The following is a 132,754-nucleotide window of genomic DNA, read 5'->3' as shown; positions in this document are numbered from 1 at the left end:
GAGAGAGAGAGAGAGAGAGAGAGAGAGAGGTTTCTACAGAAGTCTGCACCTCTTATCTCCATGTCCCCACCTCAGTCCCTAGGGCCAGAAGCAAAAGTTCTGCTGTGCAACAGAGGCTCACAAGCAGAGCATATACAGGAGCTTTGCTGAGGGAAATGAAACTCTGCAGGGCTGTTCACTAAATGGCTTGCAAAGCAGCCATACTCTATGCTCTTATTGTTGTCAGTCACAGGGCAAGCCATAGAGGAATGGATTCTCCTTCCTTTGAGTTTTTAAAGCAGAGGTTGTATGGCCACCTGTTAGGGATGCTTGAGTTGAGATTCATGCATTGCAGGGGGCTGGACTAGCTGGACTCCAGTGCTACAATTCTGTGATTCTCTGATTCTAACCTGCTACAGCATGTAGCATGTAGCAGTGGCCACACCCCAAAAAATGGCTTCAACTGGCTGGCTAAACCAGGTGAGAGTAGCCAATGGATCTCAAAACCCCAGTGAGTTGGGAACTTTGGCTGTATGCAAAGATAGGTTCCTGTGGATTGAGTGGATGAGACCAATAGTGGGTCCAACATCCAAGAAGATGATTTCTGCACATGCTGTAAAGGAAAGTGAGGGGCAAATGGGCCTGGTCAACCTGGGAAGGTAGCCCATCTGGGAAAAGGAAAATTCTGACCCTAAACCTCTGCTGCCTTGCATGATACAGTGGTACCTCAGGTTAAGAACTTAATTCGTTCTGGAGGTCCGTTCTTAACCTGAAACTGTTCTTAACCTGAAGACCACTTTAGCTAATGGGGCCTCCCGCTGCCACCGCTGTGTGATTTCTGTTCTCATCCTGAAGCAAAGCTCTTAACCCAAGGTACTATTTCTGGGTTAGCGGAGTCTGTAACCTGAAGCGTCTGTAACCTGAAGCATCTGTAACCTGAGGCACCACTGTGTATTCAAGAGAGGAGAAGGCTAAAGAATGAACCCTACACAAATCCAGAATGGAATCTCCAAGAGTGGTTGGATGGCACCTTGTACACCTCCTTCCAGCAACTCCTGCAGCCAAGCTGATGCCAAATGTATTATTGCTCTTTCCATTTGGACCAGATCAGTGAGCTCAAGGGAGGGGGGGTCTTATCATCTGGGCAGCCTAGGACCTCTATACACCCAGTGCCAGCTTGTGCAATGGGGTGGTCATTTCCCTGCTAATTCAACAGTTTAACTTCACCCCTGTAGGCATACTCCATTGTCTCTCAAGTCAGATGGATGCCAACAAAAGCCTGCCCAGAAACGTAATTTTGTCCACCCTCAAGCATTTAACTGCATTACCCTTTTCAACATACATGTACTCTGACTTTCTCTATGTTCTTCAAACCTTGTTTTCCACAACAGCCTCCCCCTTAGCCTTAAAAGGCATTTATGCCTTTAATAATTTATTGCATAGTCAGAACCTTTGGAGCACCTCTGTTTTCATGAACCTTTGTCCCTCTTCCTGTTCAGACTTTAACTCTTGCAACAACCTTAATTAACATTTCAATTTTGTGTGCCCTTTTCAAGATGGCACACCAAGTATCCTGTATCTCAAGCTGGGTAAGCCTACGAAGCCACTGAACCAGACATTAGCCTGAAAACCGGATGCTTACTACAGAAGTAAATCCCACTATCAGCTTTTTTAATCAGAAGGTGCTGCTAGGCAACCAGCTTGTTAAACCATGAGAAATGTCAGCCCCTCATTAAACACATGGATTGCTTCCTTAATTCTCTGCACTTCAGCCTCTACCTGCCCTGAAGAAGTTATGACAACAACTCAAATAAATAATAATACACTCTTCCCCTCTTTGCTTCTGGGTGAGATTAAGGGCTCATCCATACTTCTGCTTGTGATATGGCTAGAAAGCACCATCTGAGCAGTTCTCCCTTTCCAAGGGAAAACTTGCTCTGTAGTGATGGATAAGGACAAATGATGGTGGCGAAAGCCCCAGTTGACTGTTTGCTCTGATTGAATGCTAAAGAGCAGCTTTCTGGAAGTGTGGATGAGCCCCTAGTGCCATATTATTTTGAATGACTATTTGAACAAGAGAATCTATTTCCTCCTGCAAATCACCATTGGTTCTCATAGTACTGCTAAAAGCAATAGCAAACTTCGCAGATATATTAGATATGGCACATTCCAGTTCTACAAGCCCTAAATTTGGAAACAGTTTGGACATGACTTTTTGAAACACAGTGTGTCTGTCTGTTAAGGGGCTTGCAGTTGCTTCTCCCGATTCTCTTCTATGTGCAAAGCTGCCTTAGTTCAAAGGTTCCTCACCTGTGATGTTGCGGGTGATGGTGACGTTGGAAAAATGATCCCCTTTGAGCCACCCCCCACTGGCAGCCTCTTATAGGCCATGCTGCCACAATGAAAACACAACCCCGGGAACTCAGGTAGCTACATTGCCAGCCCCCAACAAGGATTGACCTCAGGCTGCGAGAAGACTATCTAGGAGCCCCCAACCTGGCTCTGATATACCCATACAGCATAACAGCATAACCCTGTGTCAGTGGGGATAAACACTATCCCCATCACTTAGGCTTGTCCAGTTCATGACCTCCCATGTTCTGTCAGCCAAAGAGTGGAATCAAACTGCAGGCTGTTGTAAAATCGATCTGAAATATGTTATATGCCCTATTCTACTCCCAGGGTACATAAGTAGCCTCACAATAAGATGAATGCTATTAAACAATCTTCAGAAGGATGCCTAGCCATAGAACATAAGTGCAGGCTTTTTGAGGCAAAGTTCCCATAGAAGGAGGATGATTATCCGGGAGTTTTCCAAAACATTTGGAACATGTAATTTCTACATTGTCAAAAAATAGAGGAAAGGTTAGATAGGAAAGCATTGCAGCCCTTGAGGTCCTGGTTGTTTGCAGAAGGATAGCTGCTGTAGGTCTAGAGCTTTTATCTCACTCTCAAGGCACAACAAAATCATGCACAAGAACAGCAATGATGCAGTACAGGAATAACAGACGTCACAAGCAGATAGTTAGACCTTCACCACTTCACGATTAATTTCCGCTGAGTTCATTGTAATTTAATTTATCCAATAACATTTATATACCATTGGACTGTCAAAAGAAACCCCTTTATGCAGTTTGCGCCCCCCCCAAAAAAGCCTCACAAAAATGTTCGAGGAAGCAGTGAACAACAGGTACATAGTTTGAAACTTTATAGCACTGAGCTCCAGTGCAACTCCTTCCTGACCCAGGAAGCAGACGCCAGCCATCAGCCCAGGAATTGCCCCCATCTCCCCTCCGACCTCCTGTGGGCCTGGCCCAGTTCCATGCTGTTAGGACCTCCATGTATAAATTGTTGCTCCAAGACACAGAATGCCACTGGAGACAAGCTGTTGGGGAGAAGCAGCATGTGTGGAGGTTGCTTTCCTGCCTGGCTTGTGAGCCTCCCAGAGGCATCTAGTCAGCCAGTGTGTGGAACAGGATATTGATGTGTTTATTGAATTATCTCCAATGGCTAGACTTTACTCCAAAGGTGGCTCTCAGCCCAAAGTGGATGGGCATTGCCCTTCAATTGGTGTGTGTGATTGATTATGCAGGGAGGGGCTTACCCCTCCCCTCATTTTTATTCATGTTAGCAACCCTTGTGGAGGCCAAGCATTATTCTCCCACCATTCCTCCATGCAGCTCAAGGATTTTCCCCCTCCTCATTTTATGCTCACAAGAACCCTGTGAGGTAGGTTAGGCTGAGAGACAGGAACTGGCCCAAGCTCACCCAGACAGCTTCATGGTTGTGTGGGGATTTGAACTCTGGCCTTCTAGGTCTCAGCCCAACACTCTACCTACTACACCACACAGCCAGACCCCCCCCCCCCAGTCTGGAGTCCAATTCCCAGAAACTTTAGCCAGAGCTGCCCTGTGATGCTGGAGCTGTGGAAATGCATGGCCACCCATTTGGGCTCTCTTTCTGCTTCAGCAAGACAGTCTCCTTGAGGGCTTTTAAGGCCAGAGAATGCACATCTTGAATAAATGAAAGTCAAATGGACAAATAACAGCACCACTTGTGTTTATGTTGAGCACCCAAGAGCTACAAGCTGCAGCTCAAGAATGACCAGAGCGTAGACCAGATATAGGCATGTGGTCCTTGCCTTCCAGCCTTTCAAGAGTCAGATGATTCCATGGGCATAGTGGGGGGGGGCAGCTGGGCAGCTCCCCCCCCTCAAGTAAATAAACAGCAATACCTAGCTAAAAGCAGAAATAATTAGAATATTTGAAATTGAAATGCTCACCGAGATACTGCACTCTCCCTCCCCAACGAGCATTTCTCTAGAAAAAGTTGGTTCCTGCTTTTGCTACACTTATGCATGTAGCATATAATTTACTACTTTGTTGAAATGTGTGAGCCACTCTCTGCAGAACATCCGAATTTAGGATCCTACAACAGTGGGTCTAACTGACCATCTCTCTTGCTCAGCCAGGCACCACTTGTGCCCTGGAGCAGCCATTCAGTCCCTTGCAGAGAGCAAAGACCTGGCTAAGGTCGAGGATGACAAGGGAACATCTCAATGGGCTATGCTTACTCAGCTGCAATAGAAAAGAGGAGGAATTTGAGAAGGAAGCACCGAAAAGCTTTTCAGCAAATCCAAGAAAACTTGTTTGAGCTTAGATTTAAAAAAAAATAAAAATGAAAAAGGCATGTTATTTGAAATTTTTGCAAAATATACTCGTTAACCACATGATGTTACCGTTAACTTCCTAGTTTTCAGATGACTGAAGATTTTGACAGATTTTCCTGAGCACTAGAAGTCAAAAGAAAGTAAATTAAAACAACTGTTGTTGAGACATTTCATTCTGAATCTGCTAGACAGAGCCAGTGGATGATGACAGGTGGGTGTTCTGCCCCCCCCCCCCATATATCCTGGCTATGCCCATGGAGGGCTCTGGACTAGTACTATTTTTCATCCAGGCAAGCAGCAGGCATTGTCACAGGTACAGGTTTTCCCCACCTGGATTTAAATACTTATATTGAGTTCCAACATATGCAGACTAGAAAAGATATCTACTTCAAGGGCTTACTGGAAGAAGAAAGTCTTTAGCAGGTGTTGAAAAGACAACATACAAAGTGCCTGGCTATTATTTTAAGAAGAGGGAATTCCAAAGGACAGGGACCCCCCACCAAAGACTAAGTTCCTATATTGTGCGGAAGGCAGCCCCTGATCAGATGGTTTTAGTGGAATCATTATCAACAGCATCATTCTTGCATTTTTTGAATATGGCTTTTAAAAAGGACTGTGCAAGCTCATGGAGGGAAGACTACTAGCCATGGAGGCAGCAATGCTTCTGAACACCTGTTGCTGGAAACTGCAGGAGGAGAGATTGCTCTTCCATGCGGGCGCTGCTTGCTGGCTTTCCACAGGCACCTGGGTGGCCACTATGAAAACAGGAAGCTGGACTAGATAATTTCCCGGACTCCCACCTTTCATGCCTCCTTCAAACTTCTCGGCAAATTTATTGCTAGCAAACTGATCAAGACCTGGACAAGTCAAAAGGTGGATTTGGATTGCTTTTAAGTTGCATGATATGTAAAGCTAAGTTTAGTAAACACGGCAAGTTTGCAGCTTACTTCACCATTTGAAGTGCTTCTCTCTCTCTCTCTCTCTCTCTCTCTCTCTTTCTCGCCCCCACCTGGAACAAGTCCTGCAAAAGAGTTGAAGCAACCACTCGTTGAAGTGTGTTTTAAACTTCTTCTCCTTCTCTTCCTTCATATTTATTGTATCAGCATACTGCCCCATATTAATGTTCTCTGAGCAGCCTGCACTAAATGAAAATAATTCCAACTAAATCTTGTCAGAAGTCCCTCCCAACATTAATGAGCAACTTTCAACCCTTTGAATAAGACTTGCCAAAAACCAACAGGCTACTGTTCTCCGTGCTTATGTATCAACACTGGATGCCGATGAAGACATTAAAGAAAAAAATTACTCTTAGCTGGCTACCATCCTATCAGAGATGCCTAAGGAGGATAAAAATTTCCTCCTGGGTGATTTTAATGCAAGAGTTGGGTGAGATTTCTGTGGCCTGGGACTATTGGGAAAGAAGGAATTGGCAACAGCAACCAGAACGGAATCTTACTTTTGACGAAATGTGCAGCACACAACCTTGTTATTACCAACACACTCTTTTGACAAAAAAATAAATTTAAAACATCTTGGAGGCACCCTCAGTCAAACTGCTGGCACCTCTTAGACTATGTAATTGTCTGAGCTGAAGATAGCCGTGATGTGCTCAGAGCTATGAAGAGTGCCAATGACTGTTGGACAGATCACCGATTAATATGCTCCATGACGGCTATCAAGATTACAGTGGTACCTCCGGATGCAAACGGGATCCGTTCCAGAGCCCCGTTCGCATCCCAAATGGAACGCAAGACGTGATGGCGCGTCTGCGTGTGCGTGGATCATGTTTCGGCACTTCAAGTTCCTATTAAGCAGGATTGCTTCCAAACGACTCTTAAGGACCATCTGCTTTCGGAATTCCCTGATAACATCGGGGAACACTGGACCAAGGGAAAAACATCCATTATTGCAGCCTGTGAACAAATTGTTGGATACCAAACCAAGAAACACCAGAACTGGTTTGATGAGAATGACAGTGAGATTGAACATGTTATTGACAAGAAAAGGAAGGTCTTTCAGATCTGGCAAAGAGATAGAAACTGTGCCACTAAGAAAAAAACCTATGCTAAGGCTGAGGTTGAAAGAAGAACCAGAAAAATAAAGAACACTTGGTGGATAAAAATGCTCAAGAAATCCAGCACTTCGCCAACATTCATGATGCACAGAGTTTCTTTAAAACCACAACGACCATCCATGGGCCAATAAATCATGGCATATGTCCCCTACATTCAACAGACTACCACACTTCTAAAAGATAAATAAACTATTGCACTGCACTGGAAAGAACATTACCAGCATCTCCTTAACCACATCTCCCCTGTACCTGCTGAGGTCCTCTCACAAATTCTGCAAAAACAAGTTAGAGATGAGCTTGGGGTATCTCCAAATCTGGGAGAGCTGTGTACAGCTATTAACCAAATGAAAAACAACAAAGACAGCAGACCTGATGGGATACCTGCCAAAGTCTTCAAAGTGGGTGGAATTGAATTTACACAACAACTTCACAAGCTAACTGAAGAAATATGGGAAAGAGAGGAGATCCCAACAGACTTTAGGGATGCCAAATTATCAATTTCTTTTTTAAAAAAGGGTGACAGAATGGATTGTGGAAACTATTGAGGCATCTCTATTAGCTGCGGACAGCAAAATTATTGTAAGGATCTTAGCAAACCATCTCTTAACAATATCCAAGGTGACCTTTCCTGAATCCCAAAATGTTTTTAGACCTTCTAAGGGGACAGCGGACATGATTTTCACCACTCGATAGCTTCAAGAAAAATGCAGACAGCAAAACCAACCCCTGTCTATGGCGTTTATTGACCTGACAGGCCTTCAACACTGTAAATCGTAATGCCCTGTGGACTGTCCTTCTGAAAATTGGCTGCCCAGATAAATTTGTGAATATTATTCAGCTCCTCCATGATAATAAGACAGCAACAATTGCAGATAACAATGGCTCTCAAAGTGAACCATTCACATTGGGATCAGGTGTCGAACAGGGTTGTGTTATTGCCCCAACTCTATTCATTATTTTCATTGCCATGATCCTACACTTTGTCGAAGGGAAATTCCCTACCAAAGTAGAAATCATATATCCAACAGATGGAAATCTCTTTAATCTGAGTAGGCTGAAAGCAAAGAGGAAGGTAACTGCAACTTCTGTCATAAAGCTTCAATATGCTGATGAAAATGTAATGTGTGCGCACTCAGAGGATAACATCCAAACCATCCTCAATATCTCCGTAGAAGCTTACGAAAAGCTTGGACTATCATTCAACATACAAAAAAACAAAGTGCTGCACCAACAAACACAAAACAACCCCTGTGCAGTGCCTCAAATCCAACTCAGTCATGTAATGTTGAAAAATGTCAATCACTTTTCCTACCTGGGCAGTTACATCTTTCCAGAAGGGCCAACATTGATGCTGAAATCCAGCATTGCCTGAGCTCTGAGAGCAGCTTTCTCCCAATTGAAGTGCAGAGTGTTTGAGGACCAGGACATTTGTGTGGAAACAAAAATGTTTGTTTACAAAGTTATTGTACTACCAACCTTACTGTATGCTTGTGAAACATGGACCACTTATAAATGCCATCTCCAACTCCTTGAAAGATTCATCAATGGTGTCTCTGAAAAAAATTACACATCACTTGGGAAGACAGGTGAACTAATGCCAGTGTACTGGAAAAAGCAAAGATCACCAGTGTCGAAGCAATGATTCTTCAACATCAACTTTGTTGGACTGGTCATGTTGTGTGGATGCCTGATTATCGTCTTCCAAAGCAACTACTCTATTCCAAACTTAACAATGGAAAGTATAATGCTGGTGGTCAACAAAAGAGGTTTAAATACTCTCTCAAGGCTCATCCCCCCCCCCAAGTAGTATAAACACCGACAACTGGGAAACACTGGCCTGTTAGTGCTCCAATTGGAGAACAGCCTTTACCAAAGGTGTCATGGGCTTTGAAGATGCTCAAACTCAGGACGAAAGGGAGAAACATGGTAAGAGGAAGGCACGCTTGGCAAACCCTCAACATGATCAACTCCTACCCAGAAATCTATGTCCCCACTGTGGAATGTGGATCCAGAATTGGCCTCCACAGTCACTTATGGACTCACTGTTAAAACCGTGTTTATGGAAGACAATTTCACTCGTCTACCAGAGATCGCCAAAGATGAAGAAGAAGAAGAAGAAGAAGAAGAAGAAGAAGAAGAAGAAGAAGAAGATATTCCAGAATGTCCAGGTTCCCAAATCCCCTGGTTGGCTAATAATAATAATAATAATAATAATAATAATAATAATAATTTTATTATTTATACACCGCACATCTGGCTGAGTTTCAGGGCGTGGGGCATACAGTATTTATAAAACATAGTAAAATATCAAACATTAAAAACATCCCAATACAGGGTTGCCTTCAGATGTCTTCTAAAAGTTATGAAGTTTTTATGTCCTTGACATCTGAAGGGAGGACATTAAATAGGGAGGGTGCCACTACCAAGAAGGCCTTCTGCCTGGTTCCCTTAACTTCACTTCTTGCAATGAGGGAAAGAGCAGAAGACCCTCGGAGGAGGACCTCCTTGTTCGGGCTGAGAGATGGGGGGTGGAGATGCTTCTTCAGTATACAGGGCTGAGGCTGTTTAGGGCTTTAAATGTGAGCACCAACACTTTGTATTGTACTCAGAAATGCACTGGAAGCCTGTGAAGATCCTCTAGGACCGGTGTTATACTGTATGGTCCTGGCAGCCACTCCTAGTCACCAATCTTGCTGCCGCATTCTGGATTAGTTGTAGTTTCTGAGTCACCTTCAAAGGTAGCCCCACATAGAGCACATTGTAGTAGTCCAAGCGGGACATAACTAGAGTATGCACCACTCTGGCAAGACAGTCTGCAGGCAGGTAGGGTCTCAGCCTGCGTAGCAGATGGAGCTGATAAACAGCTGCCCTGGACACAGCTTTGACCTGCGCCTCCATGGACAGCTGTGAGTCCAAAATGACTCCCAGGCTGTGCACCTGGTCCTTCAGGGGCACAGTTACCCCATTCAGGACCAGGGAGTCCCCCACACCAGCCCACCCCCTGTCCCCCCAAAACAGTACTTCTGTCCTGTCAGGATTTAACCTCAATCTGTTAGCAGCCATCCATCCTCCAACTGCCTCCAGACACTCACACAGGACCTTCACTGCCTTCACTGGTTCTAATTTAAAAGAGAGGTAGAGCTGGGTATCATCCGCATATTAATGAACACCCAGCACAAACCCCCTGATGATCTCTTCCAGCAGCTGCATGTAGATGTTAAAAAGCATGGGGGAGAGGACGGAACCCTGAGGCACCCCACAAGTGATAGCCCAGGGGCTGAACACTCATCCCACATCACCACTTTCTGGACATGGCCCAGGAGAAAGGAGCGGAACCATGATATAACAGTGCCCCAGTTCCCAACCCCACTAGCCAGTCCAGAAGGACGTCATGGTCAATGGTATCAAATGCTGCTGAGAGATCCAGCAGATCCAGGAAACAGCTTTCACCTTTGTCTCCAGCCCACCAGAAATCATCGACCAGTGTGATGAGCTTGAATCATGATTGGAAGGGATCCAAATGGTCCGCTTCTTCCAGGTGGGCCTGGAGTTGTTCAGCAGCCAACCACTCAATCATCTTGCCCAAGAATGGAAGATTTGAGACTGGACGATAGTTGGCCATATTGTCCTAGTCCAAATATGTTTTTTTTAAAGAAGTGGTTTAGTAACCACCTTTCAGTGGGTCTGGGTAGGCTCCCTTACAGAGGGAAGCATTCACCACCCTGCATTGCCCAGCCCTTCCCAGCTCACTTTTATGAGCCAGGATGGGCAAGGATCAAGGCTTCACTTGTCCAAGCAGCCTGTCCACATCCTCGGAGGAAACAGATTGGAATTGATTCCATGCAACTTGACTAGACAGGACTCTAGCATAGGGTTGCCATATGTCCAGAATTTCCCTGATATATCTGGAATACCCCAGCCAACAGCAGTGTCTGAGTGGAAATCAGCAAAAAAACAAAAACCCCAGAAAAATTTGGGTGTATGGCAGCCCATGTCAGCAGTGCTATTTTTGCTGATTTTCCATAAGAAAAGCTCAACAACTTTTCTGTCTGGATTTTCTCTACTCTAGCACTCTCCTGCACCAGCCCTGCTCCCATAGTGAAGGGTACCTTCTTTCCAAATCTGAGCAACTTTATCTGGGGGGAAAAATTGCAAAATCATTGCAAGAGTTATTGGGATGCTTGGCCTGGATGGCGAAGGTGGTTCTGTTAGATCATGAACCACCTGGAAGAGTCTCCTGCTGCTGGTTTTTGTTTGTTTGTTTGTTTTTTGTTTTTGTAGATGCAATGAAGAAGATCTTGATAAGGTATTCAAAACCACAACTTCATCATATGACCCCATAAAGCCAATCGGATACCTCATTGCAGTTTTCCCTACCCTGACTGCCTAGGTTAAGTTCCCACCATAAATTTTGTGGTGCTTCAATGTACCTAATGCCATCTGGCTACTGTAAGCCAACTCAAAGCAGCAAGACCCTAAAAACACAACATCTGCCTTACGTATTTTGAAAGTGATTAGCAGCCTGGTCTGATGTTAACTCAGAAGCAGTAGCGTAGTGGCAAATTCAGACGTGCAGAGTCATTTCATAATAGTCACAGCCAAGGCAATTTCTAAGATTACAAACCTGCTAAGATTCTAAAATAATCTCATGGTTATAGCATAATTATAACTATGGATGCATCGCAGCCATCAGTGCAGCTCTCCCTGTGTTGCCTTTCAGCAACAATCATTTCCTGGGCACATGAGTACAAGGGCAAAGGATGTGGAGGGCTCCACTGTCTCCTCCTGGAGTGACTTCACTTGTGCCTTCCTTGAAGTTCCCTTGTATGTAACATGCACTGAAGCACCTTGTGTTTTCCGTGGTCCTGAATGCTCAGCTTTGGCACATTCAGAAATACTCCTCCTGCGGATGAGCTCTCATAGGCACCATGATATGCAAAGGTCTTGTTCCTTTAAGACCACATAGAACCTTAATTCTCAATAATGATGGAATTCAAGGTGGAGAATACTTTTATTTTTATGCATCTTTATTATTTGTAAAGGGAACCTTTGTATGAGTTAACACTTTATTATCCCTTTGCAGCTGCGCTGTATCTCTGTACTTTTATCCTTCCAGGTTGTGATGCTTATGGTTTATATTTTTATTATTTGTTTTCCTCCTTTTGGTTAATGCTTGCAGGTTTTGTTTTTCATGTCTGCCTTTGATTAAATCAATGCAGTTTAAAAATATAACTAAATAACAACTAAATAACTAAATAGCTAGCTAGTTAGCACATTTAGATCACTAAATAGCTAGCTAATTAGCACATTTAGATCACAAGGCTTCCCTGCAAAGAATCAAAGAATCATAGATCTATAATGTTGGAAAGGACCCAAGGGTCATCTAGTCCAACCCCCTGCAGTGGAGGAATCTCAGCTAAAGCATCCATGATAGGTGGCCATCCAACCTCTGCTTAAAAACCTCCAACGAAGGAGAGTCCACTACCTCTCATCGGAATATGTTCCACTGCCAAACAGCTCTTATTGTCAGAAAGTTTTTTCATATGTTTAGTCGGAATCTCCTTTCTTGTAACTTGAAGCCCTTGGTTAGAGTCCTACCCTCCAGAGCAGGAGAAAACAAGCATGTTTTCCCCTCCATATAACAGCCCTTAAGGTATTTGAAGATGGCTATCGTATCTCCTTTCAGTCCCCTCTTTTCCGGGCTAAACATACCCAGCTCCTTCAAGTGTTCCTCAAAAGGCTTAGTTTCCAGACCCCTCCTCTGCACACATTCCGGCTTGTCAATATCCTTCTTAAATTGTGTTCTGACCAAGGCAGAAAAGAGTGGTACTGTTACTTCCCTTGATTATGTTGATGCAGCCTAGAATAGCATTAGCTTTTTTGCTGCTGCATCACACTGTTGACTTATGTTAAGCTTGTGGTCCCCCAAGACCCCTAGATCCTTTTCATATGTACTACAGTGGTACCTCAGGTTAAGAACCTAATTTGTTCCAGAGGTCCGTTCTTAACCTGAAACAATTCTTAACCTGAGGCATGCTTTTGCTAATGGGGCCTCCTGCTGCCGCTGCACCGCTGGCACGCAATTTCCATTCTTATCCTGGGGCAAAGTCTTAACCTGAAGCAACCACTTCCTAGTTAGCGGAGTTTGAAACCCGAAGCATCTGTAACCCGAAGCATCTGTAACCCAAGGTATCACTGTAATGGTAAGCCAAGTGTTCACCATCTTGTATTTGTGCATCTGGTTCTGCTTGTCTAAGTGCAGAATCTGACATTTGTCCCTATTGAAATTGATTTTGTTAGTATGGGCTCAGTTCTCAAGTGTGTTAAGGTTATATTGAATTCTGATTCTGCCTTCTGAGGCATTAGCTACCCCTCCCAGTTTGGTGTCATCTGCAAATTTGATGAGAATCCCCTCACTTCCTTCATCCAAGTCATTTATAAAGATGTTGAACAATAACAGACCCAGGACAGAACCCTGCAGCAGAAGTGTAATTTATCCCTCACAGAGTTACCAGTTGTCTTTTCAGTTCCCAGGAGACCTTGGGAATTGCACTTTATACATTGATCATTTGCTCAGCTAGTGTCAGTGTCTTGTTATGACTCTTGAGCCAAGGAGATAAGTATCTATACAACCAGAAGTCACCTGAAGGCAGCCTTGTATAGGGAAGTTTTTTTTAATGTTTAATGTTTGATTATGTTTTTATATGTGTTGGAAGCCACCCAGAGTAGCTGGGGCAACCCAGTAAGATGTGTGGAGTATAAATAATAAAATGATTAATATTATTTTTATGGACTAGGACGTCCCTATATTTACTGGAGAAATGTTGGAGGGCATGGATTGTTCATTGCATGGCATTACAAGTAACCCTTTCTACAATGGTCCTGCTGTTCTTCACTCTACTTAGCACTTTCACGTTTTTGCAACCTGTATGAATCTACTGTTTAATTTGCATTGTGAGAAGGGGGAGGGCAGCATAATTCTACTTGTCATAAGGATGGGAAATATTTTTGCCCTCAAGTCCACGTATGCAGCCTGCATGTCTCCATCAAACCAATCCTTGAAAGGGGAAAGGAGCATAATGTGACACAGACGATGCAGTTCCCCTTCCCTTCCTTATTTGTTGATGCCTTTGGGGAGGAGGAAGATCTTCAGCAAATCTGCTGCTGCTCTCTCCACCTCTTCCTCCCTGCAAAGGGGCACCCAGTTCCCTACCGAGAACCTAACAAGCCTTGAGAGTGTGTGCCATCACTTGCTGGAGCTCTCTAGTTGTTTGGGGATGCTGAAGGTTCTCACATATCACCAAATGCAGCAAAGGCAGATATTAAGACGGGACCTGGATTTGGCTAGCAAACTACCCCAGAAATAAATTGGGAGCTCACAACCATGCTCTTGACTGATATTAGGATGGAGAGGGAAGGCTCAGGCAGATAAGAAGAAGAAGAAGAAGAAGAAGAAGAAGAAGAAGAAGAAGAAGAAGAAGAAGAAGGAGGCAGCTTGTCAACAGGGGGTCCCTACTCAGGACGCCAGGTGAACTGCAGCTTTCGCTGTATTGCTTTCCAGAGTAGGGAGCCTTATCCTGCTGGGAAGAAAGCAAGAGGCTAACTCCAGAGAGAGCTCCCAGCTTAGAGGGTCCCTTGAGCATATATGATGTGGTTGCCCGGAGGCCTACGTAAGCCCCATCCCACATGACACAGTGCACACACACCATTTGAATGGGAATGCCCATCAACTTTAGGGGGACCTGGCTCCTTCAATGTTTATTGTGGGGTCTGAAGCCCCCACGGCCCTTAGAAGTTGGCTTCTGCCAAGAGGCTCATGCCAGCAGCTGGCAAAAGGCCAGGGCATTGGTGACATGGATGCCAGATCTTTATCTGCCGTCAACCCACTCTGCAAAATAAGCTAATCAAGAGCCTCTGGCTGCAAGCTGGGGGTGCATTTTTTGTGAAAGGCACATTTTGGGAATATGGCTCTCTAAGCGAGGACAAAATTTGGTGCCACACCCAGGTCTTATTTTCACAATAATTCCTTCTGATGCAGTTGCTTTTTAATGGATCTTCTCCATAATAAATGTTGTTGTTGTTGTTGTGCTGCTGCTGCTGCTGCTACTGCTGCTGCTGCTGTGCGCACCTCTGCTTGGCACCCTGTGCAGTGGAACGCCCCACACCACTCTAAATCTGGAGCTGAACATGCTCACCCTCTTCCCTGAGCCCCAGGTTATAAACTAGGTGCTGTAAACTCCTGTTTTATTTTAGTGTCTCTTGGCCGTGCTCTGCCGCTTGTGCCCCTTGCTCCTTTCTTTGAGTTGAGCTCTCCCAAATCAAAAGATGGGGGACATATTTCTGCATTGACTGGCAGCCATTCTGTGGGATTTCCCCAGCTCTGACTGGAGACATCATGGTCTGAAATGGGGACCTTCTCATGGGAAGCTGCTCCCACACTACATTATGGCCCTTCTGCAAACCAAACTGGGGGTGATTGCTGTGGAAAATAAATGTTGTCATCTAATAACCTGGAGCTGTCAGATCAGGGTCCCAGGCACCCTTTGCCCCAGAGGTTTGGGGAGCCTGGTGCTGCAACTCTCAACAGCCCCAGGAACACAGCCGACGACCAGAGGTGGGGGGTGCTACAGATCCACAACATCTGGAAGGCCAGAGGTTCCCACACCTGCTTTAAAGTGTTGCTTTCAGCTTCACAACAGAAGTACTCTCAACATATTTAATTAACAATTTTATTTATTAATAAAGGAATATATACCATTAAATATATCAAAGCAGGTTACAAAATCAGAAAGATAAAAGTCATAGGATATAACCATAAACACTAAAAACAATCCAAAAGTAAAAAAGTTAAAGGCGTACCCATATACCATTGGGGGAGGTGTGCCCACATAGGCCTGGTGGAATGAAACAGCAGGCATTTAAAAGTTGGCACAGAAAGCGCCCTCTTACTCTCTATTGGCAAGGAGTTCCACAGGTCTGGGCTGATGACTCTAAAGGCTCGGTTTCTCATTGCTGTCAATGGAGCCTCCACAATTCAGGGAATATAAATGCATGCCCCAGAAATTTAAGAAAGGAGCTCTCAGGTGCATGCTTGGGTGAAAAGTGGGTCCTGCATCTCAAAAGGCTAAACTTTAAGGGACAGTGGCTACCAGATTCCAAAGAACCAGTTCTGTCCGGGGGGAAGGAGGGCAGGCAGAAATCTCAACAGGATCCTGAGAATACTTCTCTGGACAGCTATGGCAAGGACTGCAATAGAACAGTGATATATGAACAGTGCCGGATTTACATATCATAGAATAGAATCATAGAATCCTAGAGTTGGAAGAGACCACAAGGGCCATCGAGTCCAACCCCCTGCCAAGCAGGAAACACCATCAGAGCACTCCTGACATATGGTTGTCAAGCCTCTGCTTAAAGACCTCCAAAGAAGGAGACTCCACCACACTCCTTGGCAGCAAATTCCACTGTCGAACAGCTCTTACTCTCAGGAAGTTCTTCCTAATGTTTAGGTGGAATCTTTTTTCTTGTAGTTTGGAACCATTGCTCCGTGTCCGCTTCTCTGGAGCAGCAGAAAACAACCTTTCTCCCTCCTCTATGTGACATCCTTTTATATATTTGAACATGGCTATCATATCACCCCTTAACCTCCTCTTCTCCAGGCTAAACATGCCCAGCTCCCTTAGCCGTTCCTCGTAAGGCATCGTTTCCAGGCCTTTGACCATTTTGGTTGCCCTCCTCTGGACTATAAGGCTAAGCAAGCTATAGCTTAGGGCCCCACTCTCTTGCGGGGGGGGGGGGGGTAAAAAATAAAGGAAAAAAGAACTGGATGTGCATTTCCAAAAGATAAGATAAAAAACAAATAAAATAAAACCTACATACAGCAACAGTGTTTTGTGTTGTGTATGGACCTATTAGCATATATTCAACAGAAAAAACAATGATAATTTACATATAAACTAAACAAGCTATAGCTTAGGGCCCTAATATCTAGGGGGCCTCAAAAAAAATTAAAGGAAAAAAGAACTGGATGTACATTTCCAAAATATAAGATAAAAAACAAATAAAATAAAACCTACATACAGCCACAGTTTTTTGTGTTGTGTATGGATCTATTAACATCTATTCAACACAAAAAAACAGTGTTAATTTGTTGTTGACAAAGGACAGCTGGACATATAAAGGGCCCCATTACCTTCGGTAGCTTAGGGTCTCATCAAACCTAAATCCGGCCCTGGATATGAAAGGCAAGAGCAAGGAGTGATTTCTTAGCAGCAAGCTAAAGCCAAGTGCTGCTGATCTTCAGAAAACCTTTTCACAGACTGTGCTCAGAAGACTAATCTCTATTACAAATACACACCATGTATTTTTAAAAATGATTATAGGAATATAACTGATAATAGAAATAGATATGAAAAAATATATCCTCCAGTTTTCTTTATTTTTCCTTCTCCTCCTTCTGCTCCTCCTCCTGCTCCTCCTCCTGTTCCTCACCTGAGGGAAAAGCCAAAGAACCACGGGTTAAAATTGGTGCCTGGTATGTGCAACCATATGCTGTATTTTCATTAAGCTGTTTTTTATTCTTTTTGGCAAGAAAATGGGCACACAAGGAAGACAGCATACCTTTGTGCCCTTCAGAGGCACATGCGCAGTCTGCTACTGGCCTCTGGCCTCCTGGGGGGAGGGATGCCACCCCTTCCACGCAGCGAAGGCGACCCTGGCATGGCTACCAGCTCCCCACAAAGGCGCACTGAACTGGGCTCCAGACTGTGGTGGGACTCCCCTAAGCCCCAGCCAACATGGCCAGCGCTCATCATGGATGATGGGACTTGAAACCCAACATCATTGGGAGGACCATGTCCCTGGAATTTGTGAAGACAGGATTCTCAAAAATACCTCCTGCTTGCGGCTCCTGGAATCTTGCGTCACACTCCAAGATGTCTGCTTCAAACACCTGAATGGCTCTGTTAAGTGCCTGATTATCACTATATGTATTTTGCACATCCCTCCTAAGTCTCTCGACCCCCATCTTCTGAGCCAGATTTTCCTGGAAAGGACAGAGATGGGTAGACATTTACTCCAGGTGTTTACAAAAGACTCAGAGACACTGGTTAAAGAATTTGTGAGTGACAGAAACAAACTAAGCAGGTGGGGTTTTGTATTTATGAAATCTACTAATGAAATTGAGATTTATGTGGGATGTAGTAGTTTTGTTTCTTATGTGGCAAAGTTTTAAAATACTCTCTTGGAGTATCCCTCTTCCCCTTTTCTTTCTTGCACTGAACGTGGTTCTGTGAGGCTGCATGGGGAAGGTGATTGCAGCAAACTAAATAGTCCAGGGTGGCAACATTCTGTGGTGCGGTTCTCATAACTCGGATCTGTGTTTGTATTTATGAACTCTGAAAATGAGATTCATGCAGGGTGTAATAGTTTGTTTTCTTACGTGGAAAAGTTTTAAAATACACTGATGATGTTGACTGGCACTTGGACCTTTGGTTAAGTTTGATAATTAATTTGCTTGAAAACACAACGAAGTTAAAGGAGGAATAGTGACTGGCCTGGTAGTGGAGAGCGGCAGGTAAGGTGGAAGCGATGGCAGCCGCATAGGTGCAGCAGCAGCAGCAGCAGCAGCCAGGGATCCAAGTCCTGACTGGATATGGTGCAGGACGTAGCACGGCTGGACGAAAGGCGACAGGCTGCACAGGAGTACCTGGGGTGGGAGAGGAGGTGACATTGTATTAGGGTTGTGATTTTCTGAAGAAAAGGAGAAACAGAACGAATATTCCCATTGCTTTCTCAGTACAGGAACCTTTTGCAGTTTTTAATCTATTCAGGATGTCTACAACATGCATCCCAGAAGCAGAAGAGGAAATCAGTATATAGCTCAGAGTGGGTGGCAGAATATCCATGGGTGACTAACACAAACCCAACTGCACATTTGACATCAAGCTGCTGCTGCTGCTGCTGCTGCTGCTGCTGCTGCTTCTTCTTCTTCTTCTTCTTCTTCTTCTTCTTCTTCTTCTTCTTCTTCTTCTTGTTGTTGTTGTTGTTGTTGTTGTTGTTGTTGTTGTTTGTCTCAGCCTGTGTACCAGGCGGGCATGGTAAACAACCACCCTGGACACAGAAATAACTTGCACCTCCATGGACAGCTGTGAGTCTAAAATGACTCCCAGGCTGCACACCTGGTCTTTCAGGGGCACCATTACCCCCTTCAGGACCAGGGACTCCTCCACACCAGCCCGCCCCGTCCTCCAAAATCAGTACTTCTGTTTTGTCAGGATTTAACTTCAATCTGTTAGCCGCCATCCATCCTCCAACCACCTCCAGGCACTCACACAGGACCTTCACCGCCTTCACTAATTTGAAAGAGAGGTAGAGCTGGGTATTATCCACATACTGATGAACACCCAGCCCAAACCCCCTGATGATCCCTTCCAGTGGCTTTATATAGAGGTTAAAAAGCATGGGGGAGAGGAGGGAACCCTGAGGCACCCCATAAGTGGGAGCCCAGGGGTCTGAACACTCATCCCCCACCACAACTTTCTGATCACAGCAGAAGGAAGGAGAAGACCTAATGCATAATGGTGCCCCCAGCTCACAATCCCCCTAAGCAGTCCAGAAGGTATCATGGTCAATGATATCAAAAGCCACTGAGAGATCCAGCAGATCTAGGAAACAGCTTTCACTTCTGACCCTAGTGCACCAGAGACCACCACAACCAAGGCAATTTCTGTCCCATGATGGGACCTGAATCCTGATTGGAAGGGATCCAAATGGTCCTCCAGGCATGCCTGGAGTTGTTTTGGGAATGCTTGTAGTTATTGCTGTGAAATCCTATGCAGGTTGCCTCTAAGCAAATAGTATTACAAGAGCCAGCTCAGCTATGCATGTTGTATACAATGTGTTTAACTTGCCCTGCTGTGCCAAATCCTAACCCCTTTATGCCTCCCCTGTCTTGTGGCAAAATCCCAAGCCCATTCCCTGCTATATTTGAAGGCAGACCACTGCTGAATGCAGCAAGGAGTGACAGAATGTAGTCGTGGAAGGTGAAGGAGGGGGGTGGAGTGACTATTGGCTCAGTACAGAGGGACTTACTGGCGGGCCCTTTCCACAGAAACAAAGATGTTAATTTGCTTAATTCTTGTTTGAAGTTACAGAGTTTCCAATTGATTGGGGTGAACACCATGCAGCTGATATTTCATGCTGATTTGTGTCAAAACAATTAACAGTACAAAGCCCAGCAAAGCACGTAATATGTAATATTTTTCTTACACTTCTAAACCATAATGCTTTTCTTGATGTATTTTCATTGAATAAAGCACCGCGTACCACATGTGTCTTTGTAATGGATTGCTCTGAAGTCATTTCAGCACCAGGTAAAAAAATACCCCCCATCTTCTCTGCCCCCCTCCCTGCCCCACCTGTCTTGCATTTTACCCAACCAAAGGTGACAATCCAAGCCACCACCAAACGCCCAACTATGGATCTCTTGGTCTGAGTTGAATACAAAACCAGATGCTTTCTTATTCCCAGCTGCAAAAACCACAAACACCAATTTAGGAAAGGCATCAAGTTGAGTCCTAAGGCTGCAATGTATCTCCATTCAGACCACAGCCTGACGAAAGTGTTGTGGTCAACACCCCACACACAATGGAAAGTTGCTGGTTTCCACCTTCATACTAGCATGCAGTGTAACAGCTGTTGAGGAAAATGCCAAAAGCTCTCACAGCCTGCTACACAATCCATAAGAGTCTACCCAGCCCTCTTCCTCCCCTATCCCAACATATAACCAGCTCTTGAGTTTATAAATGAGTTCCCTCTTTCCCCAACCTATTCCATATGCATCCTGACCCAACTATCAGGATTTGCAATCTGACCAACCTAACTGCAGCCTTGCAGAAGAAGAATACAATGCTAGTCAAATATTTGTAGTTCAGAGGATGCACACCTAAACAGCATAAACACCAATTAGAAATGAACATAAGCAGACCAGTCACACACAGTGCACATTCTCCCACCCCAAACCAAGTCAGCTCACCGCCAAAATCTGGAGTCCATGTTCCTGTAGCTCTTTCGGCAAATCTCATTACAGGTTGGATAGTATTCTGCCTGTTTCCCTGAGGAGCCTGTTGTCGGCCAGGAGGCACTTTCTATGAGACACATGACCCAAAGTATTTTATTCACACACTTTAAAGTGGAAGGATTTCAGGGGGAGATGCTCTTTTTCTGCATGTGGGGTGGGGGTTCCTTGTGGCTTGAAGACCAAAGGATCACTATTCAGACCTGCATTATTCATAGAAGCATAGAATTGTAGAGTTGGAAGGGAACACCAGGGTTATGTAGTTGAACCCCCAGCAATGCAGGAATCCTTTTGCCCAACGTGGGCATCAAACCCACAACTCTGAGGGTCTCATTCTCTACTGACTGAGCTATCCAATGACTCCTTCAAGTAAGGGGGGGGGGAATGGGCTGTTGTGTTAAGGGCTAATGTTGCATGTCCAGGTAGAAGAGCTCATTGGCATTATTTTAGGCTCTATGTCAATTGACTTTGTGACATGATAGGGGGGAAGTAATTTAATTTTTTTAGAGTATTTACCTGCCACCAATTATGTGGGAATCTCAAGACACAAAACCATGTCAGAAAATATGTAATCATTGAAATACAGCAAAATAAACAGGCCTACAGGAAAAAGATGCTTAATATCTTATATAATATTATCTAATAGCCCACACTGGCTGGCAGCAGCATCCCCCCAAATCCATGATGGGAAAACATGTTTCCCACCCAGAATTGCACTCATGTTTCTAGAAGGGGTAGCAGAGGCTGCCCCCACCCACTGCTCTCTTCTCCTAGGCATCTGAAGAAATGAACAGCTCACTTTCTCTACCTGTGTGCCACAAGACTGAATTGCAAGACAGTTCCCACTTTGGTACAATGGGGAACAAACATGCAGGGGATGAGTTCTGAGGGTCCCCAACAAAGTCATTTCCCTAGGCCCACATGCCACCCTGCTGCTGCCTGCCCACCCACAGGAAAAAGGCACTATTCTCCCCACAAACCGAACATAGCAATAGCACAATAGCGTGTGGGTTCTGCCAACTTTTCCCTACCTTTTCATCCGGACGTCGCTGGGCTGGAGCCTGCCTTGGAGGCTGCGCTGGAGCCTGCCTTGGAGGCTGCGCTGGAGCCCTGGTCGACGGGTCGTGGGGCCCGCGCGATTCAAACACAGGCTCTGGACGGCGGCAGGGCACCAAGCTTTCCTGGCGCAAGAGAAAAGAGGTGAGAATAGGAGACCGGATCCTGCAGTTCTCCCAAGCAACCTGGGCAGGAGAAGGTTCTTCGGGCTTCTCGGGCGGATTTTTCTTTTCCATTCCGAGGATGCTCCGGTAAGTCCTCTCTGTAGCAGCCTCCGCTTCGGGACACGCGCGCTCTCCTGGATTAGTCCGAGCTCCGGACACAGCAGCCGCCAGCAGAGATTCCAACCTGGGATGTGCTGCTCTCCCCAATTTACTGAATTGTCGGGGAAAGGCTGGAACTCGCGTGCTGCGGTCGGCCAATAAGAGAAGGAAGTGGGCAGTTCTGCCCCCCTCCCCTCAAGGCGTTGAATGTGCTTGGGTCAGTTGCCCTCCTCCAAAGCCAAGTATGAAAACAAAGTGCGATGGGATGCCTGAGAGCAAGTCAAGGCCACTAGCATGACTCAATGCCCTTTCTCATCCAAAACAGAAGTTTCTCTCTACCCCCCCCCCCCACACTCTCTGTGTGTTGTGTTGGGTGATGGCATCCATCGACATCCAGCGGCCTTGTCAGAATTCCTCTAAAGTTACCTTTTGACTACAAGCTCCTAAGACCCAGTGACAAGACTTAATGTATGGTTTATTATACACCAGTATTTCCAAACTTCACTCATTCAGTCTTATTATTTCAGGCAAAAAAACTGCTTTCTTCACTGTCAGCTCTGAAATGGTTGGCAAAGGTAAAGAGCCAGAGTTCTGCAGCTCCGCTGTGTTCGAGACTTCTTTAATGCTGTCCCGCTCGCATTCTCAGCTTCACAGGGATACCTTGGGCCAGACCTTTATCAAGATGGGCCTCCTTCACAGAGGGTGGTTGTGAAGATACACTCAGGAAAACACGCGAGCGTTTGTTTCGCAATTTGGAGAATCCTGGCATGCTGCAGGCAGTGGGATGCCCACTGACACGGGGAGGGAGACCAGGCTGGAAGGAGCGAAGAGGGGGCATGAAGTACGGGGTCTGGAAAAGGAGGTGGGGAGCGATCCCCCTCCCGCCGCTCCAGGATGGGAAGTGCGTCCCGGGGTAAGCGGGATTCAGGCGGAGGAGGACGTCGGGTTGGGTGGGGGTTGCCAGGAGCAGCACGATGTCCCTCCAACCCCCGGCTTCCACTCTCCAGGCAGGCGCCCAATGTGGCCAGCTGGCAAGGGCTCTTTCTTACTCCAGCCTTGGCGTGCAGATCCCGGGTTCAGGCCCAGATCTCTGGAGCGGAAAGGCTCTTGGGCGTGAATATGAAAGGCAGCATCTGTCAGAATAGGTCATACGGAGCCAGTACAGATGGACCTGACTATTAGTTTGCTTCCTATGCCAACTGCCTTTTAGGGCACCTCAGAGGTGGCAGAGAGAGGCAGGAGAGAGACTGGCCTCTGCAGTATGGGCTGTGAAACATAAAGCAGTCAAATACAACATTCCTAGAGTTGACATGTTTAGACATGAAGAGGGATGTTTGTCCAGCCAGTAGATGAACTTCCTGTTTCCTCCTAGGCTGGAACAAACTTCCTCTACATGTGACCAGAGGTGGGCGTGACTTTACCTGTGCAGGTAACAAAAGCACAGGAGTGGCCACCATTTTGCTTTCATCAAAGCATCACAGGAACTATCTCCTTATGGGATAGATTCCAGGTGTATATGTTTTGTAACAAGTCTGCCTTCAGGGATCCTTTTGTGAACTGAATGAAACTATGAGTAAACTATTTTATACTTTTATACAAGACTGTGTTGTGTCTATCTTTTTAGGAGGGAATAAAAGGGGAATTTCCAGGAAACTTATTTTAGAGGCTTAAACAATCCTGGCAAAAGTGTTATCCGTTGTGTAAGTTTAAAAAGGGGACTGTTACTCTGCTAAATTGTAGAATTTGTTAACACAAGTCAGGAAGGATATAATTAAACAATATATCCTCTCCTGCCTTCCTGAACATTCCCACATACAGAAGCCCTTACCTCCCTGTCCCCACCCCAACTCTTAGGACCAGAAGCAAGAGACAGCTTTACTGAGCATGTGCTCCTTCCCAGGGAGATGAAATTCTGCACTACTGTTCACTGAATTGTTCGCGAAGCAGCCATACTCCAGGCTCTTATTGTCACAGCCCTGCAGGATCAGACCAAGGCCCATCTAGTCCAGCTCTCAGCAGCCCAGCAGATGTCCAAGGGAAGCCCCAAGCAGACTCCAAATGCAGCCCCACTCTCCCCACTTGGGACGCCCGCAACTGGTATGCAGAGGTAGACTGCCTCTGCGGTTGGAGGTGCAACATGGTCTAACCCTCCATGAATTTGACTAATCCTCTCTTAAAGCCATCCCTGTCAGTGCCTCTGGAAGGAGGAAATTTCAGTGTCACTAGGCACTGTGTGTTTGGCCTGAATCTTCCAACATTCAGCTTTCTTAAAGAGATCCAGGTTCTGATATTACAAGGGAGAAAGCATTGCTATTCACCTTTTCCACATCATGCATATTTCTATTATGTCCCCACTTTCCCCCCTCTCGCATAGCCCCAAAGCCTCATATGTTCTACCCCTTCCTAACAGGGGAATCATCAGGACCACCCATGTCTTGGAGTAGATGACCCTCTGGGTCCCTTCCAACTCTACAACTCTGTGAATCTATTATTCTAAGCTGCTACAGCAGGGAGGGGAAGTCATGACTCCTCAGATGGTTGGTACATCTACATCTGGAGGGGGTCACAGTAAAGGCCCTTTCCAAAGCCCCAACTTCCCCATCCTTTTTTTGAAACACCTGGTTGCTTTTCTTGTGCAGGCATATTTTGCCTGTGATATTCTAACAGTGTTCCTTATAATTTAGCAAAACAAAGATCTAGGCATTTTGTTTTGGCCAATATAGCCAGCATTTGCAATCTTGGCACTGGACATATTCTGCTTCCTGAAGCATAAACTGACATCCCCCCAGCACTAAATTCCCCCCTCCATTGTTAGAGCAACAATAAGGGTCACACACTTCACCACCCATGCATTCATATATACCAGGAGTGGAAAACTCCAGATGCTGCTGAACTACAACTCTTATCAACTCCAGAAAGCATGGCTAATGGCCAGCGATGAAGGGAGTTGTAGTTCAATCTAGCCCCACCAGCCCTGCACCAGCTCACTCAGCCCTGCAGCACCCAGAGACCAGCAGCTTCCTCCACAGAGGTAGCACCAGTTTCCCTTTGCAGAGATGGGGGAGGGGGACCTCTCTTGGCACCAGCGAGCAAGGGGACGTGGGGCAGGGCAGAACTCCCAACAGGCTGCAACAAAGGGGCAATAGCTCGGCAAACTACCTGAGTGCCAGCCACAGCTCCCTTGAGCACTGAGCACAGAGGATTGGTAGGAAGTGGGCATCTTACTAAAGACTGTGTGGAGGGTGCCCTTGCAACCAACCATTGTCCAAATCTGCTCCTCACATGAATGTTGGGAGATTGGGTGTGTGTGTGTGTGTGTGTTATATTTATTATTACTACTTTCTTTCTTTTTTCAAAATTTTAAGCGCCTAAGAATTTTGTGCTCAGGAAAATTGCCCCGTGACCCTACCCACACAACGCCACTGTATTTTCCCCAAACCACAACTAGGACAGATTTCTGTCTGTTAAGGGGCTTGCAGTTGCTTCTCCCGATTCTCTTCTATGTGCAAAGCTGCCTTAGTTCAAAGGTTCCTCACCTGTGATGTTGCGGGTGATGGTGACGTTGGAAAAATGATCCCCTTTGAGCCACCCCCCACTGGCAGCCTCTTATAGGCCATGCTGCCACAATGAAAACACAACCCCGGGAACTCAGGTAGCTACATTGCCAGCCCCCAACAAGGATTGACCTCAGGCTGCGAGAAGACTATCTAGGAGCCCCCAACCTGGCTCTGATATACCCATACAGCATAACAGCATAACCCTGTGTCAGTGGGGATAAACACTATCCCCATCACTTAGGCTTGTCCAGTTCATGACCTCCCATGTTCTGTCAGCCAAAGAGTGGAATCAAACTGCAGGCTGTTGTAAAATCGATCTGAAATATGTTATATGCCCTATTCTACTCCTAGGGTACATAAGTAGCCTCACAATAAGATGAATTCCACTGAACGCTTTAAACATTCTTCAGAAGCTTTTGTCATAGAACACTAGTGCGGGCCTTTTGAGGGAAAGTTTCCATAAAAGGAGGAGAGCTTTCTAAAACATATGGGGCATGTAACCTCTACATGGTCAAAAAACAGAGGAAAGGTTAGATAGGAAAGAGTTGCAGCCCTAGAAGTCAGTCCTGAATATTTTTAGGAGAATGGCTGCTGTAGGTCGAGAGGCTTTTATCTCAGTCTCAAGACACAACAAAATCAGGAAGAAGCACAAAAATAATCCTGTACAGGAATAACATAAGTCACAAGCAGATAGATAGACCATCACCGCTTCTGATTCAACTTCAGTTGAGTTCGTTTTAATTTAATATAACTTAATTCATCCTATATCATTTATACCCCACTTGATTGTCAAAAAAATTAAAGCAAGTTTACAAAAACACCTCATGTCATGTAATGTCACTTCATGTTTAATGAAGCAGTGAAATACAGGCACACATTTCAAAATATTGCCATGACCATTAAACTCAGCAGTAAGCAAAAGGCTTTCCACACCCTGCAGCCTTCCACATGTCTTCCAAAGGCCCCTAAACCAGAATGCTTTACGGAGGTGTGGGGAAGAGTACAGTGAAGGCAGCTGCCTGGGTCCCTAGGCAGGGAGTTCCAAAGTATTAGTGCTGTTGCACTAAAATATAGATTTCTTGCAAGTGTGGAATGAGTCTTACGTGGCAGCTGTAACAGTCCCAGTTGTGCAGGTTGAGTAGGCACACAGGGCGTAAGGCAATCCCTCAAGTGTAGAAGATGCCAAGCCACTATACAAGGGGCTTGAAATACCTGCAGAGCCACAGTTGCATCTGCTCCACAGGTGTCTCTAAAGTAAGGTTACCAGATTTTTTCAGTGAATCCGGGGACACTTTTCAACTTCCTACTAAATAGATGGATTTTGTCAGGGGACTGTTTTGTAAATCCAGGAACTGTCCCCGGGAAATGGGGACTCTGGTAACTAAAGCCCCCTCACCTGTGCTATCTATATATCACAAATGACTAAGCATCAACAAAGCCTGCACACTCTCTCCATCCCTAGAAGTCATATTTCACCATCTCTTTTCTAAAAAAATGGGTCTAAATCTCAGTCTTCCTCTACTCTGGTCAAGGGTCTGAACATTTTGGACCACGTCTTTACAATGACTTGGGTGGAGGAATGGAAGGGGGTGCTCAACAAATTTGCAGTGACACCAACCTGCGGCTAATGCTGCAGAAGAAAGCATTCCATGTGGCCTTAACAGATTGGAGAACTAACAAAATGAGTTTACAAAGCTTCTACACTTAGCCAGGAATAATAATGCACAAATATAGGATAGGGACACCTGGTTTGACAGCAGCACATGTGAAAAAAAATCTAGGGGTCTTCTTGGGCCTCAAGATTAACCTGAGTCCTGGAGGAGAGGATTGCTGAGGCTCTAGAGCAGGGGTGGCCAACTCCCAAGAGACTGCGATCTACTCACAGAGTTAAAAACTGGCAGTTTTTTTAAGAAGGAGGAAAGCCCCATTTTTAGGGGTTCAGGACAATGTTGTTAAGCTTTTTTTTAGGGGAGCCAAAGTTGTTGAGCTTCTTTGGGGGGAGCCAGTGATCTACCACAGACGTCCAATGATCTACCAGTAGATCACGATCTGCCGGTTGGGCATGCCTGCTCTAGATATTATGACTAGGCTCTGCCTCCATTGTTGGAGGCAGTGGTGCCTCTGCATCCCAGTTGCTGGAAACTACAGGAGGAGAGAGTGGTCTTGTGTGCGAATCCTGCTTGTGGGTTGGCCACTGTGAGTACAGGATGCTGGACTGAATGCTGACTGAATGGGCTACTGGCCTGATCCAGAAGACTCTTTGGATGTTCACTGCTGAGGATCTCATGAGAGATCTTCCACAGGAACTGGGATGAAGGAGGTTGCAAGACATTGGCCAGGGCAAATGTTTAGACATAGACTGGTGTAGACAGTGCTGGCCTGGATGGGCACCTCATCTGACCTGGTAATAAAGGATCTTCTGATGTTCCTCTGGGTGGAGATGGTCAAGAGATGGTTGCCACCTATGGATTCCCCACTTCTGGCACCACTTGTGTTTATGTTGAGCACCCAAGAGCTACAAGCTGCAGCTCAAAAATGACCAGAGCGTGGCCCAGGAAGAAGTCCAAGGACCTGTTGCTGGAAGCCGCAGGAGTGGAGGTGCTCTTTTGCCCCAGACTTGGTTGTGAGCTTCTTTAGGCTAGGCTTAGGAAGTGCATGCAGGAACTGAGCAGGCAGAACAAAAAGTATTTTATTTATTGTGAAAGCAGTCAGAGGAAGGTGTGTGGTCCTTGCCTTCCAGCCTTTCAAGAGTCAGAGGAGTCTGCATCACTATTTTTCATCCAGGCACATTTCAAGGACACATTCCATCTAGGGAAAAACACGCAAGAAATTTGTGTAGTCTCCAGAGAGTAAGGAGGGGCTGAGAGAGGTTGGGGTGGCTGCAGTGGGGTTTCTCCACACTTCGGCATGTGGAGAAGCAGAGGGTATTGTAGGGGACTGTTCTGGTCATTGTCATAATGTGTTTGTCTACAGTTGCGCATGGCCGTTGTTGCCTGAACAAGTCCCTGATTGGTGGGTTGTGGCAATATTACCAAGATTGCTTCATCTCTAAGATGGAGAAGGCAAGTCGAAGAAGGTTCTGCAGAAATAGTAATACCAGTACTAATTTCATACCTGCCATTCCTTCCGAAGGAGCCAGGGGCAGCAATCACACAGGCAATAAAAGAATAAAAACACAGAAGAAAAAACTTGTGGACCTCCAGATGTTACTGGACTCCAACTCCCATCAGCCCCTGCCAGCAAAGCCAATGGTCAGGGTTAATGGGAGTTGTAGTTCAGCAACATCCGGAGGAGGTACAGGTTTTCCCCACCTGGATTTAAATACTTATAATCAGTTCCAACATATGCAGGCTAGAATAAATATCTACTTCAAGGGCTTACTGGAAGAAAGGGGTCTTCAGCAGGTGTTGAAAAGACAACAGACACAGTACCTGTCTATTATTTTAAGGAGAGGGAATTCCAAAAGGCAGGGACCCCCCACTAAAGACTAAGCTCCTATATTGTGTGGAAGGGAGCCCGTGATCAGAGGGTTTTAATTGAATCATTATTAACAGCATCACTATTGCATTATGTGAATATGGCTTTAAAAAAGGACTGCATAAACTCATGGAGGCTAAGACTACCAATGGCTACTAGCCAGGGTGGTTATGCTCTGCTTCCATGACCAGAAGCAGCAGTGCTCCCAAACAGCAGATGATGGAAACCAGAGGAAAGGAGAGAGCTCTTGCACATGGGCGCTGCTTGCTGGCTTCCCACAGGCATCTGGGGGACCACCATGAGAGCAGGAAGCTGGACTGGATGGGCTACTGACAGGTTCTTCTCATGCTCTTTTGGGCCAATTGCAGCCCAAAATGTGGCCTATATATCAGACAAGCAATAAATAAATGACCCTGTTTAATGCAGAGAATCAAGAGCTATGGAATCTCCAATAGTTGACTGGAAGGTGGCAAGGATTCCAGCATTAACAGGGCACCCATTTCTTCCTGCATTGCAGGGGGTTGGACTTGATGAGCCTCAGAGTCCCTTCCAACTCTACTGTTCTGATTCTGAGAGTTCCCACACTGTGCAGAAATAGTTTACATTCCCTTTGTCCCAGGCATTGCATTGTTTTGGGTTTTCAAAGATACTAGGAATGTATAAAACCGCTTCTTATCTTCTTCGTCTTCTTTTTCTTTTACACAGGAAACAGCAAAACACTGGCACTGGATAATTTCCCAGACTCCCAGCTGCCATGCCTCCTTCAAACTCCTGATAGCAAACTGATCAAGACCTGAACAAGTCAAAAGGTCTTTTTGTATTGCTTTTAAGTTGCATGATTTGGAAAGCTAAGTTTAGTAAACAAGGCAAGTTTTCAGCTAACCTCACCATATGAAGGACTCCACTTAGCCATCTCTCCCCCCACCCCACCTGGAACAGGTCACTTCTCCTGCAAAAGAGTTGAAGCAACCACTCTTTGAAGTGCATTTTGAACTTTTTCTTCCTATCTTTCTGAGTATTTATTGCATCAGCATACTGTGCTGGCAGTCAGAGGAAGGTTTTGGTCCCTCTCTCCCAACGCTAGAGCTAGGAAGCTGAATGTGGGAAGATCCAGCCCTTCTTCACACAGCACAGAGTTCAACTCTGGGACTCCCTCCCCCAGGAAACAGTGACGGCCACCAACTTGGATGGCTTCCAAAGAGGATTCAGTAGATAGCCATTGCAGAGAGGGCTTTCAATGGCTCCTGGCCACAATGGCTATGCTCTGCCTCCCCAGTTGGAGGTCTTCTGAATACCAGTTGCTGGAAACCACAGGGGAGGATGGGTCTCTTGTGCTGGAATACTGCCTGGGGGCTTCCGCCCTCTGGGTGCCTGATCAGCCACTGAGAGGACAAGAGGCTGAACTACATGGGCCATTGGCATGACCCAGCTGCATGGCTCTTCCTGTGTTCTTTAAAAAAACCAAACGTATTTGTAATTTTACATTACATAGGTTCACATTCAAATTAATATTACCATACAATAGTCATCAACTTCCCTCCCCCCCCATTCCATGGTTCATTTTAGTTTTCCGTTACGACTGCATATGCTAATTAAATAATAATAATTTTCCCCATTATATCTTCACTTAATTTCAACTGCTGGATTTATTCTAACCCTGCTAACATTTTCATCAGTTTCCAATGATTCTACAAACGTTTTCCAATCTTCCTTAAAGGCTCTTCCCATCTTCTGAGGCACAGGGCTGCCCTGCCACAGCAGGAAGTTGATGCCCCTGTCGCCTGCAACCCTTTGCTTGTCTTGCTGGCAAATCAAGCTGACTAAGACCGAGGCTTCCTTCTGTGGGCATGGTAGGTGCAGCCACCATCTCTGAGCCATCTGAGTCTCAACTGAGCATCTCCAAACCTTCTCCCAATGCAGGTTCCAACCCTAGCCCTGGTTTCTCACAGGCACTTAGTTGGCCGCAGTGAGAACAGGATGCTGGACTCAATGGGCCACCAACCACCAACCACCAACCTCCATTTCTTCTTTTCTTTACATATAAATTCCAGCTTTCAAATTTGCTATACGTACATTTCTCTTTAAACTTTGGCTTCCCGCCTTTCCCTCCCTGCTGCTCTTAATCCCGTCCCTTTTACATACTGCATTCTGATAAACGTTTCAGCTAAGACATATTATTCTATTTCAAATATCATCATTTTAAATCCTGCATACAGTTTCAACTGATTATGATATCATTGCCAAATAGATCATTGCCAGAAACAAAAACCTTTGATAATTTCAAGCAGCTTGCTTGGAGCAAATGTGAGCTATATTCTCTGCATGTTCTTTTAACAGAGATGTAGTTTATTTTAATCTTTTTCTACTGGCCTAATGTCTATCACTTAAAATTATGGTTGCATTTTTATGTAGAAAAGCAGTTACTAGTAAATTATCAGTGAATGTCTTGAGCATAACTACTCTGACCTTGGTGGATTTAAAGTGACTTTCTCACACTATCATCGGTTGCATTTTTGTTCTAAAAATATGTAAAGCATATAGCAGAAAGTGGCGAAATAATGTGGTCAGTTCTGTCAAGCACTCAACATTTAATGCAAAACTAGCTGCAACTTTCAAAATAATCCAGATTTACTCTGAAAACCACCTTCAGTTTCTGTTAGGGGAAAAAGTGGGATGATGATGATAATGGTAATAATGATAAGTGGACAGGCTGCTTGGACAAGTGAAACCACCTGTCTCCTGGATCCTTGTCCATCCTGGCTGATAAAAGCAAGCTGGGAAGGGCTGAGTGATGGGTTCTGCGGGGTGGTGAATGCTTCCCAGGCCCACTGAAAGAGGCAGTCATTAAACCGCTTCTTTAAAAAACATCTCTAGACCTGGCCAATATGGCCAACTATCACCCAGTCTCAAATCTTCCATTCTTGGGCAAGCTGATAGAGCAAGTGGTTGCTGAACAACTCCAGGCACGCCTGGAAGAAGCGGACCATTTGGATCCCTTCCAGTCGGGATTCAGGCCTCATCATGGGACTGAAACTGCCTTGGTCGCGCTGGTTGATGATCTCCAGCGGGCTAGGGACAAGGTGAGAGCTTTTTCCTAGTTCTGCTGGATCTCTCAGCCACTTTTGATACCATCAACCATAACATCCTTGTGGACCATCTTGAGGGGCTGGGAGCTGGGGGCACTGTTATTCAGTGGTTCCGCCCCTTCCTCCTGGGCCGTGTTCAGAAAGTGGTGGTGGGGGATGAGTGATCAGACCCCTGGGCTCTCACTTGTGGGGTGCCTCAGGGTTCTGTCCTCTCCCCCATGCTTTTTAACATCTACATGCAGCCACTGGGAGAGATCATCAGGGGGTTTGGGCTGGGTGTTCATCAGTATGCAGATGATACCCAGCTCTACCTCTCTTTCAAATCAGAACCAGTGAAGGCGGTGAAGGTCCTGTGTGAGTGTCTGAAGACGGTTGGACGATGGATGGCAGCTAACGGATTGAGGTTGAATCCTGATAAGACAGAAATACTGTTGGGGGACAGGGGGCAGGCTGGTGTGGAGGACTCCCTGGTCCTGAATGGGGTAACTGTGTCCCTGAAGGACCAGGTGCACAGCCTGGGAGTCATTTTGGACTCACAGCTGTCCATGGAGGCACAGGTCAAAGCTGTGTCCAGGGCAGCTGTTTATCAGCTCCATCTGCTACGCAGGCTGAGACCCTACCTGCCTGCAGACTGTCTTGCCAGAGTGGTGCATACTCTAGTTATCTCCCCCTTGGACTACTGCAATGTGCTCTACGTGGGGCTACCTTTGAAGGTGACCCGGAAACTGCAATTAATCCAGAATGCAGCAGCTAGACTGGTGACTGGGAGTGGCCGCCGAGACTATATAACACCGGTCCTGAAAGCTCTTCATTGGCTCCCAGTACGTTTCCGAGCACAATTCAAAGTGTTGTTGCTGACCTTTAAAGCCTTAAACGGCTTGAGTCTTGTATCATCGCTGTCAACTTTTCCCTTTTCTTGTGCGGAATGCTATTTGGAATAAGGGAATTTCCCTTAAAAAAAAGAGAAACGTTGACAGCTATGTCCTGTATACCTGAAGGAGCGTCTCCACCCCCATCACCCAGCCCGGACACTGAGGTCCAGCGCTGAGAGCCTTCTGGCGGTTCGCTCGCTGTGAGAAGTGAGGTTACAAGGAACCAGGCAGAGGGCCTTCTCAGTAGTGGCGCCTCCGCTGTGGAATGCCCTCCCAGCAGATGTTTTAAAAGACAACTGAAGGCGGCCCTGTTTAGGGAAGTTTTTAATGTCTGACACTGTATTGTTTTTAATATTCAGTTGGAAGCCACCTAGAGTACTGGGGAAACCCAGCAAGATGGGCGTGGTATAATTATTTTGTTGTTGTTGTTGTTGTTGTTGTTGTTGTTGTTGTTGTTGTTGTTGTTGTTGTTGTATTCCAGAAAGGGCTTGCATTCTTCCACAAATAGTCTGCCATGTTGATTTCTTATTTTTGTGGCTAGGTTTCACCAGTTCCACATAGTCCATTAGCTTTAAAATCCATTCTTCTTTCGTCTGCGTTTTCTCTTATTTCCAGTTCTGAGTGTACAAAATTCTAGCTGTTGTTGTTGTTGCAAAGGTAAGTTAATCATTTTTGGGGACCTTATTATCCCTAAAAGAAAGGCCTCAGGGCTCTGGGTAATTACCACTTGGCACCACCCTCAATTTTCATCCACCCCCTACCATTTTTGCCAAGATACAGCATCCCTATCTTTGTCACCTGCACTGTCCTGATCTTAAAGCCCAGTGGCAATCTGGAGTCAGGGGCTGTAGTCTCCAGCCAAGGATCCAGACCAGGTTCAGAGCCCTCAGAAGAAGCTCCTGTATCACCTGATCCCGTAGGTCAGAGGCAGGACCCTGGCAAGTAGCTTCCCCTGAGCCTGTGGAACCACCAGTCCAGGCAGGAGAAGGAGTGCCTACATCAGGCTAGAGGGCTGCTAGCTCTTTAAGGTTCCAAGTTATCCCCAAGGAAGCAGAGCCTGGGAGAGGAGACAGCGCAGGCTGAAGATGGCTCTGCCTCTCCTTCACCTTCACAGCTTATATGCTCCAAAAGTCAAAAGTCTTTTGTGTCTCCCTTAAGTCTTGGAATACATCAGCTGGGTCACAAAGAGGAGGTACCATAGAAATTTCCAGACCTTGTTTGCTAAATCAAAGGAAATAAGAGAATTCACACAGCAGATGCTTGGAAGGAAGTGTACTCCTTTTCTCACATCAAAGAACCCACAGAAGAGAGAAATTCTCACCAGAGAATATCCCAATACCTGTAGCTTGTGAGTTGGGGTTCTGCCTTATGCTTCTGAGTACAGTACTTTCAAAGTACACCCCCCCCCCATCTCAAGTTCTGGGCACTGTGGTTTGTTAAGGGCTGCTGGGAATCCTAGTGAACTACAATTCCCAGAATTCTCGGGGGGCAAGGAATGTACTTTGAATGTGCTTTGCAGTTATAGTGTGAACAAAGCCTCGTGGAACAATTTTAACAAAGTACAGTTTCTCATTTAAATGTCAAATAAATGTTCTCACTCACCACAGTTAACAGCCATTCTTGGTTTATATGTCAGTGTATTCCTATTGCAGATTCCAACAGCGGCTTTTGTGACACGGAGCGCTGGACAGCATAGAAGTGACAGGTATCATGGTAGAAGGAAGTATAATCATTTCATTTATTAGTTGCCTGTCACCCGAAGCTCTGCACGTGACTTACAGCAAATATAGAAAAGCAATGTGGTTGTGGGTATGTTCCAAATGCTTCTGTGACTACTTTCATCCATTTCAATGTAAATTGGTCCTAGAAGCTGTCAGCACGTGACAGAGGCCACACGCCAGGAGCAGCTTCGACTGGCTGGCTAAACCAGGGGAGGGCAGCCAATGGGTCTCAAACCCTTGGTGAGTTAGGGACTTCACCTGCATGCAAAGACAGGCTCCGGAGGATGGAGCAGATGGGACCAATAATGGGTCCAATGGTTAAGGAGGCGGTTCCTGCATGTGCTGGAGTGGGAATTGAGGGGCAGGTGGGGCTCGTCCACCTGGGAAGGGAGCCCATCTGGGGAAAGGAAAACTCTGATCCTAAACCTCCTCTGTCTTGTGGGATATCTTCAGAAGAAGGAAAGGCCAAGGAGTAAGCCCTACACAATGCGGAGTGGAGTCCATAAGGCAGCTGGCTGTCACCTTGGGCGCCTCCTTCCAGCAACTCCTGCAGCCACGCTGGTGCCTAATGCATTGCTCTGCTTTCCTCTGGACCCCATCAGCGAGGCCGAGAGGGGGGTCCTGTCGTCTGGACAGCCCAAGACCACCAGACACACTGCCCAGGCTTATGCCCTGGGGAGGTCACTTCACTGCTGCTAGCCCAGCGGTTTGGCTTCAGCCCCCAAGGCACACGCCATGGTCTCTTGAGACAGAGGGATGACCTCAACAGCCGTTTCTCCTTTTTAAATTCACATTTTAGCTGGTTGGCTTAAAGCATCATAATATTTTTCACTTTTTTGACGGCCCTTTTGGGAAAATCCAGTACATCGCAAACCATGCATTTCCAAAATTAATTTCCTAACGAGTTACATGTGCGCAGAGAAACAAATCCCCACAATGAACCAAGGTTTCCTGGCTTAGATCCTGTGGACTTCACAGCAAACCCAGCCTTAAGGATCTGTATGCCTACTTCCCCTCTTGCCCATGTGCCCAGTGGAAAAATGGGGAATCTTTGGCACAAGAAGTGGCAGATCACCAAAGAGACATATTGGGGTCTGGGCAGGCTCTCCGCCAGTGGCAAGGAATGGCTTGTGCATCGCCATGGAAAGTCCAAGCCTTATAATGATTGATGCATCTACGGGGGTGGCTGGGGTTGGGGGACACCAGTGGGCAGCTTCTGACAAGGCAGCAAAGATAGCAGCATGAGCATGAACAACAGCAGATCCCTTGGCTACAAGGGAGTAAACACACACAAGTTCAGCAAGGCAGGCGGAGCGATGTCATGGGAGTAGGAGGGCTGTTTGCGCCCTGAACTTCACTCTTATCGGAGCTATGAAAGATCCAATCTACAATTTAATCAGAACAGTTCATGTCCATATCATTGCCTTTCACTAGAGCAGGTCTTCCCACACTTGGGTCTCCAGCTCTTTCTGAACTACAACTCTCATCACCCCCAGCTAGCAGCAGTAAGGGATGATGGGAATTGTAGTCCAAAAACACCTAGAAACCCAATTGTATTCCTAACACAGGCACTTTTAACATTTCTGGCTGCTCTTCTGTGCAAATATATCTAAAAGGCTGCATTTAAAACAGAATTCATTTTTAGCATTGCCTGATGGATTTTCTTTTGGGGTCTGGGGTACAGCAGCTCTCCACCCAGGAATGCCCAGGAAGGGCTAGTGCCTTCTCATGGGAAGCGCAGGCATTTTAATGAACGACAGACATATGGGGGACCAGAGGATAGTTTCTAACAAGGCAGCGATGAAAGGGGCATGAGCAACAGGCATCCATTGGAGAAGATGTGCTAAGTTTGCTGGACTATTACCTGCACTATCAGTTATTTGATCAGCAGAGTTCAGGTCCGCAATATCACCTTTCACCAGTGTATGCAACAGGAAAATTGTCTCGCTAAAACCACCATGGCAAACTGCAGCAGTGCAGGTGCTCCCTCAGCCACCTCACCCGATGCCTCACTCTGAAGAAAGATCCCTTGGCCCCTGGTGCCTGGCAAGGCTGGAAGACCAACAGCAGGTGGTGCCAGAGCCATGGACAGACAGAGTGTCTCATTCTAGTTTTGTCCCCATCATTCTCCCTGCTCAGTTCTACAAGGGCAGAATTGGGACTAAGTAGGAGAAGGCAGCTGACATCCAGAGTTGTTGCTTGTCCCAGCTTCAGGCAGGAAAGCAAGCAGGCAGGGGTTGGCACTGGGCAGAGAGAGTATGCAGGGCAGGGCTTCATACAACCAAATGGCTGAGCTTCCACTGCCCTTGGTCCTTCCTCAGGGAGGAGAGGGTGGCAGGGAGTCTCACTCAGTTGGTGAGCTGACGGGGACAGCAGTAGGGTGGGCAGTCAATAAGGCAAGTGGTAATGTACCCCAATACACCTTTCATGTATTATCTTGAGAAGAGTTGGGGGATGTGGGTCCTGTGGTACATACTTCCACTTATGGTGGGAGCGTCCACTAGTAAAAGTTCCTGGTCTAGAGCTTTTGAATAAGTCTATAAAATTATTAAAGAACCTGTTCTAAATAAAGGTAAAGGGACCCCTGACCATTAGGTCCAGTCGTGACCGACTCTGGGGTTGCGGCGCTCATCTCTCTTTTTTTTTTTTTTTTTTTTTATAATAATTTTTATTGATTTTACAACATAAAGAAAAAACAGAACAAACATAATGCGACTTCCCCAAACCTCCCCTTCACTGCATCCAAATTTCAAAATTTTTAGCAATTCTTCATCCCATTTTTATCTTTAATTCTCTTTAAAAAGAGTTTCTGCTTTATAAATTTCGATTTATAGCTGTAATTCTTAGTGTCCAATCCCCTGACATCTTAACATTCCGAAATTTTACAACAATTTTTAAGATAGATTTTAAATTTTTTCCAGTCCTCCTCCACTGTCTCTTTCTTCTGGTCACGGATTCTGCCGGTCATCTCTGCCAGTCCCATAAATTCAGTCACCTTGGTCTGCCATTCTTCCAGAGTAGGTAGTTCTTTAGTCTTCCAATACTTCGCCAAAAGGATTCTTGCTGCTGTTGTTGCGTACATAAAAAAGGTCCTATCTTTCTTTGGTACCAATTGGCCGACCATGCCCAAGAGAAAAGCCTCCGGTTTCTTTACAAATGTCCACTTAAGGATTTTCTTAATTTCATTATAGATCATTTCCCAGTAGGCCTTAATCTTTGGGCAGGTCCACCAAAGGTGATAAAAAGTTCCTTCACATTCATTACACTTCCAGCAATTATTATTGGGCAAATGATATATCTTTGCAAGCTTGACTGGGGTCATGTACCACCTATAGATCATTTTCATTATGTTCTCTTTCAGGGCACTACATGCCGTAAATTTAATACCTGTGGTCCATAACTGCTCCCAGTCAGCAAACATAATATCATGACCAATATCTTGTGCCCACTTAATCATGGCTGATTTAACCGTTTCATCTTGTGTGTTCCATTTTAGCAGCAGATTATACATTCTAGACAAATTCTTAGTATTGGGTTCTAGCAATTCTGTTTCTAACTTTGACCTCTCCTTCTGAAATCCTAGTTTTCTGTCCTGCTTAAAAGTTTCATTAATCTGGTAATAATGTAACCAGTCTCGGACTTTAGGTTTCAATTTCTCGAAACTCTGTAGTTTCAGCTTTTCACCATCATATTCTACAATTTCACAATATTTTGGCCAGTCTGTATCCATGTTCAATCTTTTTACCGCCTTAGCTTCCATTGGTGACAGCCACCTGGGGGTTTTACTTTCAAACAAATCTTTATATCGATTCCATACATTATACAATGCTTTCCTAATAATATGATTTTTAAAATTTCTATGTACCTTTACCTTGTCATACCATAAATATGCATGCCAACCAAAACTATTATCATAACCTTCCAGGTCCAGAATGTCTGTATTCTCAAGAAGTAGCCACGGTTTCAGCCAGCAAAAAGCTGCTGCTTCATAATAAAGTTTTAAATCCGGCAGGGCAAAGCCCCCTCTATCCTTTGCATCAGTCAAAATCTTGAATTTAATTCTGGGTTTTTTGCCCTGCCAGACAAATTTAGATATATCTTTCTGCCACTTCTTGAAACAGTCCATCTTATCTAAAATTTGCAATGTCTGGAACAAAAACAACAATCTCGGCAATACATTCATCTTAATTACAGCAATTCGGCCTAACAAGGAAAGTCTCAATCTTGACCATATATCGAAATCTTTCTTCACTTCAGCCCAGCATTTCTCATAATTATCTTTAAATAGATTCACATTCTTAGATGTTAAGTTCACCCCCAGATATTTTACCTTTTTAGTAATTTCCAAACCCGTTTCTCTTTGAAAACTGTCTTTTTCCCCCACCGTGAGATTTTTTTCCAACACCTTTGTCTTGTGTTTATTCAATTTAAAACCTGCTACCTGACCAAATATTTCAATAAGTTCCAAAACTCTTTTTGTACTAGTTTCTGGCTGTTGTAGTGTCAAAACTAGGTCATCTGCAAATGCTCTTAGCTTATAATGTTTAGTTCCGACCTGTATACCTTTAACCAGCTGGTCTCTTCTAATCATGTTAAGGAAAACCTCCAGTACCGATATAAACAATAGAGGGGAAATTGGGCATCCCTGTCGTGTCCCTTTCTCTATTGGAATTTCATCCATAACCATACCATTTACAATAAGTTTGGCCTTTTGCTCAGAATAAATTGCACTTATACCATTTTCAAAGTTCTTGCCTACCCCCATTCCTTGGAGATTCCTCTTCATAAAGCTCCAACAAATATTGTCAAAGGCGGCGCTCATCTCTCTTGAGGGAACCGGCGTACAGCTTCCAGGTTATGTGGCCAGCATGACTAAGCTGCTTCTGGAGAACCAGAGCAGCGCACGGAAATGCTGTTTACTTTCCCACTGGAGCAGTACCTATTTATCTACTTGCACTTTGACGTGCTTTCGAACTGCTAGGTTGGCAGGAGCAGGGACCGAGCAACACCGCCAACCTTCTAATCGGCAAGTCCTAGGCTCTGTGGTTTAACCCACAGCGCCACCTGCGTCCCTCAGAAAAAACCTGTTCAGTTCACCCCCAAACTGGTACTGCTTCTCCCTGCCCCCCCAAAAAACCATTTGGAGACACTTTTATTTATTGGGTATTTGCTGCCACTCTTGACAAACACAAGGGCTGTACAATATGCTTATAATGTCCACCCATTTTATTATATTGTTATAGCTTGTATTTTACTTCTAATGACAATTAGAGGATAGATGGCAGCTAACAGACTGAGGTTGAATCCTGACAAGACAGAAATACTGTTTTTGGGGGACAGGAGGCGGGTGGGTGTGGAGGACTCCCTGGTTCTGAATGGGGTAACTGTGCCCCTGAAGGACCAGGAGTCCTGGGAGTCATTTTGGACTCACAGGTGCCCATGGAGACATAGGTCAATTCTGTGTCCAGGGCAGCTGTTTACCAGCTTCATCTGGTACGCAGAATGAGACCCTACCTGCCCGCAGACTGTCTCGCCAGAGTGGTGCATGCTCTGGTCATCTCCTGCTTGGACTACTGCCATGTGCTTTACGTGGGGCTACCTTTGAAGGTGACTCACAAACTATCACTGGTCCAGAATGCGTCAGCTAGACTGGTGACAAGTAGCAACCACCAGGACCATATAACATTGGTACCAGAAGAACTGCATTGTTAGTGCTATACAGTGGTACCTTGGGATGCGAACGGGATCTGTTCTGGAACCCTGTTCACATCCTGAACACAACGTAAGATGCAACGGTGCGTCTGTACATGCGCATGTCATGTTTTGGCTCTTTCGCGCATGCGCATGACATCATTTTGTGCGTTTGTGCATGTGCGAGTGGCAAAACCCGGAAGTAACGCGTTCCATTACTTCTGGGTTGCCGCGGAGCGCAACTTGTACGCACTCAACCTGAAGCACTTTCAACCCAAGGTATGACTGTATAGGGAAGTTTGTAATGTTTGATGTCTCAGTGTGCTTTTATAATTTGTTGGAAGCTGCCCAGAGTGGCTGGGGCAACCCAGTCAGCTGGGTTGGGTACAAATAATAAAATTATTTGGGTGAGCTTGAAAGCTTTCACCCTATTTTGTGCCATTTTTGTTGGCCTATGGCAGGTAAAGGAGGAACCTCTTAAATTATGTCATGTGAGCGTTGCACCCCTGAACGTCCCTTGCGTTCCCAGGCATCTCTATCGGATGGAACATCTTAAACTGTAAATAATAAGAACCGATAAGTTCCATTTTTCATCAAATCACTGGTGCCATCTGCAGGGGGGCCTGGGCACCCACAAAATTTTCACTGTGGGTGCCCGGCCTCCTCCTGCTGCCACCTGCTGCCTTACCTCCAGCTCTCCGGCCCTGCAGTGGCAACTGGATTGGGCCTCTGTCTTCACCACGGGGCCTTTGTTGGGGCCTGCTGCAGCTGCGGATGTGCACCCCAACTTCACCGCCCCACCCCTCCCATAACCCTGGAAGCATCATCTGAGGCCTAAGTCAGCGCGTCTGGGTCAAATCAGGCTACAACTTTATTGACTTTATTGGCTGTAAGAGGTCTGGCATAGGCATTGGGTAGACCACACTTCTTCCAGCCCACCTGCTGCAAGTACTTAATATGGGGTCACCAGGAGGGAGTTCTTGACCTGCATCAGGAAGTAGCTGCCCCTCTGGATTGCACTTAGGAAATGCTGTGGACCTAGCCCATGCCTGGGCATCCAGACAGAAGCATCACTGCTGGATCCTTTTAATGGGAGACCTCATTTTCTGGAGGGGCAAGCAGAGGCTACAACTTCCGCTTGGTCCAAGACTATGCCTACCTAATGCCTAAACTGCCAAAGTAGTGACAATGCCTACAAGGATGGAGAAAACCAGATGGCAGCAGCCAATTAGCCAAATGGGAAAATTCCAACCTGCTGCCAAATATGGTGATGGCCAATATCCCTGGCAAGGCCATTCAATGCAACACACAACAGAAAAATAGGGAGGGAGGGTGATCCAGCAAAGGAGTGGCTGCCAAGGCCAGCCAAAGGCCCCATATAAATCCCCTAGGAGGGGACTTGAGAAAAGCCAACAGGCCTTGTTGGGTCCACCCCCCACGAGTGGACCACCCCAAGCCTGATCTCGATTGGCCAATTGTGTGAGCAGGATGAATCCAGTTCACAGGTAGCAAGCTCAGTCCAGGGATGTCCTTTCCTGCCTGGAAAGTGTCCCAGGAACCGGGGCCTCTGCTGCCAGAATCATGACAGCCCGCAACAGCCCCCACCTAAGAAGGTGAGTGGACTTGGAGAAATATCTCCAGAGGTGGATTTTGGGGAGCCAATCAGTTTGGTTGCACTGTGCACAGAGCTGCAGGGTCTCCACAACTATTATTTGGAATTGAGCGCAGGAATCGGGATGCGAAGTTTGGCACCGCACAGGGTGTCACTGAAATTTGAGACCCCATGGTCTGCCACTGCTCGCTCACACACATACATACATACTGAGTGCAGAAATCTCCTGAGGTTCTGTCACTTAAGAGCACACTGATGGGGAACTTCACGTTTGAAGGCTTCCTTGTGTCAAAATCTCCTGTGTGCAAAAAATATAAATAGCATCTCAGGCAAGGAGAAAGCTATGCTAGATAAATCTGTCTATGAATATTGAGCTTCCTCCATGTGGTATCCTTTGATCAGCCAAGGTGCAGCTTATTCATCACCAGCCCTGGCAGTGCACTAACCTTTAATCCAATCCACATTCTTTAGGGTTTCTGGGCTTACAACATGGTTCACAAAAACTTTCCAATAATGCAAATCTTTGTGCACATTGCACAAGTTGTTTGAGAATGGGAGTTTCACTGCCTGGAATTCTACCTGCTTCCTAGAATGCCCTCATAGGAAACATGAGGCTCATTCCCTATTCCAACATTGTCCTCACCTCTGTGCATAGATTCTAACTTTATGACTGACCTGAGAATTATCGTACAGTGGTATCTCAGGTTACAGACACTTCAGATTACAGACTCCGCTAACCCAGAAATAGTACCTCGGGTTAAGAACTTTGCTTCAAGATGAGAACAGAAATTGCGCAGCAGTGGCACGGCGGCAGCAGGAGGCTCCATTAGCTAAAGTGGTGCTTCAGGTTAAGAACAGTTTCAGGTTAAGAACAGACCTCCAGAATGAATTAAGTTCTTAACCTGAGGTACCACTGTATTGTTCTTCTAAGGGAAGAACATCTGTGGGATGATATTGCCCCTTTTAACTCTTTTTAGCCACGCTGGTTGGTACCTAAACTCAAGAAACATGGGAAATAAATCTTTGTATGAATAATAGACCATACAATTCTATAGTAAGCTGTTCCCACAGCGGTCAACCAGATCCCTCTGGGAAGTCCACAAGCAGGACTTCCCCTGTTTTTAGTACTGTACCTAGCAACTGGCATTCAGAGGCAGACCTCCCTGAACACAGAGGCTTTATGCAGCACCTTGGCTAATAGCTAATAACCTATCTTCCTCCACAATTGTGTCCAGTCCCCTTCTAAAGACATCTAAACCAGTGGCCACCACTGACTCCTGGGGCAGCAAATTCCAAGCATTAATTATGTGTCATAGAATCATAGAATCATAGAATCATAGAGTTGGAAGAGACCACAAGGGCCATCGAAGTAGAAGTACTTCACTGTGCCTGCCTTGAATCTACTCTCAGTCAGTTTCTTTGTGTGACCTTGAGGTCTACTGCCATGAGAGAGGGAGAAGTTTTACAACTGTCACAGAAAACACAGGCAACTGCTAAAAATACCAGCATTCATCAACCAACCAGTTATATGACATTGTGAATATGAAAAGCTCCTTCTTTTAATCTCTTAATCTGGTTCCTCTCTTGATTATTTTTTTCAATTGAACTTCCATCAGGACATGACACTTCACAGCTAAACTAACTACTCTCTCTGTTTTAATTCTATCTATCTATATCTATCTATCTATCTATCTATATCTATATACACACATATATACATTTTTATTAATTTTTTAATATATCAATTCCAACATTCATACAACATAACTTTTCATCTTATAAAATGTTTTAGACTTCCATCAATACCTCTGATGATTTCCCATTCTCTATCATTTATTCTGCATTTCTTAATTTCTATATTACATTTAATTATCTTTAACTAATAATTCTCCTCATAGTCTTTCTTGCAATATTTCAAATAGTTCACCTAACAAAACTTCTTGCAATCCTACTAGCGTAATCTGTTCATCACAATTGCTTTTCAGATACTTCGTAAATTTATTCCAGTCTTCTGAGAATCTCTGGTCCTGCAGGTTTCGAATCCTTCCTGTTATTTTATCTAACTCTGCATAGTCCATCAATTTCATCCTCCATTATTCTTTCACTGGTAATTCTCTCTCTGTTTTAATTCTGGCCATTTATGGGTTCCAGTGTTTTAACACTGAGAGGTGTATGCCCATGGTTCAGAGCTTTTGGCCTGAATGACGAACAGCCCATCTACCTCTCACTGTTCATCTGCTTAGTATCCATTGTGGAACAAAAAGTCTTCCACATGCCAGGCAAACAGTGATGCTTCGCTGGAGTGCTTGAAAGTTTTCGTGCATGTTTTAGTACTCTGGTCCCTTTCCTATATACTTTCTTTATTCAAAATAAAAATAACCCAGAGGTCTTTGATTCAAAATTCCCACCCACTGTTTTGTGGTGCTTCAGTGTACCTAATGCCATCTGGCTACTGTAAGCCAACTCAAAGCAGCAAGACCCTAAAAACACAACATCTGCCTTACGTATTTTGAAAGTGATTAGCAGCCTGGTCTGATGTTAACTCAGAAGCAGTAGCGTAGTGGCAAATTCAGACGTGCAGAGTCATTTCATAATAGTCACAGCCAAGGCAATTTCTAAGATTACAAACCTGCTAAGATTCTAAAATAATCTCATGGTTATAGCATAATTATAACTATGGATGCATCGCAGCCATCAGTGCAGCTCTCCCTGTGTTGCCTTTCAGCAACAATCATTTCCTGGGCACATGAGTACAAGGGCAAAGGATGTGGAGGGCTCCACTGTCTCCTCCTGGAGTGACTTCACTTGTGCCTTCCTTGAAGTTCCCTTGTATGTAACATGCACTGAAGCACCTTGTGTTTTCCGTGGTCCTGAATGCTCAGCTTTGGCACATTCAGAAATACTCCTCCTGCGGATGAGCTCTCATAGGCACCATGATATGCAAAGGTCTTGTTCCTTTAAGACCACATAGAACCTTAATTCTCAATAATGATGGAATTCAAGGTGCAGAATACTTTTATTTTTATGCATCTTTATTATTTGTAAAGGGAACCTTTGTATGAGTTAACACTTTATTATCCCTTTGCAGCTGCGCTGTATCTCTGTACTTTTATCCTTCCAGGTTGTGATGCTTATGGTTTACATCTTATACTCTATACAAATCTATACAGTTTCTTTTTTTAATGACCATATGATTTAAATCACATGGTTTCCCTGCCAAGAAGCTTGGGAAGCATAGTTTACCTCCACAGAGATACAATTCCCAGGATCCTTTACAAACTACAGCTCCCAGGATTCTTTGGCAGAAAATAATGGGCTAAATAAGCTTTAAACATAGGTGTTCTGCACAGTCAGTGCCAGGTTATAGAAAGCCCTTGGACAAGACATCCTCTCTCTGACTGAGCCCCCTCCTCTCTGCAACAAGTCCAGGGGGCTGTTGCCAGAGTCAGAATCCTAGTGGCAGTACCTAGGGAAATGCTGGTTTCTTGAGGCTGTGCTTGAGCCCAAAGAATCCCTTACTCTAAACACGATTAAGGTTGATTCATAGTCGGTGGCTACCAACAGAAAGAATGACATCACATTTACACTAATTTGGGGTTTCTCATTTACATGTTTGCCCAAAGTGAGCCTCCATAGGGCAAAGAAGATAAGCATCAGTGGTTTGGTCCAGGCCTCAGTGATTCATTTGTTTTCAAGCTGTCACTTGAAGTACACAAAATACAGTTTCTGAAAGGAAAACAATAATAAGAGCTTTGAGAATTCTGGAGGTGATCCAGCTCCATTTGTGAGATGGAACAGTTTCATTAGATTAGGCTTCTCTGGGAAGCACAAATCGTTTTAGGAAGCATACTGATCTACTCTTAAAGGTTTTAAAGAACATATGGATCCATCTTCAGCCGTGTCAGACCATTGGTCCATAATGGAGCAACAGTAGTTCCCTGGTAGAAGACCTGGCAAATGATCTGAGGTTCAATCCCCAGTATCTCCAGGTAGGGCTGAGAGAGACCCCTGCCTGGAATCCTGGAGAGCCACTGCTACTGGTCAGTGTAGACAATACGGATCTAGATTCACCAATCATCTGACTTGGTATAGGGCAGCTTCCTGTGTTTCTGGGTGCAGTTGGCTCAGGGTTTCCATCTAGCAGAGGCTCTCCACAGTTCCAGACAAGGGACATTCCCAGCCTTGCCTGCAGATGCTAAGGATTGTACTTCTTCATGGAATTGAAGAACAACATGGAATTGGCTGCCCCAAGGGACAGTGATGGCCACCAGCTTCAGTGGCTTTCACAGAGGACCAGGCTATCTCAAAAGCTGCTAGCCAGTATGGCCATGTTCTCCCTCCAGGGTCAGAGGCCATCTGCCTTTGAATATCAGTTGCTGGGACTCCCAAGTGGGGAGACTTGCTGTTGCCCTCAAGTCCTGTGGGTGCCCTTCCCATTAGGGCATCTGGTTGGCCACTGGAAGAACAAGATGCTGGACTAGATGGGCCCCCTTTGGCTGAGGGCCTCAGGAGGCATATTACCCACCTGGGACCTAAATTATGGAGAGTCTTTAAGAACACTTTCAGCAATCCTGTGTTTGTAAGATTTTCTAGTTCCCAGTGGATAGCTCCACTATCCACTCTTAAGGTACAATCACTGGGCTCAAGACCATTGAGCCAATGTGGCTTAATTCTGTGGTAGGATTTAGGTTTGCCTTCTTTAGGTGGGTTAAAGTGCTGTTACCCTGGTGCAACAATGCACTTTCAAAAAGAAGCCGGCTGCTGCATTTAGGCAAGTAACAGAGAACTGAATGGGCAAATGTTTGACCAATGAAACACCTCACCAGCAAATGCTCAGTTAAACATCATCTAGAGGAGTCCAGGATAAACCGGGGATCCTTTTTTTATCTACTGTATTTATATTCCAGTTTTCTCTCCAAGGAACTCAAGGTGGTTCTACTGCTCCTCCTTTAATCCCCACAACATCCCTGTGTGGTAGGTTAGGCTTGTAAGCTTCATGGCTGAGTGGAGATTTCAACCCTGGTTTTCCAGGTCCCAGTCCAACACTCTAACCACTACACTTTCTCTTTTTTAATGTGGCTCCAAACCCCCCTCCCCCCCATGAACCACTTGAAAATTGCTGCTGGTCTTAGCAGACCACCTAGTAATTTTTCTGCCTGTTTTATCATTTGGAATGTACTGTGTTAGGCACTGTATTTTTGTTAACTGAGTTTTTATTTCTAATATTGTATTTTGCTGTATCACAGTCTGAATTCTATGGTATTCTTTTTGCTGCCTCAAAGTTTTGACTTGTGAGGCCTGAAATGTTTGTTCTGTTTGGACTGCTTGTGCCCATCAAGGGAAACGAGGAAGTCAGGTGTGGTAATCTTAGAACTTGGCACTGCTGTGCTGTACATTTCCTGCAGGTAAGATTACATGGAGTTGGTGTATGTGTGTGTTTGTGCAGAGGAATTAAGATGAGTAATTTGTCTTCATGATTAAGTCCATGTTACACTGCAGAAGGTAAATTCACTTTGTCACTCAAACAAGTGCCAAAGAATGTTAGTCCTGTACATTTTGCCTCTACAGCTGGTGGCAGATATGAAAGGGTGGAGTGAGTTCTGAATGGCTTCATTTGATGCATTCCTGAACTAAGTGCTCTTTGTGCAATGCAGGACATGAAGAATTTGGGGCATCCCCATTTTGAGTGGGGCTTGTGCAATAGAGGGTAGGAATAGCATAGCTTGAAAGGGAGTGAAGTGGACTTGTGTTGGACTGGTGATTATGACAAGCACTATAACTTTCTACAGGGAAACACCTTTTCCCCAAGCACACTCAGAACCTTTGGAAAGCCATGAATCTGACCGCAAAATTTCAAAATGCTGTTATGTTGCTGAATAAAATGGAAAGTTTGGAGGAAACATGGAAAGCTCAGAAACCCAGCAATCAAAATAAGTTTGCTGTGGAAAGTCTGTACTGAGAATAATGTTGATCTTAGCAAGTCAAGTACTAGAGGAAGAAGGAACAGCAATTCCCTCAGTGTCATTAAATAACAATTTTACTTCCTCATGAAAGGGGCAACAGGTTAGGAAGGGACACCCAATCATCACTCAGAGGCATCCCTCTGACTAATTTCATTGTTTGCTCATTTTGAAGTAGCTAATGAGGTAAACCTGGTGTCATAAAGGTAGATGCAGCTGAAGCTTTTCAAAGAAGCCAGCCAGTGGGAGCCATGAGTGCCATTTAGCCAGAACCTGAGTCAGGTGGCAGGGAGAGGATCCTAGTGGTGTGGGCATTTCCTGTTCCATTTCCTTGGGAGATGGGAGATCTTCTGGGGGTTTTCCACATGAAGCCCCGCCTGCCAAAGACAACCCTCGAACATGATCCAAGGTCATAGAAGCCCATGCTTAGAACTGGCCAGCAATCCTTTAGTCAAGCCACTTACTGGGTGGGGATTTAGAATGTTGAACGGCACCTGCTGTGCATCAGCTGGGTGCTTAAGCAGGCATTGCTCTCAACTCTCAGCACCCAGGGGTCACCCAGTGCATGGTGGGCCTCCTTCTCTCCCTCTTAGCCTCCAGCAGTCCAGAACTTGGCAGCATGAAGGCTCTGCCCCCCAAAATGTGGGACCAGGGCTTGCTGTGGTTGTGGACCCTCAGCCAGAAAGGACAGAATAATGCTTCAGGAACCGGGACTGGCGATCCATGTCCAGAGACTCAGGCCTGGAACAAAGTAGGTGCTTGATTTACATCCCTATATATGGTTACTGGGTTGGCATGCTTCAGACAGGAGCAAAAAGCTGGTGTGTAATTCAGAGGGTAGGGCTGAGGTGAGAGGAAAGTTTTTTCACCTCGGGCCCACATGATGTTCCACCTGGCACCACTGTCTGCTTCATGCTCAAGTGAGCAGGGACCTTAGATGTTCATGCCCAGATACTAAACCGCAAAATGAAGAGCCGTCATCATGTTCTTGAATGACTCTCCTCTGCCTTTTTCCTGCAGAGCATCAAAGTCAACACAGAGTAATTCTTTTTCTGGCTAGCACCTTTAGAATTTGGTGAGTACTGCTGTGTGGTTTGTCCCACATCAGTTCCTAGACTTCCACTTGGAACAGCACAGCTCCCAAGAGTGATAAGGATCTTTGGGGCAGGCTCCTTTTCTGGAAGACAAAATTTGACTTTCTTTCTTTCTTTACTAAATTTCTGTCCCATCCTTCCTCCCCAAGGAGCTGGGGACAGCAAACTACAAAGTAAGAAAACAAGGCAATTAAAAACAAAAGAAAACAAATAAAAAAAATCAAATGCACCACAGGACATTTTAAAAATTACAACATCTAAGAAGAATGACAAACAGTCGCACACCCTCACACTTAATAATTTCAAGTTTCTTCGAGCCATCAAATGATTGGGTGGAGAGAAATGTTCTTAAATTCCTTCTTAATGTTAACAGAATGGAGGAAAAGAAGAGAAACATCCCTTACCAGGGTGGGCATTTCACCAATGAAAGGACCTGCTGTGGTCAACAGGCAGCAGGCAGCACTGAACCCACCACCACTGGGGTCTCCCCTTCTGATCCTAGGACCCAAGATGGGAGGTATTAGGAGAGGCACTCCTTTAGGCACTTGGGTACCTAAAATTATATTATCAGAGAGAGAGCTAGACTTGAATCCTTCTCTCTAGGCATCATTGCAAGATACACAGCAGGTATATGGAGCCTGATTTCAATATAAGAGATGCCCCTCTCTACCCTTGCCTTTGACAGAAAAGGTGTCTTGTTTTGTGAGACCCTCTCTCATCTATAACTGTTCTGTTCCACTTGGAATGGTCTTTACTTGTTGTATCATTATAATAGTTCTACCTGTTTTCCTAATTGTGCAGTATGTTGATATAATCCACACTGGGACATTATGATGAAGGGTGGTCAAGAAATAATGTATCTATATTTATAAATTTATTTTTAAATTTTGGACATTGTAGATTTGTCCTGGTCTGGCGCACATGTAATGTATATATTTGTTTCTTGGGGAGGAGGAGTAGACAGAGCTTTATATTTTATATAAGTTTATTTAAGTGTTTTATATAAGATTCCCCTGCGATCTTCAGACTGTATATAATTTTTATAGTGATTTTATTTATTATTATATTATTATTTATTACTTTTATCAGTTGCTTTTTTTGCAATCAAATGTCTCAAAATAACTTGACGGAAATCAAACACAGCATAGCTGAAAGCAGTTTAAAGCCATGCTAAGTTTAAAACATTGATGGTAGGTAAAGTGTTCATCTAGCAACCTACTAATACAGACCTCATCCTGCCCACCTACTGAAACACAAGCAACACCACAGGAGGTAACCCTTACTTAGCTGAAAGCCTTGGCCAGCAGAAACATGTAAAAGCTGTACAAAGATGGCACCCGGCAATTCTCCCTGAGAAGAGCACTCCACAGGTAGGGGGCCATGCCTCAAGAGGCCTGGTCTCGTATTGAGGCACTTCCACAGAGACATTGTTGGATAAATTTAAAAAGTGGTTCCTGGACTGGAGGTATCCCTCCTAGAAACCTAAAAGAAAAGGATGCAAGCTCCAAGTGAGAAGATAGGCCTTTATTAAAATACAGTGGTACCTCGAGATGCGAACAGGATCCGTTCCAGAGCCCCGTTTGCATCCTGAAGCGAAAGCAATCCACATCCGTGCGTCTGTGCGTGCACAGGTTGCGTTTTGCCGCTTCTGTGCATGATGTCATTTTGACCGTCTGCACATGCACGCACAGCGAAACCTGGAAGTAATGTGCTCCGTTACTTCCAGGTCACTGACGAGCGCAACCCGAAAATACTTAACTTGAAGCACATTTATCCTGAGGTATGACTGTACAAATGCAAACAGGGCCAGCCCCAGAAGTAAGGAGGAGGCTGCAAAGAACCACATCCAAAGCCATGGGTTTTTCTTGTTTTTACACTTCCAGATTGCACACATCATTTCTATTCAGTACTCAAAGGATCACAGCAATCTTAGCTGTTGCAACCCAGTGTCACCATCCTGGACCAGTCAAAGTCATTTGACTCTTCAGATCAGCCCTCACCATAATATCATGTGATTACATCTAACCATTCTTCAGCGTCTTTCTCTGTTAAGACTTTAACTAATTTTCCTGTTGGTTAAAAGTCTTCCAATGTCGCCTTTCATCCGTCTGCAAAACAATTCAAGATTAATCACAATTACTGTGTCCAGCTGATTCTTTTTTTGTGCACCTTAGATTCTAACAGCTTATTCTTTTCAATGTTCTGTAACGGACATTAGCTACTTACAGTACCTAAAAGCAGCTAGTTCTGTACTGTAAGAGGCAGGTACAGGCTCTTTCAGTTTAGCTAGGCCATAGACTCAAAAGAAAACATAATAACCAAAATACAGTTTTATGAAAATATTATTTTTTCCAACAACATCCCAAACTCACTCTTGGTGGAGAGGGGTCTGTTAATGTCTCATCATCTTTATCATCAGATAATGCATCTTTTTGTACGCCCTTACCCTTATTCACCATTTCCTTATCATCTGGGGCAGCAAGTCTGTACATTCTCTTGCACACCTACCCTAAACTAATCTCCATTTCCTCGTTGTTCCTTTCCCTTATCAATGATTCAAAGATCAGATTCTGTAGTTTAATAGCATCTATCGACATATCCATGGAGTCTGCAGGACACAGAGTTGCAAACCACACTTTGCCAACCTAGCGCCCTCCAGGGGTTGATGTGCATGGTGGTCCATAAGCTCTGGAGGGCACCAAGTTGCTGGAGGCTGCCATACATGGCACACTTTTTCCCTAGTCCAGGCTCCACCAACCAGATGTTTTTGACAACTCACATCAGCCCCAAGCAAAATATCTGGGGGTGCCATGCCAGGTTGTTGAAAGCTATGCAGATCTGCCCATCCTCATCTCTTTTAGGGAAAGGCCATCCTATTTACTCTGGCTTTTATAGTATTCAGAATCCCTTGAATAGTATAGCTGCAGGCCACCATAATCTCTTGAGTGGTGCAAGATTCCAGGGGTTCCAGGTGCTTACCCAGGGTTCATATTTCCTTCGAGAATGAGGCTCAGTGGCAACTGTGGTGTCTTCAGGGCTGGATTTAGGTTTGATGAGGCCCAAAGTTACTGGAGGTAATGGGGCCCTTTATATGTCCAGCTGTCCTTTGTCAACAACAACCCGGTCCTGGTTTTTGTGTTGCATATATGCTATATGGTAATTGATGGACCTAACAAGGTATCTCAAGCCATTTGCACATAACAAAATATGTAGGTTTTATTTATTTTTTCTTATATTTTGGAAATGTACTGTCAGGGAACTGCCATCGGAGAGACAGGTGGTGGACAGGCTCCAGGAGAATAGGAGAGAATCTGCAGCAGAAGAGGGAACCAGCAGGGGGAGTGCAGGAGTCACAGCGGAGGGGAGGCTCTGGGATGCTTCCAGTGAGAGTAGTGGGGAGGTAACGGGACCCCCGTTGGGAACTCCCACCCTTCGCCGGAAACTGTCACGCAGAGAGTCACGAAGGCGCATGTCCGTCAAACAGCTTTTATGTTGGCGTAAATTCCGTAGACGCCCACTGTCAGATTCTACCAGCGACTGACGGAGTCATGCTTTGGGGGCTCCGTTAGTGCATCGGTTTGGATGACCAGCCAAACCCCAGAGGGATCAAGCTTTTACGCACAAGCAGCTCATTATCCCATCACAGCAATCTGACAGTCCTTGAAAGCAGCTTGTGCAAGCAGAAGGCATCATGAGCGAACCAGCCGGAACCGGAGGAGCAGGAGCTGGAGCTGGAGCAGGTCCAAGCCTGGAAGAAAGGTACAGGGCGTTGGAGGTCCAGCTGGCGCTGCAAACGGCGAGGCTCGAGGAGAGGAGGGCTCAAGATGCAGATAAGGGGAAGACCACCCCACTTGCCAGACGGGTGCCTGGACTGGTGCAGAAATTTGGGGGGGATCCCTGGAACTATCAAGCCTTTAGGACAGAGATGCAATATGCTCTCAATCTACTGTTTGATGACTTCCCCGACGAGAACTCTAGAGTGGCGTACGTGATTGGCCATCTAGAGGGAGGGGCGAGGGACTGGATTCGGCCCAGATAATGAAATCTTAAAGGACACAATGAAGTTTTTCCGCGCCATGGACTTGATGTTTTCCAGCGAGATCGAGCAGGGAGTGGTGCGCAGGCAGTTAATGGCGTGTAAACAGGGGAGACGATCTGTACGTGAGTACTGGACTGAGTTCACCATGCTGATTCATAGACTTGGGTGGGACCTTGCTAGTGAACCTATTCAAATGCTGTTTGAAGAAGGTCTCTCTCCGGCAGTGAAAGATGAACTTTCACGGGCGCCTAGGGCGGAGTCTATGGATCAGCTGACTAAATCAGCGCTGTCCATAGGGGCACGCCAGGAAGCTAGAGCTATGGAAAAGCGGGAAGGAAAGGGGGAACGTTGGAAGGACTTCCGCATTCCAGAGATTCCGGAGCAGCCTTTCCCGCCAGCAGAGCCGATGGAACTTGGAACAGCGCGCGCGCGCGCAGTTTCAAACACCAGTGAAGGGCGGAAGAAGGAGGGAAAGAGCGGCAAGAGATGCTATCTCTGCCAACAGCCAGGTCACTTTGCCAGAGTCTGTCCGCAAAGGAAGGAATGGCAAGGGATGGCGGGAACTGTTGGGGGGAAGGAGGAAGAAGAAATCACGGAGCAAGTAAAAGCCAACGCCTGGTTGCCAACATCAGGGCACAGCAGCCAGGCCAGGGAGTAATGAATGTGCCCACGCCGGAACCTCCAAGACCAGCGCTTGTGATAGAGGTGTTGCTGGAACTGGCAAACGGACACCCACTGAAGATAAAAGCGCTATTGGATTCAGGTAGCTCATGTAATTTCATGAGCAAAGAGTTTGCAGCTGAACACCAGATACAGACTATCCCATTGAGTAAGCCTTTGCAGGTTACCACGATTGATGGGAGGGAGCTGTTGGGAGGAGAAGTGAGCCAACAGACTGTACCAATGATAATGAGGGTGGCACGACACACCGAACTGATAGTGTTTAACGTAGCCACCTTGGGAGGAGCTCCTATTATCTTGGGTATGAGCTGGCTGGCGCTACACGATCCGCTAGTAGGCTGGCATCAGAGAGTGGTTTCCTTTGGATCAGCACATTGCCTAGAACACTGCAAGGAGGGAGAGGCTCAGGCAGGCGCCAGGGCCACTCTAGCAGGGATGGAAGTGATGGACAAGGGGAGGGTGCCACCACAATACGCTGACTTGATTGACGTATTCAGCGAAAAAGAAGCAGATAAACTGCCCCCGCACAGACCCTTTGATTGTCAAATTACCTTACTCCCAGGAGCACAATTGCCAGTGGGCAAGCTGTATGCAATGTCAGACAGTGAGATGCAGGAGTTAAGGGAGTTCATTGACAAGAATCTCAAGCGAGGTTTCATCAGAGAGTCACGAGCGGTGGGGGGCAGCCCAGTGTTCTTTGTGGACAAAAAAAACACGGGCAAGCCCAGGCTTGTATGTGATTTCAGGGCCCTAAATGCAGTGTCAGAACCAGTGACTTTCCCTATGCCTAGAATTGATGACATTCTAACACAGGTGAGAAAAGGGAAAATTTTTACCAAGCTGGACCTTAGGGGGGCATATAACTTGATACGTGTGAGAAAGGGGGATGAGTGGAAGACCACTATGTTCACCCCCTTGGGGGCCTTTGAGTACCTCGTTATGCCTTTCGGATTACAAGCGGGCTCCGCCTGCTTTCAATCATTCATGAATCACGTCCTGGGGCCACTGCTCTACAAGAACTGCGTAGCGTTCTTAGATGACGTCCTGGTGTACTCAGACAATGAGGAGCAGCATGTGCGAGATGTAAGAGAGGTACTGAGCAAGCTGCGAGAAAACCGGCTGTGGGTGAAGCTGGAGAAGTGTCAGTTTCATACCAAGGAGGTGGAATTCCTGGGGTACCGGTTGTCTGACAAGGGATTGGCCATGGATCCCAGCAAGGTTCAAGCGGTACTGGAATGGAAAACACCAAAGACCAAGAAGGACGTGCAAAGGTTCCTGGGCTTCGGAAACTTCTATAGGAAGTTCATCAAAAACTTTGCCCATTTAACAGCGCCCATCACGGATTGTCTTAGTAGCAAAAAGAAATTTGTTTGGACGGGAGAAGCGCAGAGGGCGTTCGAACGCTTAAAGCAGGCGTTTGCGTCGGAAGAGCAACTTTTGCACGTGGATCTACAACAACCAATGAGAGTGGAGACTGACGCGTCAGACCGAGCGGTGGGGGCCGTTCTTCTCCAGCCGGGAAAAGATACGTCTGAATGGAGACCGTGTGCATTCTTCTCGCGGAAGTTGAACAAATCCGAGAGGAACTACACAGTGTACGACCGAGAACTGCTCGCCATTCATGAAGCATTCCGGAAATGGCGGCACTTGCTGATTGGGGCGCAGCACAAGGTTCAAGTCCGAACTGACCACAAAAATCTGGAATACTGGAGAACAGCCCGAGTGCTGAACCAGAGACAAGTGAGATGGGCCCAGGAGTTCTCCAAATTCCACTTTGAGATTCGTTACGTGCCCGGCTCCGAGAACGTGAGGGCGGACGCTCTTTCCAGGAAACCTGAGTACTTAGAGGGGGAGGGAGCGCCTGAGGCAAGGCATGTAATCCCTGAAGACCGCTGGGTGTGTGGGGCGGCATTGGTGGGGCAGAGGGAACTGATAGAGGGTACGGAGAACGATGAATACGCCCAAGAGAAACTCAGAGAGCTCCGGAGGACAGAGGAGAACACAGGGGGGTTCGAAGAAAAGAACGGGGCGTTGTATTACAAAGGGGCACTGTACATACCCGACGGGGAACTGAGGGGCAGAGTACTCAAGCAGTTGCATGACAGCCCCACAGCGGGACATTTTGGACAGCACAAAACCATGTGGTTGGTTACCAGGGAGTTTTGGTGGCCCAAGGTGAGGGAGGACGTACGGGAATATGTCAGGGGGTGCGACAGGTGCCAGCGAGCGAAAGGAGAGAGGGTGGCGCCAGCGGGGCTATTACAACCCTTACCCACGCCCGAAAGGCCATGGGAGGCAGTATCCATAGATTTTATGACGGACCTGCCAAAATCCAAAGGCAAAACAGCTGTCATGGTGGTGGTAGATCAATTAACCAAGATGTGTCATTTTATAGCTTGTTCACATGCAGTCACAGCGGAGGAAACCGCCAAGTTGTTTGTAGAACATATTTTTAAGTTGCATGGCGCCCCCTTGAGGGTTTTGAGCGACAGAGGGAAACAATTTACTTCCAGGTTCTGGAGGAAACTTATGAGCTTACTGCACGTAGAACTCAATTTCTCAACTGCCCGGCACCCAGAAACCAATGGGCAAGCGGAAAGGGCAAATGGGATTTTACAACAATACCTGAGGTGTTATGTAAAAGACAGAGAAAATGATTGGGTGGATAAGTTACCTCTAGCAGAATTTGCCTACAACAACGCGGAGAACGTGTCCACAGGGATGAGTCCCTTCCTGGCAAATTATGGGTGTCACCCCCGGGCATTCCCAGGAGAGGGAGGGGAGAGGTGGAGCGTGCCGGCGGCAGAATATTTTTTTGAAGAGATGGAGGCGATCCACCGTCAGCTTCAACTTAACTTAGAGAAAGCCAAGGAAGAATATAAGAAGCAAGCAGACAGAAATAGGAGGGAAGGTGAAACTATAAGGGTGGGGGACCGGGTGTGGTTGTCCACCCAAGGGCTACCGTTCAAGGGCGGGAGTAAGAAATTGAGGCCCAAAAGATTGGGACCCTTTGAGGTCATACAGCAGGTCAACCCAGTGGCATTCAAACTCAGGCTGCCCAGTCACATGAAATTACACCCAGTATTTCACAGGTCATTACTGTCGCCGTACCGAGAGGGACGTGAGTGGGGGGAGCGTGAGAGAGAGGCCACCCAAACGCCCGTGATAGAAGAGAGAGAGCGCGACATGAACGTGGCAGGAATCATTGATTCCAGGTGGAAGGGGAATCAGGTGGAATATCTGGTAGAATGGGAGGGGGAAGTAGAGTCGGAAAACACTTGGGTACCAGCAGAGGTAGTCAATGACGAGGTTTTAATAGAAACATTTCATCAGCGTTTCCCAAGAAAACCGCAACCCGTGGCACGATTTAGAAGGGAACACTTTGGGACCACCGATGAGGAAGGAGAGTTTGAAGGGTTCCCAGAGTCAGGGGTGGGTGAGGAAGCCGACTCCGACGAAGAAGAGGAAGACGGGGAGAGAGACGGTACGCCGTGGCTAGAAGTGTTAGAATCCTCGGACGACGAGGAGAGTTCCTTCAGGGGCTTTCCGCCCTCACCGCCAGTGGGAGAGGAGGCGGGAGGGGGTGAAGGGGGCCCTGGGGGGGAGGTGGATGTCAGGGAACTGCCATCGGAGAGACAGGTGGTGGACAGGCTCCAGGAGAATAGGAGAGAATCTGCAGCAGAAGAGGGAACCAGCAGGGGGAGTGCAGGAGTCACAGCGGAGGGGAGGCTCTGGGATGCTTCCAGTGAGAGTAGTGGGGAGGTAACGGGACCCCCGTTGGGAACTCCCACCCTTCGCTGGAAACTGTCACGCAGAGAGTCACGAAGGCGCATGTCCGTCAAACAGCTTTTATGTTGGCGTAAATTCCGTAGACGCCCACTGTCAGATTCTACCAGCGACTGACGGAGTCATGCTTTGGGGGCTCCGTTAGTGCATCGGTTTGGATGACCAGCCAAACCCCAGAGGGATCAAGCTTTTACGCACAAGCAGCTCATTATCCCATCACATGTACATCCAGGTTTTTTCCTTTATTTTTTAGGGGGGCCCCAAGAGAGTGGGGCCCTAAGCTATAGTTTGCTTAGCTTACACGTGAATTCGGCACTGGGTGTCTTCATGATATATGGGTTATTTGAACATATATACCACTGGAGCCTATGATGGAGGGGCTCACAACATTAACACCCCAGAAGGACTTGTTTCTTTTTTTAAAAAAATATTTATTAAAGTTTTTAAATATAAATGCACAAATAATAAACAATCTTACTTCTGTCACAAACATAGTTTCATCACTTCTTTGGACTCCCTCACGTCTCCCGCTCCCATTTACATCGTTAAAAGTTTTTTCCAAACAAATTATCAACTTGTTTACAAATCTCATGTCCAGTCATTCGAATATGATCTAGCAATTCTTCCAAAAAAATTTATATTTTCTTTAATCTCACTTATCATCAAATTTTAATTCTAATTTAGTGGTGGCCGATTTTTTATAATCTAGCATCCTTCTTAACATTCAGCCAGATTACAATATTTTTGTAGATACATCTTAAATTTCTTCCAATCTTCCTCCATCTTCTCTTCTCCCAGGTCTCGGATTCTGCCAGTCATCTCGGCCAGTTGCATATAGTCCATCAGCTGCATCTGCCACTCTTCCAGTGTGGGTAGATCTTGAGTTTTCCAGTTTTTTGCGATGAGTATCCTTGCTGCCGTTGTTGCGTACATAAAAAATGTTCGGTCCTTCTTTAACACCTTCTGGCCGACAATACCCAGGAGGAAAGCCTCTGGTTTCTTAGTGAAGGTATACTTAAATACCTTTTTCAGCTCATTATATATCATTTCCCAGAAGGCCTTCACCTTAGGGCATGTCCACCAGAGGTGAAAGAATGTTCCTTCATTTTCTTTACATTTCCAACATTTATTATCAGACGAATGGTATATTTTGGCAAGTTTGACTGGGGTCATGTACCATCTATATATCATTTTCATTATATTTTCCTTCAGAGCATTACATGCGGTGAAGTTCAGCCCAGTGGTCCACAACCTTTCCCAATCCTCAAACATAATGTTATGCCCAATGTCCTGCGCCCACTTTATCATAACCGATTTAACCAATTCATCTTGTGTATTCCATTTTAACAGCAAGTTATACATTCTAGATAGTACCTTAGTCTTTGGTTCTAACAATTCTGTTTCTAACTTCGATTTCTCCACCTGGAACCCTAACTTTTTGTCATTTTTAAAAACTTCTTTAATCTGAGCGTAATGTAACCAGTCTCGCACCTTATCCTTCATTTTCTCCAAACTCTGCAATTTCCAATTGTCTCCATCTTTTTCCAGTATTTCCCAATATTTTGGCCATTTGGCCTCCATATTGGGTCTTTTTCGGGCCTTAGCTTCCAGAGGTGAAAGCCACCTTGGAGTTTTATTCTCCAATAAGTCTTTATATTTTGTCCAGACATTGAACACTGCTTTCCTGACAATATGGTTCTTAAAGGCCTTATTGATCTTAACTTTGTCATACCATAAGTATGCATGCCAACCAAAAGCATTGTTAAAGCCTTCCAGGTCTAATACATCAGTGTCTTCGAGAAGTAGCCAGTCTTTTAGCCAGCAGAAAGCTGCGGCTTCATAGTACAACTTTAAGTCTGGCAGGGCAAAGCCCCCTCTTTCTTTCGCATCTGTTAATATCTTAAACTTAATTCTGGGCTTTTTGCCCTGCCAGACAAATTTAGATATATCTTTCTGCCACTTCCGGAAGCACTCCGTCTTGTCCACAATCTGTAGTGTTTGAAACAAAAACAACATTTTTGGCAATACATTCATCTTAATAGCAGCAATTCGGCCTAACAAAGAAAGCTTCAGTTTTGTCCAACTGTCCAAGTCTCTCTTAATTTCAGACCAACATTTTTCATAGTTATCCTTAAATAGACTCAGATTTTTTGCTGTTATGTTTACCCCTAGGTACTTTACCTTTTTAACCATAGTTAGTTCTGTTTCTCTCTGAAACCGTTCTGACTCTGTATCTGTCAAATTTTTTCCCAACACCTTGGTTTTCTGTTTGTTTAATTTAAATCCCGCCACCCGACCAAAGTCCTGAATCAATTGTAATACTCTTTTCGTACTAGATTCTGGCTCCTGCAGGGTCAAAACTAGGTCATCTGCAAAAGCTTTAAGTTTGTATTGTTTCGCTCCGACCTGAATCCAGGACTTGTTTCTCCCCTAGCCACAGTCTTGGATTCCAGCAGAAATCAGGCATGGCTCTGCCTCCCAGCTGCCCAGGTTGCAGCCTGCTTGCTTCCAGCTTCTAGCTTGCACACACAACCCCCAACTCTGGTCTATGTCTTTCTAACTACCAGCAAGTTGAGACCATAATGTCCATATAAAACATACCCTAATAATAATAAAAGCAACACTCAGGCTCTCTACTTAATAAACAAAACCTCAACCTCTCCCTAGTCCAAAAATCATTCACATCAGACCAGCATTTCTTCCCCTTTAATCCCCTACCCCACCCAGAACTCTGGACAGCTGTTGGTGTCATTGGTGGATGGGTACAGTGTCCTCCAGGGATGGCTCCTTGCTCCTGACACAATGGAGTGTCTGCAGTGCCATACAGAATCCTAGGGTGGGGCTGTGGCTAGCTGGAAAGCGAAATGGCAGCATAGCTCTTTGTTTCCAATCTAAGCAGACTGGATCCCAGCAGTGTTGTGTCCTTTTTGACACCTGGGACACATGCATGTGTGTGTGTGTGTGCGCGCGCGTGTGTGTGCTGGGCAGGGCCACAGAAGCCACTGCACCAGGCCAGCGATTACCACCAACACTGCTGAGCACACGTCCACCAGGTGCAGAGGGTTCATGCAGCCCGTGCACCAGCTCAGCCCTGGCCACCTGAGCCAAGCAGGGCTGTGCCCCTGCCCACACATGTGGAGCCTGGTAGACCAATGCAGCTCTTGGTGGGCAAATCCCCCCTGATGCTGGCCAGGCAGCCATTCAGTGAGGGGACTGGGCATGCAGCAGCAGCAGCAGCACCAACAGGCAGGGTGGGATGGGACACTCTGTGCTCACACCCCCATTCTACGCCCGTGATGGATCCTACTGACATCTAATCAAAAAGTTTTACACAGCCTCAGCAAGGTTAGATCTTCAGGAAGAAGTAGAGGGAGCTCTGCCTGAGTCTTCAGAGGAGGTCTCAGATGCTGACATGGCCAAAGGCAACATGAAGGACCAAGAAGGCGGGGAAGTTCTGCTACAATGGAGGAGGACAGAGACTCAGATGTGTACAATAATAAAAAAGGCAGGCACCGGCCTTGGACGGGAGAGCAGCCCCAGCTCTGCTTGAGCAGAAATTTGATATGCTATCTCGCTAAATGTCAGATATTATTAAAGCAGCAAATAATGCACACAATCTAACCAATCTGTCGGTAAACAGCCTTGAAACTGTTGTTTAGCTTGTTTTCTGCTCTGCTCCTGTAACCCTGGGAGTGATGGGGGGGGGGCAGCCTGAAACGCACCCGGAAGCCTAGGCAACATTGCTTCTCAAGGGTGCCGCTGATAAAATCTGCTTCCCCTGTTCCTCCTTCCAATGAGATTTCAGGTTCAGGGTTTGAAACCTGAGTTAGCCCATCCTTGATAAAAGTCATGAATGAAGGACAGCCCACCTAGGGACCCTATCTGAATCATTTGGAGCTCATTCTGGAGGAAACACAATGTATGCATTTCACACTTCAAAAGAAATGTACATGTAACCTTGTGACATCCTTCCTGACTCAAAAACAAACAAACAACAACACAAAAAACCAGACAGCTTCCAAGATGAATCATATCCCCTTCCTGGGCTCAGAAGACAAGGCCTGAGAGTTTGTCCCCTTCTGAAGAAGTAAAGCTGACTCCAAACTGAAAATTCCATGCAAAATTTGATGAAATCTGTGCAACAGTGCAACAGTGATGAAATAGATGCCTCCTCTTGTTGTGTATGAAGATCCACTATGCTCTTGTGCAACCATCTTGCACTCATTGTCAACTGATCTGACAGGTTTCATTGGCCATGGCAGGCACCATTCATCTTCTAGGTTGGTCTATTTTGGAAATGCACCATTCATTTCCCCCCTGAAGCAACATTGATCTGTCTGCTTGGTCTACTCCCATGCTCCCTTGACTGTTGAAACCCAGTGCCAAATTCTCCATACTAATGTGATACCTGCTTGGAAGACCAGCCAGTGCCCAGCTGAAGACTTTTCAGCATTTTAGTTCCTGACTCCTCTTTCTGCATGCCATCCCTTTTTATGTTAAGGACAGCATAGGAGCCAACTCCTAGGTGCTGAGGGATCTTTGCCCCCCCTAAAATATTTGAGGAGGCCCCCAGGTTGATGGGCATTGCCATTCAAATGGTGTGCATGCACTGTGTCATGTGATTGATTATGCAGGGTGGGGCTTACCTCCCCCCCCCCAATATTTTATTCAAGTTGGCACTCCTGAAAGGCAGAGCAAATTGAAACCTGAACCCCATAGAGCTGACGTGGTACCCTTCCACAAGATGTGGGGGTGAGGATTTCATTCCCCTGCTCTGGAACTCTGTCAAGTGAAAATGCCTTGACGTTGATGTTGGACTACAACTCCCATCTTCCTTGATGGCTGCTCATGCTGGCTGAGGCTGATGGAGTTTGTAGTCCAAGAACATTTGGAACACACCATGTTGGCTACCCATACAGTCTGATGAAGAGTGCTGGTGAACTCCAAAGCTTGCTCCCTATTAATTTTGAATGCAAATGTTGTATTGGCAAGCTGAGATATTTCTATACATACTTTGCATATCTGCGTTCACTGGGTTTGGCGGGGGGAGGGTGGGGAGCGAGAAACCAGCATGTTCTCACAAACACTTGATGACTATTGCAAAGGAGTCCATAATTTTCTTATATGGGGGAACTCTTCTTCAACATGTATTGCATAAAAACAAATAAGGAAGGTGGCCAAAGGAGCACAAAAGGAAGCAGTCACATTGGCAAATAATCTGGCAGGATAAAGCATCTATTGACGTATAGCCTCAGTTTCTACCACATGCAGGTTGCTGTTGCTGAACAGGTTTGCGTGCTGTGTATTGCAATTCTAGTTAGGCAAGTTTGGATTGATACTTTTTAAAAATAAAAATAAAAATGGTTGCATCACCAGAAAAAACAACTCTGTTAACCACACAAGTCAGAGGATGCACTGAGGACCATAAGAAGGAAATTGGAAGCATTTCATGAAAAAGTGCACTTCTCCAGTTAAGCCACCATCTAAGGATGGCTGCCTGTGATGCTGGAGAGCTGCTGCCATTCAGTGTTGGTGATACTGGCCTGGATGTGCCAAGGATCTGACTCAAAAGGGTAAGATGACTTCATTTGCTCATGTTGAACACCTTGAGATTTCATACATCCACCCACACAGGTAAATGGAGCAAATTCCAGCTGGATATGGAAGTCTTTTATGTTCTATAGAAAAGCCTTTTCAGTGGCAGCCTCATACCTGGTGAGCCACTAGCTTCTGTTTTCCCACAATAAAATTCATATCTCAGCACCTTTCCCAGCCTGGTGCCCCCCAGATGTTTTGGACTACAACTCAGGTTAGCCAAGGCCAAGCTACTTTATGGAACATCTTGCCTCATGAAATATACCTTGCTCCTGCATCGATACCCAAAGACCGTTGGATTCTGGCAGACTTTTTACGTTTTAGCCTTTTTTCAAACACCAACCTTGTCACCTTGCACAATTATTTTATATTGCTTCAAATGTCATTTCAATGTTAAAAGCCATAAGCCGCCCGGTGTGCTGTTTTTTTGCACCAGAAGAGCAGGAAACAAAGGTTTCCAAAAAGAAACAGATTGTGCTGATGTGCCACCGCAATAGTTTACCAGAATTTATGAGCAGGTCAAAGAGAGCGTATGTGCACCGATTCAACCTCCTTTGAAAATGACTTACATTTTGAGTATTTCCTCGTGAATTGTGACATTTATTGTTTCTTTGAAAGCAAAGATTTGGAGCCGCTCGCCAGGAGAAGGTAGGCTGGCTCCTCACCTTCAGTGAAACCTGGAAGACCTCAGCAGCATGTATAAGGCTCAAGAAATGTTTAGGAAGCCCCATTCTGCGGCCAAAGGCCTTAGAAGTATTTTTTGGCACATTCCCAACCCCAACCTCCCAATTAGATGGGAATGTGTTGGAAACTAGATGGTTGGACTGAGACACCCTAGAGAAACTTCCCCCATCAACTACTGAACGGCTGTTTATGTAACAGCAGCACAGGAACAAGAGGAAGGTTCAACATTCCCAGGAATGTGAGTCAATCAAAAACTGAAACTGCCTGGGGAAATTGAAAGAATGATTCATGGAAGAATCCTTGCACTGCCCAGATCCAGGAATTTTGGAAGAAGGAGGTGGACGACAGTGGCCTTGAGTATCTCATAAGTAGCAGCAAGTCCTGTTGCCTCTCATCTGAAGAGCAGAGCAGTTGCGGTTTTCCTCCCCATCTCGGCACTGGGCTGAGCAAAGAGATTTCAAGCACTCTGCCCATCCCAGCGCTGTGATGGGGAGGAAATTGTCCCCCCAGGCCCTTGTCCTTTGCTGAGGATTTGACAGGAGAGGGGTTGCCAGCTGGTCACTGTGATGCTCTGATGTGTGCATGTGAGGTGGGAGTTGGCAGTGGCCACAGCCATCACTGACACACTAGCCCCGGATGGGAGGCAGGGGGGCCCTTTGGCTGCGGGGAAAAGGGCTGGTCACTGCTGCCATCTCTAATCCCAGTGAACCCAGACATGTTCTGCACCGTAATGCAAAGCGGTCTGTGCATCCTCCTCTGCTGCCCCATCTCCATTGTGAGTTTCTATCACAGCGTCAGAAACCCAAGGCAGGGGCAGCCTGTTCCTCTGTATCATTGCCAAGTCCAACGATGCTCAACTCGGCTGATGTCAAGGATTATAAGGATGGGGAGAAATCAGTCTCACTTGCATTCCAAGGCGAATCTGCCTGATTTGCACATGATCCAAAACACAACTTTCCTTCCAGATTCTCCAAATTCTGCAGTGCACTTCTCTAGCCAAGTAATGTGTACAAAAACACATTCACTTGGGTAAAGTGTGTCTAAAATGTACTATTGGTTAAAATAACGTGGAAAGATGCTAAAGACACATCTGTAGGCCCCTTCGATGTCTATTTCAGGACTCGCCTTATTTCTGTGGCTGTAAGTTGTTTTAAACTGTACTTAGCCATTGTGTTGTAATGGTTGTAACTGCCACAAGAACATAAGAATAGTCTGCTGGATCAAGCAAGTGGCCCAACATCCTGTTCCATACCCTCCAACACTTCTCCAATGAAAATAGGGATGTCCCATTCCACAATCAAATCAGAAACTGGGACGGCTTCTCTAAATCAGGGACATCCCTGGAAAATAGGGACACTTGGAGAGTCTGCTGTTCTCACAGTGGCCAACCAGATGCCCCAGTGGAAAACCCAGAGGCAGAATTCGAGTACAAGAGCACTTTCCCCTCCCTAGGAGGGCAACCAGAAGCACTTTTGCCTCTGACTGTGGCGGTAGAGCATAGCCCTCCTGGCGAGTAGCCATGGGTAGCCTTCTTCTCCTTGAGTTTGCCCAATACTCTTTTAAAGCCACCCTAGTTGATTGCCTCCTGGTGGAGCAAGTTCCACACTTAGACTATGTGCTGCTTGGAAAAAATACTGTCTTTTATCTTTCCTAAATCTTCCAGGATTCAGCTTCATTCGATGTCCACGAGTTCCAGTGTTATGAGAGAGGGAGAAAAACTTTTCTCTACCCATTTTCTCCATGCATTTGACTGCATGCCAAGCATAATTTCACAAACTTCAGTCATGCTGCTCCTTACTCACCTTTTCTCTAAACTAAGAAGTCTCAAATGCTACAACATTTCTTCAGAGGGGAGTCACCCCCACCCCCTTGATTATTTTTCAGTTGCCCTTATCTGAACCTTTTCCAACTCCACAATAGCCTTTTTGAGGTGAGTTGGCCAGAACTGTCCATATGACTCCAAATGTGGTTGCACCATAGATTTCTATAATGGCATCTGCCGTTTTATTTTCAATTCTTTTCCTAATGATCCCTAGCATGGAATTTGCCTTTTCTACAGCCACTGCATACTGGCTCAACATCTTCATCAAGCTATCTCATATGAAGGTCTGTCATTTCCAGTTCAGATCCCATTAGCACATATGTGTATCACTTCACACTTGTTACCACTGAATTGCATTTGCTATTTTACTGCCCATTCCACCCGTTTGGAGAAGTCGTTTTGGAGCTCTTTGCAATCTCTTTTTGTTTTAGCAACCCTGAACAATTTAGTGTCATTGGCAAATTTGGCCACCGCACTGTTTGTTCCTAACTCTAGATCATTTATGAACAAGTTAAAAAGCACAGGCTCCCATACCAATCCTTATGGGACTCCACTTTCTGCTTCTTCCAGTCAGAGAACTGCCCCTGATACCTTGGTGGTAAAGGGAGGGCTAATAATAATAATAATAATAATAATAATAAGCACTGCTCTGCAAAGATGTCCATATTAGGCAAGATTGTATGCAAACATTTGTATATTGGGAGAAATTCACACTAAAATCAGATGAATTTCCATGAGGACTTCAAAAAATCCACAAACTAAATTTAAGGTTGGAAAAATGAGTACAGGCAGCTTCCAATTTTCACAGGGGTTACATTCCAAGGTACCGTGCATTTAAGCGAAATCGCATATATTTGAAATACCACTGGAAAAGTCCACCCTCACTCTGCCCCTTTCTGTGAAGTTTACAGCAGGTCACTTCCAGGTTCCGCACTATGCACGTGTGCGCAGTTGCACACATACTGAATGCGTGTGAATGGGGTGTGTGTGCCTGTAACTGATATAGCACAATTTTAGCATTTTTGCCAAGCCAATGGTGCACATTGCACCATTAGAGTTAGAGTTAGAACAGGGATGGTTAGCTCTCTCTGTGTTGTTGGACCACAACTCCCATCAGCCCCCACCAGCAGGACCAATGTCCAGGGAGGCTGGGAGCTGTAACCCAGCAACATTTGGAGAACTACAAATTCCCCATTCCTGAAGGGTTTAAAAAACAACAACAACAACAACAACAAAACCCTGATTGATCGTGCTGTGCTGCATCATGGTCCTCAACCACCAAGTCTTTCCCACCCACACATATTCATAGATTTCATTAAATCTGAGAAGCCAAATACCGTATTTTTTTGCACCATAACACTCACTTTTTTCCTCCTAGAAAGTAAGGGGAAATGTCTGTACGTGTTATGGAGGGAATGCCCACAGGTGGCATGCCTACGGATTTTCCTCCTCTAAAAACGTGCGTTTTATGGTCAGGTGTGTGTTATAGAGCGAAAAATACGGTAAATTACACAGAAATATGCAATATGAGTACAGTGGTACCTCGGGTTAAGAACTTAATTCATTCTGGAGGTCCGTTCTTAACCTGAAACTGTTTTTAACCTGAGGTACCACTTTAGCTATTGGGGCCTCCTGCTGTCGCCGCCACACAATTTCTGTTCTCATCCTGAAGCAGAGTTCTTAACCCGAGGTACTATTTCTGGGTTAGCGGAGTCTGTAACCTGAAGCGCCTGTAACCTGAAGCGTCTGTAACCCGAGGTACCACTGTAATAAAAAAAATCCCAGGTTGACAAAATTGATGGTGATACAGAACTGGGGTTATCTTTGGTCAGAGTCCGAATACACATGTGCCTTTGTTCTGCTTAAGGTAACTCCTGAAACTATGTCTGGACGAGAATTGGAATGCCAGGCACACCCATTTGGCCTGGAAGCAACTTGGAGCTCTCTGTGTTGAACTAACCTTGCTTTGACAGTCACTCAGCTCTGCAATTCCATCACCTGGGCAGCACCTCTTGAGCCATACTGTTTGACCTGGGTGTTCTCCTTCTGCCAACCTGCTTGTGTAAGGGCTGCCTCTCGCATATGTCAGACGGGGTGCCCAGCCTGGTCTTGTAAGACAGTCACTCATCTCCACCACAATGGCATCTAAGTCCCTGGCATGCACTCATTGCTCCTGCCAGCACTTTTCAGGGAAGACTTCCTGTTAAGGGACACCTCGCTTCCATGAGTGGCATGTGGGCAGACTTGCCCTACAAGTTGATTTACTCTGTAGATCTTGCATTTTCCACCTGCAAGTTGAGGGATGAGAACCTGTCTGAAAGTGTTTGGGTGAAAACAGAAACAAGTTGGCTGGCATACCTGTCTCTTGTCCTAGGCAAGAGGGCAGAAGGTTCCAGTGCAGTGAAGAAAAGAAAGGGCTATTTTGAAACCCCTGATACAAAGGTCTCCTAAGCATAAGAACACAAAGGTGGCTTGCTGGATTAGGCCAACGGGCGCCAATCTAGTCCACCTTTCAGTTCTCACAGTGGCCAACCAGGGGCCCGTGGGAAGCCTGGAAACAGGAACAGAGAACCAGACCACTCTCCCCACTTGTGGTTTCCAGAAACTGGTAGCCAGAGGCTGACTGTGGAAGTGCATCACAGCCATCACTGCTAGAGGCTACTGGCAGTCCCCAATAGCCTTCTCCTCCATGAATTTGTCCAGCCCCCTTTTAAAACCATCCAAGTTGGTGGCCATAACTAACTCTTCCTGTGGGTGTGAGTTCCACAGTTTAACTAATATATTGGGGAAAGTGTTACAAAGTGAGGAAAGATAACTTACAGATCTATAAACAGCAGCTGCCACTTATTCTTAAAAGAATCAATTATGAATTTTCCTTTTCTCATTCATGTTTGGTTATTAGAAGGGTGGGGACTCCCCCCTCCTAAATGTCACAACTCCATGGCACAGAAACAACAAGCTTTCCCCTTCGCTTTCAGCATCACTTGCAGCTTGGAACTGGCCTCCCCCAGTTAATCGACTAAACGTTTTGTTACTTAATTGGCTGGTTAATCTGCCAATCACATGGATTTAAGGCTGTAATCCCAACACAACCATTCCTGGGGATAACATCCGCTGAGCACCTTGGGGCTTGCTTCTGAATAAACACGTATTTATTTGTTATCTCTTTGCTTACATTTATATCCCACCTTTTTCTCCAAGGAGCTAAAGCAACTGGCCCAAGGTCACACCCAGTGAGTGGGGATTTGAATCCTGGTCTCCCAGGTCTCAACCCAGTACTCTAACCGCCAGAGTTTCCAAAAACAACTGAGGACATTTGCTGCTGTTGTTCTAACAGTCTTTCCCAGCTGGATAAATGGGTCTTCACTGTGAGTTGTATACTTTGTGTGGTTTTGTTTTTGTTTTAAATCTGCTGTTTTTTATATTTCTAACTAGGTTGTTTTTTGCAGGTTCTAGTGTACATTGCCTGAGACAACTGTGTAGAAAGTGAATAATAATAGCAGCTTGGTTCCTCCTCACCCCCATAACTCCAAATCCTGCTTGAACTGCCTTTCAGACTCCTTCTTGTAAGGCCAAGCCCACCCCTCTCCACCCAGAGAAAATGCCAGAAGTCTGTTTCACAGCAGTCACCATAGCCTTGCAGTTGCCAGCCTAGTTACACACACTGGTTATATTTTTTTTAAGAAGGAAATAATGTAAATATCCCCCGGACACCCATGTTTCCCCCACCCCCTATGAGGATTAAATTCTGTTTATCTTGCAGTGTTGACACTTTGCTTTCTGGGCACCTTGTGCTTGTACCTTTAAAAAGAAAGGAACAAAACACCACAGTAGCATGACATCATTAACATTGCAAAACATACTTTCATCCTGCTAAGCAGGGATGAATGTGACTGCACAGTGCGGTTGGCATCAGGGTGTGTTGCCAAGTAAATACAGATTATCTCAGAGGAGCCTTCCATAATCATTAAGGCAAGATGCCAATAGAGTGTTTGTTTGTTTTTTTAAAAAATAATCATAACAAAAACCTTCCACCAAGCCTGGGGTTGTTATAAGCCTAAGGGCTGTTTGTTATCCACCTGAGGAGTAGGGTTTCAATATCATTGTTCTGTGCCAGCTCCTTAGCAGTAGAAATTCCTCCCCATGCCTCTGTGGAGGAAGTCAAACTGCTGTGTTAGCAGCACTGAAGTGACCCCTCAGGGGCACAAGCTTGGGCAGTGTGTCTGGAGGTCCTGGGCTGCCCAGATGGCAAGACCCCTCCCTCTCGGCCTCACTGATATGGTCCAAAGGAAAGCAGAGCAAGATGTTTGGCACCAGCTGGGCTGCAGGAGTTGCTGGAAGGTGACGTACAAGGCGCCACCCGACCCTTCTTAGGGACTCCAGATTTCTGTAGGTTTACTCCTTAGCCTTTTCTTCTCCTGAAGATATCTTGCAAGGCAGTAGAGGTTTAAGATCAGGGTTTTCCTTCTCCTAGATGGGCTCCCTTCCCAGGTGGATGAGCCCCATCTGCTGTGTGTGGGAGGGGGGTGGCGAACCAAGACATCTGGGACCTGAGGCAAAGTACAAAATGGTGGGAAGAAGGGGGGTGAGTGAAGGTCTACATTGGGAATAAGGGCAGTGGAATCAAATCGGGCTTACCTGACAGTTGAAGTGAGAATCAAGGGCCTTTGTGGGGTGGTGGCCTGCTTTAAATCACAACTAGTAGGTGCAGACCCCTGGAAACCCCAGAGGGAAGCTCCCATCATTTCCTCCCTAGGGTGGGAGGAAACCAGTAGTGTCTCCTATTTGTCAAGAGGCCACTGTAGAGAAGGTGGGGGTGGGGAGACTTCCAAACAGAATGTTGAGTCACCACAGCCATCACTGTCATTATGGAAGTGGCAGCAGCAGTGGGTGATGCATTTCTTGGAAGCCAGATTTGCTGCCCCTGTGGATCCTGCCACCCAAGGCAATTGCCTCATCTTGCCAGTGTGGTGTAGTTGTAAGGAGCGGTGGACTCGTAATCTGGGGAACCGGGTTCGATTCCCCGCTCCTCCACCTGCAGCTGCTGGGTGACCTTGGGCCAGTCACACTTCTCTGAAGTCTCTCAGCCCCACTCACCTCACAGAGTGCTTGTTGTGGGGAAGGAAGGGAAAGGAGATTGTTAGCCGCTTTGAGACTCCTTCGGGTAGTGATAAAGCGGGATATCAAGTCCAAACTATTACTACTACTACTCCTCCTCCTCTTCTTCATAGGAGGGCCAGCCTCCTATCTTGTTTGAAAATAGTTTTAACTGGTTCATCCTGAGACCCTACATTGAGGGGCCAATAATAAATTGAAATACAGTGGTACCTCAGGTTAAGAACTTAATTCATTCTGGAGGTCCGTTCTTAACCTGAAACTGTTCTTAACCTGAGGAACCACTTTAGCTAATGGGGACTCCTGCTGCCGCCGTGCCTCTGCTGCGCGATTTCTGTTCTCATCCTGAAGCAAAGTTCTTAACCCGAGGTACTATTTCTGGGTTAGCGGAGTCTGTAACCTGAAGCGTATGTAACCTGAAGCGTATGTAACCCGAGGTACCACTGTAATAATGATAGCTTGGAGCAAATTGGTTTCTTTTTAGGTCTAGTCTTCAGAAAACACTTTTGTTATTATGGGCAAATGATAGCCTTTTGCACTTCTGGGCAGGAGGGCATGAATCTCAAACACCTGTGGGAAGCTGAGTGGGTGACTCAAGAAGCAGGTCTTTTATTGTGATTACAACCCTATCTCCCAAGCCATGCCTGCCTTGGCTACTTTGCTGTGTAGCTTTTGGTGCCTAGTTAAAACCCAGCCTTAATTGCATCCTCCCCCCGGACATTTGCTGCTTTCTGTTCTGCTTATGATGTTGTTGTTGTTGTTTGTTTGACAATGAAAAACCATTGCTACGTTTAATTTTGGATAGATGAATGAGCAGCTAGGAGTTATGATGGAACCTCTGTTTTCAGAAGCAGTCTACATCTGCTTACCAAACAGTGTGGACATATGACAGTGAGGGCTCGTTGTCCTCTTAAGTCCCTCTTGTGGGCATCCCATTGGAACAAAGGAAATTGCATGTGCTGAGTCAACCAATGATCCATCACACTCCGTACTTGTCTACATTGACTGGAATCAGCTTTCCAGGGTTTCAGGCAGGGGACATTCCCAACCAGGGGTCACACCTGGGGCCTTAACGTGCAAGACAGATGCTCTGCTACTGATGTATGGTCTCTTCCAGATGCATCAACTTGCAAGAAACTGGATTCTGACCTAGTTTGGGCTTTGGTCTGGCCCAGCAGGGTTCCCTTATGTAAATGTAAATATATTTTGTTATACAGTTGTATACCAATTTAATCTGTCTCTTAAAATTTATTCTGGCAGATTTATGCTGCAAAGGTTATTAGTTTTAGCCCTTGATGGTCACGAGGCTTGCAACTTTAATTTCCATTAGTTCTCATTTTACAATAAATGGACTTGAAAACTGTATTATAGCAGCCCTTGCAAGCCTTAGTGCCCTTTGTATGTTTTGGACTACAGCTCCCATTAGCCCCAGCCAAGGCTGCATCATTCCAAAAATGTGTTGGAGATCACCTAAAAAAGGGGGCGAGTTATATACATATATGGCTAATACAGCGTCTAGATTAGCCCCAAACCAGGTGTGGCATGGTGCCTTGAGTGCTCCCCCAAAAGCATTCAAAGCCCAAAATTGTCATGAATCAAGGTGCTTTCTGCAGAAGGTTTTCTTTTTCTTGTGCTTTTGAAAGGAGGCAATTTAGTAAGAAAATTTGGAGAGTCCTGCTGGATCAGACCTAAGGTTGTAACAACCACAACAGAATAATGATCCCCTCCTTCAAGCCCTCTTTAAACCACTTTTGAGCACCTACAAATTCCACTAGCTAACTGTGCCCCCTATCGCTTTGCTCTCTGCCTCTTGCAGGCTGGTTTCATTGGGTGGCCCCTGAGTTCTAGTGGCATAAGAGGCAGGTGGTGAAAAATGATCCCTGCCTGCTTTCTCTGCACCATGCATGGTTTTTTTATAACCCACCCACCCTTCTCCAAAGCTCCAAATGCCTTTGCTTTTCCCTTGGGGAGATATTCAAGCCAATAACAGGCAGTAGCAAATGGAATACATTGGTTCCTTCTGAATAGCCAAAGGAATGCCAGGCCCCAACTGCTACATGCTTCCCACCATCAGGGTGGTGATTGGCCCAGTGTCCTTGGTGATTCTTAGGGACCGTCTTCAAATGGCCAGAACAAAAAGAATCTCAACCCTTTCTAATGTATTTCCATGGCCCTTCCAAATGGCCATGGAAATACATTAGAAAGGGTTGAGATTCTGGATCGCCAGATGAACATAGATAAATGTTCCTGAATGGTGAGTGGAATGCATTGAATGAGGGTGTGTTGAGTGGCCTCTATCAGCCATTCAGGGGACAGATGGTGGGGATAATTAATATCATTAGCATTTATTCATTAATCTTCTATGCAATTGTCTCAAGGCAATGTACAATATAAACTATTAAAAACACAGCAAATCCCCAACCGAATACATGTAGAACAGAACTAAAACCATACAAAATACTAAAAGCCATTTATCCATCTGAGAAAGCCCATTGGAACAAAAAAAAAGTATTCCAATTGTACCTGGGAAGTGCAGGTAGCAGGTACCTGTTAAATCTCAACAGGAATGCTGTTCCTGCTCCGAGTTTGTTTTGAAGGAAGGTCCCTTTCTCCCGGTCACTCAGCAGAGCAAGCATTTTGCAGACATTTATTCTGTGTTCTGCAGTGCACTGCGCAGGAGGCCATCCTATCCCAGGCACTCTCATCGTCCCCTTTGGAAACAGGCATGCCCATCTGGCTTTGTGGCATATAGAAACCTTGTAGGACACGGGCGCAGAATCCCAAACCGTGCCAATGTATTCCAAACTGGCCATTTGAAGGGGGGAAACTGCTTGGCCATTTGGGGATATTCCCTAGAGAAGACTAATAAGCAACCCTTCACCCTGGTTAATGCATTCATAAATGGAAGAGATTCCAAAGGCCATTGAGAAGGAAACAACCTTTTCAATGGCCCTGGTGTTTTTTGCTAATTTCTGCCCCCTCTCCCAGCCCCACATTATCATTTTTCAAGGTATACTGGCCAGTTAGGCACAAATGTAGCTGAACCAGAAAGCATAAAAACACAAGAAGGGCTTGACAGTTGGATCTGGCCAGTAACCCATCAAGTCTAGCATCCCCTTGTCATAGTGGCCAACCAGGTACTCCAATGGGAAGCCTGGAAGCAAGATATGAGCACATCAGCACCCGAACACCTGCAATTCCCAGCTAGTGGGAGAAGGTTCTGTCAGCTTTGGTTCTCTCTGTTTTCTCATTTTTCTAATCTTAAATTCAGTTTTCCATGTTGCTGGTTGCTGCAGCAATCTCTGATTTTTCCTTTTTTTCCTTCAAAAAAACCCTCATGAAAATTCTTCAGCATTTTAGTGCAAATTTCTCCTAAGAAACACATCTTTGTATGCAGTTTTGACTCATTCACACATGCATGCGGGCAATTTCTCTTTAATATATTACATTTTTTGTATGCTGTTTTCATTAATATATTTGTTTTTATGCACAACTTCCCCAAATATTTGGATTCTTGTAGTCATTTGGTAGGTTGGAAAACCACGGTGCAAAATTTGGAGAGCTGCAAATTCTGAAGGATGTCTTAAAATCTGAACTGGATTGAATTTATCCTCACCTCACATCTTTGACCTCAGCTACTGATATTTAGAGGCATGCTTCTTTCTACAGTGGAAGAACATAGGTATCAGGGGCACCAACTATAGGGAGTCCTGGGGGCCTCACAAAGCATCTTGCAAGACCTTGGAGATGCTATCAAAGGCCTTGTCAGACCTTGGAACCTGACTTCCGGTGGCACTGGAAGTCAGGTTCTGAGGTCACGGGGTGTGTGATATCATGACATCACATCACGATGTCACATCATGATGTCATGTCACATATGCTGGGCACCTATAAGCCGAGACCCAACTTGGCGTTCCTGATAGCTATTGAGGCAATCAAAAGATTTCTTCTTGACTTCTAAATGGGGACATTTGTGTACTGTGTGTTGAAACTGTCGGTACTGCAATGCCTATCTATGGTGCTGCCACATTTGGAATAGAGTATATATTTCTGGTCACCACAGTCTGAAAAGGATACTGCAAGTGCAGGAAAGCAGTATTTTGGTCTGATCTGTATAGGGAATCTCTTAATGTATGATGTTTTAATATCTGTTAGAAGCCTCCCAGAGTGGCTGGGGCAACCAAGTGAGATGAGTGGGATATAAATAATAAAATGATGACTGTGAAGATGATGATGAACACCAACGTGCTTAACGTTTGCTGATCTAGCAATGCTCTTATTAAGTCCTTAAATCTGGAGACATAGGCCATTTCCAGATCTCAACAATACTAATAATATCCGGACCTATCCTTTGTGACATTTTGGTGGCCTAATAAAGATAGTGCCCCAAAATGGATTCTAGATTCTAACTTTTTGTGCGACTTTAGAATTATTATTTTTTAAAAATTAAGCAATTTGGATGCAAAATTCTAAACTGGAAAAAGGATTTTATACCATTGGGCAGGGGATGGTTCCCAAACGAGCTTACATACAAAACAAGACAGTCCCTTCTCCACAGGCTAATAATCTAAGCAAACACAACACAACACAACACAAGGGAAAGTGGAGCAGGAGGTAAGAGGAATAAAGCAATCTCAGGCACCTGCTTGACATAACTACTGCCTTGTTCCTCTTCACTCCTGTTTCCCACCTGTTCCAAGACACCTGTGTTGTTCCTAAGGGTGGCAATGGATCAAGGTAATTTTCTTCTTTTGAATTCCCACAGATGGGGAATCGGTCACTGTACGTTAGGAACACAGGAAGCTGTCCATTAGTAGTATCGTACACTGACTGGCAGCAGCTCTCCAGGGTTTCAGGCAGGGATCTCTCCCAGCCCTATGGGGAGATGCCATTGGAGACTGAACCTGGCATATTCTTCTGCATGCAAAGCAGGTGCTCTGCTGCTGACCTATGACCCCTCCCTTTTTCCTTCTTATTTCTCAGCAGCCCTTTGTGCACCCTTAAACCTCACCACACGCAGGTGACCTTATTCTAATGTCTGCTATCTCCTCCCACATTCCATCGTAAGTCTCTCTTCCCTGTTGCAAACTCACAGCTTCATCTCCACCCCTCACTCCTGCCCACAAAAGATCCCGGTTGCTTTGTTTACCCACTTTTCCTGGTAACTCAAAAGCTTGCACACTCTTTTTGTGCCATTCTGGTTGCTCTAATGGTCTTCAGTTTTTGGTTTCTACCTCCTTATGAGTCAACCTACCTACCATGGTTTTATTGCTCCAGCTGCTGTTGTGATGGTGACTTAGGTTTTTCCAGATACATTGCAAGACACCTTGGAGAGTTGTTAGTTCAGAGTGAATGAAATTCTGCATTGCACAGCAACTGTGTGGGTGCAGGAAAAGTGATGGGGCAATTCTGGATTTTCCTCTTTGAAGTCACCCTTTCTCTCAGCTGACTGTGAAGCAAAGTTCTGGATCTGCAAAGAATGAAAGAAGAAGTGTGAAGAAATGTTGAACTGGCAGCTATCCTTCACTTGCCTTACCCTTTCTACTTAAACCCCTCCCCCCCCCACCGGATTTATGTGTTCTTCAAACCATGGCAAAACCTCTCACATTCCCAATATTTATTTTATTTATCCTGTTTCTATATTGCCTTTCCTCCAAGGAGCTCAAGGTGGAATGCATGGTTCTCCCTCTCTGCATTTTATCCTCACAACAACCCTGTGAGGGAGGCTAGGATGAGAGGCACCTTTGAACCCTGGTCTCCCGGGTCCTACTCTAACAACCGCCCTTGTGGTCTCTTCCAACTCTATGCTTCTATGATTCTATGATTCTATGATTTCATTTTCATTTCATTTCACTTATAATTTGCATACTGCTTTTCTGTATTGCTACACAACAAGGCAGTTTACAGACAGAAGAAACAAGGAAATATACAACAAATATCACACATCTTACAACCATCTAATCCAATACAAGTCATACCAAAAATATGACTTAAAATAAACAACATATCAAATAATGTAGTATTCAGTAATCCATTAGAATGTAGTGGCTGGGACAACCCAGTCAGAGAGGCGGGGCACAAATAATTATGATTATTATTATAGTACACAACAAAATCAACACTCAAGTATCAAGAAATAACGATTGGAAATTTGCTCTCAACAATTACAATAAACCATTACTTAAATTATAATCAACAAAAATAGCAGCAGAATTGCAATACATAAAATACCGAAATACATAAAAAAGCCATGCAAAAAGAAGCAATAAAATTAGAAGAATCCCTGCCGCCAAACTCCTCCCCTTCCAACTGTTTCTGGTCTTCTTAAAGCCCTTCCGTAGGAGAGGCTCTGTTCAGCTGGATTTGGCTGTGGATGGGGGAGCTAAAACTCTTTTGTCCTCCTGTCCACTACTTGCTCCCTAGAGTGCAAACATCTTATCCAAGCAATGTAATCTCATTTTTTTCCTAGCTTAGCTTTGCTTGTCCCTCAGATGCAAATGCTGTCCTGCTTTGCACTGTTCAAGAGTGCAAAGCTATACTGTGGGAGTCGACTCTAAAAGCAAGGAAACACAGACCTTGTGTGCCTCCCTTCAGGAGTGCCAACTTGAATAAAATATTATGGGGGTAGAAACCAAAATAATCAATCACATGACACAGCACACACAAGACCATTTGAATGGCAATGCCCATCAATTTTGCAGGAGCCTGGCCCCCTCAAATATTTTATCTTGGGGGCCAAAGCCCCCAGGGCCCCTAGGAGTTGGCTCCTAAGATGGAGCTGAAAAGCGTACTTTGCAAAATGTATGAATGTTATTGCTCCAAATAAAATGAAATGTGCGGATAGAGGTTGAGAGGGGAGAAAGTGAGAGAGACTGTGATTCTGAAAAGTTAGCAGAGACATTTCTCTCCCTCCCCCTCTCCCTCCCCCACAATTCTCAGACACACACAGCAGTCCGTGATAAAGAGCCAGGCAAAAATGAATGGAATGGTGGATAATTGGACTGAAAGGGAGGAATAGATGGAGGAATAGATGCCAAAACAGTCCTAAAGAGGCAACTGATGATGGATTGAAAAGAAAGCTCAGTGGACAGATGGTTCTTTAGCATCTTGCTGCCTACTTTTCCTTCCTGGAATCAGGCACAGATTTTATCTTTCTGGCCTTCTAAATGGAGAAGCTCTATGCCCCCTGCTCTTGCCTTCGGCAGGGCTCTGACTCAGTGGCAGAGCACCCACTTTGCAGGTGGAGCCCAGGTTCCATCTGATGGCCTCTGCAGGTTGGGATGAAAATGTCGCCCGCCTGAAACCATGGAGAGCCACTGCCAGTCAGTGCAGGCAATACTGAGCTGGTTGTACCCAAAATGATCTCATTCTGTACCAGGCAGTTTTCTATGTTCTTATCAAATCCACCCTTAATACAAAACTATGAGGACTAGTACCTTGTTTTGTTCTTAGAAGAAGAGCTGTAGCTCCGTGGCAGAGCATCTGCCTTGAATGCAGAAGGTCTCAGGTTCAACCCCCAAAGGCATCTCCAGGCAGAGAGAGAGGGAGAAAGCCTCTGCCAGTAAGGATAATGGGCACGATGGACCAACCATCAGATCTAGATGAGTGCACAATCTGTGTACACAAACCAACTGAGCTGCACATGCCTATGGTTCTTAATGTGCGCTATTCAGCAAGGGTACCATCTATGTACATTAGTGTGCACACTTATCTTATACAGGAGTAGATTATAAGTTGATTGTATGGTGTTACAAGGCAGCACACTGGGGGGGGGGTGTCAAATTTTGGCTGCCTTCACCCCCACCCCCGCGCAACAGGGCAGTCTCCAACCTACGGGTTCTGTGTCAAAGTACTTTTTCGGCCCACTTGGTTTGAAAAGTTGGGCTGTTCTGGGTTAGAGTCTCTGGGACTAGGACACGGGAAAGACCAGGTTTGAAGCCTGCTCAGCAGTGAAGCTCCTGATGGGTGACCCCGGGGGCCAGTCCCTGCCTCTCAGTCTAACCTACCTCACTGGGTTGTTGCTGGGCTTAAATGAGAATGGGGAGAAGCATGCGGGCCACCTTGATCTCCTTGGGGACCAATATGTGGGACATAAATGTAAGAAGTAAATAAATAACCGAGGCAGCTTGGACTCGTGTTCAACGTCCCGTGTGGACCAGGCTAGTGTAAGGAAGCTCCCGCCTTGTGAAAAATCCATTTTAAAATTTTGAAGCGGGTAAGGGAAGCCTTGCTAGAGAGGGGGCAAGCGGGAAGGGCGGCTGGTCCGCAGATGAGCAAAGGGTGGAAGGGGGGGGAGAAGTATGGGACGCCTGAGCGGCAGAGACGAGGGGAAGTGAACTTAGACGTGAATCCATTGAAGAAAAGGGAAGCGACAGAGGAACGTTTGAACGGCTACCTGTCCTCCTGAGACCGGGGTAGGCTCCGATTTGGGGCGGGGGGACAAATTGCCTGAATGGAGAAGTGGAGGCGGGTGACGGGTACGCTGCTCCGCGGCCTCCCCCCCACGTGCTGTGCCCAAACGAGACGGGACATGACCGGGTGGGGGAGGGGAGGGGCCTGCCCTTCTCCCGGTTCCACCTGTAAGGTCCCTCCCGGAGAGGTGGAGGAGGAGAGCAGCTAGGGCGGGCCCGGCCCGCCTCGCCCCATAAAAGCTACCTGGACGGGACGGCAGAAGGTAGCAGTCTGCGAAAGACTCCGGGCTTCGAGCACAGACAGAAATGGGGTGGCTCAGCTTGCCGTCTTTCCTGCGGTGCGGTAACAAGGAGGTGAGTCCGCACAGTGATGGGCAAGATGCAGCCGAACAGGCGTCACCGGCGTCCGGCCGGACGCGCAAGGAGGGATGGGAGGAGGCTGCTCGGAATAACCAGGATGCCCCGCAAACAAACTGTGGTGCCTCGACTGTGGTCCGCCTCCCCACTAAATAACATGGGGCAGCAAGCCGGGGTGCGTGGAAGCTCCTAGGGGCTCCTCCATCATATGTGGTAGAGGTTTAGATTGTAAGCTCCTTGCGGCAGGTAACTTCTGCCTATTCTCCTCCTCCTCTTTGCCTGTAGCCTTTTTCAGAGCGCAAGAGGGAAGTTTTGTGTGCCCCGTTGCCCATGCATCTTTGCACCCCCTGTGCATCAAAGCCCCCTCAGTTCAATGGGTCGCTCATTCAAGTTGCAAGGAGGGGGCCGCTTCCTGTAGTATGAAGGATTCTACATTTAGAGCGAGTTAGTGATGGGTAGTTTCATTGGAGCCAACTCCGAGGGGCCAAGGTGCCTTTGATTCAGTCCCCCCCCCCCATAAAATATTTGAGAGGACTGCCTCCCCCATTGATGGGCATTGCCATTCAAATGGTGTGTGTGCCCCGTGTAATGTGATCGATTATGCAGGGCGGGGCTCCCGCTCCATATTTTATTCAAGTTGGCACCCCTGGTTAGTTTAACTATGGTAGTTTTTTTATCTGCTCCTGATTTGCTTTTGGATCTATAGATACTTTGGGATATATAGACACAGATATATGACGAACAATAGCTTACAAATCAGAAATGCTCAATTCTTACAGCAAAGGGTTTGGGCTTGTGCCTTCATCACTTGCTCTGCCTTTTGCTACAATAATTTAAAAGTCCTGCTTGGTAAGTCACTGGCATAAATAGATGGTTTTAGTCAGTGCCTTAGCTGGGGGGCGGGGCTAGCCAGGTTTTTTGCCTTGTGACTCCTCCAGAGGGGCGCCATTGAGGCGCCCTGCCTGTGTGGGGGGTTTTTTTTGGGGGGGGTTGCACGTGGGCTTGGGGTGCCAAACTGGGTCTTTGACCCGGGTGAAATAAAGCCTGGTTTCGCCCCTGGTTTTAGTGATTAACTGCGTCTTATCAAGATCCAGAACAAGGGAACAAGTGTCTGAACTGCTGTAGTTCGAGGCTCTCATTACAGTCTTATCGCTCTGTACTGTATATCGATATAGATACAGACGAACGGACGAACGAATAGCATTCTACCCCAGGGTGAGACCAGGGGTAGGGGAAACGGAGTCAGAAGCGAAAGGGGGAGCAAAGGCTTGCATGACTGAAGATTAGCAATTACAGCAGGGTTCTGGCAGCCCAAAGGCTTCCACAAGGTTGAACAGAAGAGCTCACCTTTGTTGCTCCCCCCCTTGGGAACCTCTGATGGAGCAGAAATGGTCAAGAGGCAAAAGGGTTAACGTGCGCATAGTGAGGGATTTTGATGAGCGGTGACTGCTCAATTAGTTAAGTATTTCTGCTGTTTTACTTGATCTGGGGGGCAACTACCCCCCTGCCCCCCCCCGCCATGCCCATGAGGATTGATCCTGGGTGTGTGTGTGTGTTTAAAAAAGTATCAAAACCAAAGTGGCAGGTGCATGTGAGGGAAGCATTGGTATTTTTATACCGCAAACTGCCATGAGATCTAAAGGTGGCTGACAAATTTATTTTGACTTTGCCATATAATTAAAGCATATTTGAAACACACAACTCTCCCCCCCCCAAAAAAAAAGGATTCTGGGAAGTGTAGTTAAGGGTGGTGGCAATTGTTGCTCTGCTGCAGGCAAACTACAGCTCCTAAGATGCCTTGGGGCATAGGTGCCTGGGACCCTGGGTGACTGAGCACCGCCTACAAAATTCCCATGAATGGGCTGGGCACCCACAAATTTCAGCGCCAGGACCAGGCAAGCTGCATGGTACCCACAGTCGCAGGGCCAAGATGGCACTCCTGCCTTGGAGGAATCCATGCTCTGCATGTAGAACTAAAGATTCTCTGCCTTTTTCTCAGCTGATTTTAAAGCAACAGCAGTAATTTCAGTTGCAGCCCAGGACATGCTCTGACCTGGATATCCACAGAAAAATTATGTGAAATGCTTTTCTGCTTCACTGTTGCTGCTGTTGATTCTGCCCTGATGGTGGAGAAATACAGGAAGGACCTGGCTGCTAGATCAGGTCCAAGGCCCACTGGCCCAGCTCCCCTTTCGGCCTCTGGGAAGCAGAAGCAGCTCATGAGTGCAAGAGCAACCCCGCCCCCCCGCGCGCGCGCACCTGCAGGCTCATCTCTTCCATCTCTGGCCTTTGATTAGTAAACCTTGAGAGCTTCACCATGGGGGGCATTATTAACCTTGTCCTTGGCTCAGGTGCCTTTCCTGAGTCTCCTGCCTTTAATTGCTGCATTGTTATAAGTGGCTTTCTTTTATTGTGTATTTCAATCATGGGTGTTTATAGTTTAATGTTGGTGTAACTTGGCTTTTTTATTTTGTAAACTGCCAAGAACATAGGCACATAAGAAGAGCCTGCTGGATCAGGCCAATGGCCCTTCTAGTCCAGCATCCTGTTCTCACAGGGGCCGACCAGATGCCCCCAAGGGTAGCCCCCAAGAAGGATATGAGCACAACAACAAACCCTCCAATGAAAATAGGGGTGTCCTATCTAATAATAATAATAATAATAATAGTTTTGCTATTTGCTGCGCATTTTGGGCAGCTTCCAACATATTTAAAAGATAACCAAATATTAAACATTAAAAAAACTTTCCAATATAGTGCTGCCTTTAGAGGTCTTCTAAAGGTTGTACAGTGGTACCTCGGGTTAAGTACTTAATTCGTTCCGGAGGCCAGTTCTTAACCTGAAACTGCTCTTAACCAGAAGCACCACTTTAGCTAATGGGGTCTCCTCATGCCGCTGCACAATTTCTGTTCTCATCCTGAAGCAAACTTCTTAACCCAAGGTAGTACAGCACCACAGTTCAAGAAGGACACTGACAAACTGGAACGTGTCCAGAGGAGGGCAACCAAAATGGTCAAAGGCCTGGAAACGATGCCTTATGAGAAATGGCTAAGGGAGCTGGGCATGTTTAGCCTGGAGAAGAGAAGGTTAAGGGGTGATATGATAGCCATGTTCAAATATATAAAAGGATGTCACATAGAGGAGGGAGAAAGGTGGTTTTCTGCTGCTCCAGAGAAGCGGACATGGAGCAATGGATCCAAACTACAAGAAAGAAGATTCCACCTAAACATTAGGAAGAACTTCCTGACAGTAAGAGCTGTTTGACAGTGGAATTTGCTGCCAAGGAGTGTGGTGGAGTCTCCTTCTTTGGAGGTCTTTAAGCAGAGGCTTGACAACCATATGTCAGGAGTGCTCTGATGGTGTTTCCTGCTTGGCAGGGGGTTGGACTCGATGGCCCTTGTGGTCTCTTCCAACTCTATGATTCTATGATTCTATGATTTCTGGGTTAGAAGAGTCTGTAACCTGAAGCGTATGTAACTTGAAGCATATGTAACCCGAGGTACCACTGTATACTTATCTCCTTGGCTCAGGGGGTCACATAGCTCCATACTTTCCAGCATTTCTCTGGTGAAAACAGGGACGTCTTAAGACATTCTGGGATCAAATAAGAAATTGGGATGGCTTCTGTCAATCTGGGACCATCCCTGGGAAATAGGGGCACTTGGAGGGTCTGCAAGAGCACTTTCTCCCCTGAGATTCCTAGAAACTGGTGTTCAGAAGCATTATGCCTCTTGTAATGGAGGCAGAACATAGCCGCCATGGCTGGTGAGCATTATAACTGTCGTTATATAATAAAATGGGTCTACTTGGGCCTTGTCATGTATGTAAATTAATGTAAACTAATTAATATAAATTAATAAATATTAAGTATTGGGCTGCATCCAACTAAGTTTTACTCAGAGTAGACTTATTGAAATGGATGGACCTAAGATGGGCATGTTCATTAATTTCAGTGGGTCTACTCTGAGTATATAACACTGGGCAACAATTTTTTACTTTTTGAATGTTATCTAGATTTCTACAACTGATTTAGGGTATTTTTGCACTGCTGAATCAGGAAATGGCATCCGTTTCTCTCCATCAGGTCAGGTTTACTGTAAACTGAATGGTGGGCATTGATAAAGGTAAATTGATAAAGGTAAACACATAAATTGCATGTTGCTTCACCATTTTTCAAACTTCAGGGCTTGAACTTCCGTTTCTTGGAACTCCAGGAATGCTCAGCGGCAGGGCAGTCTCTCTTCAGAGTCCAACAGTAGTCAGCCATCATGACTGCGTCCCAGAGACCCTGATACCTGGTCTCCATCTCTTTCATGTCCTGATGGAATCTCTCCCCCTGCTCGTCACTCATTGAAACCAGGTTCTCAGGGAACCGGTCCATATGTGAAAATAGGTAGTGCATCTTGACGCTCATGTTGCAGCCCAGGTTTCTGAAAGCAGACAGCATGTTGTTGACAAGTTCTGCGTAGTTTCTGGCCTTATTGTTGCCTAGAAAGTTCTTCACTACCAGAACAAATGCCTTCCATGCTTCCAGTTCCACTTCGTTCATTGAGTTTCCGAACTCTGGATCTCTGATGAGCTGACGGATCTGAGGACCGTCAAAGATGCCTGCTTTCAACTTCTCCATGGTCAATCCTGGAAAAGCCTGGCACAAGTAAGTGAAGCAGTCACCATCCTTGTCCAGAGCCTTGGTGAACTGCTTGATTAAGCCGAGCTTGATGTGCAGCCGTGGGAAGAGTATTCTGTCTCTGTCCACCAGAGGGTCGTTGATGATGTTCCTTTTTTTGCAAGGCACCAATTCCTCCCGCACAGGCCAGTCCTTCTTCGTGTAATGCTGAGCACAGTCCCTACTATCCCACATGCACAGAAAACATGGGTACTTGGTGAAGCCAGACTGTTGTCCCAACGAAAAGTTCACCATCTTCAGGTCAACATAAATAAACCACTTATGCTGATCATAACCAATTTTCTCCAGCACATACTTCACCGCTTCATAGTTCTCCTTCAGTGTACTCGAGTGAGCCAGGGGTATAGAGGCAAACTGGTTGCCGTTATGTAGCAGAACACATTTCAGTGATCGCTTGCTGCTGTCAATGAACAGTCTCCAATCTTTGGGTTCGTACTGTGGCACTCCAGTCTTTGAGCAGAAGCTGCGCAATATCTGCACAGTACACCAAGTCCTTCTCTTCCGAGAAAAAACGGAGGTACTCTTGATGCCTGTTGCGCGAGAAGCTGATGCGAGCACTGTCAGAGAGGAGGTTTTTTTCCTTCAATCTGGATGCCAACAGTTCGGCAGAGTCCTTTGACAAGCTGAGGTCGCGGACTAGATCATTCAACTCCTTTTGGAAAAATGGATGTGGAGCATCATCTTCAAGAACCACTTCTTCTTCTTCATGTCCTTCAACACTGGAGGCATCTTCGTCACTAATGTCAGGAAGTTCTCCGAAGATAGGCACTGGAATTTCATCACAATGAGCTACAGGACGACGTGCTGATTGAAGATCAGGATACTTCGTGGGGCGGCTGCCCCATTAACTTAGTTTTGATCCCCCAACTTTATGCTTTGCCGCACCAATTTATGGAAGATTTCAAGGTTTTATGACTTTAAACTGATCCCTTTTCGACATAATCACCCAGAACTATCGGACCTGAATACTTCTTGTCATTAAAATAATCATTTCCAATCAAAACAATTATTCAACATGGCATTTTACCCCCACCAACTTCTTCTAAAATGCTCCACACAAGCGTACATGTGAACAAAAACGTAAAAAATGACATGTGGCCATAGCTCAAAAACTTGACCTGATTGAGCAAAACCAATGTGATTTTTGGATTCAGCGCATCAGATTTGTCCTAAATCAACTGAAAAAACGCAGACAACAAATTTGTTGTTGACCAGTGTAATAATATAATAAATTAATATAATAATTGGCATGCATTCTTTTGTATCACCTCTCTCTCTCCATCTCTCGCCAATGTTCATTCATGGACAGAATGGTGGGATGCAAAGGTTTTGATATAAATGCATGAATGACTTTCTCTCTTCCTTCTTAAAGGATTTCACTTTGTCTACTGAGAAAATTACCGAAAAAGATGAAGAGAGTGAACGAGGAAACTGGTCGCGCAAATCAGACTACCTCCTCTCTATGGTTGGCTATGCCGTTGGCTTGGGGAATGTCTGGCGCTTTCCATACCTCACCTATAAGGATGGAGGAGGTAGGATTTCTGTTTGTGCTTCCTGTGTCAGTGGCAAGGCCATCCTAGAAGGAGAAAGTGGAGAAGCACCTTAGTGGAGCGTTTGTTGAAGTTGCCTGTCTTATAATGCATGCTGGCAAACAGCTGCTTACCTACTCACCTAGAGTGTGTTGAAAGTGCCTTTAGGCAACCAGCCAAGGAAATTTCCATGAAAGGCATTTCTTCCCACTCCTCATCCAGCCCTTGAGACACAAACAGCATGAATGCTGCAGGCTAGAAATAACTCACATTGTGCCAAGTGTGGTTGGCATAAAAGGTGCAGTGCTTCGAGCAATGCCCGCCAGTCCCAGTCAGCAAGGGTGTTGGGAGTGGGAGCCCCAAACACCAGATTTCTAGAAGCCCAGTTTAGATTTACGCAGAAGTTGGGGTAATACTTTAACAACAGAATTCATCCAAATGCCAAATGCCTGTTTAAGGGTGCTTTTTTCCGGGGTGGGGGTGGAGCGATTATGATTCTCTGTGCCCACACCATCAGCAGGCTGCTAATCTGCCTATTCCCCAGTGTGTTTGTGGTGCGTAACATTTTGTTGCCTTTGTATATGCACACATCTTGGAAGGTTGGCTGGTCCAATGCTCACATTCTTTCCTTTTGTTGTCTTCTTGGCAGGGGCCTTCTTGATACCTTATACCATCATGCTGGCTCTGGCTGGGCTGCCTTTGTTCTTCCTGGAATGCTCGCTTGGGCAGTTTGCCAGCTTGGGACCCATTTCTGTTTGGAGGATTCTACCCCTTTTACAAGGTTGGCATTGTTACCCTTTCCACATTGGTTTCCACTGGGCTGCCATGAAACATCCACACACTCACACAAATACACAACACTTCCTGGGAAGGTTTCTGTTTGTAGCTCTCTAATGCAAAATCGAGGGTGGTTTGTGCTCATTATTTTATTTTGGAATGTATTTTAATCTACCACCCTCTCATAATATATCAGGGTGGTACAGAGCAATATACAAACATTTTTTTAAGCAGCACAGAACAGACAATTTGTGTGAGTTTTAAGCAACTGCATAGGCCTGCCAGCATGATAACACCTCCAAGAGATGCCTGAGAAGTGAGGGTGCTTGCTGGATCACTGCTGGAAGAGTGCCCCACAGAATGGGGCTGGTGACACTAAACGCCTGACTTACGGATGAAGCCATTTGGGCCATTGCAACGTGAGGGGCAACAAACAGCACTCCTCTGGGTGATCTCAGGGATTGGACCACAGGCAGTCCTTAAGGTGCCCTAGACCTAAGTTGTTCAGGGGTTTATATATCAGCACAACAGCCTTGAACATATGAATATAAGAAGAGCCATGCTGGATCAGGCCAAAGGCCCATCTAACCCAACAAACATCCTGTTCTCACAGTGGCCAGCCAGATGCCCCAATGTGGGTGCAGCAGCAGTCTCCCCAATGGTGATTCTCAGCAACTGGTATTCAGAGGCACACAGCCTCAAACAGTGGAGGGAGACCCATAGACAATGTATGTTAAAAATGCACAGTCTGTCTCAAATTGAATTGTACGTTCCTGATAAGTTCCCTTGAATCCCTCTTCAAAGAATAAAGAAGTCAATAAAAGAAGTTTACTTACATCAGTTCAGAGTTGAATCCCTGAAGGCAAACTTAGTTACAAATATGTACATGTGGATCTACCCCATATGGGGGAGTAATCCCAGTGTTCTGCTAGCTGAGAGCTAGCAGAGCAGTCCTAGCTAGAAGCTGGTCAAATGAAGAAAGAAGTGAAAAAGAGAGAGGTGTGCTGCGTGACTTGTCCTTTTGATACCTGGACAGGTTACATCACGCCCACCTTCTAACACATGCAAAAAGAAGGATGCTCCAGCCAGGAGGAACAGGAAGTTTCAACTGGCTGAACCAAACCCTCCCTCACACGTCTTCTCTAGCTTTTCAAGGAATGTTGTACTTGACTGCCTCTCATGGATTACATCCCACAATATTTACCCCCAAAAGAATTTGATCTAGAACTTGAGTCAATCAGTTTCCATCCACTCCGTCTTTTGCATCTTCCTTGTCTTGCTTGTGGCTTATTGGGAAAGCAGCAGAGGAAGCAAAATTGCATGCTTGGTGGTCAAAACTGTGCTACAATAATAGCATATGGGATATTCACCACCCCTTGGATGGAAAATGTTAAGAGGTAGGAGGCATGATCCCTGGGGACCATTCATAAACTCAACAACACATCTGATTTGTATCCTCCTTGACTGCTTTTGCCTGGTTGGAATTGTGCCCTTAAACTCTTATCATGCCTCTTGCATAGGTGTAGAAGCCAGGGTACTGTACAGAGGTAAAATTAACATTTGTTGCTCTGTCCACTTTTGCATCTAGTATGTGGCCCCTGGAAAGGGATGCTTCCCTTAGGCTCAGTGCTTTGACCCATGTGGAATGCCGTTTTCAACTAGAAAGTTTGGAGGACAGTTTGGGCAGGTACTGGAGGGATGAGATAGGGACGGCTCCCCACAAGCCTTATTCTCCAATCCAGTGAGTCTGTTAAATAATTTTGAGGGAACGAACATCATGGCCATTAGAAATGCTCTTCCTTCTCTTATCACGATGTCTCCTCTCTATCCCTTTAGGAGTCGGAGTCACAATGGTGATCATTTCAACGTTTGTGACCATCTATTACAATGTCATCATTGGCTACAGCCTCTACTACTTGTTTGCCTCCTTCCAAAGCGTCCTCCCTTGGGCAGATTGCAATCCTGAGTGGGCCAATGCAAATTGCAGCAAGACGAGGCTAGGTAAGACTTCCACAGCAGCAAGACTGTTCTTTCAAGCTCATTCAATAATCCTTGATCGTGTTGCAACTTATTTACAGTAAACTGATGCCGTGGTCTCTTGCTGTTGCTGAATGATGGCTTATTTGGAGTCTGGATTAGTGCATCATTTTTCTTTACCCCTCCCAAATGGTGCCTCAGTATATAAGAGCAATGTTGCAGCAGTCCATCACACATCAGTGTGTGACCAAAAAACAGGGATGGACTCTGCAAATGAAGCGTGTGGACATGCATAGGTGGCACTATGCGGTTAGAAGCAAGTTTGGTTATCTGTGGCCAAGTCACCATGGGCAGAAAGCAAGCTGGGACCCTACTGCTAATGGTGTCCTCTAAGTCTGTAGTGGTTGGCAGGGTGGGGCAAGTGGCTCTTACCTGGTTTCCTGCCCACTGCGTCACTGCGGAAAGGGATGAGGCTGGCACAGTGCAAACATACTGGCAGAACCAATCTGGCACTCCTACCAATGCATTTGTACTATGCTGACCTCACCACTCCTTCTTTTGGGTAAGCTGCAGCAAAACTGGAGACGGGAGGTCCGCTAAGCACCGGTGGCCCCCCCCCCAACAGCTACTACTCTAACTACAACCTCCTCTCCTCACCCCCCCACCCCGCCTGCATCTATTTCTCTGGGGAAATACAGAGTTTGCCTCCACACTCAACAACTTCTGTTCATTTGAACCTCCATGTTACCAGTATGGAATGTGGACTGATAAAACACCGCAAAAGAGCAATCTTGATGTGGTCATATGTATGATTGGAATGCAAGGAAGCTCTATATTGCAATAGTAGAGTAGCCCAGGATCTCCAGGCTGGGCCAGGAAAGACATCCTGTACAAAGCCCTGGATAGTCAGAGTAGACAATACTGAGTTAGATGGGCCTATGGTCTGACTCAGTCTAAGGAGGCTTCCTATGTTCAGTTCATTTTTAAGGGTGATCTACTGATAGGTATAGGCATCCATGCATAGTGGTAAAACACCACACCAAGACTCTTAATACACCTGGATGTGCAGTCAGATTGAGATTGCCTCTTTTCTACAGTCTTTTAACCTATGTGTGCAAGTGCTGATGCAAACTAACAAAGCACCACATAAAAAGAACCAATGCAATTGGGGTGTTAATTGGTGGCTATCAGGTCCCCCATCATTTTCTGTAGGCCAATCTTCCCTGGCCTGGTTCCTCCAGGTGTTCCTGGCCTCCAGCTCTCAGTATTAGCAGCCAGCATGGCCAGTGGTCAGGGATGATGGGGATTCATAATACAGCAGAGAGTATAGGTTCCTATACTGCTCAGCACCAAATTACCTGGAAGACCTGCTTTATCTCTTATACATTCACTGTGCTCTGCAGAAAAGTTTCTCCTGCAAGTTCCAAAGATCTCAGAAAGCCTGCTTTGCAGTAACCTGGAGCAAGGCTTTTAGTGTGTTGCCCCTGTCTGTGGAATAGCATTCTTGTTGATATACAACAGACGACCATCACCTGCACCTTGTAGAAACCATTGGAGACAGTTTTGCTCCAACAGGCTTTCCCAGTTAGATAAAATGGCTCTTTACCGTAAGTGTTCAGTGGTTACGGTTTTAGTTTTGCTCTAAAGGTATTTGCTGTTTTTCTGTTTCTAACTGTTTGTGTCATATGTATAAATCACTCTGACAGTGGTTTGGGAAGTGATTAATAAATGTGACAATGCCAACAACCACAACAACATCCATCAACATCAAGGTCCCCATCCTTGCTTGTTCTGTACCGACACACACCCTTTGTGTCATTGCGATGGGCATTCTGCTCATAAGAAATGGTCAGAGGTCAAAATCACACTGGGGGTTAAAAATGTTTTTGCTGCTGTTGCTTCACATACTTGTTGTACCCCCTTCCTTCTGCAGAACTGCTGAGCAACACTTTTTTGTCTTTCAGTGTTAGACTGCAACATTACATTACACAATGAGACTACTATCAACGCGAATTACTCTTGGGTTGAGAAAAACAACCACACCTGCATCAATGGCACCAAGGTGTTTGCGAACACCCAGGCTCCCAGCGAACAATACTGGAAGTGAGTCCTGTGCCTGTTGCTCTTCCAGTTGAAATGTGGTCTGCAGGTGTCATTGGGGTCGCCCTCAGTGGGTGGAGGGGCTGTGACTCAACAGCTACACACAGAAGGAACTCAAGTTTGATCCTTGGCATCCCCAGGTGGAAAAATGCCTAGTCAGTGTAGACCAGCATTCGCCCAACCTTGTACCGTCTGGATGTTTTAGACCATGACTCTCATCAATGGCCAGGGATGATGGGCAACAAGTGGAGAAAGAAGGTACAGACAGCATTGAGCTAAATAGGCCAGTGGTCTCACTTAGCCAAACTCTAGTGCACACCAGATTTTTAAAGCACATTCAGAGCACACCACCCCAAAAAGAATCCTGGGTTCTGTAGTTTGTTATCGGTGCTGGGAACCTTAGTTTGGTGAGGGGTAATCTACCATTCCCAGGTTTCTTTGTGGGGAAGAATGTGCTTTAAAGGTCTGGTTTGCATACAGCCATAGGCAACTATCTATGACCTTTAAAACAAAGGCATTGTGAGGTAAGACTCTGCTGACCCCCATTTTGCAGATGGGGAACTGAGAAACTTGCCCAAGGCCACAAACATGAGCAACAGGGTTCTTCCATATCCAAGCTGACCTTTGTCCATCCACCTCTATCATCCACCTTTTTGCAACACCCCCCCCCCAAAAAAAAACCCCAATCACTACCTATCCTGAAGCAGTTTAACAACACTGGAGAGAAGATCCTGAAATGTTAGGCAGTTTTGTCTCCCACCCAAAACTCATTGATCATTAAGCATCTACCTAGGTGACCCCTTTGTTCAGGTGTATACAACCTGAAAGGGGCAGGCATTGGAGAGTGGCAATGACACCTGAACACAACTAATTTGCAGGTGTGTCACCTGCCCTGCTTCTTTTGTGCACTAATCATTATGGGTTGCGGCACATTTGCCCGATGAGTAATATGAGTAATAAAAGCTATGTTGTTAGTGAAACAACATGGTACAGCCTCCAGAAGAGAGACATGGATCCTGGTTTGCTTTGAGAAATGTGACATTGCCAATATTGCTTGGGAAACCTTGCAAGCTGGTAGTGGGACTTCACAAGATCAGTTCTCCAAGCTCAAAACCCAGAGGCAAAAAAATCAGTGCCCAGGGCCAGGATGAAACCCTGGCAAGCTAGATCTGGTTCAGACATGCAGACGTGGTGTATGACCAAGTCAAGATTAAGCTAGTATTTGTTGCCAGGGGAAATCTTGGTGAATCAAAACCAAATAGCTTCTAAACCCCTTTGTCTGGCCTGTAACATATTCTTAGGCCATTCTCCCATCCCTGGGTGAAATAAAAGTTCCTAAGCCAAACTGGGGTCTGCAGGATGTAGGAGCCCCTTTTGGAGGCTACACAGATGCCTCCTTTAGAACACCTCATTTTGCACAGCTGGCTACAACACTCCGTTCTAAGTGATGTCTTTGCTGATGCTTCCCTTGTCTCCCCCCAGCAACAAGGTCCTTCAGCGTTCAAGTGGCTTAGACGAGACCGGGGAGGTTGTGTGGTACCTCGCCCTCTGCCTTCTCCTTTCCTGGCTGATTGTGGCAGTGGCCTTGTTTAAAGGAATCAAGTCTTCGGGAAAGGTAGGCTTAACCCAGACACGTTGGGCTACCAGCTGCAGTGCCAGCCTCCTTTGCGTGAGGAAAGGACATAATCAGTCCACCAGATCTGCTCTCCCTCTCTTTGATCAAGCCTGTTCTCCAATGGGATGCAAACACATTGAAAGGAAAACACTCAGATGAACTCCCTGTCTCAAACCCTGGAGAGCAACTGCTTGTCAAGTGTATACTGTACCGAAGTTGATGGACAAAGCAGTTTCCTAAGTCCAGCCCTTTATTTAGAGCGAGGCACTGTTTTCAAGGGGAGGGTCATAGGTCCATGGTAGAGGGCCTGCCTTGCATGCAGAAGGTTCCAGGTTCAATCCCCAATGTCAGGTAGGGCTGGGAGGGAACCCTTCCTGAAACCCTCGAGAGCTGTGACCATCAAAGAACCATAGAATTGTAGAGCTGGAAGGGACCCTAAGGGCCATCTAGTCGAAACCCCTGCAATGCAGGAATATGCAACTGTCCCATATGGGGATCGGACCTGCAACCTTGGCATCATCAGCATCATGCTCTAACCATCTGAGCTATCTAGATGTAGACGTTACTGAGTTAGGCAGACGAGTTGTCTGACTTGGTTTACAGCAGCTTCCTATGCAGCAGTGGTCAGGCCCACTCTAGAAAATCCAGAATAACTTTGGATAGTTCAAGCACCTTTGGGCACCAAAGCAAGAGTACCAGCAGCCACTTCCTAGACTTGTGCTCACAGATATATGAGCTTATGAGAGCCTCCATTTCTTTCCAGTCAGCCGCAATGGCATAATTGTCCCCTTGTTCCAATGTGGGATGTTCAGGCTTGTTTCATACCTATCTACAGAATAAAAATCCCCCTTGAGAAGAGGTTGTGCAACATAGCTCAGAACTCCCTTGAGTTGGAAGAGAGTTCGCCTTCACACCATGCATTTAAAGCACTTTAAACCTCCCTGGCTTCTTCCCTCAAAGAATCCTGGGAGCTGTAGTTTAAGGGTGCGGTGGCAATTTTCAGAGTGGTTTAACAGTCAATCCCTCTTCACAGGGAACTCTGGGAACTGTAGCTCTGTGGGGACAATAAGGTGGGGGCAACAGTTCTCAGCACCCTTAACAGACTACAACTCCCAGAATTCTTTAGGGGAAACCACAACTGTTTAAGTCAGTATCATGGTGTTTTAAATTCAGGGTGGCAAGAGAGAGAGATTTAGAGGGTTATCCATCTGCATATGGTTTCTGGCAAGTGGTGATGGTGAAGCAATGAGAGGGCTTCTGTTTGTGAGAGCAGAACCAGCCTGGCTGGCTCAGTGATGACATCCTGAGAGTGCAATGATTATTCTAAGCACTGCTAAGCTCAGGGGCCGACTCCCTTTCCTTCTCCAGTCACTGAGAAGCATCGGCAGGGTGATTCCACTAAAATTAGCAGTTACCAACGTGGCAGAGGAGTCTAGTTTGGCACGGCATTTGGGTTCTCCTAAGCAATTCTGCAGGGCCAGCATAGAAGGACAAGTTTGGCAGGAAGCTGTGGGTTGCTCTTATCTATGTTGCTCATCTGGAGGTGATCCCAAGGACAAGAGCTGAGGCTCCTGTGGGGTATCACCTATGGGAGTGTCCTCACTCGTGCACTCAGTCACTCACACACTCATGCATTCCAGAGAACCTGCACGACTGCTCACAATTGCAGCAGAGGAGAGGGAGGCTGTTCCCCAGAAGGAAGTTTTTCAGTACCAGCAGAATTGAGGGAGGGGCCGTCACAAATGCAGATCAGCTGCTTTGCATGTAGATAGAAGGAGCAGCTTTTACAATTATAATTATTTTCAAGAAATATTTTCTATAGGCAATCATTGCACATGTTATTTAACAACTGTATGTATGTATGTATGTAATGCACAGTGCTTTATTTCTAGGGAACATGGTGCCAGTACGCACCATGCCCCCCCCATCTCTCCCACCCTGCTGCTTTTTGCCTGTTCGCACCCCCCCCCACCATGCTGGCCCCCACTTGCGCACCCACCCTCCCACTCCCTCCCCCCTCGCACCTTTGCCTCCTGCATCCTAGAAGTGCTTTGGCGCAATCCTTTTACGAACAGCAAAGTGCCTTCCAGGAACTTGCCTGAAAATCACAAAAGGATTGTGCCAAAGCGCCTCTGCCCTGGCACCACCTTTTTACAATAATCAGGCACTTGGCGGTGATAAAAGAGTCACATGAATTTGTAGCATGGGGGCGGGGGGAGAGGTGGCAGTACAGCCTACTGGTGCATACCATCTTTTTTTTTAAAAAAGCACTGGTTTTCGTAGAATCATAGAATCATAGAATCATAGAGTTGGAAGAGACCACGAGGGCCATCGAGTCCAACCCCCTGCCAAGCAGGAAACACCATCAGAGCACTCCTGACATATGGTGGTCAAGCCTCTGCTTAAAGACCTCCAAAGAAGGAGACTCCACCACACTCCTTGGCAGCAAATTCCACTGCTGAACAGCTCTTACTGTCAGGAAGTTCTTCCTAATGTTTAGGTGGAATCTTCTTTCTTGTAGTTTGGAACCATTGCTCTGTGTCCGCTTCTCTGGAGCAGCAGAAAACAACCTTTCTCCCTCCTCTATGTGACATCCTTTTATATATTTGAACATGGCTATCATATCACCCCTTAACCTCCTCTTCTCCAGGCTAAACATGCCCAGCTCCCTTAGCCGTTCCTCATAAGGCATCGTTTCCAGGCCTTTGACCATTTTGGTTGCCCTCCTCTGGACACGTTCCAGTTTGTCAGTGTCCTTCTTGAACTGTGGTGCCCAGAACTGGACACAGTACTCCAGGTGAGGTCTGACCAGAGCAGAATACAGTGGCACTATTACTTCCCTTGATCTAGATGCAATACTCCTATTGATGCAGCCCAGAAGTGCATTGGCGTTTTTAGCTGCCGCGTCACACTGTTGGCTCATGTCAAGTTTCTGGTCATATTAAATATTATATTAAATAGCTCTGAGACACTATTAATATAAATATAATATAATATAATATAATATTTAATATAAATATTATATTAAATAGCTCTGAGACACTATTTACTTACTTACTTACTTACTTACTTAATAGAATCATAGTATTGTAGAGTTGGAAGGGACCCCGAGGGTCATCTAGTCCAACCCCCTGCAATGCATGCATCTCAGCTCAAGCATCCATGACAGGTGGCCACCCAACCTCTGCTTAAAAACCTCCAAGGAAGGAGAGTCCCCCACCTCTTGTGGGAATGTGTTCCACTGCCAAACAGCTCTCACTGTCAGAAAGTTTTCCCATATGTTTAGTCAGAGTCTCTTTTCTTGTAACTTGAAGCCATTGGTTTGAGTCCTACCCTCCAGAGCAGCAGAAAACAGGCATATTTCCTCCTCCATATGACAGCCCTTAAGGTATTTGAAGATGGCTATCATATCTCCTCTCAGTCTCCTCTTTTCCAACATATTATAATATCCAACATAATGATATTATCATTATTGTATCATTGGGTGATTGATGGGTGGGCATCTCTGCCCATCTGTCAGAATGACCTGTGGGTGCTGAGGGACACAAGGCATCCATCTCATTGGCTGCAAGTGGCTCCCTGCTCCAGATCTAGTGAAATCCTCCATTTAAGACTCGGTCCCACCCTGACTCCACCTTCTACATCCTCCTCCCAATTCCAAAATCTTGATCATTCTTTCATTTCTTTTTTCGTCATCACAGATTGTTTACTTCACAGCAATCTTCCCCTACGTTGTCCTTGTGATATTGCTGGTCCGGGGTGCCACTCTAGACGGTGCTCTGGAGGGCATTGAGTTCTACATTGGAAAGCAGTCTAATTTCACCAAGCTCACAGAGGCAGAGGTGAGTGTGTCCTGGCAGGTGGTGGAATTGGGCTGAGCACGGCTTCTGCCAGATATCAGATAACAGCACAGAAGGGCCACAGAAGGGTCAATGTTAGAGCACTGTCTGGGAATGTCCCCTGCCTGAAAACTTGGAAGGCTGCTGCCCGTCAGTGTAGAGTGACAATACTGAGCTAGATATGCCCAGGGGTCTGACTCTAGGGCTGGATCTACACTGATCAGGAGAACGCTATAAAAATGCTATAAAAATATTGCTCTCAGAGCAATTTCCCACTGGTGACAGATCGCTGCTCTACAGTGCCCTCACACTTTTATAACACATTTTTAACAGTATAACTCACCTGTGTAGATTAGTCCTAGCTGCTTATGTACCATTAAATCAGCTCTTTATCTTCAACCATGAGAAGCCTTACCTTTTAAGAGAAAGGTCATTGGTGCATGGTAGAACAAGTGCTTTGCATTTAGAAGGCCCCAGGTTCAATCCCCAATGGACTTCCCAGGGCTGGGGTGTCCTCTCCTTGAAACCTTGGGGAGTCATGACCTCTTAACATCTCCATAACTGGGCTAGATGGACCAATGGTCTGACATTATATAAAAGAGCTTCTTATGATGTTCCTAAGAAGGATCAAGTCCCTGTTATCCTCTTTCCACACTACTGATAACAGGCAAAGTGGGAATTCCTACATACCTCCCCTCTGCCCTCCCCCCCCCCCAAAGTATGAGTTCCAGTGTGGCATTAAAAACGCATCATTTCCCAGTCTGAATATGGCAGGCATCATTGCAAAAACTTCCTGTTGTCTAACATTGCTAGATGAAGAGAGCAGGGACATTATATTTTAAAAAATAAATATGAGCAGAATCAGGCCACACACCTAAACTTCCCCTCGTTCCTCAGAGATGGTTCCTCCACTTTCAGAAGAGGATGTTGGACTAGATGGGCCCCCTTGGGCCTGATCCAGCGATCTCTTGTGTTTTTATGTTGGCTACCCCAGCCTATACCTGTGTACAACAGCCTTTGCGACACACATGCCTATTACATTGCAGGGATTGTGATGCATTAATATCTATATTGTCCATCCCCACCTCCATCTGTCTTTCTCAAGGTCTGGAAAGATGCTGCCACGCAGATTTTTTTCTCTCTGTCTGTTGCGTGGGGAGGGTTGGTCGCCCTCTCCTCATACAACAAATTCAACAACAACTGTTATTCGGATGCCATTTTTGTCTGCGTGATAAACTGCCTCACAAGCGTCTTTGCTGGTTTTGCGATTTTCTCCATCTTGGGGCACATGGCACACGAGGCAGGCAAGAAAGTCTCAGAAGTCGTCGATTCAGGTAGACTGGAGAAATACTGTTTAGATCCATCTATGGCTGGGTACTTTTAAGGGACATTTAAAGCATGCGACACTTCCCCCCGCCCGCCCCCCGAATCCTGGAAACTGCAGTTTGTTAAGGGTGCAGGGAATTGCAGCTCTGTTCTCAAGATTCTCTGTGCTTTAATGTATGATGTGTTCATAGTTCATGCCTGGGTGAAGATACACCAAATGCATTTGTCCTGCAGTGGCTCCTTGACAAGGAGGACTATAAGTAATAAGTAGACGTAAGGGTGGGAGGCTCAAGACAGCTGTCCTCCTGTAGCTCAGAATCTTCTTTTTTAATCCAAATCACAGCAATACTTTTATTTGCTCAACCAAAGTGCTGGCCTAATTGCTACTGGCTGCCAATTAATTAGCAGTTAACAGCCAAGTTACAGGTGCTGGCTTAAGTGTATAAAGCCCTGTGTGGCTTGTGACCAGGAAACCTGAAAGATTATCTCACCCCAATCAATTACTATGCTCTGCACGTGAAGGCCTCCTTATCTGGAGATTTCTTCCACACAACAAAGAAATCAGGTCTTTTGTGTTGTGGTACCTATCCTATGTAACTCCCTCCCATTAAATATTAGACAGACACTTCCTCTGATGTTTTTTCCAGTGCCAACTGAACACCTTCCTCTTTTAAACGGAGATTTTTCCCAGTCTGTGTTTGTACTGGAATTATTAAGTTAGTGGTTTGCTGCCCTCGGTTATTTGGGGAAAGGATGAATCGGGCCTAATTTTAAGAATCAAATGATTTAATGATAAATAAAATATCACAATGATAGTGTGCCAACTTTGGGGTTCTCCGTGGCTTTTCATCATGTAGATACTAAGCAGTAAAGGATGGGTGGAGGAAAGGCTGGCTGGTGTTGAAGCCATGGACCCTGTGTGTATCTGCCTGCAGTCCTGACCTGGAATGTGGGGAAAGAAAATGGACATTCAAATGTGGCGCTCTTGGGTGTTATAGAGCAGCAGTGGGCTGTGGCAAGCATCCCCTACTTGTGTGTAGGGGTGGGGGAGAAATTCTATGCAGTTTGCATTTAAAGTTGGATCTATCAAGTTTGCACTTTCGAGAAGTATATGAGAAGCAGAGCACAGCCAGCCAGCCATCAAAATTTGCACTTCTCCAAATTTGGCAATGCAGCTCTCCTACCAACCAATGTTTACAAAAATGCTTATTTCAGAGAAGAGCATGCCTAAAAAATGAAAGCATTCGTGGAAATGACATACAAAAATGCATTCCATTAGGTATTTATTTATTTGTTTCCTGCCCTCCCCAGAACTGGGAAGTGACTTGCAGAAATGTTTGCAGTCAAAATAATATACAAAAAATGTCTTGATTAGGAACACACACACACAAAAAATGATGAAACACTGGCACATTTTCATGCCTCTGTACACCAAGAAAGTACACCAATTGCTTCAAGAATGTAGAGAATCCAAGACAGAGAAAGCAAACAAGCTGGGAGAAGCAAAATAAAAAAGATCCTTCTATTAATTCTCCTGAGCTTTCTTAGAACTGTGACAAATTGGATCCTAGCCTTACCATGAGGCAGAGAGAGAGCTGAGGGTACAGAAGGATGGGGAGCGAGCACAGGTTTGTGTGCCCTGTGCCCTGCCCCATACCCTATATGGTCGCCCAGTGGTTTTTAACCTGTGTGTCGTGGCACTCTGGGGCGCCTTGAAGGATAGTCAGGGGTGCCGCGGGCAACCCTGGCCTCTGTCCCTCTTTCTTTCCTTCCCTCCCTCCTCTGATGCCAAAGGCTTGCCCAGCTGTTTGTTGCAGCAGCCCTGGCTATAAGCTTCGCAGGCCAATGGTGCCTCTGGGGCTGGCCAGGGGGTGCAGGTTGCCAGGAGCTCAGGCAGCCTTGGAGTAAGCAAGCAAGCGGGCAAGGGAGCCCAGACAGCCAGCCCAGCAGCCCTTGCTGTTGGGAAATGGACAGACAAATGGGAGGTTGGGCAGGCAGACAGCCATTACACTGGCCTTTCTTGTGCTCACTGTGTGCAAGGCCTGCCTGGGAGCTGAGTGCCCTGTGCTAAAGGGGAGCCCTTCCGCCATGCAGGCCTCGCAGCACCTGCTGCCGCCACTGCTGCCTCCCAAGGTAAAGTGCTGGCCTCATATTCACCTTTGGTCAGTCTCCATTGGGCCACAAAGGCTAGGAATGTCTTCTTCCCAGGCCCCTGTGGGGCCGTGTGAGGAGGCACCTCTCTTTGCGGGGGGTGGGGGGTGGGGGCAGCTGCCCAGAGGACTCCCGAGGGGAGGGGAGAGGAGGCTGAGGGAGCATTCCACCAGGGATGGTGTTTGAAAAAGGGTGAGGGACTGCCAGCTCTGCATGCAAGGGGAGGAGGGGACATAACTGAGCTCCTGACCCCACAGGGGAGCCACAGAAAGAATGTAGTTGGTCAAGGGAGCTGCGGGATCAAAAAGGTTGAAAACCTCAGGTGCTACAGAGGATGCTGCCCCCTGACATGTGGGGGAGACGCCACCTTCTCCTTCACCTTAGGTGGCCAAACTCTGCTGGTGATCTTACAGCAGTATTGCCAAAACTGGTGCCCTCCAACCACTGGGCAGCACAGCTGGAGGATACTTGGTCATCTGCAGCCAGAGCCTGCTGGGGCACCTACTTTTGCTGTAACAGGCTGTGGGCGTCCAGGGGTTGTGCTGCTCTTGGGATATGTGTTGGTAGGAAAGTTGGAGCATTTCATTGAAACCGGAAGCAGAAAAAATCCCATCAATTCATATATTCCAAGGCCAGAAACAGAAATCTCACAAGCAAATATGAGCGGCATTCGCTATCATTGTGAGGGGTTTTTAGTCCATAAGCATTGAATAAATATGCTGTTTTCCGCCATTGAAATCAAATGCATGATTATGTAATTAACTGCATTAGTTTTGGCCATGGCAAATAGCAAGATGAACAAGGTAGATTTTAGCAGATGAACGGAATGAGAGCTGATTTTGATGAAACTAGGCTGGAGATTGCAGCCTCCCTGCTGCTCTTCCTTGATCCACAGCATCGGAGGCCTCCATTGAGACACTGCAAGAAACCACTTCCTGTTGCCTCCTCATCCCACAATTGTTTCTCTTCTGTTACAGGCTTTGATCTGGCGTTTGTTGCCTATCCGGAGGCCCTTTCCAAGCTCCCCGTCGCCCCCCTCTGGTCTTTCTTGTTCTTCTTCATGCTGCTGCTCCTGGGGCTCGATTCCCAGTTTGCTACTGTAGGTGAGTCATGCTACAAAACAAGCTGTTCCTATCTCAGCCACTCTTCCCTGTGACCTTCATGCTAATCTCCAGCCTTGATTCGCGCAGCTGGTTTCCTGATGCAAAGATGAAAGCTAAGCTGGCTGGGGGGGCTTCCGCCAAGGACTGGCTCCTTTTTGTTTAAGTTTATAATTTTATTCTAGCAAGATTCCAGCCCCAGGCCTCAGACAAACTCTGCACAAGCCTGTTCATAGGTGTTCATTTATGTATTGCTTTTAAACCTAGTATGATGGGGAAATAGCAATAAAATCGACAGACTTTATAAACAAATAGACATGATAAGATTAGCAAGCAATATATACAACAAAATTCCATGTCTGGGTAGCCTGGCCTGAACAGAAAAGTCATATGCTTAGGATTGCACTCTTTAGTTAATAATTTATTAACATTTCAAACCTCCTCAAATGAACCCTTGATTAATCAGCCAGCAGAGATTGTATTAAATTTTATTTTCTCAGGTTGCCACTCTGAACTGTCTTCCTAGGATTACAGTCCCTTAAACTCTGCAATCCCTTCTGCAGAAATGAATTATTTGCAATGCATGTTAGATTGGCAAACTTCTGAACATTTAAAGCACATGGCTTCCCCCAAAGAACCCTGGGAACTGTAGTTCTAGGAATCCAGTTCCTCATACCCTTGAGAAACAACAGTTTCCATTATTCTTTGGTGGGGAAGTTGCACACTTTAAATGTATAGTGTGTATAGTGCAGCTTGAAATGATAAAATAAATCAGTAGTACTAATGCTCACCATGCCCACCTTATCCTGCAGAGACCCTTACAACCACCATCCAAGATGTTTACCCCAAACTTATGAAGAAAATGAGGATCCCAGTGACCTTGGGCCTGTGCACCGTACTATTCCTGCTTGGGCTTGTCTGTGTTACGCAGGTAGGAAGGAGCAAAGCCTCCATGGGCCCACCTTCTCCCTTGAGGCATGGGACCCCAGGAGGATAGAATTTGTGAATCTCTCATCTCAGGGACAAAGGGGGGGGGGAATCACTATAGCCTTTTCCAGAAGACTGTCCTATTGAGCATGCATCCTGGTTTATGTGCATGAAGCTTACACACTGGTCAGACTGTGGCTCCATCTCCACTATGCATTTAAAGAACTGTGGTAGTGCCTTAAACAGTGATGGTGCTGAGAGTTGTTAAGAGAACCCCTATACCCTCCTCAAAACTATAACTCCCCGAGTGGTTTAGCACACTCGTTCCCTCTACCCAGGGAGCTTTGGGAGATGTCGCTCTGTGAGGAGAATAAGGATCTCCTTAACAACACTCAGCACCCATGGCAAACTACACTTCTAAGGATTCTTTAGAGAAAGTCATGATTGTTTGAAGTGGTGTGATACTGCTTTGAATCATGGACCAGCTGATGCCCTATTCCCATCATTATTGAGTGATCATCCTGGTTGGCTGTGCATGTTCCTGCTAATGATTTGTGCATCCTGCACTTCTCAGTGCAATTCCTGTCACTTCCCTAGCTGCAAAAAGTCTTTTTTAAAGGGAGAATAAGGATAAGAGGATTTGTTGTGCAAGGGCAAGAGAGTGCCCTTTTAACCATGTGAGCCTATATTTCTGAGATGTGATTCAGTCCCTCCTGGAAGTAGTGACACTCAGAAGAAGGAATGGGGGTGAAATTAATTTGAAGTTTGGGTTTAAAGATAAACCCACTGGATTTCCAAAACAGTATACAAACTGAAACACACCCATGCTCCCAAATTCATCTTCCTCCGAAATTTGCAATGCAGTTCTCCAGCCAAGTACTGGGTACAAAAATTGCATCCAATTTAAATGCATATGCTGTTGAAAATAACACGAAAATGCATTACAGTGGAGGAAACGGCTTTGCAAAAATGTATATATTAGGCAAAACTGCATACAATAAACGTGTATATTAGGAAAAAATCACACGAAAATGCTGATAAATTTTCATGAAGATTTAAATGAGAAATTGCTGCATTTTGTTAATGCTGCAAAAATGTGAACTGAACTTAAGAATTTGAGAAACAGAGGAAACAAAAATTGACAGACTTGTCCATCCCTAATCTAGAGACACTTGAGAGAGATCTGTGTGGAATGGAACTAACTTTTCTGCTGCCTTTCATCCTGTTTCTGCAGGCAGGGATCTACTGGGTCAACCTGGTGGACCATTTCTGTGCTGGCTGGGGGATCCTTTTTGCAGCTGTCCTGGAGCTGGTGGGGATCTGCTGGATTTATGGTAAATGATGAATGCTGTGTCACCCAGCCCCTAATAAAACACTAACCTCACCAAACACTCCCCAGTTCCAAAGCAGCAACAGCAACTTCATGATTAGGAAGGCTTCATCAACTTCAGTGGTGGAGCTTCTTGCTCTGGCACGGGGGGGGGGGCAGAGAGCAGGTGGGTGCAGACTGGTGTATGTCCTGGGAGTGGTGCGCTGCCCGCGGGGGTGTGACATGCATCCTGGGGGCATCAGTGGTGGAGCTTCTTGCTCTGGCACGGGGGGGGGGGGCAGAGAGCAGGTGGGGGCAGACTGGCGTGTGTCCTGGGAGTGGTGCGCTGCCCGTGGGGGTGTGACATGCATCCTGGGCAGTGGTGTAGCGTGGGGGGTGCAAGGGGTGCCAGCCGCACCGGGCGCAACATTTTTGGGGGCGCACTCGGAGCTCTCTGCCCCTACCTGGTCCTGGCTCACTCTCTCTCTCACAGTGCTGGCTGTGCGAATCTGATCCGAGCTGCCGGGTCGCCGCCCACTGTGGAGGGGGAGGGTGCCAGGCGTGCATTGCGGAGCGGAGAGAGAGCGAGGGAGGGACTATCTGGGGGAGGGAAAATGCAGCGGCCGCCCAGCGCAGAGCTGAGCGCAGGAGAGAACTACATCCGACCAGCCCAGTTTTGGAGGGAAGGTGTTAGTTGCGGCGGAGCCCTGGCGCCCCGGGAGGCTGGCCGGGCCGGTAATGGGGCTGGCCGGTGGCGCCGCTGCCATCCTGCGGACAAAAGGGCTGCCGCCCCCGGCCGAGCCCCCCCCGCGAAACCAGGAGCAGCTCTCTGGTGCTCGAGGGCTTCGCAGGCCCTTCATCTCCCCTCCATTGGCGCCTCAGCCCCCAGCCCTGCCTGCGCGGCTCCTGCGTCTGGGGGCGCGCTCGCGCGGATGGGGTGCCGCTCCCCGCTTGCAAATGGTGCCCGTAAAGTCACATCAGAGACGCCCCCGGGACCCAGTTGCTGCCTTCTTCCCCGCCATGTGATTAAGCCTCGCACTACTTTGTGGCAGTGGTGTAGCGTGGGGGGTGCAGGGGGGGCCGGCCGCACCGGCCGCAACATCTGGGGGTTAGGGTTAGGGGGCGCAAATCCACGGGTTAGGGGGCGCAAATTACTTGCCTTGCCCCGGGTGCTGACAACCCACGCTACGCCACTGATCCTGGGGGCATCAGTGGTGGAGCTTCTTGCTCTGGCACGGGGGGGGGGGCAGAGAGCAGGTGGGGGCAGACTGGCGTGTGTCCTGGGAGTGGTGCGCTGCCCGCGGGGGTGTGACATGCATCCTGGGGGCATCAGTGGTGGAGCTTCTTGCTCTGGCACGGGGGGGGGCAGAGAGCAGGTGGGGGCAGACTGGCGTGTGTCCTGGGAGTGGTGCGCTGCCCGCGGGGGTGTGACATGCATCCTGGGGGCATCAGTGGTGGAGCTTCTTGCTCTGGCATGGGGGGGGCAGAGAGCAGGTGGGGGCAGACTGGCGTGTGTCCTGGGAGTGGTGCGCTGCCCGCGGGGGTGTGACATGCATCCTGGGGGCATCAGTGGTGGAGCTTCTTGCTCTGGCATGGGGGGGGGCAGAGAGCAGGTGGGGGCAGACTGGCGTGTGTCCTGGGAGTGGTGCGCTGCCCGCAGGGGCGTGACGTGCATCCTGGGGACATGGTGCACCACCTGTGGGGGCGTGGCACCCAACGAGGGGGGGCAGCTGCCATGGCACCCCACCGGGATCGTGGTGCCGGGGGCAGTGCGTTCCCCCCACCCCCCTCTTCCTCTGCCAGTGATCAACATTTAACATCTAACTTAAATTTTGATAATTCAGTCTCCCAAATGCATTGCTTTATATGGTACCTCGCCCTGGTCAAATGGGTAGACCCAGTGACACCCATAATTGTAAGATTGAATTAGCAGCTTTGTTTGTTTGTTTGTTTGTTTGTTTGTTGCTTTTATATCCCTTTTTTTCCCTCCAAGGAGCTCAAGGTGGTGTACATGGTTCCATCATGAAATTCTACTCAATATTGATCCAGAGCAGAACTCCAAAGTATAGTGAGCAGAATAATAACTTCAACACGTTGCAGGATTCCCCCCAAAATAGATCAGAGGCAATTATATTTTATCCAGAAGAGTTTTACTGCTACTGAAGGCAAATGAGCATAACGGTTAAAAATCCAATATATTCAGGATTGGCCCTGTCCATAAGAAATCCAGTTGCAGCAGACTTAACTTAAACTTACAATAACTTATAATAAGACTAAACCTTAATACTAAGCACACTATGTACAAAACACCACACCAGAAGGAAAAGAGATAAAAAGAGACAGTTAAACCCAGGCTCCTTCTGGCTGATTATGATAGTCAGCACAACCTTGACAGAAAGAGATAAGAGAACCGGTTTAAGCCAGCTGTACTCAGCACTCTGAGCGTATAACCCAAACATCAGGAACCTTCAGCTTGTTTATTTCACACAGAAAGAACCCCTTGTCATCTAATCCCTACAACAACTCTATGAGGTAGACTAGGCTGAGAGGCAGCAACTGGTCCCCAAGGTCACCCAGGGGTTTCATGAGACCCTGGTCTCCCAGGTGCAAGTCCAGCACTTTAACCACTATGCCTGTGAGAAGGGGCTCTGTGGCAGAACACTTGCTTTGCATGCAGAAGGTCCCAGGTTTAATTCTTGGCATCCTCATCCTCGTCATTACATTTGCATCCCATCTTCCCTCCACAGAACTGAAGGTGCATACATGCTCCTTCCCTTCCCCATTTTATCCTCACAACGACCCTGTGAGGTAGGCAGGGAAGGAGTGGGGAGGAATCGCAGGACTCTAGCATGGAGTCACAGGATCTGATCCAAGCCGGTCACATCTTGAATTAGATTCTGGAACCCACTCAATCACTCCAGTCCTGTGCCTTCTCTGTCTGTTAACATCTCTCCCCATCTTAAAACACTTTAGCAGCAGTTTTTCAGCCACTCCAAGGCATAAACCTCAGTTCCACACACCTGCAGTTGAGGACAGTCCACAGACCATCCCAAGGGAAGTAAAAGAAAGCTGACTCTTCAGAAACACAGAACTAACCCAGCGGTTTGTGTCCCCTTTGCACAGGTGGAAACCGATTTATCGAAGACACTGAGATGATGATCGGGAAGAAAAGCTGGTTGTTCTGGCTGTGGTGGAGAGCCTGCTGGTTTTTCATCACACCTTTCCTCCTCCTCGTAAGTAGTCAACTTTTAGCAAGAGATTTCAGTAGCTCTGAGGCTGGGGGGAGGTAGAGCTGGGCTTACAGGGAACCTCCATGGGTCATTTTTTCCCCAGCCAAGCTTCCCCATATTTTCCCAAATCCAAGTCCCTCATCTCCACAGCTGACATCATATATGGTGTCAGGTATTGGGCAGGTGGCAACATGGCTGGATCAGCACCTCGCACGGTTGATTCCTGCAGAAAGCAGGATTAAACGCACATGCACATCTAGGAATGCTTTGGATGTGTGAGATGTCCGCCCCGCCCCCTGCAGGAAGCTGCATTGCACACCCAAATCCTGAAGAATCTGGCTCACCAGCAGAAGCACAGGGGGGAGCTTCATACTACTTGCTCCCACTCCCTGTAATGCCATGACGTATAATATTGGAGGTCTTTGTAGTCTTTTTGTGGGCTGCCCAGAAATATCCTGGCTGACTGGATAAGCTCCTGGGCTAGAGGGAGCAAAATATTTCCCTCACCCCAACACTCCCATGAGATGCCTCTCTTGGGGGGGGGGCATGCGTTATCTTGGAATGGTTCTTAGGTACACAGAAGGAAACAAGCCACATTGATTTTAGGCTTGGCTGCACCACTGAAGACAATGACATTGACTCTCCTTGGCACTCTGCAAACATTAAGCATGAATAGGTGAAGGATGGGGCCATGCTCAGCCATGTTCAAATGCAGTGTGAAAACAGGCCAAAGTGAACTTCTCTCCCTGGTGCAGTTGCCAGACATCTAGGTCTGCTCTGAAGTCTCCAGATTTGCCTGGTGCCTCTTCAGGTGTCAGGTGGAGAGCTTGAATCTCCAGGTGAGCAAGAGTGCCTTTAATAAAAAAATATATAGTAAGAAGACAGTGCAGGCTTCAGTCTGGCTGCAAATGATAGCACAAACACTTGGGGGGGGGCTGCCCTCCTCTGCTCCCCTCTTCCAAATAGCGTCCATCTCCAGGCCCACCTCATGACATTACCAGGGGCCACCAGCTCTACAGCTGTGGTTCAGTCTCAGATCCTGGCTTTCCCTTTTGGCCAGATTTTGAGGTTAGGAAACCAAGTCTTGAATGCTGGGCCTAAAACATGTCTGATCAGGTCTTGTTCAATGCTGCACATGCAGCTTAGTCTTGGCTGGTCTAAGTTTGACTCTCCTGTTTCTCTAACTTTTTTTTCAAACAGGCAATTTTGATTTGGTCTTTGGTCACATTTGAGCGCCCAACATTTGGCTCTGTGGAATACCCAGTTTGGGGAGCTGCTGTTGGTTGGTGCATGATCATGTTCTGCCTGATTTGGATTCCCATCATTGCCATTTACAAGATATCAAAAGCAAAAGGGAGCTTGTGGCAGGTGAGTGCTTTGAGGTATCATGAACTCTGCTCTGATGGGATAGTCGCCCTTCTCTGGGTCCCTTCAGATGTCCTTTAATTGTGCATTCATGATGATTTGTGATCACAATGCTATTGAAGTGGTTAGACGCAATCCTGATACTGTTTGTGCCTGTAAAGATTTTGGGGCAGCTTCATTTCCCATCAGTGCATACCCTGTAACTTCTGGTTGAAATTCCTTAACTTTTCAGGGTGCCCTGCTTTTGTTCTGCTGTAGCCCCTCCAGACATCAATAATGTGATAGCATTGGAGAAACTTCACAGACCAAACTAAAGCAGATAAAACCAGCTATTACTGCACTTTTGTTATGTTAAGAAAATTTTGCAGAATACACCCACAGTAAAACATCAGCCTGGAGGCACTCAGAGGCACTGAGTTCGGCCAGAGCTGAAACAATAGCAAATAATAATGCATATGTAAATTCCCATGAATGCTAGGACAATTTTGCTAAGCAATCTAAAGCATTGGTTTATAAGCTTTCTACTTTCCGCAAAGACTTGCTGGCCAAGAAACCTTGCATAGGCAACAGCTCCAGGGGGCCCAAGGCTCTTTGCCCCCCCCCCCATCTTTTTCTTTTTCTTGTTTGAGGGAGCTGGCCCCTCCCCCAATTGTTGAAGCCTAACATGAAGCCAGACGTGGAGCGACATCAGATTTTGTGTCAGCTCCTCAATGTTCTTGGGAATATGGTGCCTCTGAACCCTTGCATGGTGGCTGCTCAGATTCCTGTCCCTTGGGGTCCTGAGTTTTCGTGTCACATATTGACACAGGCCATGTACCTTCCAGTCATTCTTCATAACGTTAAGGACTAGAAACTTATGGACACTTCTCATAAGGGCATGGAGCAGGAGTGGTGAGGGATTTGGTCTGAGAAGAAGGGGCATGGTCTGGGGAGAATCCCAGGGGCTAGATAGAAAGGCCTGGGGAGAGGAGCCACATTCATTCCCCCACAATCCTGAGGTTCCATACTACTGACCTAATCTGTTTGGAAGAGCTATCTAAACCAGAGGCTTTCACCTACACACCTTGCAGCAGAGAATTGCGCCAGGCCTCTTGTGTCTGCTACTAGGATGACACCTCTAGACTGAGCCTTCATTCCCCCTTTCTGGTTCTCCCCCTTCTAGCGCATTACTTTCTGCTGCAAGCCCCAGCCCAACTGGGGTCCCGCCCTAGAGCGCAATCGTGGAGAAAGATACCGCAACATGGTTGACACAGAGAAGGAGAAAGACATCGAAATCCCGACTGTGGATGCCTACGTACACAAGCCAGAGTGAAGTGGCCCGTTGGGAGGCAATTGGCACTCATGTGCAGCAGAGAGAGTGGGTTTTTTGGGTTTGTGTGAACGGGGTTTTTTTATATATAATGGAAGCCATATTATTTATTCTGAGAACTGTATATTGTGATAGATCAATGGACAGCAAGTCAACGGAGCGTGGAGGCAGGTTCTTCGTCGCTAACAAGTACTGCCCTATTGACCTGCCCGGTTGCTAGATATAGTGAGGAAGACAGCATGTCTCCTGACCCCTTAGCTGGTGCTAAAACTGGTCCATGCTATGCATGGGGAGAGCTGGAAGAAGTTCCAGAGTTTAGTCCCTGTTCCCAGGGGAGGCTGTCACATAGATCTTGCTAGGAGTGGGCTCCATTCTCTAACCCATCATGATCCATTCCTGTAACGACCCTGCAGAAATCCTCCCCGGAGTCTTAATCCTCCACTGAAAACGTAAGGGCAGCAGCCTTGCCCATCCTAACAGGCTTTGTGATAGGAATACACTTCCATAATGCTCGAAGGTGATTCAGTATCACACAAGTGCCTTACCTACAAGAAAGCATTGTTGAAGTCAGTAGGATGTAATCCCAAATAGATTAGTTTTTTGACAATTAGCTATTGTTTCTGTATTCCTGTTCCTGGAACTATGTGTATGATACATCAGATCTATATCTGTATTTCTGCATCCCGGCATTCCAAATTTGGTACCACAGAAACCTGAGTGATGTGCACTTTTTATTTTATTTTGCATAATTTATTGTTTTTATCTTCTTGCAAAATAATGATGATGATGATGATCAGATTTTCTTCTAGATGGATAAGCCAGGTGCTCTCCACCCCTCATGCAGTTGCTAAAGATCCAGCCAACTCTTTGGCTTTGGGGGATTTCAGCTGGTGTTTCTGCCACACCTTTAAGCATATTGTTACAGTCCCAGCAATATAGGCTAGCAGCTTGGTGTTTGGAGTTTGTTTTTCAAATGCGACACTTCAGAAGCTGGGTCCTGTGCCTAGTGCCATATTCTGTGTGCTTTGTGGCCTTAGTTAGTCTCAGAAAGCCCAGAGTGGCTGGCTGGCCAGCCCAAAGACCTGACTTTCATGATGCTTCTGTTCTGCCTGATCTTGTATTGAGCTAGTAATGGCTGCGATCTTCTCAAGAGGCTCTTCCTTTCATCCATCTTTATCCCCATTCTCTCCGGAATCTCTAATTTGTGAGTGTCTCTGGAGAGGGTCATTTTTCTTAAGGATGTTGCACAAGTGAGTCAGCACTTGTTTTCTAGTTTTCTTCAAAAATGCCATTCTTTAAACCCTCAGGCAACCTGAGTTACAAAGGAACTTTCCCTGAAGCTCCTGCTATAAGTTTTATGGCATCGAATTTGTTTACTTCCAAAAGAGAAAAATGGCTTTAAATATATATATATTATTTCAGAATGTTGTTGTTGTTGTTGTTGTTGTTGTTGTTAGAAGATAACTCAACTGGTAGAGCCTGAGGCTCTTGATCTCATGGGTCCAAACCTTTGGTTGGGCAAAAGATTCCTGCATTGCAGGGGGTTGGACTAGATGATCCTTATTGTCCCTTCCAACTCTACAGTTCTGTGGTTCTATAATGGGATACAGCAAGATGTCCATAGCCTTGTCCCACTGAACACCTGGGAGGGGGAATGTCCAGCTCTCCAGATGTTGCTAGACAGCAATTCCCATCATCCCCAGCCACTGCCCATGCCAGAGAGCTACAGGCTCCCCATAACATCTAGAGGACACCAATTCTTCAGCCCTGGCCTATGCTCTGAAAGATAACAGCCTCTTTGGGCCCAGGGTGGGGGAGCAAGAACACTCTTCCTTTGCCCTAAGTCATCTCAGTTGAAGAATGGAAGTGGAGTTGTTTCATCCTTCTAATGCAGAGTTTCCCAAACTTGGCTCTCCAGTAGTTTTTGCATTACAACTCCCACCATCCTTAGCTAGCATGGGATGGTGGGAATTGTAGTCCAAAAGCAGCTGGAGACCCAAGTTCGGGAAACACTGTTCTAATGGAAAGGTAGGCAACACAATGCACTCCAGATGTTGATAGACTCTTAATTCCCACCAGCCGCAAACAGCTTAGCCAGTGATGGAACTTGTAGTTCAACAACGTCAGGACAGGCAGCACTGGCTACTCTGGTTCTGATGGCAGCCACAAGGAGGGATCCCAGAAACAGGTCACATTCACAACATAAATTTAAAGCAGGTGCTGAGAATTGTTAGAAAACCTCTATTCAACTCACAGAGCAACAATTTCTAGAGTTGCCTGTGAAGAAGGATGGTTAAGCCTCTCTAAGAAGTGCAGCTCTGTGAGAGGAACAGGGGTCTCCTAATAACTCTCAGTGCTGTTAAAAAACTACAGCTCCCAGAATTCTTTTTTCTTTTTTGGGTGGGGGGGGGGAAGCCATAACCGTTTGAAGTGGTGTCATGGTGCTTTCAACTCATAGTGTGGATGTGGCCACCATTTGTCCCCAGATGTTTGATTCTGGGTGGGTGGGTGGTAGAAAAATGCCATTGCAATGTGGCAGGATGTTCCAGCTGCTGTACCAAGCGGTCACATGACCACTAGACCCACCTTCATTCCACGTTTCCTGTCAATTGTAGGCCAGTGTCCTGGAAGTCTACTTTCACTGAAAAGAGTCCTTTAGCTGCCTTCACAGTCCATGACATAAAATAGGGCCAGGGCACTTTCTTTGCCGGGGACACCGAGCCTGTGGTGATAGATGGGAAGCTCTGGGTTTCCCCCAGGTGTGTTTTTGTACTACAAAAAAAACATATTGTCTGTTTTGGGAAATGAACATGTTGCCATCTCAAAACCAATAAAATTTCTGTTTGTTTTTGACCTGCTTGACCCCTTTTCCCTTCACAGAGCTACAATTCTCAGAGTGGTTTAACAATCAAAATTGTACCTCTGGTAAACCCTACTACTCAAAAGTAAGCACTGTTTAGTGCAAAGAAACTACCTCCCAGGTAAATCCGCCCAGAAAGGAGAGAAAGTTGCAACTGGAAATGAACAGCAGTGACAACGACAACAAAAGAAAGGAGGAAAGGAAGGTTGAGGTTTAGTGGCTTGGACATGGCTGCAGATGGGTTGGGAGACAGGGGAAAGTGGGCTAACCACAAAACCAAGATTTGGCAAATACAGGCTGGCAGGCAAGTTGCCATGTAATCAGATCTGTGCTATTGCCTGCTAGTAGGAAGCTGGATTTTTGCCTTCCCAAAAACCAGCATATCAGCCAGTTTATAGAAATGTGATGTGGTTCATCCACACACAAAATATATGAAAAACAAGGCAGCTTTAAGTTGGTATGGGTAAGACCTCGGTTTGGAAATAGTTCCACAGGCACAGAAAGTTTTGACAAGCAAGTTGCAAGAGACATCGCTGTGCTGTGCATTCAAGACTTCGCCCTTAGAGGGCAGCCTCAGCTTATGCCATTGTTGGGTTTTTAGTTTGCAGCATTCCTAACAAGCAGTTCAAAAGAACTCACCCACTTCCTGCTGCCTGATTTCTGTCTGTTTGATTCAGCTGCAGGCCTGGCATAGCCCAACCATGAGGTGGGGTGAAGGAGCCACCTTGGGTGGCAGAAGCTCCCAAGGTGATGCACCTCACCTGCCCCCACTGACCTTCTGCCACCAGCATCTGTGCTGATTTCCGGCAAGATATCACCAAGGTCTCCCAAGATGAGATTTCACTGAAACCTCATCTGGATTTGCATGTGGTAGCAACAAGGTCAAATTGCAAATGCTTGGTGATTCAGAAGTGTCGTGAGGTACTTTAAAAAGGCCCATAACACAAACTGGCATGAAATTTGAATGCATTAATTTATATGTATACATGCCTCTGGACACACCCTGTAACCAAAGTGAAACAAATACAATTACAGTGGTACCTTGGGTTACAGACGTTTCAGGTTATAGACACTTCAGGTCACAGACTCTGCTAACCCAGAAATAGTACCTGGGTTAAGAACTCTGCTTCAGGGTGAGAACAGAAATCGTGTGGCAGCAGCAGCAGGAGGCCCCATTAGCTAAAGTGGTACCTCAGGTTAAGAACAGTTTCAGGTAAAGAACGGAGCTCCAGAAAAAAATTAAGTTCTCAACCCGAGGTACCACTATATGGTGTTTTTTAAAGGAGCAGGAAAGAAGGAGATCGGGGTTGAGACTAGAGGCTTTGGCTCCCTAACAATGTACACCCTCACAAGGGATGCAGGTGGTGCTGTGGTCTAAACCACGGAGCTTCTTGGGCTTGCCGATCAGGTTGGCGGTTCGAATCCCCATGACGGGGTGAGCTCCCGTTGCTCTGTCCCAGCTCCTGCCAACCTAGCAGTACGAAAGCACGTCAAAGTGCAAATAGATACATAGGTACCGCTCCGGTGGGAAGGTAAACAGCATTCCCATGCACTCTGGTTTCCGTCATGGGGTTCTGTTGCACCAGAAGTGGTTTGGCCACACGACCCAGAAATCTGTCTGTGGACAATTGCCGGCTCCCTCGGCCTGAACGCAAGATGAGTGCTGCAACCCCATAGTTGCCTTTGACTAGACTTAACAGTCCAGGGGTCCTTTACCTACCTTTATCTTTTACAATCTCACAATCCCCTGGAGTGATTATCCACATCAAGTGGGGGGGGGGGGAGAACCAGTAGCAGAGGGCTTGGCTTGCCAGCTTAGGTCAAAATAGACCCAGTACCCTGTCTCTAAGCAGGTCAGACAGGGACAGCCATTGCTGTTTGTCCTCAACACATAGCAGTCCTAGGTAAACTGCCTCTGAAGGTGGAGGTTTCCTTCTTAAGAACCACCACAGAGGCTCACTAATACACCAATCCCCTCTGCATCATAGAAGCTGCCTGCGCAGCTTCTCTACCCTCAAGGCCTCCCATTTATAACTCTGTGTAATGCCTGGCAGGCTTAAAAATGCTTCTCACAGTAGTAGCCCTGAGATATAACTTAAAGGGCCAAATATGAAAACGAAATTGCACAGTGTGAGCCTTTTATAAAGAAATGGAAAAGAGGCAACTGTGCTGTTTGGATCCACCTTCTTCTTTGGGAGTTTGTCGTGCAGGAGTCCCGATAAGGGCTAGAGAATCTTCATCATCAGCGCACAAAGTGCTTTTGATGCTTAGTGTTATGCTGCCCTCTATGGGCTGGTTTTCAAGAAACACCCAGCTTCCACTCAACACGCACAAACATCTGCCAGAGTAACTGGGCAAATCCCCAAGCCTGCAGTGATGCCGTCCTGTTGCTTAGTTCAGCAACCTTGACAAGGGGAAAGAGAAGCGGGGGGGGGGGGGAGCTCAAGGTGTTCTGCTGCCTCCTTGTCCCTGTCGCCCCTGTTCTCAGCAAATGCATCCTCCTCGTAGTTTGCACGTGGTGCAATTTTATTGGCTCATATGCATAATAATAAAAAGAACAACTTGGGAGAACAAAAAAGTGTTATCAAAAGTGGATACCATGGAGCGTCATTGCTCTTGCAAATTTGCAGCCATGCCAGGTGCATTTCATTGCAGGGCAAGCTGTTACCATGCCCAATTCTTACAACGTAAGTGGCACTGGGAACAAGATCAGTTATGTACTCCCCGGCTTTGCATAGGGCTGCCCAGCTGTAATCCTGTTCCTCGACATTTCTCTGTTTGTTTGTTTGTTTGTTTGTTTGTTTGCTTGCTTGCTTGCTTGCTTGCTTGTTTAGTTAAGTTTCTACACTGCACCATCATAAAACACCTCTAAGCAGTTTACATTTCTCTCTAATAATGATAATAATTATAACTTTTTTATGTGGACCCCGTGTATCAGACTGGGTTGCCCCAGCTGCTCTGGGCAGCTTCCAACAGATATAAGAACACAATAAAACATAAAAAAAACCTTCTGCTCTGCTTTCAGATATCTTTTCAGATATCTAAAAGTCAGGTAGTTGTTTATTTCCTTGACATCTGATGGGAGGGCGTTCCACAGGGAGGGTACCTGTTATGTACTGATGTTCTCACCCTGGGCCAGCAGGGGGATACTGTAGATAGTTTTCACTCAGGTCCACATATGCAAATAAGGGATTGAAAGTGACGTTCAATGATTGAATAGTTACAGAAAGTGTTACAGTTGTGTTGTAGTGGAGCTCTATATAAGCAGGCTGGCTGAACCCTTCAAATCATAGAATCATAGAATCATAGAGTTGGAAGAGACCACAAGGGCCATCGAGTCCAACCCCCTGCCAAGCAGGAAACACCATCAGAGCACTCCTGACATATGGTTGTCAAGCCTCTGCTTAAAGACCTCCAAAGAAGGAGACTCCACCACACTCCTTGGCAGCAAATTCCACGTCAAACAGCTCTTACTGTCAGGAAGTTCTTCCTAATTTTAGGTGGAATCTTCTTTCTTGTAGTTTGGAGCCATTGCTCCGTGTCCGCTTCTCTGGAGCAGCAGAAAACAACCTTTCTCCCTCCTCTATGTGACATCCTTTTATATATTTGAACATGGCTATCATATCACCCCTTAACCTCCTCTTCTCCAGGCTAAACATGCCCAGGTCCCTTAGCCGTTCCTCATAAGGCATCATTTCCAGGCCTTTGACCATTTTGGTTGCCCTCCTCTGGACACGTTCAGTTCTGTTCTGTTCTGGCCTGTGAATAAACAAGAGCTGTTTGAAGAATCGCTGTGTCGTCTGATATGTTCACCCACAACTTAACACTGGCGATGAGGATGGGATTGATGGACATCAGAGCACAACCAGATGCGGCCACCCTCTGAGGGGTGCTGAATCACTGAGCTGAAACACCAAGCGAAATCACAATTCACAGCTGACTGTTCTGGCTAGAGCACTGTGTTCCATCCATCGCCCTCCATGTTGGCATTGGAACCATGGCTTCACTCATGCCTCTACCACCGTTTGCCCCAGCCTCTGAATCATGGGACTCCTACCTCACTCAGTTTGACTGCTACCTCCAAGCCAACGAGCTGACGGAAGTGTCAGAGGAGTGTAAGCGGGGCCTATTTCTCAGCCTCTGTGGGTCCGAGGTGTTTGAGACGGCCCAAGCATTAGTTGCACCTCAAGCAGTCCAGGCAGCGCCATGGGACACGATTCAAGAGAAGCTCCACAACCACTATGCGCCAAAGCTGTCCAAGATTGCTGCCCGCCATGCGTTCTACCACCGGAACCAGGCAGAGGGGGAGTCAATTAACAACTACACTGCCACCCTCTGACAGGCCGCAATGCACTGTGAGTTCCGAGACTTAGACGATGCCCTGATGGATCAAATCGTCTGCAGGATCTGGGACATCCGTCTGCAACGGTGTCTCCTTGCTAAGCCAGACCTAACACTGCAGAATGCCATTGAGGAGGCCGTGGCCTCAGAAGCTGCCCAGGAGATCCGCAAGGCCAGCAGCCCATGTCTTGCTAGGAAGCCAGTTCCAGTGCATCACGAAGAGGCCAGCAGTGACAAGGCATCCTCCAGTGAAGACGATGACGTGCACCAGACAAAGGGGAGCGTGGGAAGTTCAAAAAGAAGTCCAAGGGCCAATTGGAATGTGCTAGCTGCAGAGGCAACCATTCCCATGCCAAGTGTCGATTTAGAGACGCCATTAGAGACAGTGGAATTTGCTGCCAAGGAGTGTGGTGGAGTCTCCTTCTTTGGAGGTCTTTATGCAGAGGCTTGACAACCATATGTCAAGAGTGCTCTGATTGTGTTTCCTGCTTGGCAGGGGGTTGGACTCGATGGCCCTTGTGGTCTCTTCCAACTCTATGATTCTATGATTCTATGATCTGTTGGAAGTGTTCCAGAAGGGGCCACATCAACACAGTCAAGGCTCTCCTTTCATAGGACAGTGTGCTAATACCGTACAGTGAAGCCAGGCCACTAGTCCTTGCCTTCGATGCCTCACCTTTTGGCATCGGCGCTGTCCTCAGTCACTGTTTTCCAGACGCTCACCTATGTTTCCAAGACACTATCTCCGACTGAACGGAATCACAGCCAGCTCGACAAGGAGGCACTGGCACTTGTGGCTGGAGTGAAGAGGTTCCATGAATACCTCTACGGCAGGACTTTCGACCTCATCACCAACCACAAGCCGCTCCTGGGCCTCCTCCCCGGTGACTGACCAACTGATATGTTCACCCACAACTTAACAGGAGTGGAGATGCTCCTTCAGATATACAGGGTCAAGGCCATTTAGGGCTTTAAAGGTCAGCACCAACACTTTGAATTGTGCTCAGAAATGTACTGGGAGCCAGTGAAGATCCTTTAGGACTGGTGTTATATGGTCCCGGCAGCCGCTCCCAGTCACCAGTCTAGCTGCTGCATTCTGGATTAGTGGTAGTTTTCAAATCACCTTCAAAGGTAGCCCCATGTGAAGCGCATTGCAGTAGTCCAAGTGGGAGATAACCAGGGCATGTACCACTCTGGCAAGCCAGTCGGCAGACAGGTAGGGTCTAAGCCTGCATACCAGATGGAGCTGGTAGACAGCTGTCCTAGACCTGCGGCTCCATGGACAGTTGTGAGTCCAAAATGACTCCCGGGCTATGTCCCTGGTGCTTCAGGGGCACAGTTACCCCATTCAGGACAAGGGAGTCCCCCCCACCTGCCCCCCAGAGACAGTACTTAAGTCTTGTCAGGATTCAACCTGACCACCATCCATCTCTGTCAAGTTCCTTCTTTTTAAAACTGTCTCTGGCATTTGAATAATTGTATAAATTGGGAAAATAACTGATATTGTTATAATTTGGCTATTGTTGGGGAAACAGTGGAAAACTAATAAAAACATCATCATCATCATCATCATCATCATCATCATCATTATTTCTCTTCCTTGACCTTCAGCATCCTGCTTACATCACCAAATGCTGTGGTCCAGCACAGGCAGAGGCTAGGGCACAAACTGCCTTTAAAGCTACAGAACAGCAGAGCGGGGCCGGCTCTCCTCTTTGACAGAGTGTGCTCCCCCCCTCCACACACACACAATCAGCAAGAGCTAGCTGCTGGAGGAAAGAGCTGAGTGCTTGCCCCTCCCTGTCCTGCTGCCCCCAGGTGCAATGGGGCATAACAGCAGCTCCCTTCATGCATTCGCCATGCAAAGGCTTGCCCACTTATACTAGGAAGTGGGGCCCTGCTGTACAGAAACCTATACAGATGAAATCTAAGCATGTATATTGGGGAAGCAGGTGGAGCATCTGCTTTGCATGTAGAAGGAGGTCCCAGGGTCAATCTCGCTTCTCTGGGTAGGGCTAGGAGAAATGCCTAACTGAAACCACAGACAGCACCTGCCAGGCATTGTAGACAATACTGATCTACAATGCTGATGGCCTAAATCAGTGCAAGTCAGTGACTTATAGGCTTCCACATATGTGGGAGTCCCAGAGCCTCACATAATCAAGAGTCAACATGCCAGCACTATGAGTTAGTGCATGCACAACTTTAGTCTAACCAATATGCAAGCACATTAGAATGGATGCTTGGAAAATAAATTTAAAAACCTAAAACAACAGTGTAATATTTTGTTGCCTATCCCACTAATATCGCCTCCTTTTCTAACTGAGCTTACTTGAAACCAGCCTTGGCCATCCTGGTGCCCTCCACATGTTGGAGGCAACAACTGGCTGGGGATGATTACAGCTGTAGCCCCAAACATCTGGAGGGCACCTGATTGCAAAGGCTGCCCATGGCAGTTCACAGGAAAACAGAAAGCTCCCAGACCACCCTAAAAGAACACAAAAAATCACAGGCAGAAAGAAAAGAAAATCCTCCAAACACATATCAAACATTATACAAATGACAGCAGAAACATCATACATTTAGATCAAAGATGTCATTGGATACTGTTCAGAAACAAGAACAAAAATCAGTTTGGCAAACACAAGTCCCTAAAGTGCACTGGGCCAGGCCTGTCTTATTGCCTCCTGAACAGCATCAAAAATGGAGCTAAGCAGACTTTCTCCAGAACTTCATCTGCAGCACAAATGTAAAGCGCAGTCAGGCACATGCCAGACTCTGAAATTCCTTGAGATTCCCAAAACCTGAGAAGCAGGGGTGGGGGCCCACAGATGTCATGGGGACGGGTCCTGGGGATGTAATTAAACATCAGCATTAACCACAGTTTCAGGCATTCAAATAAAAACCACAAAGTGTAACAAATGAGGAAAAACGTCACTGGTGGGAAATTAACATATTAGCTGAAGTGGGTGTTACCAGGTTCCGTTGAAGTGAGGGGATCATTTCTTCTCACATGTTTAGGAAACCTGGGTATGGAACATTTAATCTAGCCTACTGCCCAGAAAGGCTTGAGAGCTCTCAGGCCTGGCAGCTCACATACCATGCAACTGTCCCATTTTAAAAAGGACATCTCAGATTTACAGAAGCCACCCTGGCTTCTGATCACATTCCTAGATGTCCTGTTGTGGCTCCTGTGCTCTGGCCGTACCAGAATACAGGACCAAAAGATGTGTGCTCTTGGGTTCCACATTCTGGCACGAGTCAGTTGACTCCCACCAGAGCATGGGACCAAAAGATGAGACCAAAAGATGCTCTCTCACCTTGTGCCCAAGCGTCACACACTCCTCTTCCTCCTTCCAGAAGTGGCACCGGCTTCCAGAAGTATGCTGTCTGGAAAGCCAAGTCGCAGTGGCTCTTGAAGGAGTGATGGTGAGCAAAAGTGCATATGGGCCCACCAGCAGGATGGTGCAAGCGGGGATTTGGTGAGCCCCAAGGGAGGGAGTTGAGAACAGAGAAGGGGTGGGGCCTGAGAAGGGACATGGCGTCCATTGATTTGTCCATTGAGATTTCCCATAGCATTTTTTTTCTTTTGTTATAACGATTTAATTTCTGTATTATTTATACTGTGTTTTTTTCCTGTGTGTAGATCCACCCCTGGTTTAACAGTCCATCCCTCTTCCAAGGGAACTCTGGGTATTGTATCCATGAGGAGAGTGGGGGCCTCATGACCGCTACTTATAGAAACTACCTAAACTTCACAGGTTTTTCACCTCATCACATCAGAAGCTGTGATCTGAAATTACCTTCCAGTCTATAGATTGCATTTTGAGATAAAACAAGAAAAAATAAGAAGTTGGTTTATAGAAGGCTATTATTCCATCTGATTCAGCATTGTCTACACTGACTGGCAACAACCAGGTTCTTCTATGGGAGTATTTCCAAGCCTTACCTGGAGATCTCAGGGCTTGGTCCTGGGACTTTTACATGCAAAGGGTGTGTTCTTGCCGTTACCCAAACCTTTACACTCCATAGGCATAAGAGGGCCCTTTCGTCTTTTATAGCCTGCCTTATTTTCTACCTACTCAAGTTTGCTGGGAGTTTTGCATCAACTTCATTGGAATTTCTCATGTGTATCATATTTGTCTAGGTACCTCAGCCCCTTTGAATCATGTTTGCTTTGACTTTGATTAAATGCAGTCTAAAGGATATCTACAAGATTAACCTTTCACTTCAAAATGCTCAATTAGTGTGATTCCAAACAAGCAGTTCATATTAATTAAGCGAGGAAGGCTGGCTTCTGCTAAACTGGAAAGTCACTGAGATTTTTAGGGTATTCAAAAGGGGGGCATTCAGCACAAAACTTGCATGGGGGTGGGGTGTTTTGTGTTGAGTATGTGCCACAGAAGTTCAGTCAAGCATTTAGGCTCACCACAGGAAACAACAGCATGGCAGATACAGCTTTTACATAGCAAACACGAACACACACACTATATAAAAACACTATTTACAGTTGCTGCAAGAAGGTCTTCACTCTCTGAGTCTAGCTTGGGCTCTAGCTTACAAGGTTCTTGCTGGGGCAAAGTCCAATATCCCTCAGACAAGCCCTTCACAAAGTCTCCCACATTTTCACAGGATCTTTCCAAAAGTCTCCACATCTCCAACAGATTCTCAGTGAATCAGGTGAGTTAGGGACTTGCCTGTGCCCTGCGTGTGAAGACAGGCTCTGGCAGATTGAGCAGATGAGACCAGTCATAGGTCCAAAGGCCAAGAAGGCAGTTTCTGTGCATACGGAAGAGGAAAGTGAGGGAAGGATGGGGGTCTCCAACCTGGGAAGGGCAGAGGCGTGTGGTGGGTGCGGTCCACCCGGGTGTCATGACTGAGGGGGTGTGTGTGACAAAATGGCAGGCAAGTGGGCAGCACACCTCGGTCCCAGTGTTCAGGGATAATGAGAATTGTAGTCCCCAAACAGCTGGAGGGCCAAGTTTGGCCATGCCTGTTTTAAAAGGTGTGGGTGGGGTAAGCAGATCTGGGGTTCTTCACTAAAGGCGGCGGGGGGAGCTTTGTTCCTGCTGCAACTTCCCTGGGGATCATCTGGCTTCCTGCAAATGTCGCCCCCCCTCTAAAAAATAGAAACATTGCTGTTTCTTTTTTATAGCCACAAAGGTGAATCACACTCATATTCAACCAAAGTTCACTGGGCTAGGAGCCTTCTGTGACAAATCCCTCACCAGTATCATCCTTTTTCATTGCCAGGGTTGACATATTAAATATGTAAGTGGAAGATTGTAGGTCAGGCGCCAACTAACGCACACTCAGAATGGACCAACTGAACTGAGGAAACCTAAATAAGTCATCACAGTTCTTTTCAATGAGTCTGCTCTGAGTATGGCTAACACTGAATGCCACCTGTTGGCTTTTCTAGCAAGATGTGTAGCAATGAGAAATGGAAGTCACTGGGGGCATGAAGAGCAGGCATCAATATTTAAAGAGAAGTCACAGGGTGTAGTCCCCTCCATGTGATACCGCTGGACCATCCTGATTTAAGCAAGACATCCTGGAATTATGGAAGCCATACCTGGCTTCTGTTTGGATCCCAGAATATCCCATTCTTTGGTCTGGTGCTCTGACATGAGTCAACTGGCTTGGACCAGAGCACCAGACCAAAAATCCCATTTGGATCAACCATATGTTGGAGGGTATGCTATATGCATGAACAAAGTCCCAGGTCAAGCCCTAGCATCTCCACATAGTGCTGGCAATGACTCCTCCTCAACCCCTTGAAAGCCACTGCTGGCCACTGCAATACTGAGCTAGCCTGACTCAGTAGAAGCCAAGTTCCTCTGTTCCTAGTGTGCCAGGCTCCTTCCCACTTTCCCATCCTTGCATGGAGTCAAACGCTGGGTTAGCCCACTCCAACACAGGACTATAGAGTCAGACTTGAAGGACCCTTGGTGCAGGGAATCCTGAACAAGTGCACCTTCAAGAGATGGCTGTCTGCTTGGAGACCTGCAGTGTGAGAGAACCCACCCTACTTCATACGAACCCTCTGCCTTCTAGAAATGAAATTTTGATGAGCTAGCTCAGTTGGCAGAACATATGATTCTCAATCTCATGGGTTCAAGCCCCATGTTGGGCAAAAAAGATCCCTGCACTACAGAGGATTGGTCTAGATGACCCTCATGGTCCCTTCCAACTCTGCAATTCTATGTACATTTCATCCTTCCTTTTATTCCCCAACACCAAAACCACTTTCTAAAAAAAAAGTTGCAGAACTTCTCCAGGGATTGAGGGGAGAAGTGTCCTGATAGCTTCACATGTGCTGGCCAACCATCACCACCCACAGCTAAGTTTTGTGGCACTATTATATTTGGATGTTTATGGGAGTTCTGCCCTGGAGAAGGAAGGTGACTTATATGAACGTTGCAAGGTTGCTTCCCAAGCTGTTCCCGTGCCAGACTCCTTTGGGATGCACGGCCCGTGGCAAAAGGGAGAGGTTGAACGTGCACCATACATTTACAGTACTTCTAAAAGCACACTCACCAAGAATCCTGTAATTTGTTAAGGGTACTAGGAATGTTAAGGGTGCTAGGAATTGTATATCTGTGAGGGCAGGTGTAGTCTTTGGTAATCTTTTGTAGTACTGTATGGCACACTGTGAGATCAAAATTTAGCACCCCCAAATGGATCTTCTCAATTTTGCACCCTCTTGGTTCAGTGTCCTGCATGGTGGAGCTGCCTGACCGCCCTAAATCCAGTGCTATGAGGGGTTAATTACAATTCCCTGGATTCTTTTTTGGAAGGTGGGGGTTGCTTTAAATATATGGTGTGTACACAGCCAAAGGAAGCAGATTTGATTGATGTTGTCACTGTTACTCTGGAGATCTAACTGGGAGAAGGTTCATGATAATATAATGATCATCAGCTGTAACCCAGAAAGAAAACCTCCAAGGCTGAACTTGCCTCTGAGTCACCTCAGGAGGGAGCGGCCTGTTCCATACTGCCTTGCTTCAGTCAACAGACTCAATTGCTCCTGTGTTGCCTACCTAGCCAGAACTCCAAAGGGAGCACTGAGGCTGCCAGCATGTTTGCAAGGTTGTTTGGACACAGGCCTCTAGCCACACTGTGGAAAACAGGTGCTTTCTGTAGGAGCCATGGCACCGGAATGACACTGGCGAGGACAACCCCTTTGCCCGAAACGGAGGGCTCAATGAAGAGTAGGCTGGCATCTCCTAGAACTTTTTCAGGTCGGTAAGAGCAGTTTTAAAGCTGTTTAGAATTTGTGTGTGTGTGAAAAGTAATGGAACAAGTGGAATATACACGGGGGAGGGCACAGCAGGCAACCGTTCTTGTAAAGGGATAGTCTGCCCACCATAAGCCACACAATGTTAACCCCAATGTTAACCCCAAGTCTCAATTACTGCAGTGTGTGTGTGTGCCATCCAACCATCCTTCCCTTGTCCAGAAACTCCAGCTGGTACAATATGCTGCAGCTAGGCCGTTGATGGGAACAGACAATCGACATCACACAATTCTAGTGCTCAAAAGCTTGTGCTGGCTGTTCCCATGCTTCCAGGCCAGGTTCAGGGTTCTTGCATTACTTTATCAGGCCCATAGCAACTTGGGTCCAAGGGACCACCTAATCCTGTCTATTCCCTGCCAAGTCACTGGGATCCTTGGGGGAGTCACTGTGAATGGTCCCCCATGGCTTAGAGCACAGCTTTTATCAATCAGAAGCCCTGTGTTCAGTATTACGTGCCCAAATTAGTACAAGTCCCTCCCAGTTAAGTCCAGGCAGGCTCTCTACCTGTTGAACAACCAGCATCTACTGAAGATTTTTTGTTGTTGTTTTTTGTCATTCCAGCTAGCATTTGTTTAACTGAGGTTTGATTTTATAGTTTTAACCGGCTTTTATTTATTTTTGGTATTGTACCTTTCCAAACTGCTTAGAGACTATCATACCCTCTGATATTTCTCTGAAGAAAATAGGGACTCCCCATTCCATAATGATAGTTTTACTGTTTATACCCCACACATATGACTGGGTTGCCCCAGCCACTCTGGGCAGCTTCCAACATAAATAAAAACATAATACAACATTTAAAAACATTCCCTATACAAGATTGCCTTCAGAAGGCTTGGGGGTCGGATAACTCTGTACCCTCCAATATTTATCTAGTGAAAACAGGGACATCGTAAGAAAAAGTGGGAGATTCTGGGATCTAATCAGAAACTGGGATGGCGTCTCTAAATCATGGATGTCCCTGGAAAATAGGGACACTTGGAGGGTCTGGACTATTGGAGTTATGTGATATAGAAATAGTTCAAATAATAGTTCAAATAAATAAAATATTAGGAAAACAGTAAGCCGGAGGTAGGGAGGTTTTTTCACCTAAGGGCCAGATTCCCTTGTGTGTAACCTTTTTTTTCAAAATCTGCTGTTACTCGGTGCCTAATAAATGAAAGAAAGAAATAAGATGGTGGTTGGTCCAAGGTCACCAAACAATCTTCAGAGTTGAAGCAGGGAATTTGAATTGCATCTAATTCCACTCCTGATCTGTCACCCAGCTTGGTCCCCCCTGTTTTAGTTATTAGAAAATCAAAGCAAAAAATCAACAGCTCACTTCTGAATAATGGAAGACTTGAGAGGCATGCATATGGTTTTTCTCTTTCTCTTGTAAAAGTCTTTCTATTTCCTTGCAGAAGGTAGACGGGTAGAATGAAGAAAGGTGATTTTAAATGAAATTTAAAATCTTCTTTTAAATAATCTATTTCTTGAAGTATGTACCCAGTGGGGCTGCAGCAGCATTGTTATAACTTCCCGGCTTAGCAATTTATTCTGGGTACTTTCTTCCCACAAACTATAAATCATTTAGAGACTCTTTTCATTGCATAGCTTGTTCTGGGAGCTGTGTGCTTTATTGATTTCAGTGAAAAGAATTACTAAAGGGAGACGAGACATTTGCCATTTCCATCTGGGCTCTGTTTTTTTAAAAAAATTGGGTGGAGGGAAAGGAAGGGGGAACCTCCCCCCACCCTTTTGCCCTTTAACCAAAGTTTAAGGGAAGAAAACATCATCTCACCTTGAAAAGTACTTGTGGCTTTTCCATCACCTGCCTGCTGGAAAGGGATGATCCACAAATCCCATCCTACAAGGCAATTATTTAGAGTGGTCAATCCTATCCATTGATTCAGTAGTGGGGGGGGGGGGAGGGATCAAGGATCCTGTTCTGGATGCAGTTGGAACCAACAACTACTGAACTTTGGTTATATTTTTAAGGTCACAGAGCATTCAGAAATGAAAGAAGACCAACCAAGTTTGACAAAAAGGTACTGCTGTGGTTGGGACGGTTTAAAAAAGAAGAAGACATCCCACACCTCTTGTCGTAAGTAGCCACAGGGGTTCGCTAGTTATTTATTACAATATCCTTAAAAGGAAAGGGCCCAGGGGTCAAGTGCAGCCTTCATGGCTTCTTTATATGACCCTAGCATGATTATTAAGCTGCTTCCTCCCCCCCCCAAAAAAACCATACCATGCCAAATTTAGAATACATCAGATTTTTTTTAAAAAAAGAAACATCGTTAACTAAAAGTGCTCATTCAACAGTAAAAGAACACTGCACACCATTTTCTCAGGTGCCCCACTGAGAAGCCTGCAAGAAAGTCCTGAGGGCACCTGCAGCATTCTCCCCACTTGGGATCCCCAGCTCCTGGGATTCAGAGGCATCCTGCCAGATTTGTGAAACAAGGGGTGGTAGCAAGACCAGCGAAATGAGAGTTAAGACCCTGTCACATTTTGTTGCATCATTCCACCCATCTGCTGTCTCAGAAGCAACATCCTGTCTCCAAGCAGAGAGAACTAAATCCCGACTTCTCTCTCTCTCGCTTGCTTGCTCTTCATAATAATGCCTGTGCAGCCCTTAATTCCCTTGTCACCCAAAATACATTTAATGGCAAGTGTGTACTTTCTCTGGAAGAGCTTCACCGGGGCTGTGTGTGATATAGGAAGTTCAGTGTGTGGGCGTCGATCATTGTCTCTGTCCAAAAATAAACCAAACCAAGTTGGAAGCATTCGTTTATCCATAACCGCTTCCACTTGCTTTTGAGAGAAATTTTGCAAAGCAAATTACTGTAGCACTCAGCTGCTTCCATGACAAGGTACACAGAGGATCTCTGCAGCATTTTTATCATGGTTCATCTGTATGGTGCTTGATAGTAACACACAAATGTTGGAGAGCGGGGGAAAACCGAAATAAATTTGCTGTTGCCTCCTTCCAAAAAATTATTCATATTTTTATTTATAGTAATAAAAAATGTATATTGCTATTCATAAAAAAACAGTGCTTTACAGCAAGAAAACATGAGATCATATTGCAAAAAGCACAGAAAATAAAAATAAAACCAGAGATCAATTAACTATTGTGGTAGCTCCAATATCATAGAATCATATATACCTGCAGCTGTGCCAGAAGAGGGGAGGGGGAGGGGAGTGCAGTTTTGGGGGCCTGATTTCAAAACTTGTTGCCCGAAAGTTGATACGTGACAACATGTGGTACTTTGTACTTGGTGGCATAGTATCTAGGGTGGTGTTGTGTTGTGTTGTATTGTGCTAATTGAAGAGAGGATATACTTTAGATCACGGGTGGCTTTCACCCTTCACCAGACATGATGAGCTCCAGGTCCTACCATCCCTGACCGTTGGCCATGTTGGTTGGAGCTGATGGAGTCCCTAAACAACCAGGAGGTTCCACCTGGAGCCTAGAGTAGTCAATGACACTACAATGCCATTGTTTTCTGGTTTTCCAGAGTTGAAGTCCTCAAGGCTGCTCAGAGCCAGCTGAGGATCCGAATCTGCTACATCATGATTGCATTGACTCTGCTAGGATGCATGGCCATGATCACCTCTGGTAAAATGGTAAAGGAATTGACTTCATTTGTTTCTCAGACCAAGAAATACAACCCAACGTGCTTTAAACACATACACAGAGAGAGGGGTTCACATACGTTTGTGAAGATTCTTGCTTCTACACAGTGGCGGAGCTTCATGCTCTGGCACTGGGGGGGGGGGGCAAAGAGCAGGCGTGGCGTGGCTGGTGCTCTGCCCAGGGGCATGGTGCACCACCCACAGAGGTGTAGTGCACGGCCTGGGGTCGTGGCACCCAGCGTGGGGGGGCAACCACAATGGAACGCCACCGGGATCGTGCTGCTGGGGGTGGTGCGCTCCACCCGCCGCTCCCTCTTCCTCCGCCAGTGCTTCTACATGCCTTGCTGTTTGTGTCTACTTGAGAGGGGCTTCCCTGCGAGGGATCACACCTGTATAGGGCTACCGCCAGAGATGGACAGATCTGTCCATTCTGATTTCTCTTGGAGTAGAGCCACACCTAAGATTCAAAGCACATTTAATGTACATTTAAAGTACGGCACATGACTTGCCACAAAGATTCGTGGGAACAGCAGTTTGTTAAGGATCCTGTGAATTGTAGCTCTGTGAAGGCTAAACTACAGTTCCCAGGATTCTTGGAAAGAAGTCGTAGGCTTTCAACAAGCATTGGACGTGTTTTTAATATATGGTGTGGATCTGCCCAAGTTTCTCATGTTTCTAATTTGAAATTGAGTTTTCTATATTTCTCCCAAAGTCCTTAAGAAAATTTTCTTTTTCAAACACTGACAAGTGATGCCTGCACTTGGGGGCTGCTCAAGAAACAGTCAGCTGTGTGGGGCCCTTGTGATCTTTACCCTGGTTCTCTGCTGTAGGGAATGTTACCAACCAGATGTTCTTATTTTTGAAGGCTGTCAAAAGAGAAGACACGCTGCTGAAGATAAACGCAGAGAAGAAAGCTAAGTGGAGAGCGGAAGGACAGGTGGAAAAGGAAGCAATGGCTGGAAAATCTGAGCAACCATGAAACGGATAATCCCAAAGGATGACCAGTGGTCCATACAGAGAGTGCCATCAGGCAGATGCTCCTCTAAGACTTGGGTCTCTACTCTATACCTGATAGGAAAACAATCATTTCCTTTTTATTGTAACTGTAGACAGCCTAATGGAATCCAGAGGGGAACCAATCTCAAGACTTCAGTATTTAATTCTGCCCATAGACTGTGACCATTTAAAATACTTCCATCTTTCAGACCTGAGTTGGACAGTGGAGAACGTCTGGACTCATAGAATCATAGAATCATAGAATCATAGAATCACAGAGTTGGGAGAGACCACAAGGGCCATCGAGTCCAACCCCCTGCCAAGCAGGAAACACCATCAGAGCACTCCTGACATAGCTGAGTATTTCTGATTAGAGGACAACCATCACCTGTGACCAAATCTCTTTCTGTACATCAGCCTTTCTGAACCTGGTGCCATCCAGAGGCTGCTGGACTGCAGTGCTGGACACAATTGGCTGGGGCTGGTGGGAAGCTGGAAATCCAAACCATTGAGGAAGGCTGGCCTTTGCCAAACTGTTATATGCCCAACCCAACCCACAATCAAAATAGTTAATAAAATTCATTTGTGTGACTAAAATGTTATTTATATACAAGAAGTGGAACAGGGGAATCTTGCTGGAACAATTTAAATGGGGTGCCTGGATCAATTACCCTGTAAGCTTGAGGCAGGAAAACTTGTTTAACTCAAAGGCCCCCCTCCCCTCTTACATAGCCTTCCAGGGTCCACTTACAAGTGGTGGGTGGGGCTACATACAATAGTGGGTGGAGCAATGGATGTGACTCATGTTGGTTTAAGTAAAAAACAGAGATATAAAAAGGGTAGAAAAAGACCACACGTTTGGTAAGTTAAAAATAGTTTACTTTCAAGCTCTCTAAAGGTCAGATTCATGCGCTTTTCCATACATCATCTAGGAAAAGTTGCACAGGCAGTAAAACTTGACTTAGTTGCACTGGGGAAATTTCTTAAATCATTGGTACAGTATAGGTACTAAATGGCATTGAGCTTCCCTGGTAGACTGAGGGTTGAACAATAGGCTTGGTTACCCATTTCCTCCTAAGTTAAGGGAAAGTGACCTCACTAAGCCTGCCAGGGCAGCTTACCTTATGTTATTAACCCCTTCATGCATTAATAGACTTAAGCATGTTGGTTGTATGAAGCTGGTTATTGCAGAAACCCCTTCTCTGGAAAATATAACAATTGCATGCACAAGTAATGAACCACCCAGAGTCCCATCTTGACTCAAAGATTCTCAAAACTGTCTCTTGGTAGTGGCTTGGTCAGAATATTGGCTGTCTTTTCTTTGGCTTGACAATATGCAAAATCAACGAGTCCATCTTTTATCACCTCACACACATAGTGGTATTTCGCCCCAATGTAATCATAGAGTTGGAAGGGACACTGAGGATTATCCAATTCAACCCCTTGTAATGCTGTCCCTTACAGAGATTGAACCTGCAACCTTGGTGTAATTTGTGCTTTTATCTTGTGAACCACCCTATGATCTTATGGTGAAGGGCAGTATATTAATAATAATAATAATAATAATAATAATAATAATAACAACAACAACAACAACAACAACAACAACAACAACAACAACAACGGCAGGAAACCAAAACAGGAGTGATCCTGCTAGGCGGTGAAAAAGGATGCACAGCAACATATTGTTGTGGGTCTCATTTGTTTCAACAAATAGACATCTAACCATCTTCAGGAGCAGTGTTCAAACTAACGAGCAGGAGGAGGATGAGAAGAATGTTTTTGCAGTGATTTGTATGGCATGGATGCCTGAAAATAGAGCAGTGATGGTGAAGAACCACTGTCCCTGGAGCCCAGTTAGGCCCACCAGGCCTCTCCTTCTGCCTGTCCATCACCTGACATCACCTGACATTAAGTGCAGGACAAGTATAGCTGCAACTGAGCGTACCACCAAATTGAATCCATGGGTGTAAATAGGAACATCCTTTTGCAGCCATGGCTTTTCCTTTGGTGCAATTGGAATCTGGCCCATTGCCCCGTTGCACTGCTTTGGGGAGGGATCTGAGCTCCTGGTCATTTCCAAGCATGTCCTGTCTCTTTGGCACACTTCTGATTCCTTTGTAGGCTTAGGCTTTGTCTTTTCCTGCTTGGGATGCCTGGAGATTGATTGATTGGTGACTCTGTCCACCTACCAAAGTGTCCCACTGAAGATTGGCCATTTTGGGGAGCGGGGAGAGAGAGAGAGAGAAATATACACCCATCCTGGTTTCTAAAGGGATTCTCTAATGTTACAACAGGCGTCGTGCCTTTGATTCCAAAGTGGTGTGTCTAAGTGGATATTATTCGGGGCGGTGATAATCGGTGTTAAGTCATTATCCAAGCTGTTTAATTTGATGTTGCTCTATAAATGAATCGGCGTTTATTTGCATGCATATTTTGGTGAGAGGGAGATTAAAGGGAAAAAAGAGTTCCAGCAACAACATAATGATGTTATGATGACACTAACTGGAGGGGGAGGGGGCGATGCAGCTGCCATTCAAAGCTTAACTGCTCAGTCATTTAAAAATAAACACTTTATAATACAGTTTAAGGGGGGAAAGGGCAACAAACAAAATGTACAAAATCTGTCTAGCTGAAGTCATCAATCCCCAAAAAGGCTTGGATGAGCAATAGCAGGAGACAATTTCCTACAAGGGATGAGTCATCATCATCTACATCGCTGAAAGAGTCTTGTACCCCTTACACAGATTTCAGTGGCACAGAATGTGGGACTTTCCAGATGTCAATGGACAATTCCCAACATCCCTGACCAATGGCCATGTTTGCTGGGGCTGATGGGAGATGGAGTTCCAACAATGTTGAGGACACCACATTGGATACTACAGTCATACCTCTTGTTACGTTTGCTTCAGGTTACATCTTTTCAGGTTGCGTCCCGCAGCAACCCAGAAGTACTGGAAAGGGTTACTTCCGGGTTTTGCTACTCGCACACGTGCAAATGTGTAAAATGACATCACGTGCATGCGCAGAAGAGGCGAATCGTGACCCGCAGGTGCGCAGACGTGAGTTGTGTTCCTTTCAGGTTGCGAACGGGGCTCTGGAATGGATCCTGTTCGCAACCAGAGGTACCACTGTACTGCTATATGTGAACAGGCCACCTGTGCAGTTGTCAATTCATCATCATTCTTTTTTGTTTTGTTATTGTGCCTTTAGTAACAGCAAAGCGATCAGCATGCTGCTAAGTGTTGCACAGAGAAGCACTGCTTAATGCACAGGTGCAGGGGCTGATTTGGAAGCTGGCAACCCAAGGCACAAGCAGAACACAAATGGACCCACAGTGTCTATCTTAGTATCAGGGTATGCCCAGCACTGCCTGGGAATTTGTAGAAATGAAAAGGCGTGGATATTTTTTAAATGAATAGTGCAATTTGTGAGTTTGGTCCTGTCATGCCAAAAATTAGGTAAAGTCACTCCAAAGGCATATTTTGGTCCCACCATCTTGATTCAAAATGGTGCCTGGCATCCAAACATCAATGAAGATGGCTGCCCCCACTACAGGAACCCTTTTGCCAGGTATAGCAATGATATCACAAGAGACAGCTCCAAATGAGAAAATGAGCAAAGTCATGTTTTGGTCTGCCATCTTGAATCAAAATGGTAGCCAGCATCCAAACATTGATGAACCCCCTCATGACAAGTTTTGTGACAAGATAAGGGGCAGCTGAAACCATGGAGAAATAACAGTCAAACCACTTTCAAAATTATATAGGAGATTCTTGGGAGGCTGGCATTCTCTGCAGCACAAGGAAGATCCCATTTCCTCTGAGCTCAAAATGTGCTTACTTTTGTATTTCTCTTGGATGAGTTGTTTCCCACTGCAATTTGTGACATGAAACCAGAGACTTTGTTTTAGTGATGGTATCTGTTCCACAAGAGCTGCTTCTCATTCATAATTTATTGCTCCCTAAGACTTTTGGGCTTTTATGTTGCAAGCAGTTCCTTTCCCAACGATGGGTGAGAAAACTCACCTTCTTTCCTTTTCTACAGCAAAAGGAAAAGCAAGAGAAGAAAATTGTGCAAACGAGGCAAAGTGGCAATTCAGGTACACACGTTGTCGCTTTCCTAGAGAGTTTGTTCACCTCAGCATCAGAAAGCCTACACTTCTGTAAAACAAGAAAATCCTTAATAAAAAACATTTTAAAAAAAGAAAGAAAGAAAGAAAGAAAGAAAGAAAGAAAGAAAGAAAGAAAGAAAGCCTCAGTGTGACTCAGGAAGCACACAGTGTTAAGGCCATGATCAGCAGGGTCCTCTTCCTTAATAAGATAAGCTCGTAGCTGAAGGACACAGAGAGGAATAACATTTTTTAGGCCCAGTTTCTGGGGCCAGACATGCGACAACTCCATTCTGAAGCCCTGTTTACCAAACTTGAGCACAAAATCCAGCTGCCAGTTTGGATTTTGTCAGGTCTGGTTGTGCGTAAGTTTCTTCAGTCATCATCACTCCCCGTAATGCTGAGCTCAGGTGGAGGCTCTAGGAAGCACTGCAGTTTGCAGACATAAAACAACTGTGGCATTGCATCCTTGTTTCTGATGAGAAACAAGCTTGTCAGGTGGGGTTGTTTGGTGGGCCAGGCAGGTGTGCGTGGGGGGGGGGGCTGAGGAAGAATTGCAGCCTTCTGCAATGGTGCCTACAGAAGCAAGCTCACTCTTGGCAGAAG

The 132,754-nt window shown here is 46.1% G+C and overlaps 2 protein-coding genes and 1 long non-coding RNA gene across 9 annotated transcripts; 2 read left to right on the top strand and 1 right to left on the bottom strand.

The window, feature by feature from the left end:
* Positions 1 to 18,282: 18,282 nt before the first annotated feature.
* On the bottom strand, positions 18,283 to 79,443 carry LOC309333405. Of its 6 annotated transcripts, none has more exons than XR_014152491.1 (6): positions 79,306 to 79,443; positions 76,169 to 76,380; positions 49,158 to 49,354; positions 42,345 to 42,432; positions 34,713 to 34,793; positions 18,283 to 18,429 (listed from the first exon to the last, which is right to left on the bottom strand). It is a non-coding gene; the product is annotated as an uncharacterized lncRNA (long non-coding RNA). The 6 variants fall into 6 exon arrangements; XR_014152493.1 differs by lacking the exon at positions 18,283 to 18,429 and adding an exon at positions 26,391 to 28,483; XR_014152494.1 differs by lacking the exons at positions 18,283 to 18,429; positions 34,713 to 34,793 and adding an exon at positions 26,391 to 28,483.
* SLC6A14 (solute carrier family 6 member 14) lies at positions 48,282 to 110,343 on the top strand. 2 transcript variants are annotated; one of them, XM_081846763.1, is made up of 14 exons: positions 48,282 to 48,845; positions 85,738 to 85,897; positions 86,544 to 86,675; positions 88,508 to 88,672; positions 90,613 to 90,751; positions 92,231 to 92,363; positions 96,065 to 96,205; positions 97,308 to 97,536; positions 100,657 to 100,782; positions 101,592 to 101,710; positions 102,941 to 103,040; positions 106,139 to 106,248; positions 107,446 to 107,613; positions 108,773 to 110,343. In XM_081846763.1, the coding sequence occupies exons 1-14, from the start codon at positions 48,660 to 48,662 to the stop codon at positions 108,920 to 108,922; spliced, it is 2,058 nt and encodes a 685-aa protein (XP_081702889.1). In that variant the 5' UTR covers positions 48,282 to 48,659; the 3' UTR covers positions 108,923 to 110,343. The 2 variants fall into 2 exon arrangements, with proteins under 2 accessions (XP_081702889.1, XP_081702890.1); XM_081846764.1 differs by lacking the exon at positions 48,282 to 48,845 and adding an exon at positions 79,572 to 79,675.
* A 12,633-nt stretch (positions 110,344 to 122,976) lies between these two features.
* Positions 122,977 to 128,027, top strand: LOC309334178 (protein FAM162B-like). Its single transcript, XM_081848335.1, has 4 exons — positions 122,977 to 123,364; positions 125,398 to 125,503; positions 126,924 to 127,032; positions 127,907 to 128,027. The coding sequence occupies exons 1-4, from the start codon at positions 123,202 to 123,204 to the stop codon at positions 128,018 to 128,020; spliced, it is 492 nt and encodes a 163-aa protein (XP_081704461.1). The 5' UTR covers positions 122,977 to 123,201; the 3' UTR covers positions 128,021 to 128,027.
* The last annotated feature ends 4,727 nt before the right edge of the window (positions 128,028 to 132,754 follow it).

The sequence above is a fragment of the Podarcis erhardii genome, assembly GCF_964252035.2.
Source record: "Podarcis erhardii genome assembly, chromosome: Z".
Classification (NCBI taxonomy): domain Eukaryota; kingdom Metazoa; phylum Chordata; class Lepidosauria; order Squamata; family Lacertidae; genus Podarcis; species Podarcis erhardii.
The sequence above is the reverse complement of the archived record's forward strand: the minus strand, read 5'-3'. Positions and strand labels throughout refer to the sequence as shown.

Coding starts and splice junctions, on each gene's coding strand:
- LOC309334178 (XM_081848335.1), top strand. CDS start 123,202: ATGTTTGCAAGGTTGTTTGGACACAGGCCTCTAGCCACACTGTGGAAA. Junction 123,365..125,397: donor ATCTCCTAGAACTTTTTCAG/GTCGGTAAGAGC, acceptor TATATTTTTAAG/GTCACAGAGCATTCAGAAAT. Junction 125,504..126,923: donor GACATCCCACACCTCTTGTC/GTAAGTAGCCAC, acceptor CTGGTTTTCCAG/AGTTGAAGTCCTCAAGGCTG.
- SLC6A14 (XM_081846763.1), top strand. CDS start 48,660: ATGGTGGGCCTCCTTCTCTCCCTCTTAGCCTCCAGCAGTCCAGAACTT. Junction 48,846..85,737: donor AGACTCAGGCCTGGAACAAA/GTAGGTGCTTGA, acceptor TCCTTCTTAAAG/GATTTCACTTTGTCTACTGA. Junction 100,783..101,591: donor TTCCCAGTTTGCTACTGTAG/GTGAGTCATGCT, acceptor CTTATCCTGCAG/AGACCCTTACAACCACCATC.